Raw genomic sequence first — 113,011 nt, 5'->3', positions numbered from 1 at the left:
CGCCCCAGAATGAGAAAATCAGAGGTACACCTTGTGACACATAAAACTCTTGCATAAAACAAGCACTGAAGCTGAAGTCAAAATAAAGCAGTGTGTGGAAACGAGCTCCTGCTGAAGGTCAGATGAGGACATAATGAAGTGTTAATCCTACCAATAATTCACTAAACATACGGGTCAAAATCTGATCATCTGTAATAATCCAGATAAATCAGCTGATGATGATGGGATACGTGGTGTGTAGTCTGGTCACTTCAACCCCTTTCTTTACTTCATGAGAACATGCTTGCTTTGCTGGTTAATTCCAGCTTCCTTGGCTATTTTCACAGTGAGTGTGCAGTGACCTCACACTGACCATGAGAATCGTGTGACCTCATGGTGACATCATTGTGAGATCAAACTGCTGACTGCGAATATATGAAAGTTTCACTTCTTCAAATAATTTACCAAAAACAATATTGCTCATACTGTGATCATTGTGAGGTCACTGCACACTCTGTACGCTCTCATACTGTGATCATTGTGAGGTCACTGCACACTCACTGTACGCTCTCATACTGTGATCATTGTGAGGTCACTGCACACTCACTGTGCGCTCTCATACTGTGATCATTGTGAGGTCACTGCACACTCTGTGCGCTCTCATACTGTGATCATTGTGAGGTCACTGCACACTCTGTACGCTCTCATACTGTGATCATTGTGAGGTCACTGCACACTCTGTGCGCTCTCATACTGTGATCATTGTGAGGTCACTGCACACTCACTGTACGCTCTCATACTGTGATCATTGTGAGGTCACTGCACACTCTGTGCGCTCTCATACTGTGATCATTGTGAGGTCACTGCACACTCTGTGCGCTCTCATACTGTGGTCATTGTGAGGTCACTGCACACTCACTGTGCGCTCTCATACTGTGATCATTGTGAGGTCACTGCACACTCACTGTACGCTCTCATACTGTGGTCATTGTGAGGTCACTGCACACTCACTGTACGCTCTCATACTGTGATCATTGTGAGGTCACTGCACACTCACTGTACGCTCTCATACTGTGGTCATTGTGAGGTCACTGCACACTCACTGTACGCTCTCATACTGTGATCATTGTGAGGTCACTGCACACTCTGTGCGCTCTCATACTGTGATCATTGTGAGGTCACTGCACACTCACTGTACGCTCTCATACTGTGATCATTGTGAGGTCACTGCACACTCTGTACGCTCTCATACTGTGATCATTGTGAGGTCACTGCACACTCTGTACGCCTCATACTGTGGTCATTGTGAGGTCACTGCACACCTGTGCGCCTCATACTGTGGTCATTGTGAGGTCACTGCACACTCTGTACGCTCTCATACTGTGATCATTGTGAGGTCACTGCACACCACTGTGCGCCTCATACTGTGATCATTGTGAGGTCACTGCACACTCACTGTACGCCTCATACTGTGATCATTGTGAGGTCACTGCACACACTCACTGTACGCCTCATACTGTGATCATTGTGAGGTCACTGCACACTCTGTGCGCTCTCATACTGTGATCATTGTGAGGTCACTGCACACTCACTGTACGCCTCATACTGTGATCATTGTGAGGTCACTGCACACTCACTGTACGCCTCATACTGTGATCATTGTGAGGTCACTGCACACCTGCACGCCTCATACTGTGATCATTGTGAGGTCACTGCACACTCTGTACGCCTCATACTGTGATCATTGTGAGATCGCTGCACACTCACTGTACGCCTCATACTGTGATCATTGTGAGGTCACTGCACACCTGTACGCCTCATACTGTGATCATTGTGAGGTCACTGCACACTCACTGTATGCTCTCATACTGTGATCATTGTGAGGTCACTGCACACTCACTGTGCGCTCTCATACTGTGATCATTGTGAGGTCACTGCACACCACTGTGCGCCTCATACTGTGGTCAAGGTGAGGTCACTGCACACTCACTGTGCGCCTCATACTGTGGTCATTGTGAGGTCACTGCACACTCACTGTGCGCTCTCATACTGTGGTCATTGTGAGGTCACTGCACACTCACTGTACGCTCTCATACTGTGGTCACCATGTGAGACCACTGTCATATCATTGTGTTAAACTCATTCTGTTAGTTTAGTGTGTTAACTGTTATCTAAAAGTTCTCTAATATTGGTCAGTAATATCACAAACATGTAGAATGTCTTCTTTTATTTCCTTCAAAGTATTTCTACAATTCAGTTTCCTTGTTTATTTTCATTTATTTTCAGTTTAGTGTTGCCATTTGGCACAAACATTTCAATTCAACAGATACATTCTGCTTCTGGTGTTGTTTTGGTGACTCTTTTTCGATTCTTAACTTATATTTCTTTGTCCCCTTGGAAAGACGTGACACATCCTGAAACACAGAGAACAATATGTCATCGCAATCAGTTGCTAACAACCTGACAGGTGAAAATAACTATTAGTTAGACAAAATATGAAACAAATCATGCATCCATGCTTCCACAAAACATGCTTGTATAGTTACTGAAATATGATCATGAGTTAGTAATATAGTCTAGTAATGATCTTATATGAGAAGTATAACAAATCATAAATACTGATATGCAACCTAACACACTTAACGACTAGCTGAGACATTCTAAGACTGAACTGAACACAATTATGATTTTAAATGCTGACTGTAAACACCGACTGAACGCAACTGGCTCTGACGCATTTGGGTGTGATCAGTTTTAAGTAGCAAATTACATTCATAATCAGCCTTACAGTTGTGTAGTGTGTTCTTGGCTTAACTAATTCTCAGCTGGCAAGATGGCTGGTTCACATGTTCCTGGCTAACACGTGTACCTGGCTAATTTGCTAACATGGGGCCCGGCCACAGTGCATATTAGCATTATAATATCATATCAGCATATGAGAATAGCAATTAAAGAAATCACTCACCATTTCTCCAGTGTAACAATTCCACGGTCAACAGTCCCTAACACAAATGTACATCATAATAGTGATGTTTGATTCTTCTTCTTCTTTTTCAGTTTTTTCTGCATTAAGGTGCATTAATACCTTCAGTGTTGGAGTGTGGACCAAAGTTTACCCATTTCATAAAAAATCCATACATTCTCTTTATCAGTTCTGTACTTTTGAGATAAAGAAATAAGCTCTCTAATCCATAAGTTTTTTTTAGCTTTATTCCTTCCACTCCCACCTTTTCTAAGTTCCTTCATCATTGTTTCTCTTTCATTAAAATACTTTTGACAAACACACATGTTCCACTGACTCCTCTTGTGGCAAACATAGAAATTATGATTATGATTATAATTTGTGTACCCCCCTGTTATTTTATTTACAACTATTCATTTATTTTGATTCAAGGGCATTGTGAAAGACACATAGCACTATCAGGCGCAAGTGGGGCAGCTAGAAAAAGTTTTGGGGTCCTGAACATTCTGCAGTGAGCAAGAACGAGAGGCCCTGTTTACACCTGGTATTAACATGCATTTTCGTCGATCCGATCACAAGTGGACAATGCTAAGTACAGGTGTAAACGGGGTGTAAAACGTTTTGAGCTTGTCCAATTTAGACCACATCCAGAGGTGGTCGAAAACGCATTCGATCAGTTTGCTGTTGTGGTGTAGAAGCACATGTGGAAGAATGCGTTCGAACAGCTGCTAAAGACCGCCTTCTCTCTGCCTGCTGACCAAAACCATCTAATCATTCTGGGACGTGTTGCTGGGAAGCTCACTTGTCAAACGGGATTTAAACTTTGCCGGGTTGAACTAGAAAGTTTATTTCGAAGCACTAGCGTGAGTCCACATCGTTCGGCGAGGTCTTGCGGCTAACAGTGCGTTTCCACAATATGAATGGGTATAATGAGCACAGTTGGGCCCTAAAGAGAGCAGCCCGGAAAATTTAGCGCAGCTGGAGAAAAAGTAAATTAGAGGTATTTCGTATTGCTTGGCAGGAAAATACTCTCTCCTACAGGAAAGCCTTAAAAACTGATAGATCTGCTTACTTTACGTCTCTTTTAGAAGAAAACAAACACAACCCCAAGTATTTATTCAATACAGTGGTTAAATTAACAAAAAATATAACATCAGCAGGTGCAGACATTACCCAGCAACACAGCAGTAATGACTTTATGAACTACTTTACTTCCAAGATCGAAATTATTAGAGATAAAATTGTAACCATGCAGCTGTCAGCCACAGTATTGCATCAGATAGTGCACTATAGATCCCCTGAGGAACAATTCCACTCATTCTCTTCTATTGGAAATGAAGAATTGTATAAACTTGTTAAATCATCTAAACCAACAACATGTATGTTAGACTCTCTTCCATCTAAGCTCCTAAAAGAGCTGCTTCCAGAAGTAATAGATCCTCTTCTGAATATTATTAACTCATCGTTGTCATTAGGATATGTCCCAAAAACCTTCAAATTGGCTGTTATTAAGCCTCTCATTAAAAAACCACAACTTGACCCCAAAGAATTAATTAATTACAGACCGATCTCAAATCTCCCTTTTCTGTCAAAGATATTAGAAAAGGTATTATCATCACAACTATGTTCCTTCTTAGAGAAAAATTATATATGTGAGGATTTCCAGTCAGGTTTTAGATCGTATCATAGTACTGAGACTGCTCTCATTAGAGTTACAAACGACCTGCTTTTATCATCTGATCATGGTTGTATCTCTCTATTAACTCTACTGGATCTTAGACACTGCGTTTGACACTATCGACCACAACATTCTTTTAAATAGACTAGAAAATTATGTTGGCATTAGAGAAAGTGCACTGGTATGGTTCAAATCGTACTTATCTGACCGCCATCAATTCATAGCAGTAAATTAAGAGGTATCATACCAATCACAAGTGCAGTATGGAGTACCTCAAGGCTCAGTACTTGGCCCCTTACTTTTCACGCTTTACATGTTACCCTTGGGAGATATCATTAGAAACATGGTGTTAGCTTTCACTGTTATGCTGATGATACCCAGCTCTATATTTCTCCACGATCTGATGAAACTTACCAATTTGCAAAACTAACGGAATGTATAGTTGATATCAAAAACTGGACGACTAGCAATTTCTTACTGCTAAATTCTGAAAAAACAGAGGTGTTAATTATTGGACCAAAAACTTTTGCATGTAATAACCTAGATCACTGTCTAATACTTGATGGCTGCTCTGTAAATTCTTCATCATCAGTTAGGAACCTAGGCGTACTTTTTGATAGCAATCTTCCCTTTGAAAAACATGTTTCTAGCATTTGTAAAACTGCATCTTTCCATCTTAAAAATATATCTAAATTGAGACCTATGCTCTCAAAGTCAAATGCATAAACATTAATTCATGCGTTCATGACCTCAAGGTTAGATTATTGTAATGCTTTATTAGGTGGTTGTTCTGAACGCTTAATAAACAACCCGATGTACTCGTTACATCGTAAGAAGAATGGCATCTACGCTAATATTGGTCTGTTTCTTTCTTATTCCGAGATCACCGTAGCCACCCGATCCAGTCTGTATTCAGATCAGATGGTGGATCAGCACCTAGAGACGACCTCTACAGCCCTGAACGTCAGCGGAGACTGGGACAACTAGATGAGCCCCAGAGACTGATCCCCAGTGAAGACCCTGTCTCCTAGACGGCCATCGGGACAAGACCACCGGAAGCAGATGAGTGCTTTGCACAATCTGACTCTGCTTTAGCCTAGATTTAAACTGCTGATTTTGTCTGGCCAGAGGAGAATGACACTATTTCGACAAACTATGTCCCTGTCTAAATACTGTAAAGCTGATATAAAACCACCCAGCTTTATATTTATAGGATCGTTGAACTCACAATGAGCTCACATACTACTCACACGGTGAGGATCACAGTACGAGGATCATCACTGGGTAGACAGTGATGCAGTGACACATTTCTCCAAATCTGATGAAGAAACTAATTCATCCTAATCTTGATGGCCTGAGGATAAGCACATTTTCAGCAAATTTTCATTTTTGAGTGAACCAGCACGGTTTAATAAAATATGTTTAAGAGATACTGGACTTATGATGATCATAGCAGTGGATCTTCATTTAATTTTATATAAAAACCTGTGTGTGATCATGAGAGAAAGGTCTGTTCATCTTAAAATTTGCATCCTTTATATAAGCATCTCAGAATGAGTTCAAGCTCGCTCCAGTCTGTGAACACTGCTTTCTTTTGTTTGCTGCTTAAGGAAAGGAAAAGGGTTTCCTATGTTCGCGTGACAAAACGCTGTTTACAAAGTCCCCGAGTGAGGAGATCAGTGCCGCCCACTCCGACCTCTGAGAGCAGAGCTGGATCAGTGCCAGCACCAGAGCACTACAGCTTCAGCTTCACTGTCACACAGCAGCACTGCGCTTCATACAATCCCTGCTGATGACTGCGTTCTCATATGCCACGCACTGTCTCATCCTCGTGTGAACTGAGAAAGTCAGAGGAAAAGCTGTTTCCTGGAGCTGCTCCCAGTCAACAATTTCATCTCACAATGATGTCACCATGAGCTCACATGATACTCATGATGTGGTCACAATTTGTGGGTCACAGTGAGCTAAAAGTGTAACCACACTGCACACCCACTGTGTGCTCATACTGTGGTCATTGTGAGGTCACTGCACACTCACTGTGCGCTCATACTGTGGTCATTGTGAGGTCACTGCACACTCACTCTACGCTCTCATACTGTGGTCATTGTGAGGTCACTGCACACTCACTGTGCGCTCATACTGTGGTCATTGTGAGGTCACTGCACACTCACTCTACGCTCTCATATTGTGGTCATTGTGAGGTCACTGCACACTCACTGTGCGCTCATACTGTGGTCATTGTGAGGTCACTGCACACTCACTGTGCGCTCATACTGTGGTCATTGTGAGGTCACTGCACACTCACTGTGCGCTCATACTGTGGTCATTGTGAGGTCACTGCACACTCACTGTGCGCTCATAATGTGGTCAGTGTGATGTCACTGAACACTCACAGTGTGCTCATAATGTGAGCTCACCGTGTGAGACCACTGTCATATTGTAGGGGAATTTACAGTTAAAACCCAAGGACCAGGTATGATGAACAAAGACCAGGAGTCAGAGATGCAATCAATTGAAGAAAAATTTACTGAAGAAAATAGTTTGCAGTTTCATCAGCAGAAGTCAGCTTCAACACTCTCGATGGAGTTTGTAGGCCGCTCTGTGTACAGTTCATAAACACCAGCAATTATAGACTAACAGAGGTTGCTAATTGCGTCAATGCATAAGTCATCAAAGTTCTGATTGGTCAAGAGCTAGATAAACATAGAAAATGTCCACATATGGACATCAAACTTGAAGAATATCTTTTAACAACTATTTTGGTGACAAGTGATCAGAGGTCAGACGCAATACGTCTCTCCAAATATGTATACCTGATATGCTGGACATCGGCAGATGAATGTTTCGTCCTGGGGCTGTCTCCGAATCTCCCTGTATAGACAGATACTAACACACATACGCAGAGAAACACTTATCTTACTTCAAGGTTGCCTCAGCTCTAAACCTTATCAGGTATGGTCACACACACAATGAGAGCAGCTTCTTAGAGAGTAAAAAGGCAGACTAAAGCCATATTCAACTTATTTTCTAACATGTGTAAATGTAACTTTGATTAATAATTATTCAAGAAATATTATAATTAATATTATTATGAAAGCCATTGTAGATCTGCAATCCACTCCTTCAATATCATTGTGTTAAACTCATTCTGTTAGTTTAGTGTGTTAACTGTTATCTAAAAGTTCTCTAATATTGGTCAGTAATATCACAAACATGTAGAATTTCATCTTTTATTTCAGTATTTCTACAATTCAGTTTCCTTGTTTATTTCGATTTATTTTCAGTTTAGTGTTGCTGCACTAAATACTGCACTAAAGCCAGGGACACACTTAAAGACTAGCTGAAACATTGTAAGACTGAACTGAACACACTTATGATTTTAAATCAGGGTTCATACAGAAACTGCAAAATGAAATTCCAGGACTTTCAAAGACTTTTCAAGCACTACTTTTTTTGTTTTCAAGGACTAAAATCAGAGATCACAATATTGTTATTATCTTTCAAATTCGAATAAATAAACTAATAAAACAAAATTTTAATACTATTTTTAAGAAATTTTCAATGACAAAATATGTCTTTTAATCACAAAAAGCAAAACAATGTAGATGTATTTTGAAACAGTTAACTAATCTAGAGCTGTAACTATGACTGTGACGATGACTGAGGATGATGGCGAATGATTTACAGATCCTGAGAACCACTGACATGCATCTGATCTTGTAAAATGTGTGGTAAGTACTGCCGCTCTACAGTACAAACAGAGTATGTGCAATGGTGAATCTCGAAAGCGAAAGTGAAAGTAAAAAGCCATCGTGCATTTGAAAGCAGTTTCAGTGCCCCGCATATTAATTAGGGTTAACTTTTATTTTGAAATAGCAATGTACAACAAATCGCACAATGTAAATATGTTAATGCATTCTCCTGTGTTTGCATAGTTTTATAAATTATTTACGTTATATATTTAGTGAGATAACACACATTGTTTTCGCAGATAAATGTTAAGCAACCAAAACTTATAAAACAGCATATGCAGAGGAAGAGTTTGTGGACCGAGCAGCTGAGATGCAGACATGATTCACGCTTGTAAATGATAGCAGTGCAACACAAAGCGTGTCAGACTTTATACGTGTTCCCAAACGAAACCCAAACAAACAGCACATGCAATAAAAGACCGAACAATATAATGCAAGCACTAGCAAAGATTTTTACCACAAAATCTACTTTTTACTGATATCGCGAGACCGCTTTTCACCTCAAGGAGTATCGCGAGATCTTGTGCGCTCCGAAAAGCCGTGTGAAACGGATGCGCCGCATGGTTCGTTTTGGAGAAAAGATTATTTATCGAAAACAAAAAATATTACTAATTTCATATATACACTGCCTTTTAAACATTCAAGTACTTTTCAAGTACCTTTTCAATATGGCTGTTTTCAAGGGTTTTCCAGGACTTAAATTTGAAAAAGTCAAATTCAAGTACTTTAATCATCTTGTACGAACCCTGTTAAATGCTGACTTTAAACACCGACTGAATGTAACTGGCTCTGACGCTTTTGGGTGTGATCAGTTGTAAGTATCAAACTACATAATCAGTCTTACAGTCATAGTGTGTTCCTGGCTGAGCTGGCAAGATGGCTGGTTCACATGTATCTGGCTAACACGTGTACCTGGCTAATTTGATAACGGGGCCAGGCCACAGTGCATATTGGCATTATAATATCATTTCAGCGTATGTGAACCTTTAAATTCTTGTTGTCACCGATAGCCACGTGGGAAGCGCACCAACATACAGCGATGTGCGCTATAGGCGTCTCGAGTTCGAATCCTGACTTGAGGACCTTTCCCGATCCAACCCCCCTCTCTCTTTCCACTTCTCTTGTTAGATCTGAACTGTCTTATCATAATAAAGGTAAAACCGCCAAAAATAAATCTTAAAAAAATACCAATGCAAAATCATTTATGTAGAGAAATGTAAATAAATTGTACTATAGTTTATTGTGCATGCAGATTAGGCTGTAATTTAAGTTGTTACACGAAATCAAGGTGCTTATAAGGAGTTTATCTCTATATTTAGACAGAACTTCAGCGTTTCTGCATCAATGTATGTAATGTGTGCTGTAGGTGCGAAACTTTTATGAATCTTATCCAAGATGTAGATGATCTTATTTAAACTGCCTCCTTACAACCTGCTCAAAATTGAATTCATAATGAGCTCACGTATTTACACTGTATGAGGATCGTGTGATGTCACTGTGATCATTGCATGATCTCATGTGTTGACTCATGTTGTATTTTCTGTAATGTTGTCATGTTGCATGTGGTTTCGTCTGCTGGTGTTGTGTCAGCGCCGCTGGAATGTTTCCGGGTGTGAACATGATTGAGGTTGTGTAGTGGACCAAAGGCTCCAGACACTGAAAACTTATCGACGAGTTCATAGCAGTGCACTATAAAACAATTGAATGTGTTGTCTACATTTAACATATTAGTTTACTCTTGTCACTGCTGTAGCATTCGACTTTTAAGGCAAGACACTAAAGGAAAAAGAAAGTTTATTTCACACACTCACCAATTTTGCTTCCATAATATGTCATCTTTCAGATTAGTGGAAAGAAAACATCTAGTGCTGTCAAATGATTAATCGCAATTAATCGCATCCAAAATCAAAATTTTTGTTTACATAATACTGTATATGTGTGTGTATTGGTATTTTCATTTTATATCTACTTGCGTCTGTATATTATAATTCCAATACATATATTTCAAGGTTTTGAGTTTGTAACAGTTCAGGGAAGAAGGAGGCATGAACCGGCAGACAGGAAACGTAAACGCGAGCAACAAAATCAACAAACAACCAAGACGAAAGTAAGCAGCAGCCCCTCACGGATGACTGCCGCACAAACATACATGAAACAACAGCTAAAACGTCCCAGGCCTGGTCGTTACTTCTCCTTGTATCCTCCGTGGGGCTCGAGATCGATGAGGTGCAGGTATTTCTCAATAACACCCTGCTCCCACGGCTCTCGGCCCCGTCCCAATCATCACATTTACCCACATCGCCCCTCGCAGGCCGGGGCTACCCTTGAGACTGTGCTCGTCTGTCCTCATCTATCTTTTACCCCAGGTACGCTGAGGCCGGCATGACAACGTGTACCTGGGGTAAAGAATAGATGAGGTGAGAGCAAGAAGAGGGAAAGATGAGGAGAGACAGAGGCCAGGGAGGGAAGAGAAGAAAAAACCCTCAGTTGTTTTTGATAATTTTTTGATTCTTGTTTTTTAGATTGGTTCCTCCAATCTCGCCATGACTCCAGGATATATAAAGGTCATAGAAATAGCCCTTCTGAATGGAACGCAGGGACGGACGTACACACTCCTCCATGGTCTCCTCCTACACCAGCTTATCACAGTCTGCCTCACCTCCCTCCTCTTCCTCGTCGTTTGTTTGCGGTGCAGCGAGGTGCAGAATGAGGCGAGGAGCTACTGTTACATTCAAGGACTCTTGTTTTGTTTATTTCATCCAGTTCAGTTTCTAGTTTCCTGTCTTTTGTTTTTGTTTCCTTAGTCGCCTTGGATTTTGATTATGTCTTAGTTTGTTTCTATGGTTGCTGTTTTTTTTTTTTAAACCTGTGTTTTGATTGGTTGTTAGTTTTCCCATCTGTGTTTGAATCAGTGTTATTTGTGTTTGTAGATACAAATGCAAATGACTCTCTCTACTCTCTCCTGTTAAAGTACAGTAATTAATCATCTAGGGAAGTATGGTCACATACAAACATTAAAATGTTTACCCTGTTCACCTGTGACGTCTTGCCTTGCCCTTTTACAGCCTGGCTGCTTTAAGATGAGTGAGTCTTCATTTTGTAGTATGTCGTAACATGCTTAAGAGCTTAAAACACACACACACACATTCCATCTTTGAATAAAGGAAATGTTTAAAGTGACGCACTAAGGTGATTAAGTAATCAAGGTGAGTTTGGACATATTGTGCCTATAAACACTGCTAACACCTTGAGTGGCTTATTGCTCGAACTCATGGCAGCAGTTATGTGATAAAGCCAGACATTTATTCAGCTATAAAAGTTCATCTGCTAATATCAGTTTAATAGCTGCAGGCCTGTGTTCTCACGGTCTGAGCTAGCTGTGTTTTCTGATGGTTTATCAGCTCTCGTGAGTGTCGAGGCCTCTGAAGAGCAGCTCCATGAAGAACCGCTGATCACTGATTCCCTTCATAATCATCTCAGACGAACCGTAGCCGTGTCTGACCACACTTGGATTTTCTGCAGTTGTGACAGATAATGACATTAGTTGCACTGTGACTATGAATTACTTTCATGTTACAGAAAACGCAAACAATAATGGCTTTGTAAATACAGTATGAGTGTGTTAGCGTGATCGCAGGTCACCCTGAGCTTTCTGCTGGAGTGAAGCCTGCGTGACATGAGGAGTGTGATGCTGAGTCACATGACCACATACCAGACGCGCCTGGACCCCTGACAAACACCACTTAATGAGCTCTGCCTGCTTTCACACAGATATCATGCACAAATTCCAGCGCTCGTATGAATCTGTGCGAAAGCATGTGAGAATTTCCTCTGTGAAAGCAGCCTTGTTCCCGGCCTCAGGTGTGTGTTTGCCGGCGGAGGATTAGAGGACCGACTGACTTTGATGTAAACGAGCCCGAGCTCTGAGCGCCGGAGATCTGCACATCACGTGTGTTTGACACCTGGAGATGAAGGAGGAAGTGAAGTGGCATGTGTTTCCTGTCATGCTGCTCATTGAGGGCTGCTGAAGGAGGCAGAGGGATTCATTCGGTGTGTGTTGAGCGCAGGCGTCAGCATGAGATGATGCTTTAATGAGTGTTTGGCAGAGAACCTGTCCAAAACATGTGCACAACACACTTCACGTGGAGCAAAGAGAATGTGGAAAAAGGCTCCTGAGTCGTAGTATGTCATGTCATTCTAGCCTTTTTATACATTTTTTTTGATGATTTTGATTGCTTCCATTGTCCTCATTTGTAAGACGCTTTGGATAAAAGCGTGCTGAATGACTAAATGTAAATGTTTAAGGGTGGGTTAAGGAGTAAGGGATGGGTCAACAGTGTAACTATAAATGTAATTACATGTAATTGCACGCAGGTATTTTTTAAAAATATAATTACAGTTTAAAAATGAGTATGTATACAATAAGTGCATTCTACCTGCATTGCAATGATTCATTTAAATGTAAGTAAATAGTAGGAAAATCCACCTAATATAAAGTGGGACCAAATAAATAATCAAAATATATTTTCATAACTGTAATGCAAAAAAAAAAAAATCGAACTGGTTTAATATTTACAGTATGGTAGTATGCTATACTTCTATTTGGGGTCGGTAAGAAGTCTCTTCTGCTCACCAAAGCAGCATTGATTTGACGAGGAAGTCAGGAATACTAATAATATTGTGAAATATTATTTCAATGTAAAACAGCTGTTTTCTATATGAATATCTGTTAAACAGTAATTTATTATTACACCAGTCTTCAGTGTCACATGATCTTCAGAAATCATTCTAATATGCTGATTTGCTGCTCAAGAAACATTTCTGATTATTATCAATGTTGAAATCAGTTGTGCTGATTGATATTTTTTGTGGAAACCATCATACGTTTTATTTTTAAGGATTCACAGATGAATAGAAAGTTAAAAAGAACAGCATTTATTTGAGAGGGAAATCTTTTGTCACATTATAAATGCATTTACTGTCACTTTTGATCACTTTAATATGTCCTCAATACCTAATACAGTGTTCATTATTTATAATAATAAATCTTACTGACCCTGAACTTTTGAATGGCAGTTTGAGCAAAGAAATGCTGGTCTCAGACAGGTTTATATGAGACACTAGTGCTCTCGCTCGATCCGTCGATGACATGAAGGACCTTCAGTGGGTGACTCAGGGTCATTCAAACATCTTACTCACAGTTAAACTTCTTTTTAAAATTATGAATTATTTTCACACTGAGCTTCCAAAAGAATGTGGAAACAGCAAAGACAGCATTTTAAATATTTGATATGTGTTTGTTCAACGGCATCTTTTACTAAGTATTAGAAATGAAGGCCTCGTATCAACAACTTTTCATCCGTGGCTGTGTTTGGTGATGTTTCTGTCAGTACATATATATATATATAGTTTGCTTATTCAATTTCATGATAATGAAATTACTTATTAAAAATATTTGATACCAACATTTTTATGCAGGATTTGAACTTGTTTAACTCTAAATATTATTTGAGTAAACGAGCAAGTTATTTTCCCAGCTGGACTCAAATCAAAGTATTATTTAATGGCTTCCCACACTGATTTTCTCATGAGGCATTTCACCAAATTAGGAAGTGACTTGTGGAAACTCAGCTGACGTCTGAGAGCCGTTAATAATGATGTTATGATGGTGGCCACAGATGGTTCCTCTTTCTGAGAAGCGCCGCCGATTCGCTCCAGACTCATGTGACCGTCACAGGAGACCTGCGCTCATCTGGAAAGCACTGATGTGGGTCAGATGGTGATGTCACACACACCTGTTTCCAGCGCAGTGTTGTTTTACACATGACCCGTTCGTTACCTGACCAGCGCAGATCCAGGTTAGTGTGCCAGTTACGGACGAGATTCACAGCGGTCACTCTCACGAACCCAAACAGCAGCGAGAAACAGGTCAACATCACAATCATCCAGCGCTGATTTAACAGACGCTTCTCCGGCGCAAACAACCCACAATAAACAGAGCCAGAGTGTGTGTGTGTGTGTGTGTCATCAGTTTATTAAAATTCCATCCATAATGCTCGATTGATCAAATACGACTGGCCTACATCAGCCAAACATCTTTAAATATAAAATACTTTAGATTTACTCTGTTAACAAAATACATACATACGCAGATCAAGTGGTCTAAATATTTATTCTCTGGATGTGGTGCACATGGAGCTGTGCTCTGGATGAACGAGGAGGTCAGCCGCAGGCGGATATGGGCTGGCTCAGGCCGCTGAAGTAGGACTTCTCTCTCTCGCTCATCAGCTCGAAGTGCAGCGGCTGCCGGCAGAAGTTACACTCGGTGGAGGAGTGCGGCTTCAGCTCCAGACCCACCTCCTTCCAGGCCTCCGTCAGCTTCTCTGTGAGGCACAAACACACAACACTCAGCACCAGACACTTAAAGCAGCTTCGTGCTTGTGGAGAGATGCACAAACTGGCCAAAACTGTGCCGTTATATAGCAACCCTATTAAAAAAGCGATATATTTAAAATGCATGCATTTCATACCAAGTATAGTTCAATTATCATATTTACTGACACGTTGCTCGAGACTTACTGATATAACAATGATAATTTATTTATTTGGAGTACTACTTGTGCACAATATCTTAATAATTAATGTTAACATTAATAAAAAACATTTATGTTGTAATGTCACTATTGATGAGGATTGTATGATCTCTGAATAATATCGGACTTTAAATGCAAGATATTTACAGTGTATCTGAAGTATACTTCAGCACAATCAAATATACTTCATATATCTTTAGTAGGACTTCAGCACTACTTTCACACAATTAAAGTGCATTAAGCACAAAATTAGTCGTTTCAGTTTAACAGACTTTAACAGTTTAGTGTACGAAAACTGCAGGGTTTTTTATTCAGTGCATAAATATGTAAATGGATTTGTAGTATACTTAGCATGAAATAAATGTATTTCAATACATTCTAGTATATTTATTTCATCTCATAGAAAAGCAAGCACAGAGAAAACACTTAGAACACCAAAAAACATACTGTATATCTCATATCTGCAACAGACCACTTTATTAACCCCATAAAGTGCCTCTCTTTATGAGCTGATTCCAAACAACATGCCTAAAAGCGCAAGACGCCAAAATGCAGTGTGAACGTGGCCGTTGTGATCAGAGTTTAGTTTGCAGATGGACTCACCGACGAAGTAGCTCATCATCTGCGGCGTGTGGTGCGGTGTGGGAGCGATGCGCAGCAGCTCCTCTCCGCGAGCCACCGTGGGGTAGTTAATGGCCTGGACGTAGATGTTATAGCGGCTCATCATGATGTCGCACACCTGCGTGTTCTTCTCAGCGTCCGCCACCTGAGGACACACGTCAGCGTCAGTCTGAGCAGCATTTACATCGGGACGCTCCTATTACACTTGTGCGCAAAACATGTGAATAAAGCAGCGTTTCCATCCAACGAGTTAAAGAGAATAAAATGAGCAACAAAACTGAGAGACTAAAGTAGAAGCTTCAATGAGATCGGTCCGCTGGTTAGTCAGATTATCCCATCGCACAAAGACTCTTTTGATGCGCATGGTGTAATTTATTCGGTAAATGTGATTCCATCGTAGTTTATGCACATTTTCTCTTATCAGATAAAAAGTTTATACTAATCATTTGCGCACATAAGTTTTTTTTAATGTGTATTTTTAGAATTTATGCACATCTTGACATTTCCATCCAGCATTTTGGGTTACACTTTATTTTAAGGTGTCCTTGTTACTATACGTTTAATTACGGAGTAATATGTGACCCTGGACCACAAAAGCAGTCTTAAGTTGCTGGGGTATAGTTGTAGTAATAGCCAAAATACACTGTATGGGTCAAAATTATAGATTTTTCTTTTATGGCAAAAATCATTAGGATATTAAATAAAGATCATATTCCATGAAGATATTTTGTAAATTTGCTACTGTAAATATATCAAAATGTCATTTTTGATTAGTAATATGCATTGCTAAGAATTCATTTGGACAACTTTAAAGGTGATTTTCTCAATATTTTGATTTTTTTGCATCCTCAGATTCCAGATTTTCAAATAGTTGTATCTCAGCCAAATATTGTCCGATCATAACAAACCATACATCAATGGAAAGATTATTTTGGAAAATTGACACTTAAGACTGGTTTTGTGGTCCATGGTCACATATTAATTAACTACATGTACATATACATTTTGTCATTTAGCAAACGCTTTTATCCGAAGCGACTTACAAATGAGGGAACATTTAAAGTAAAAGTCTGTGAAAGTGATTTTGTGCCTCTTTGTAATTACTATACGGTTAGGGTTTGGTAGGGTTACTTGCATGTAATTTTGCATAGCTTATTGTTACTATAATAGTAAGTACATGTTACATGTGTAACAACATCTTAAAACAAAGCGTATTTTTATGCGCTGTTCCAAAAGGCTGATAAGAGGTGTGGTGAAGCAGCGGGGGTAGTGTGCGCACCCTGACGGGGATGATGTGGCTGGGGCAGTGCACCACCGGCAGGCCCGTGTCCAGCAGCATCTGCCGCAGCAGCTTCACGTTGCGCTGGTGTTTGCGGCGCAGCGTGCGGCCCTCCTCGCTCTTCAGGATCTGGACGGACTGGCGCGCGCCGGACAGCAGCATGGGCGGCAGAGACGTGGTGAAGATGAAGCCGGCGGCGTACGAGCGCACCGTGTCCACCAGAGCGTTAGTGCTGGCGATGTAGCCTCCGACGCAGCCGAACGCCTTCCCTGCGCAAACACACACACCAGAGGAGAGAGGTCAGACGCAGAAACACACTACAGATGCCAGACAGAGAGAGAGAGAAATAACACACGGAGAACCAGCAGTCGCTCGGGTCATCAACACCGACCACAAGCTAAAACACACACACTAATCACAGTATCATGAATAACAAAATACAGACGCACGATTCATCCAAATACAGTCAAAATCACTATATGGCTTAGTGAGGTTATCAAATCACAAAGACCAGGATTCCATTAAATAATCATGTTCATCACATGCTTTAGAGTGAAGCAGTGAAGCTATAAATGCTAGTATTAAAAATATGTAAACTACTAAAAAGACAAGATTATTAAAAGACTAAATTGTGGCGCCCAACAAACAAGCACAGCAAACCTGGATTTAGAAACAAAATAATCATAAGAAAAAAAAAAAACGAAAAAAAAAAAACGCAATCATGATTTTTATCAGTAAAATCACAATCTGTGCAGCCCTGGTGTGGAGTAACAGGAACAAACAGGTTTGGTTGGTTTGTTCAGTGTGGGCTCATCTCCACCGGCTGACAGACAGCCATTCAGCGGCCGTCAGTGTAATTCAATGAGAGCCAAACGAGGTCTCGGGTCTCTAAGCAACAGCGGACGAGCTCTAGAGACTGAGACTCACCCAGAGTGCCGGAGATGATGTCCATCTTGTGCATGACTCCGTCCCGGTCTCCGATGCCGCCTCCTCGGGGGCCGTAGAGCCCCACAGCATGCACCTCGTCCACGAAGGTGATGGCGCCGAACTCGTGAGCCACGTCACACATCTGCTCCAGCGGACACACGGCGCCTGTGGCACAAACCAGAGTCTGCGTGAGCCCCGGAGCACAAGCTCAGCTCAGCTCAGCTCAGCTAACAGAGAGCCTGTGACTGACCGTCCATCGAGTGCACCGTCTCAAAGGCCACGATCTTGGGAACGGAGGGATCTGATTTCTCAAGCAGCTCACGCAGATGCATGGCGTCATTGTGACGGAAGATAAACTTCTTGGCGCCGCTGTTCCTGATGCCCTGAATCATTGAGGCGTGATTGCCTGCGTCTGAATAGATCTCGCAACCTGAGGAGAAACCACAGCGGCGTCAATGCAAAGTCCCAGAAACCTGACCCTCCAAATCTTACAAAGCAGCTCAAACACAAAAGGAACAGAAATGGAAATAAAGCCTGTTTTCAGACTTACATTATTATTTTCTTCATGAGAATCACATAAAAATAAATCAGTCTCATTGTGATGTTTATTTTTGTGTGTTTTTCTTTATTTCAGCAATGAGGTTTGTAGGGCCCTATGAAATCCCAAATTCTGTTTCCTTTTTTTCCATTTTAATTTTTCTGGACTAAATTACATTAAAGTTTATTAATCAGAAAGCCTGTCTAAATTAAAAGTCTTATACAATCTAACATCATTTTATTAAAAGTTTAATAAAAATGACACGTTTATGCAGCGTTTAATTTTTTTCTCACCTAATGTTTTATTGTTACAAAATTATTTGAATTATTTGTCTGATTATTTGAATGCATAAAAACAATTTCATTTATCCAAATTTATTCTTACATTAGCCTTATGAATTTTTTTTTTTTCCCTCAGAAATTCTGTTGTGTATTTAAATCTGGTTATCAAGTGAAGGCATAAAACATCAATTTAATTTATCCTTTAATTATTGAAAATTAAACAAACTATCTTTGGCAACCAAGAGGGATTTACTATTAAAATTAAAACATGGAAGAAATAGTGTGATTATTCCTTAAAAAATAAAGTTTTAACAATTTATTTACAAGTAGTGGTATTACATACATTCTATTCTGTCACAATTTCTTCAAGTAAACTGAATTTTTATTTTGACGGTTTTCTGTTTGTATTTGATATGGTGCTAGTTTTTTCTCAAATGAAAGGGTAAAATGTTCATGAAGTGACTCTCAGAGCAGTTCTGGAGATGTATTTATGTCCTTGTTTAGTGAGACGTCACACGCTTCAGTGTGTGTGTAGTAAACGAAACCGCACTTCTGCGTCATTCATTCACACAGAGACATAGGGCCCTAATTTTGGCAGAATGTGCTTCGCATTCTTCACGCAAAACATAAAAGGGGAATAATCACCAGGCAGCATCTTAGCCAGCGTGAAGAGCGCGGAGTCATTGGCCACGAAACACGAGGTGAAGAGCAAGGCAGCGTCCTTCCCGTGAAGATCAGCCAGCTCATGCTCCAGAGCCACGTGAAACTTGCTCGTCCCCGATATATTTCGAGTCCCTCCGGCTCCTGAACCGTGCTTCTCTAAAGTGTCCCTGTCGAGAGACATCACAGGATTAAAACAAGGACTTTTTCATGAGCCATCTGCTGAAGAGGTCAATGCAAAGATCAAGTTTGAACCCAAACCATGGTCATTTGGTCACTCACATTATGGTCTGCACCACCCGCGGGTGGCGGCTCATGCCGAGATAGTCGTTGCTGCACCACACAGAGACGTTTCTCTTGAAGGACAGTGACTCGGTGTAATCGTCCGCCATCGGGAACTCCGTCGCCCTGCGGTTCACCGTTTTAAACACGCGGTACGTGTGATCCTCCTTCTTCTCCTCGATCTTCTTTTCGAAGAACTCGTCATAGCGAAAGTTGGACACGGCTGGAAGAGAACAGTGAGTGTGAAACTGCGTTTCAAAATAGGAAGTGGTTTGCTGTAGGAGTTTCTTCACTGTAACAGAACGCACATACTTTTGGGCATGTTCTCCTGCAGCAAGTGAGAGACCCTGGTGGGCCGCTGCTTCATCAGCTTCTTCATCAGGTTTCCTCCAGTCATGGTGTCCTTCACCAAAGGATTCAGCTCAGATGGAGAGACGTCTGGAAAACAGAGACGGACAGTCCACAGGTTGGATTAGAGAGATCGAGTAGTTTTCAAAGCATCTTAACAAAAGTGGAAAAGTTGTAGTTGTTAACCAATTTAACGACAATCACTGAAGGAGGTCAAATAAAACACAGGACTGCGTGATTAAACAAAAACAAACTGCATCTCAAAACCATGCGTTCAATGTTTGAAAATGAAGAAATCAGGACAGCCATAAATATTTGCATTGTAATTTTGCAGGTATTATTATTATTATTATTAAATTAACATTTTATTATTTTTCTTACAGTGAAATATTACAATGGCATTTTTTTAGTTTGCTTTTCATATTTTTAGTAATAACAACAATAATAATAGTATAATAGCAGTAGTTATATTATTTTTCATTAAGATTCAATTTTATATTTAAATTTTCAGTTTTTTTTTAATTAGCATTTTTTGTGTTTTAGTAAAAATAACAATATACATAACCCTATAAATACAAATAATAGTAGTTTTTCTTAAGTACTCAGTGTTTTATTGTTTAGTTTCCTATTTCTGATGAGAAATTTCTTGTATTTTTAGTAATATTAACAACAATAAACATAGTAACAGTTATAATTATTTTGGAAACACTTTACAATAAGGTTCATTAGTTAACATTAGTGAACTACATTAGTTAACATGAACTAAGAATGAGCAATACTTCTACAGCATTTACTAATGCATTATTAAAATCACAAGTTGTGTTTGTTAACATCAGTTAATGCACAGTGAACTAACATGAATAAACAATGAACAACTGTATTTTTATTAACTAACATTAACAAAGATTAATAGTGTAATAAATGTAGTGTTCATTGTTTGTTCATGTTAATTAACTAATGTTAACAAATGACACCTTATTGTAAAGTGTTACCGTTATTTTTTGTTCAGTACTCAATTTTTTTTTTTTTAGTTTTCTGTTTTCAATTAGTATTTTTTATATTTTAGAAATAATAATAGTTTTTCCTGAAGTACTCAATTTTTTAATTTTACAGTGGATTTTTTTTAAATTGCAAATTGCAATTTTTCCTCAAACCGTGCAGGCCTATCATCATACCATCAGACCTCTGACCAAACAGATTTGTAAGCGTGTTACTTCACAACCCCTAACACACAGTAAACCACAGCGGAGCCAAACACAACAAAACACTTCCTCACAAACCTTTGCACATGGTGCGAACTTCAGAGACGTCCTCCTGAAGCGCCATGCTGGCCTGCCGCACCACGCCGCTGTTCCCCTGCCCCATCTCGGCCGCCAGGAACGGGCATCTGGAGGCGGACGCTTGACCGGCGGGCGGCACGGGGTGACCCGCAGGCACTCTTGACGCCTCTTTGGCTTCTAATGCAAAGAGAAGAGCGGACATTCTTCAGCAAGGCAAGCAAACACACTGAACTCAAGCACAAACGGCGGCGGAGACTGACCCTCGCCGGCTGGAGGAGTGCTCTCACTCTTCTGGAAGCTGGAGGACGAGGAGCAGAGCGAGCGCACCAGTGGCCTCGATGCAAGGTCCATCATGACGGGACACTTCACGGCGTACGCCACCAAGGACTTTCTAGCCTGCTGCAGGAAGGTCTGGGGGACACGAGACAGGAACGGGCAGCGGATGATGGCATCCATGACTGATTGTTCAGAGTCTGGAAAGAAACACAGCAGAGGGTCATTCAAACAGTCAACTACACTATCTTGCCAAAAGTATTGGCACCTCCTTCTAATGAACCGGTTTGACTACTTTAGTAATTTCCAGGAGTACAAATCTTAATGTTGAAGCACATAATGATATTTTAGGGAAACTGTTGCAACACACAATTTTTAGTAAATGAATTATGTTTCCGTCTTTGTTGCCACAGTTTTGGAAGTGCCTTTCTCTGTTCTGAAGAAGGGCGTGTTCCAATACTTTTTTCCATATAGTAGTGTACCACACAGGAACGGCTCTAAAGGTCACCAGCACTGGCCGGTGCGGTCTGCTTCTGTTACTTTCACATACTTGGCACAGAGCCGTGACTGTATTACAGGGACAATAGCTCAGGGATAAACGCAGACACATGGTTCGGTCTTACAGGAATCAAAGCACACTACACTGAGTACAGTATGTGTGAGAGCAATGCTCAACTCCTTACAGGACTCTGAGCCTCCAAACACCGCTAAGCCCCATTCAGACAACACTAAAGGAGAAGTGAATGTTGCTCACAGGTGAAGCATTAACATCCTCGTACAGTATCACAACAACAAACCTGATTTCCTCAATCAGACCAGTGTGATTCCGAGGAAAGAGTCCATGACTCAGATGATTAACGTTACTGTATCTCACACCTATCTGTGACCAAACACTCACATACTTATCTTCACTACAGGCTCACAGTGAAACATAAGAGCTTTCTGTGTCACATCACGAGCTAAAACTGACGCGTTCGGAGTCTAACTAACGTTACTGTAGTAAAAGCGTAGTAACCATGTTTTTTGGCGTATTGATTACCATTTGTATAACCAGTTTTACAACAAATACCAAGGTTAAACTATGGTTAGTGTAGCAAAACCATGGTTAGTTTGTGGTTACCATGGTTCAACTGTAGTAACCATGGTTTTTCTTTTGTAGTAAAATCGCGGTTAATTTTCGCAAGGGATGGAATCTATTTGTTGAATGGACATTTAATAGTTCGCCGCTGAGCTCTCACTTCACTTTACGCAGTTGTTAGATACACCGTGTGAGAAGATCTGGATTTAAAGATAATCTACCAGTGAAGTGAAGACTCTGGAAGGTTTACAGTTACAGAAATCTCAAGAGGATGGCGAGGAAACGCGACGCGAGCGCGAGACGCGTCCCTCATTAAACGCGCCGCGCCGTTTCTTCATCAACAAACTAACGTTACTCACCTCACGTAAGTCTGTCTGGGATGCTTGTTTTCTCGCACTGGGTCTGTCAGTAAGCAGTATTTGCGGTCTTTGGCCTGTTTCTGCTGTCGCGGTGAACGAGCGTTATCGTTATCCTGCACTGAGGACGAACGAGAGGACACACGGACGCGCCGGGATTATATCAAAGCCCAGCGCCACCAGATATCGCGAGACTTGCGTAACACAGCGTCAGCGCCGCAGACACGCCCATTTCCTTCCTGGAAACCTTCAGTCGTAAACCCTTTACTGACTAAAAACATTCTGACTGTTTGTGGTAGTAAACTCACTACTTTATTATTTCTTCTTATCTATAAGGTCTGTTTATGTTATTAATGAAATTGTACACTGAGGAAGTTAAACGATACCAGAGATTTAAGGAAGTTTGTCATTGCGCTCTCTTACCGGAACAGTTAGCATAAAAAAACATGCAATTAATCATTTAAAAAAACTCGCATGACTCGTTCCAGAAGTTTACATATTAGACAGAATAACATCTACGGTTATTATTCACTTTATTGTATCAAGTTGTACTTGTGTGGCGCGGTTCACAATGAAAATCGTGTTCAAGCACGGTGTTAATGTTTATATCGGCTAATTCTCCAAATGTAGCAGATTTGGATTGTTTACATGTAGTGCATCTGGGATTTGCTGTTTAGCTGGCTATATATCATAAAGTATAAAAAAGAAGCAACACATGTGAATGTTGCCTAATCTTCCTAAACATAAATCTGCCTAAATCTTATTTTCTTGTCATTCGGGTTTGGAATGATATAAAGGTCAGTACAGAGTCTTTTTTTTTTTATTTAAAAAAATAAAATAAACGAAAATAAGTCTTAATTGAATTAAGGACACGCATAGCAAATATGCCGAAAAGTGCGCCACCCAGCGGTCACTCAATCACTGTAAAAGCTGTCTGATAGCGCCACCTAGCGGCGAAGGAGAAGAGTGATATGATCAGCGTAATATAACGAATAAAAAACTTGATATTCAGAGAAAACCACAAGTAGATTTGATTAATGTGATATCTTAAAATCACTTCGTATAAACAGAGTCTGAAAGGAAGCGATATTGGTGCTATTTATAAGGAATATTACATTTAATACAAAAATACTGCCACTGAAAGAGAGATTTAATATAAGGAGCCCTATTAAACCGTGTCTGTGGGCTGAAACTCTACTGACTATACTTTGAGTGCCTTGGACTACTATTATTGTATTATCTTAACCTTTACTTTGGCAAACATCTCTATTATTATTGTTCATAAATACTGAAGAGCTTCAAGAGGACAAAGTAAAAAATAAATAAATAAAATGAATTAATGAATAAAATAGTAACCGTACATCAGAATGAAGAAACAAGAGTCAGTATCAAAACTCTATTGGTTTATTGATTTGAACAAAGCACTTTTTTACCCATTTCATATAGACAGTATATATGCATACGGTAAAATGGATGTATGCATGTCTGTATTATGCATTATTATTATTAGACTACTATGAGCCTGTAGATCTGTAACTTGAACAGATATAATAGGAAAATGAGCTTGACCTCATCTGGCATGCTCTCTACTTTGACGCTTGTAAATATTGAGTAGCAAACCTTTTTTTAAATGGCAAAATGTTGCAAATTATGCCCATTTGGTCAAGTGGTAGATCACAGCACTCGCAACAACAAGCTCCTGGGTTTGATTCCCAGGAAATGCATGAACCAAAAATGCACAAAGTGTCTGCAAAATGCTTGAATGTAATGAAGTGTAAATGTAGACGTACCTCCTGAGCAGGAGAGAATAAAATGTCAATGACACACTTAATGATTTGAGTTAATGATCTTTAATGCAATAATTGTGTGTAGCTTTTTCTTGATGTTTGCTGCAGTGTGTTTTCCTAGTTATACAGTCGGCACAAATCATTACCCAAGAGCCCGTTCTGTCCACCGACCCGAGCACATTTGTCCAGATATCCACTCCATCGGTTCAGTGGTGTGAGAGCGTCCTCTACTGACACAGAGCAGTGTGTGTTAGTGTGTGACTCTCCCGTCTGCTGGACTGTATTCACAAAACATTATGTCTCACCACTAAGAGCTCTCTGTTTTTAGCTAAGAGTTTTCTCTTAAAAACTATTCACAGAGCTGCTGAGACAAACTTTTACTAAGAAATAGAGAGCAGTCTTAAGCTTAGAGTAAGGGGGCGGGGTTTACCTCGTTGCTATGGGTGATGTCAGCGTGCTATGCACACAGTGATTGGCTGATATTTTCTGTCAGAGATTTATTCATAGAGCAATATTATGTTGCCATATTCAAATAGAGGTTTAAACATAAAAATGTTAATAATTGCCACACAGGCTAAGAGTCACTAATTAAACAAGTATATGTTCTGCTAATTGTCAGCCTCTTCTCGTACACAATTAGTGAATATGCATGTAAACAGCCTTTAATTAACAGAGTAGAATAATCACGGCTGATAGTAAGACATGCAAACATAAAAGTAAACCAAACTGGATGCAAGAGCATGTTACTTCTCGCCGAGCTGGTTAATGAAAACAAGCATATAATCAAAGGACAGTTTGGAGTTGGGATAACCTCCAAAACCAAAGGCGATACCTTTTTAAAAGCTCGTTATTGTCAAATGTTTCTAAAATGTTCACGTTCCGAGGCAGATTGCCAGAAACAGCTAGTTTAGGATGGTTTGTGCCTGTCTCCTCTTCACTGCTCCTAACGTTTCACAGATTTAGGAGCTAGTTTTAGCGCTAAAACACTTTGTGAAAAACTCTTAGAGCAAAAATTTAGGAGTCCTAAACTTGCCTGACCTTTAGGACCTAAACGTGGAGACTGATACGCCCATTATTTTTAAAGATTTTCTCCTAAATCGGCAAGTTATGAGCTACTTTTAGCCTTAAGATGTTTTGTGAATACTGACCCTGAACCTCAGTAGTCGCTGGTCGGTTTGAGGCCGTAAAATGGCAGTGCCAGCATTTCTCAGGACGAGATCCTGTGTGCAGTGGATCTGGATCTCCTGAAGGATCCTGTGGCCATTCCGTGTGGACACTGTGTGTGTGTGTGTGTGTGTGTATGATGGAGGAGCACAAAAACATCACGACGTCGTTTCAGCCGCAGCAGAGAGGACGGACCGTTATATATTTATATATATAATAGAATTGTGTCTAAAATGTAATTCACTTAACATTAACTTCTGTATAAAATCAATATCACGTTTTGCCATCGTGCTCATATTCATGAAAACAGCTCTCTTGCTCTTATTACTTAAGATATAAAAACAAGATCTCATACAAGTACTTTTCTGCAATCATAACTTGAATCTTTTGAGCATTTGTAATAATTTTGGTGAAATATTTTGACACAGTGAATTCTGACCGGCACAGCACTATCAAGCGAAATCAAATTAGAAATATTATTAATATTAATGTTTATTATGTAATATTGATGACATTTGAAGCAGGAATATTTATCATCAGATGAATGATGTTAACAAATAAATCAGACAATGTTGGCAATTTAGTGCTATCCTGCAGTTGTGGTTGTAAGGATGAAAGAACCTCAGATGCTTTGATCTCCTGAGAAACAGACGATACAAACAAGCACGGCATCTTCGAGACACTTCCTTCCCTTCTGTCCATTTCTTTCTTCTTAAATCCCTTCACCCATCCTTCCTTCTTACTTAATACATTATAGTCTACTCCCCAAGATTACTGTTATAAAAATGAACCGCGTCCAAAAGGCAAAGGAGGAGGTGTTGCTATAATTTATAGCAATATTTTCAGTATCTCTCAGAGGGCAGGCTTTAGTATAACTCCTTTGAAGTAATGATGCTTCATATAACATTATCTAGAGAAACAAGTGGTAATAATAAATCCCCTGTGATGTTTGTACTGGCTACTGTATACAGGCAACCAGGGCACCATACAGACTTTATTAAAGAATTTGTGATTTTCTCTCAGAGTTAGTGCTGACTGCAGATAAAGTCTTAATCGTTGGCGATTTTAATATCCATGTTGATAATGAAAGAGATGCATTAGGATCAGCATTCATAGACATTCTGAACTCTATTGGGGATATACATGTCTCAGGACCTACTCATTGTCGAAATCATACTCTAGATTTAATACTGTCACATGGAATTGATGTTAATGATATTGAAATTCTGCAGCAAAATGATGATATCTCAGATCAATATCTAGTCTTGTGCAAACTCCATATAGCTAAAACTGTAAATTCTACTCCTTGCTATAAATATGGTAGAACCATCACTTCTACCACAAAAGACTGCTTTGTAAATAATCTTCCTGATTTATCTCAGTTCCTCAGCATATGATGTAATAGGAACTATGGACTCTCTCTTTTCTAGCACTTTAGATGCGGTTGCTCCTTTACGCTTAAGGAAGATTAAGGATAAGAGTCCAACACCGTGGTATAATGAGCACACTCGTGCCTTAAAGAGAGCAGCTCGGAAAATGGAGCGCAGCTGGAGGAAAACTAAACTAGAGGTATTTCGTTTAGCTTGGCGGGAAAGTACCCTATCCTACAGAAAAGCATTAAAAACTGCTAGATCTGATTACTTTTTGACTCTTTTAGAAGAAAACAAATGTAACCCTCGGTATTTATTCAATACAGTGGCTATAATAAAGTATCAGCAGGTGTTGGCATTTCCCAACAGCACAGCAGTAATGACTTTATGAACTATTTTACTTCCAAGATCGATACTATCAGAGATAAAATTGTATCCCTGCAGCCAGCTGTCAGCTACAGTATCGCATCAGATAGTGCACTATAGATCCCCTGAGGAACAATTCCACTCATTCTCTACTGTGGGAGAGGAAGAATTGTATAAACTTGTTAAATCATCTAAACCAACATCATGTATGTTAGACTCTATTCCATCTAAACTACTAAAAGAGCTGCTTCCAGAAGTCTTAGATCCTCTTTTGGCTATTATTAATTCATCATTGTCATCAAAGATAGTAGAAAAGGTAGTATCCTCACAATTATCTTTCTTCCTAGAGAAACATGATATCTCTGAGGATTTCCAGTCAGGATTTAGACCGTATCATAGTACTGATCGTGGTTGTGGCTGATGATACTCAGCTCTATATTTCTTCGCGGCCCGGTGAAACACACCAAATTGAGAAACTAACCAGTGGTGTAGTGGAGGGTATACGCAGGTATACGGCGTATACCCACTTCTTTATCAGTCGAGATTCTGTATACCCACTTCTAAATCCTGGTGCGCGTCCTGCACTAGCCAAATCATGACAGTCCAGCATATGAGTAACTAATACAATCGTATGTGAATAAATGCAAATATTCTCTAAAAACATCCAGTAAAGACAGTGATGCGGTCAGGAACGAGACGTAAACACTCTCATGCAGTGTATGTTTCATTTATAGGCTACTCGAAGCCGGATGGCACTCTCGCGCAGAAAGTCCAAATCGGCCTCGTAGAAGTAGCTACTAACTTACGAGTCACGACGTGCAAGAATCCAGCTATCGCTGTAGCCAAAGATATCTCTACTGTTGCAAAGCTGAATAAAAGAAACGTTAAGAATGTAAACACATGATTGCAACTATATGGTTTATGTGTGTTTTCAAGTCATCTCCAGGTAATAAAAAGCATCTGATTCTGAATAATGCAGTGCTAATTGATAGCATTTATTACACTTGGCAATAGATAGGCTACTAGGCTACAAAATATATATTCTGCCTTATTCTGTGATAAACATGGGGAAAAAATGTAGTATATAGGCTAAACAAATCATAAAATTGTCATTAGGAAAATACAGGAAAAATATTATAAATTATATAATATTATATAACTATATAATAGTCAAGCAGTGTATTTGATTTCTCAGCCAATTAAAAGCAAGAGGAATAATTAATAAATAATAATAATTGTAATAAAACCTGTCAATTAGACAAAAAAGTTATCATATTTGACATTTCTGTCCCCCTCACTTCTGAAATGATTGAGAATCACGATTGTTTTGTTTGTTTCAAATGGAGATCATAATTCTCCCACAATTCTGAACAGACAACTAAACAAAATAGCATGCAATTTACTAGAGGTTCTGACAAAATGTCAGTTGCTGCAGTCTATTTATATTTGTTTATTTATTTTAATTATTTATTGCTAAATCTGCACCTCTTCTGTGGATAATATTATTTTCATATGATCCTTACTCAAGCAGCAGAAGTTAAGTGACAGTGTGCAAATATTACAATAGTGAACTAAATATGCAAAACTAGTTTTACATGTCACTGTTTATGACACAGGTCGGTTCATCCTTTGCCGGGTCATTTGAAAAAAAAAAAAAAATTGGGGGCATATATTAAGAGTATACCCACTTTTCCAGGCACCACTACACCACTGAAACTAACGGAATGCATAGTCGATATAAAAAACTGGATGACGAGTAATTTTTTACTGCTAAATTCTGAAAAAAACAGAGGTGTTAATTATCGGACCTAAAACCCCACATGTAATAACCTAGAACATTATCTAACACTTGACGGCTGCTCTGTCAATTCTTCTTCATCAGTCAGGAACCTATGTGTGCTGTTTGATAGCAATCTTTCATTTGAAAGCCATGTTTCTAGCATCTGTAAAACTGTGTTTTTTCATCTCAAAAGCATATCTAAATTGCGACCAATGCTCTCAACGTCAAATGCAGAAATGTTAATTCATGCGTTTATGACCTCAAGGCTAGACTATTGTAATGCTTTATTGGGTGGTTGTTCTGCACGCTTGATCAACAAACTACAGTTGGTCCAAAATGCAGCAGCTAGAGTCCTTACTAGAACCAGGAAATATGACCGTATTAGCCCGGTTCTGTCAACACTGCACTGGCTCCCTATCAAGCATCGGATAGATTTTAAAATCTTGTTAATTACTTATAAAGCCCTGAATGGTTTAGCTCCTCAGTACTTGAGCGAGCTCTTATCACATTATAGTCCTCCACGTCCACTGCGTTCTCAAAACTCTGGCCGTTTGATAATACCTAGAATATCAAAATCAACTGCGGGCGGCAGATCCTTTTCCTATTTAGCACCCAAACTCTGGAACAGTCTACCTAACACTGTTCGGGAGGCAGACACACTCTGTCAGTTTAAATCTAGATTAAAGACCCATCTCTTTAGCCTGGCTTACACATAACACACTAATACGCTTCTAATATTCAAATCTGTTAAAGGATTGTTAGGCTGCATTAATTAGATCAACCGGAACCGGGAACACTCCTCATAACACACGATGTACTCGTTACATCGTAAGAAGAACGGCATCTACGCTAATATTGGTCTGTTTCTTTCTTATTCCGAGATCACCGTTGCCACCAGGATCCAGTCCGTATCCAGATCAGATGGTGGATCAGCACCTAGAGACGACCTCTACAGCCCTGAACATCAGCGGAGATCAGGACACCTAGATGAGCCCCAGAGACAGATCCCCAGTGAAGACCTCGTCACCTAGACGGCCATCGGGACAAGACCACTGGAACCAGATGAGTCCTTTGCTCAATCTGACTTTGTTGCAGCTGGAATTGAACTGCTGGTTCATCTGGTCAGAGGAGAACTGGCCCCCCGACTGAGCCTGGTTTCTCCCAAGGAGTTTTGATTCCTGGCCGCTGTCGCCTCTGGCTTGCTTAGTTGGGGACACTTATTTTCCAGCGATATCGTCTACATGATTGCACAGATACTATTAGAACTGAACCGAGCTGGATGATGACATCACTGAATTCAATAATGAAATGCCTTTGACTGAAAATTGAGTGTTTAATCTTGTCATCTTACATTATTGACACACTATTTTCCTATTTTGATATTGGAAAGTTGCTTTGACACAATCTGTATTGTAAAAAGCGCTATATAAATAAAGGAGACTTGATCTGACTGTGAGCTGAAGGTGTTGTGCAGAGAGAGAGTGTGGACGCTGTTACTGGGAGCTGGAGTGGGAGATTTGTCTGTATTGCTGTGTCATATAAGAGCATCGGCAGGAAAGAAACTGGTTCTGCGTGTGTGTTTGGATGTAATGATCAGTCCCGGTGTTTGTCCTGCTCTCCCTCCGGATGCTTATGTTGGCACAATAATATAGATATTACAGGGCCTGTTTCCTCCAGCTGCTCTAGAATAGGAGTGTATGTGGATCTCAATGCAGGACCTCTGCCCTTCTGCAGCGTCTTGAATGTGACCCTCATCCACAGAGAACAGGCCACATTCACTCAGCCGCTATATCCAGGGTTTTTAGTCGGGTCCAGGTCGACATTGATCTAACAGTATAAACAATACTAAGATTCATAGGAAAGCTTTTAACTTTATAATAAACTTCACAAGATATTACAAGAGTGAAAATCTAATCTCATCAGATGAATCTCATAATGGTTTAATGTACAGGTGTGAGAAGAACACATGTGGAAGATTTATTCACAGTAACAATAAAATCCTATTTATATACCTGTTAATAAAGTGCTTGTGGGTCTTTGGATGCATGTGGTCATGAATTAGCTTATAGATGTTTAAATAGGGTTAATTTAAAAAAAAAATGTAGTTCATATTTTCATATTTTATTGTTTTGGAATATTAATAAAAAAAAAAATTACTTGGCTCAAAGAACAAATTAATTCAGTGTGCCAAACAAAGCAGGACTGTAATCGCCATAGACAGTGCGAGTAAATATGTGTTTTCTAGTTATCACTACTAACTGACTTTTAAATGCTGCATAGAAATGATCACAAATTAAATCATATACATTGAAAAACTCATCATTTTATCACATTTAAAAAAAAGAGGCTTGAATAACACGACATTTCTCTTGCAAAACATGTTTAGTAAGTTTGCTAAAAAGAAAGCAAGAAAGAAAGAAAGAAGGCTCAGCCAAAACTGTTGACAGAATTTCAAGAATGAGAACGACCAGAAATGTCTCTGAACAAGCAGCTTATCATTTATTTATACACAGAAATACAATACACAACACAACACATATGATTTACAGTGGATGAATAATCACAACATGCCCTCACATGACTATTTCCTTCCACTCATTCACAACTTATGAAATATATTTACTACATTTAAATATTATTGTTTCGGTGTGTTATAATTACTATCACAAGATTTGATGAAATGCACAGAAGAGAGACTGATTGCCTTGGATTGCTTGGGAGAATGAGATTCTTATAGATGTTTCAGATCTACTAATTACAAAACTCTAAAGACTTCACTCTGGGTGGTGTTATTTTTTGCCGAATCTTTGTGGCACAGCCATGCTCCATATCTGTCCGGGAACGGTCTCCCAGTCGCGAGACTGTATCCTTTCCTCTGTGGACAAGCCGCTCCGAGTCCCCCGACCAAACCTGGAGTGCAAAAGAATAATGCCAAAGTAAATCCTGTGGACATTTCTGTCATCTTTATGGTAGAGAATTTCTTACAGACCACCCACAATCTTCCATACTCACTGAAATGTTAAAAACGGTGTAAATGTTATGGTACTGCTGAATAGGGGATCCAATTATACGCTGTCTTCGACACAGTAAATCACCAGATCTTCTGCTGATAGTGACACAGGCATCATGCCAGCTGCACTCTGCCACCTCTCTGGCAGGACTTTCAGGGTAGTGAGTTTGAGGTGAGCAGTGTCTATGCCACATCAACTAACCACTGGGGTACCTCAGGGTTCGGTCTTGGGCCCCTTCCACTTCTAACATTACTGAGATGTTTCCCACCACTGCTACACACAGTCTCATGATCCCAACACAGATCTCCACTGGACTATTGCAATGCTTGAGACCCTTCCTCCGTGTGCAATCAAAACTCACAAATATAGGTTTTCAGTGGAAGTACTTGTGCTTGCACGCAGAACAGCAGCTGAATCTACACTACTCAAGTGTATGTACAGTTGTATGCAGTGTTTTTTCCTTGTTGACAGTATTGTTAAAGTTGGTAACTTTAAAGATGTGGTTATAATGTCATGCTCATTATGCCCATGTAAAAAAGAAGTGTGCTTAATTGTATTGAATCTTAGAAATTAAAAAAATGATGTTTCTTTAAACTATACGCACCGCTGTGGTTGGTGCAGCACTGAAGGGTTGCGTTCGTATCTCTGAGAGCCGTGGAGTAAAGAGCGCAACATTTCCACCAGAAGACGATCCTCCAGAAGATGATCCATCTGCTCTTCAGTGGCCTGTTACACATCAGTGACAGTCAGCATTTCCTTCCTTCACAAACACTCAAGCTGCTCTTTTACTTGAAAGTCTCTAGTCTGATATGCTACGACCGAGTAAAGAAGCTGTAGTGAACTTTCTTTAAATGTATGAGAAATTTCATAGCCAAGGGCATCTACCTGCTGCCATGCACTTCTGAACTTATATCGTCAAACATAGAAAAGTGTGTGTCTCACCCCTTGATTCTCCAGCATGTTGTCGCTGTCTGCGTCCTCGCGTGACTCCAGCAGGAGTTTGCTCTGCTCCAGCACGTCGTCTTTGGGGATGGACTGGCCCATATCGGTCATGACCAGCAGCACACCCAGCAGCATGAACCACACGCCCGCTTCCATCACTTCAGTACTGCTACAGCCGCTGGACCTGCACTGGTTTAGTGGTGTGTGTGGAGCAGAACTGGAGACTGGCCTTAAATACAGAGCACATTTGACCCCAGAGACGGATGAGGGTCCATCTGTGATGCTGGGATTGGTGATGGTCTGTATGATGGATCCCACAGGAGATCAACACGCTCATTCAATCTCATTAACAGCTCAGCAAAGACACTCCCAATACACTGGCCAGCTCCTGCTTTCCTCATATCAGTCAGGAAAAATGACACTCTGATGACATGGTCAGAATCAGAAGATATCTGATGTGACTGAAGTCCTGGAGATGCATCTGTTAACGTTCCCATTCATCAGCAGGAGATTACAGCAATGGTAGAATAGACAGAAACTCTTGAATGGTCATCACTGGAGAAAAATATCCTTTTGCCCTCATGATGAGGTTGCTACAGTGTTGGCTAACTAAAGCCTGACACACACACACACACACACACTGGGATCTGCCATTAAAGTGCTGCTCATGTCATCAGGGACGAATCTACGCAACACTTCCATTAACCACCATGACTACTAATCGGATTACAGACTGAAGAGCTGATGTGCATTTGAGGTGTATCAGATGAAGTTTCTATCTTAAGGCCTCATTTGCAAGATGTTTATCACAACAAAATGACTAAAGCTTTGTAAATAAAACAGAAACAAAACAAAACAAGTGTTATCTACACAGTGGGGTCTAACATATACTAGCATTCATCTAGACATCTTCAGGACATCATGAATGAAGCGGATGCTGCAGCTCAACTGGTGGCGCCGCTTCTAGCAACACAAGGTCATGGGTTCGACTCCACAGAACACATATACACACTGTAGAAAATTAATTTCTGTTGTAAATTGGGATTATTGTAGTGTTTTACATGAAAATAGGGTCACACTTTAGTCTGGGGACCAGTTCTCACTACTAGCTAATAACTATGGCTTTTGCCTCAGTAAACTCCTAATGTGCTGTTTATTAATAGTTAGTAAGGTAGTTGTTAAGTTTAGGTATGGGGTGGATTAAGATATCTATCTAGAATATGATCATGCAGAATAAAGCATTAATATCTGCTTGATATGTACTAATATGCATTCTAATAAACAACTATTGTAGTTAATAATTGGTCTTTAAAATAAAGTTTTACCAGAAAATACTATTTCAGTTTTTCTGCTTCATATTTCTAAGACTTCAAATGTTTTCCAGTGCAAGTCAAATGTGCCGTAAGCGAGAGACTCTTTAGATGAAAGCTTCTTCCAGTGAGCTGGAACATGTTAGTCTCTGAAGCCACTGCACACGTCGTCACGCTGAAGCGGCGTCTCTCAGGAGAGCACTTGTGTTTTAGAACAGATTTATTGCAGACTGATGAAGCTTTACACTAGACTGGACTCTTAATAGCTCACCAGAAATGATCACTTAGCTGCTGAACTTTTACTGACTCTCTACAGCTGATCTCAAAGAGACATAAGGGCTATATATAGTCCCATCTCTTATGCGAAAAGACGTGTTTAGTTTAACGGAAGCTAACATACGCCTGAATAGATTTTTATTCTTATTGTAAAATAATGGAACATTAGGTCATGAATATTGTCTCAAAAGTCATGGAAATGTATTGGCAAAAATGTGTACGAACCCTGATACCGTCCAATATGTGTTTCAGTATTCCAGTAAAGCAATGTAAGGGTCATTTTGCCACTCTTAACAGGTTTATAATGGTTTGGACTGCTCGTTTAGCGTGTCGGTTCGACTATGCGTCACATGCTCAAATTCCCTTGCTCATGTAAAGTCCCTGAACTCTGTGCTGGTGTACTGTGGACAACTCTCTGAGACTATCTGGTATTGCACGCTTCGTGAACATGGACTTCATGGCCACAATTACACTCTGAGCAGTTGTGTCAGACAGTTTGCTGATTTCTGGGAATTTGGAGTAATAATCAACAGACAGTGAGTAATCTGAACCAATGAAATGGAACAGATCTGTGCCAATTTTTGACCAAGGTCTTCCTGGTATTGGATGTGGTATCTTTGGCTCTCTTGGATTGCTATTCTTGTATCACACGCAGAACATTGGGGAACAAACTCTTCAATTCGGCCAATGCAGAACATTCCTGGCTCTTTCTTTACATTTCACACCTCCAAGATGTGATTCATGAATTTTCATCAGCATTTCAATTTGCTTTGCGGATTTGAAAAGAAGTCCTGATGCGAAGCTTATTTCTTCTTTGAAAGCCCAGTATGCCTGAATCTGTTTTGGAACCTCACTTCTTTCTTTAGGCCATCCATCCATCCTGTTCTGCCTCCTCTTTTCTTTGTGTATTTGTCACTGCTTATCTTGTTCACATTAACTAATTCAACTAGCATTTTCATTTGATTTATCTCGTTGGCCCTGCAGGCGTCTATCGCTTTTTCCAATGTGAGCTCTGCCTCACGCAACAGTGTTGTGTGAACTTTGCCTTCTTTTAATGACACATATGATTCTATCCCTTATAAGTGAATCAGTCAAATCGCGAAATTCAGTCTTTCGCCTTGTGTTTAAGATTTGTGACATTTACAAATACGGGTAGCACACAACCTCACACTGTGCATTATTAATAGGAAATCATGAAGCTAATCTGAGACTGTTTCATGAGGCCTGTTTAACTCAAACTCATGTCTCTGTGTGATTAGAAACAGACTGGAGTTTCAGCATCTGTGTATTAACATCTCATTCAAATCTGCATGCTCACGAGAGACAAACAGATGGACTTGGAAATTTTTTTTTTTGACTTAAAGTGCACTTGCTCTGTATTTCAGATGTATAGGCACTCATATTATTTGATTGTAACTCAAATGATCTTTGTTTGTTTGCACTCAATCCTTAAATGCTGTTTGTTTCTGTAGCACTAAAACATTTCACATCATACTTCATTAAGACGACATTTTGGGCTTTTATTAATTTGTCAGCTACACATGTACAGTGTGTACAGACTCGGGTTCATCAGTGTACATAAGATTCATGTCTTAAAACATAAATACATCTCAGATGTTCTCTCTCTCAGCTGAAGTACTGACAGCATGGAATGTGTTTCCAACATACAGCAGAACAGATCACAAGTATCTGCCTCGTACACCAACATAACTCACATTTACACTTACATAAAAACAGAGAAACAGTAAATCAAAATCATTTCATTGGCATTTCAAAACATGAATGAAATGATCTGGCATGAAGGGAAACTTTTGATTACAGTCACATCTCCTAATGTAGACGCATCAAAATGTACAATATGACAAAACAATGAAGAATTTAAAGGCACTTTTTGTTTCTTTTGGTAAGGAAAGCTGCATAAACTAATGCTTTTTATTTTGTTCAGAAACTCTTGTTAGTACAGTCAAAGTCAAATGACGGCAAATCTCTTCAGCAAACAAATTTCGAGTAGTGATGCATCTAAACTAAATAAACAGCCAATAATAACAGAATCTTTGAAATGGGGAAAAAAAAAAGATTAATGAAAATGATGATAGATGATTTATTGACATAAATGAGGTCAGTTTCAGTTTTTGACCAGGTTTGGTGTGCCAGTCTTCTGTGCGTGAGCCGTCTGTACTCTTCCTTCAATAAAATAAATACTAATTTCTCTTTCATTCAGGCATTAAAACACATGTTTTAGGGTGAAGGCAGGCTAATATTCCTGCGGGTCATAAAATCACTTCATTGGCTTATTCATGATAAGAATAGCAGCCTTTGAGAACCTAGAAATAACGGTTCAAACCATCTAGTCTCATCAGCAAATGAGTCATTAGTTAGCGAGTCATAAACTATGTTTAATTTGTACTGTTAAATTATCTTGACTTTACACTGACTGTACACGGACCGCTCCGTGTACGTTCTGTAAGGAATCATTTTAAGCCCATATTTCTGCAGCTGTTGTAGTAAATAAGTTAATCTGAGGAGCACCGTACATCTATCAGTTCTGCCAGACCTACAATAGTAGATCTATACAAAGTGGCAGAGCCACGGATCAGGAACTGATGCAGGAAAACCAAGAAAAAGACTAATATTTGGATTGTACTGTTGGTTACAGTAAGGACGTTCCTCACACTAGAAGAACAAACAAATGTTCATACTGCTTCAGGAATCAAACTCTGGCTGTTCATCCACGAGAACGGAGGGCGGATACTGAACCGAACCTCTGAAATCCAGACGAGAGACGCCCAGAGCGATCAGACAGCGCCACACCTGAGGACACACACACACACACGTTTGTTTCTGTGAATTGTGGGAACATTCCATAAACTTCTATTACTTTTATACTGACCAAAGATATTTTCTATCCCCTAACCCTAAACCTACCCCTTACAGAAAACCTGTTTGCATTCTTACATTTTCAGATAAACATCATTTACTATTTTTAATAATATTTGGCCCTCGTGGGGACCACAGGCCAGTCCCCACAATGTCAAAAAAATTCAGGTTTTACTATCCTTGTGGGGACATTGTCACACACACACTCACGCTCACTTCCTCACTCTTTCACAGACTCACTCGCTCACAGACCCAGACTCGCTCGCTCACAGACCCAGACTCACACTCGCGCACACACTCTCGCGCACACACTCTCGCGCACACATACAATGACTGGACTTGAACAGTCATCTTTGTCTGAAATGGAGAGACGTCTCACCAGGTAGCAGATGAAGCTGAGATAGGCGATGGAGAGTAGGGCAGAGAAGACGTAGAGGACGATGCTGTTGAGGGCCGTCACATACACCACCACAAAGTACATGTTGATGATGCACACCATCAGGATGACCAGACCTCCGCCGATCTTCCACACGCTGCAAACACAACACTAAACCGTCATCCACCGCTGATCACAGCTCATGAGCGCTTAACAGAATCAGTGAATACAGCACAGACTGACCGCGGTCACAGATCCACACCGCAGCACCACCTACTGGACGCTTACCCTTCAACTACAGACTGATTCTAAAGATTTTTTTAGTTGCATGTAAGAAAGCAGTTACTAAATGTTGGTTCAAGAGAAGCCCTTCTGTCAGTCAAATACACTCTATGGAAAAAAATGGTTACAGAAGAACACAGAGGAAAATGATTGGAGGAAACGGGATTGTTATATACTTCAAACAAGCAATGGCTAGACTTCCAAAGTGCACCTCAACTTCTATCTGTACCCTGTGGTTCTTGATTTCTCATAAGACCTCATGTAAATTGTTATACATTTTTTATTACTACAATCTTTTTTTTCTTTTTCTTTTTTCTCTGTGAATGTGAGTGTATTTTGGTTTACGTTCTCAATTTGTGTCTAATAAAACAGAAAATATTTTTTGACAAAAAGTATAAAAGAAACTGATTTCACCTCATAAGCTCAGACTGTCTCATGTCATGGAAGCTTGTGAGATTATGTTTAACATACAGACCTAATCAAGCACAGCGCAGTGATTTGTGAAGACTGCTCACTGTCAGCCGTGCCGAGTAATACCAAAGATTTCTGATCAAGTCCATAAAGTGCAGAAGAAGATCATTGCAGGCTCACATTCATCGCTTTCCTCTCCTGTGCGGTCTGATGCATTACGATGCAAACAGAATTCGGGTTTTTCATCATCATCTCACATCATGAGCAACGCATGGGCATTTATTTGGATTACATTTTAACATTATAAATTTAGATTTTACTTAAAGCAGCCAACACCAAACAGACAGTTACACATTTCAGACTTTTTTGATGCAAAATGCAACAGAAATATCAACCAGTAATATATTTAACATTGGATATATGTCCTACTTTATCACTTTATGTGAGTGTACTGTACGTAAGCGGTATATACAAAATCCCAAATGATTATTTACATTAAAATTTTCTTTTAAATTATATTATTGACCAGCTCTAATCTGTTAAATATGACTATAAGGCATGAAGATATTTATAATAAAGCTTGGCTGCCTATGCAGTAGAAAGGTGAAATGGTGAAATCAATGCTACCCATAATGCACTGGGCAATGGGCAAAGTGCCGTCCAATGGCACTCTCAGTCTGCTCTTACTGGATGGTCTTGACCAGAGTCAAATCGCATGGCGGGAGCGAGGGGTTATTTTGACGGGTTATTTTGACACAGGTTTCTGTGTGTAGACGATATGCCGATAGTTTTTCTCCATTACGGACTTAATTTTGATTTATTAATTCAAAATTTGCTAAATTCCAAAATGTTCTGCGTCATACAGTACATTCCATTTCTGTAACTGGATTCCATGATTCTGTCTGCATCACAGAAATCACGCGGCCTTAAGTACAGTATCCAGTGCATTGCAGACAGTGGCTAAAGAATCACAAATTAAAGTATTGTGAAGAGCGCAAATACAAATACACTTGACTTGGATTTACTTCACAAATAACTTTGAATATTTGAGCTCATAAAAAAACTAATATTTGTTTATTTAAATGACATTTCACTAAAAAAAGATATTTTTAATAATCAAGTTGTGTCACTATTTCTGAACAAGCTTATGATTAGGCATTATACACAATAATGTTCTACAACAAAGTTATGTTATATCTCAAGGTTTTCTTTTAGCTGAAAATGTGTAAACAAAAAAAAATATTTAAAGAACAAAAGCATTCAAGTTCAAGCAAAGCAAATGGAAAAATCAAGCAGACCGTGCCAATTACAGTAGAGAACGTACATACACTCGAGTCGGCCTGTGTTTACCGTGTTTATATTGTTTCACATGTTAATATTGAGAAAAACAATAATATGCTCAGGTGAAATTTTTTAACATGATTCTTCCATCTTTCTGAAGGCATTTTTACCCTGCTGTAATTAGACTGTAAATTTGTGAAAATGAAAATTTTGACCTCTACAAACCAGTGGATTAGTATATGCATCCATGACATTTAATATTTTGGCTTTCTTCTTAATTTATATATTTCTTTCACCAGAAAAAAAAAAAAAATGAACAAAAATTTGAGCCAGGGACCTCTGGTTGAGTTGACACAGAATGACCCTACTGTGTTCATGATTTTTAATCAAAATTAAAAACCCTGTCCCTCATCTGCTTCCCTTTTCTACCAAAGCTGAGCTTCACGACACATTCTCAGTTTACCTGCGGAGTGAAGCGCAGCACAGATACTCACAGTCCGTTGGCGAAGTCGTTCATCAGCGAGGTCAGGCTGGTGAAGGTCAGGATGGGGATCAGCGCGAACGGCAGCTGTTCAACACACACAACACCAGATCAGGAGTGTATCGCAGAATGCTTCTTATCTTAGGCCTTAACTTAAAGGGATAGTTCACACAGAAATTAAAATTCTGTCATTAATTTCTCACCCTCACGTTGTTCCAAACCCGTAAGACCTTCATTCATCGTTACGTTGATACGTTAAAGTCAGATTTTTTGCAAATTCATATTGCAGAAGCAAATCTCACCTTGATTCAGGATTCTTCTCCTATCTTACAAAATCGTATCTTATCTCTAGTTAGGAAATCTTAAATTGCGTAATCAAGTTCGACAATCTACTCTCAGGTCTGTTTTCAAGCAGCCAACACTTCTTCTGATGAGGTGAACAATGGACAAACAAAACCGTCGAGCTTTTCATTTCAGTGCTGCGGAAACTGAAACTTTGATAAGTTTGGTAGAAAAGGCAAAGCCGATACTATTTGGTAAGTTTTCAGCTTTGCTCACTTACGAAGAAGTAAAGTACTTGAATTAATGTGTTGTGGTAATTCTATAGTTGCTGTGGTAATATAACAACTATAGTAATATAAACAAATGACTTTACCCAATACTGTACTAAGTTTTCTACAACTATAGGGTATATTATACTACAATACACTACAGTTTAATGTAGTAAAAACTAAAGTATACTACAATATTTTTTACGGTTGATCAGTTCACTACAGTTAATACTACAGTATGCTGTAGCATTCATTAAAGTGTTGTAAATACTATAATATTTGTGACCCTGGAGCACAAAAGCAGTCATAAGCAGCACAGGTATATTTGTAGCAATAGCCAACAATACATTGTATGGCTCAAAATTATACATTTCTCTTTTATGCCAAAAATCATTAGGATATTAAGATCATGTTCCATGAAGATATTTTGTACATTTCCTACCGTAAATATATTAAAACTTAATTTTTGATTAGTAATATGCATTGCTAAGAGCTTCATTTAGACAGCTTTAAAGGTGATTTTCTCAGTACCGTATTGACCCGAATATAAGACGATGTTTTTTTTTCTTGGAAATACATGGAAAAAACGCAGTTGTCTTATATTCAGGGTCTAGAGTTTGACATGTCAATAACACACCCACAACAATAGATGGCACCAAATACGCATAAAACGAGTGTGCCGTGAAGTAATGTAATGTGTGTTGTAATGTTAGAACATCGTGAGTGAAAACAAGTCGTGACTGTCATGTGGGAACAAACTTCCTCTGTGAGTGATTTTAAAACGTAAGACAGTACCCAGATTTGAAGACTACAATAAGATTTCTCTTCTACCGATAATTACATTTTGGTAGGCTACTATGAGATGGATAGACTAAAATGTTATATAATTCAGATGGGCTATCGGTTATTTTTATGGCATATCAAAAAGTGTATATTTTTAAATGTGATTGTTGGTACATTTTACCAGTATTTATCATACTTTCAAAACAAAAATATGCAATATGAAAATAATTTAAGAAAAAAAAAATTTCTCTCTTAATAAAACACAAGATTTGGTTTTCAAAAAGCCTTTTCCAAAAGGTACATCTTGAAAAAGTGGGTCTTATATTCGGGTCAATACGGTATTTTGATTTTTTTGCACCCTCAGATTCCAGATTTTCAAATAGTTGTATCTCAGCCAAATATAGTCGGATCCTAACAATATTTGTTAATTTATTCAGCTTTCAGATGATGTATAAATCTCATTTTCAAAAATGTACCCTTATGACTGGTTTTGTGGTCCAGGGTCACATACTGTATATGGTTTATTACACTCCACTATAGTATGGTTCAAAAAAACTATAGTATTTTCTATAAGTTACTATAGTATTTTTCCCGCTCCCTGGAGAGCTCAGTGTCATGTGTACCTGCATGCTCTGCAGCACGTTCAGGAAGTCGTTCATGCCGGTGAGATGCTGCACGTCCTCGAAGACGGCCACCAGGAGCGTGGGGAAGATGGCGATGGAGCGCGTCAGCAGCACGCGAGCGAAGCGGGACCAGCGCAGGTTCAGGAAGCCCTGCAGGAGCCGGAGCCAGACAGACGTCACACATGTGCCCAAACATCATGCCATTCAATGAACCGAACGCTCTGGAGACACACATACCTCCATCACAAACTGACCCGAGTAGGTTCCGGTCATGGTTGAACTCTGTCCAGCGGCGAGGATCCCGATGGCCCAAATATACAGCGCAGCCGGGCCGAAAAAACAGCCCAGAACCACACCCTTCAAACACAACATCATTCACAAGCACACAAAGAACATATAAATGACACGAATATTTCACTCAATATAACATCTAACATTAGAATCATTAAATATGACACTTTGACCAACAAGTGGCGCTTAGGGACCCATGAAATCCGTTTTATTTTTTCCAAATTCAGTTTTAATGGTTAAATTAAATTATTAATCAAAAAGCATATCTAATTAACTGATTAATTAAATCATTAAACTTACACAATTAACACCAATTTATTCAAAGTTTTACAAAATTCACATTTTAATGCCCTGTGAAATGTTTTATATATATATTTTTTTAATCAAATTAAGAAAATCAGAATCAAAATCAGAATACTCAAATTTATTATTATTATTAGGGGTGTCAACGTTAACGCATGCGATTAATCAAAAAAAATTAACGCATTAATATTTTTTTAACGCAAATTAATCGATTGATAAGGTTTGACCCCAACTTCTTCCCGTCATCGCAGCGCGGAAGGTCATCTATCATTGTGTGATGAGGGTACAGCACCAGTGTTGCCAGGGTAACGGCACAAGCGGGCTATTTTGAAAATACAGTCGCGGGAAAAATTACAGAGCCGTGGGTTTGTTTTTTGTGCTACTTTTTTAATGTACCGCGGCCGCTCAGTGTATATAGACAAATAATAATTAAAATAGATCCTTTTACTAATGTGTATTATACTTGGAATGTATCCCTGGCAACTTAAGAACGGAGAGACGGTTGTAACAAACAAAGTGAGTTTCAGCAGAGCAGCAGAAATAAACATGACAACAGCCACTATAGATTATATCAGATAATAAACACACGATTACGATAGATATGGTCTGTATGTGATTTTCTTGAGATTGAATGTGTATGTCTGAAATGCTAATTTGTGCAGCGATATAAAAGGCTATAAATAGCATATTTTAACAACAGTAAACGACCGAATTCCACATGTGATCGCAAAAGGAAGTTATTACAAACACTCGATGCTGGTTTGAAGTGAGTTCTGAGTAAAAGTGTACTATTAATCTCATAAATTGTCTTATGTAGCATGATGCTAATGTTAGCTCTAATGCAGCTGCAGAACAGGTCCAATTCTTCTTCGTAATGCATTTTGTCATAATACTTCACGTACGGTCGCAAGAAAATGTTTTGTTGTATTTATTTAGAAATACTTTTGATAATAGTTGGGTAAATGTATACTGGGATTGAAGCGATGTGGCTTGGTAAACGTTTTATTGCCAGTTTAAAGGCAGATAATGGCTGAATAAAAACAAAAGAATAATGATAAAATAATAAGGATTATGTCTCATACCTGGCGGAAGTGTGAAAGGTTCTGTTTCCTTAAACTAGTTTCATGCATTTATTTTTCAACACATTTACAGGTAAATCCTAGTATTTTAAATTTGCGATTAATTACAGTCCATGACTGTGATTAACGCGCTTAATTTTTTTAATCGATTGACAGCACTAATTATTATTATTTATTTTTTACCAAATACTTGGATTCCATTTTAATGATTTCATTAAATTGTGATAATCAAAAGAATCTGTAATTAATCGATTTGATAAAAATTTGTTTATTTTTTTTTTTTTCAGAAATACTTTGGTTTTGTAGTTTTTCTGCTAAATAAATTCTGGTATATTTTTTTTTCTGGTAAACAAATAATGTTTTAATAATAATTGTATTAGTAGTAGTAGTACTATCATTAAATTAAGTAATAATTCTGCCACAATTTCTTCAAGTTAAACCGAACTTTCATTTTGACCGGTTGCTGTGAGACCTTTAGTTTCTGTTTGTATATGGTATGACAACAGTTTTACTTAAAAGAAACAGTAAAATGTTCCTGAAGTGACCCTCAGAGCAGTTCTAGAGATCATGTTCATGTGTTCATAGGCTGAAAACACAGTGTTTCAGTGTGTGTGTAGTAAAGGAAACCATTCATTCACACAGAGACGCAGAACATGCAGGATTAATATTTAAATGGTATTTTGGCGGCTTAATATTAACAGACACTTTTCCATATTGCATTTTGATTTCACTGTACTGACCTACTTTTGACTTATTCATCCAAAATTTGCCAAATTCCGTGAAATTCCACGTTTAACAGTAAATTCCATTTTTATGACTGGATTCTGCAATTCCGTCTGCGTTTTCCGCATTCTGGAAATCACAGGTCCCTAGGCGCCGACACCAAACTCCTCCGGTCATGGGACACATACAGCCTTCACATTTATGCATTTGGCAGATGCTTTTAACCAAAACAACTTACGCTGTGTTCAAGGTACACATTTATATTTGTGAATGTCAGTGTGGTTATCATATTTAGTAAATATAGTGAGATTAATCCAAACAATCCAGCAGCGCAAGGCACTGGTTTGCGTCATACCCCTTTGTAGATGTCGACCTCCAGTGTTTCATTGTTGGCTGGGAAAAGCTCACTGTGAGCACTTCCTGTTTCATTACACTGCTGATTCTGCAGAGAAAATACCAATGGAGCGCAGTTATAGATTTATTCATGAGCTCAAATGTGAAACACCCACTGCAAACCTCACTAAGAGGAAGTAGATATGAAAGTGCTCACCACTTCCATGTTGGTTTTGCCGTAAAAGGCCTGTGCAAAGACGGCCACCACAAACACATTGATGAGAAACGAGATGAAGAGAGCGATGGAGGACTCAATGAAGTAGTACTTGTTGGCCTCCTTCACTTCCTTCTTGTTTGCTCGATTTATGTCTCGTGACTGAAGCGAAGAAAAAACTCTGATTAAACACATCAGATGGACTTCATGGCAAACAGACAAAAAAAAGAAAAGAAAGGAAGTCTAATTACAGAAGTGATACACAAACAAGTTTTCACTCATTCAATTACTTATTTTACCAAAATTATGAAGTATGAAACACTTTCTATTCATCGCATTCTTGTAGGGCTGTCGATTTAATGCATTAATTGGGTGCGATTAATTATGGGGGAAATGACGTATTAAAATGATTCAGGCATCAAACACAGCGCCCCGTCATCTTACACCGATGTTTCAGTTTCTGATGAATATGACGCAGGAGTCTATTAGAATGCAGTTATATCAGCATAAAACTCAAAATATGAGGACAAAAAAAATGTGATATTGATTTATACAACAGTTCAATTAACAAGAAAGTAAGTGTACGCAAGCTAAAACAGTTCTAAATCGAGTGAGTCAGTGATTCAGTGAATCAATTCACTTGCTTCATTCCAGAATGAATCAGCTGCTTGAAAGAATCGGTTGAATGAATAATTCAATGACTCACTCATTAAGACAGTGACTTGCCATCACCTACTGGCAATTTTAGTTTCATATTTAGAATTTAATTTAATTTTTAAATATATATTTTTTAAATAATTTAATATTTCAATATATTTTTTTTAAACCCATTAATCTGATAGCATAATTTATGTAATTCTAATTGCAGGGTAAATGCATTAATGAACCTAATGATCATTAATAAAGCAGCTTCTGCAAACAATGTTTTGACCACATTGTAGCCTTAAAAGTTTGTTTGTAATACATTTTATGCTGAATCAAATTATTTCTTTCTAAAGCTATTTTTTTTGTAATGTCTATTCAATGCTTTTCTCATTTAAAACAATAATGACTTTAAATGATCTTTTGGGGGGTAAGTTCTCAGCTAAACTGATGTGCAATTAATTAGATGAATTTATCAGCACATCATGCAACTGAATAATTAATTAGCCTAACTAGATTTAAAATATTAATCGCTTGACTGCCCTAGTCATTCGTTTAACTGGTTCACACATGTGCGGAGATCTAGTGCATCTCAGTGTCTGATCCTACAATGGTTTATTTACATTGAACTATGGCTTCAAACACATATGTGACCCTAGACCACAAAACCAGTCATAAGGGTCAATTTTTTGAAATTGAGATTTATACATCATCTGAAAGCTGAATAAAAAAGCTTTCCACTGATGTATGGTTTGTTATATGACAATATTTGGCCAAAATACAACTATTTGAAAACATGGAATCTGAGGGTGCAAAAAAATCTAAATGTTGAGAAAATCACCTTTAAAGTTGTCCAAATGAAGTTCTTAGCAATGCATATTACTAATCAAACATTAAGTTAAGTTTTGATATATTTACAGTAGGACATTTACACAATATCTTAATATCCTGATGATTTTTGGCATGAAAGAGAAATGTATAATTTTGACCCATACAATGTATTGTTGGCTATTACTACAAATATACCTGTGCTGCTTATGACTGCTTTTGTGCTGCAGGGTCACAAATATGTGATGTGAGCCATTCACTGACCTTCACGAGAGCAGAATGCAGGTAGATGTTATGAGGCATTATGACGGCTCCCACGATCCCGACGGCCTGCTCCATCTGCGTGGGTCCACAGCCGCTGCAGTACGGCAGAAACATGCCCTTCAGCACCTCGCCCTGGTCTGGAGCCACACGCACATACTGCAGACAACCAGAGAGCAGAGAGACACGTCACACGCCGAGCGCTTACACAACCACCTGATGACTACATGCTGAAGCTGCACTGAACCTCGTAACCAAAGCTGAGAGCCATGATGGTGATGAGGAACCCAAAGAACGCCTCCAGCTTCCTCAGACCTGAAGAAGACAGACCAGACGCTCGCATTAGAGCCACGACACGAGCCGGTGCGAACATTTTCACACTACTTCAATGCAGACCTACCATACTTGTCCAAAAACAGGAAGATGAATGTGTCAGTGATGGTTATCAACACTCCAGCCCACAGAGGAATCCTGCGGAAGAACATCAACCACATGAATGAGCTCCATATCCTCAACCAATTCAAACATTCAACCCCTCAATCACTGCAAACATACTGAAAGAGTTCATTATTACTTATCAGACTGACAGTTACAGCTGTTTTCAGAGGAACAAACTGGTTAGTGTCCTTAAATCACTCATGTCAGTTTATCAAAAGAATAGTTCAAAACTAAAAAGGAGCTGTAAATGTGCTCCTCATCAGATCATCCGAGATCAGTATGAGTTTGTTTCTTCATCAGGTTTGAAGAAATGTGTCTCTGCATCAGTGTCTCAGCAATGGATGCTCTGCAGTGAATGGGTGCCGTCAGAATGAGAGTCTGATAAAAACATCACAATAATCCACAGCACTCCAGTCCATCAGTTAACATCTGGAGAAGACAAAAGCTGAAACACATCCAGCATTAAGACGTTTATAACTAAAATACCATAGAGTTCATAATCCATAATAACGCTTCCTGCAGTGAAACAGTGTGAATCAGGAGACAAATCTGCAGATCAAGCAGCGTTTACAAGACAAAACAGCTCTAAACAAATATGTGGCTGGATTTTGATGCGAGAGACAACAGCAGATGCACTTTTTCACTGCAGGAAGCGTTATTATGGATTATGGACTCGTACTTTAGTTATAAACGTCTTAATGCTGGATTTGTTTCAGCTTTTGTCTTCTCCAGATGTTAACTGATGGACTGGAGTGCTGTGGATGTTTTTATCAGACTCTCATTCTGACGGCACCCATTCACTGCAGAGCATCCATTGCTGAGACACTGATGCAGAGACACATTTCTACAAACCTGATGAAGAAACACACTCATCTACAGCTTGGATGGCCTGAGGTTGAGTAAATGTTTAGCACATTTTACATTTTTGGGTGAACCATTGCTATGAGGAAAAAAAAGTCCAGCTGGTGCCACATACATTAGCATTAAAAAATAATAATTGTCAGCTGCTAATCATCCTCACAGCTGAAGCACACATGAAGTGTGATGATGAAAAATCGCGTGATGACGACGACGTACCTGCCGACCGACAGCAGATTGAGGGCGATGGCGCAGCCGATGACCTCCTGCATGTCAGAGCCGATGATGGCCAGCTCCACCATCAGCCACAGGATGATCCGCGGCACCTGTAGACACGCCACAGCAACACAGTTACAAACACACACCAACCTCTCCAACGCTCATCTCTCAGCCTTCTAAAAACAGCAGACGTACTGGTACTTGCTAATATGTGGTCAATTTATTGAAATTGAAATTTATACGTCACCTGAAAGCTGAATAAATAATCTAATGAATTGTTATGATCGGACAATATTTGGCTGAGACACAACTATTTGAAAATCTGGAATCTGAGGGTGCAAAAAAATCTAAATATTGAGAAAATCACCTTTAAAGTTGTTCAAATGAAGTTCTTAGCAATGCATATTACTAATCAAAAATTAACTTTTGATATATTTGCAGTAGGAAATTTACAAAATATCTTCATGGAACATAATCTTTACTTAATATCCTAATGATTTTTGGCATAAAAGAAAAATCGATAATTTTGACCCATACAGTGTATTACTAATATACCGGTGCTACTTATGACTGCTTTTGTGCTCCAGGGTCACATATATGATGTACTGTGGTAATGAACATGCACAAAATTGCTGTGGGAACTTAAAAATACTAATAAATAAATCGTATGATTTTTTCGACTGACCAACACCGCATGAGTGCTGTGTACAGGAGGCGCACACTGACGTGAACAACCTAAACATCACAGAAGGAGAGTTCGGCTGAACGAAAACACTCACTCTCTGACAGAAAATGACGCTTCGAGAAAGACTCGGATTACACCTGCAAACAGCACTGCGCTGCTTTCTGTTTCTGCTCACAGGAGCAGCCTTTACATGTTTTCAAACAGCCTTCCAGATTTTTGCATCAATTGTGGTGTTTATTTACACTTTAGACTTAATATTTGTTTTCAAGCATTTGAATACATTTTTGCATTTTAATCTGCACTAAAACATGCCAGATAAGATTCCTGAAAATGTTCTGATTATTTATTACTGTTGTTTACAGTTGAGTTCATTTGTGTTCGCACACTACCGGTCAAAAGTTGAGTAATGAAGTTTCTTTTTTATTACTATTAAGTTTCTTCTGCTCATCACGGCTGCATTTATTTGATCAAAAATACAGTAAAATAGTGAAACGTTATTATAATGTAAAACAGCTGGTTTCTATGTGATGTGAATATCTGTTAAAATATAATACATTTCTGTGATCAAAGCTGAATGATTTCTGAAGATCATGTGACACTGAAGACTGGAGTAATGATGCTGAAAATACAGCTGCGCATCACAGAAATAAAGTACAGTTTAACACAGATTCACATAGAAAACAGCTGTTTTAAATAGAAATGTTTTTACTGTATTTGTGTTCAAATAAATGCAGTCTCGATGAGCAGAACAAACTTCTGATAACCAAGGCTAAAGGAAAACATTTTCAAAATCTTGATTGTTCCAAACTTTTGAACAGTAATGAGTGTAAAATGAATGGAAATGTTATTAGTGTTATACAAATAAAGGCTGTTGAGCTACACAAACAGCCCAGTGGCCAAACAGCAGAAGGTGCAGTATTTCTCCGGAGCTCACCGTAGGGTAATGACGGTTGCAGACCTCGGCCAGATGCATCCCGGTCACAACACCGAGACGAGCGGCCAGACGCTGCAGCAGCAGCCCGATGATGGTGGCACCCAACAGAACCCACAGCAGCTGCAGGACACACACACACACACACATTATTGTACTGTGTGTGCTCATATTTAAGTTAGAAGCAATTATTTGACTGCATGTGTGTCAGCAAGTCAGTATAAACTCATTCGGAAAAACTACACTATATTGCCAAAAGTATTGGCACCCCTTCTAATGAACAGGTTTGACTACTTTAGTAATTTCCATGAGTACAAATCTTGTTGTTGAAGCATATAATGATATTCTAGGGAATTGTGTGCTTCCAATTGTATAGCAACAGTTTGGACAGGACCCTTTTCTGTTCTAACATGACGATGCCTCTGTGTATAAGGCAAGGTTCAAACAGAAATGATTGATTGAGTCGGTGTGGAAGAACTTGACTGGTCTGCAGAAACCTCTGCTGTGACTTTAAATGTAGAGCTTGAGCCAAAAACTCATCAAACACCAACGATTTGTCTTGTACATATGAGTACAGTTATTAGACACTTACAAAACTGTTGCAACAGAGATGGAAACACAATTTTTAAATACATGAATTGTGTTTCCATCTTTGTTGCCACAGTTTTGGAAGTGCCTTTTTCTGTTCCAATACTTTTGTCCATATAGTGTATATGCATTTCTGATTCATGCCCGTTCAGCTGAAATGTGAAATGATTCATGTTTACAAACTTTATTCATAAGTTTGACATTTTCCTGAATTGAACCCGTGACAGTGGTGATAGAGGAAGAAGGGGAATCTCATCATTTGGCAACAGACTGCCTTTTTAACATTTCACAATATAAAGTGCTAAAAGCATTGTTAATGGAGTCATTCAGGAGCAGATTCGTTAAAGGGAATCAGAGCCAGGGGCAGAATCATTCGATTCTTTACGATTTCCATCCAGTGATGACTGCATCTCTACCCAGAAACTGTGTACATGCGGTCAGCAGCATTAGGACTGACCACAGCGTTGTCCAGCTGAGTGCAGATACTGGACATGACTCACCTTGAAGCCCGCTCTAGCCCCAGACTGGAGATCGGACTCGATGTTCCCCGGGTCCAGATAGGCGATGCTCATCAGGAAGCCCGGTCCAGTGAAGGCCCAGAGTTTACGAAAGCTAAACAGCTGGAGAGAGGAAGCGTCAACACAATTTAACCAAAGAGTTCATCACATGCATCTCAACAGCAGCTGGGTCTGAGATCTGAGACTGTGTTGATGACAGTCCCACACCAGCCGTGAGGAGTAAGGACAGGGGTTTGAGTCCAGCTCCCTGTGTTTTCACATACGGGCAGAGAGCGACCGGACTGGGTCACAGGGTGGTTACTGCTTGAGAACATGCTGATCTGTTAGATCCCTGCGCTCGTGCCCTCTGAAGACCACATGACGAGTGTCCACAGAACGGGATGCCAGTGCTGTTTTTGTAACACTTTGCATTTGTTTATTTTTCTACTTTCAGAGTCACTTCCTCTTGTTTGAGGAAATGAAGATTCGTCTTGTTGTTGGACTAATTCATGAGTTAATGATTATAAACATCACTATCTGATAAAACACTTTTCTTACCCATTAGCTTTCTCTCTCTCGCTCTCTCTCTCACACACACACACACACACACACACACAGAGACACACACACACAGAGACACACCTGATAACGGCTCTGTCACGCTCATAAAACTGCAGTGCCACGTTTGTTTCCTGTAACATTTCCTGATTATGATGATGAAAGGTCATTTAATAATGCAATAAACGCACGTGGTCAAAATCGTTGGCACCCGTGGTAAATATGGTCAAAGAAGGCTGTGGAAATAAATCTGCATTGTTAATCCTTTTGATCTATTATTTAAAAAATTCACAAAAATCTTTCATTGGATAAGAATTTAAAATGGGGGGAAATATCATTATGAAAGAAATGTTTTTCTCGAATACTCATTGGCCACAATTAACGGCACCCTTTTATTCAATACTTTTTGAAACCTCCATCAGTTTAACAGCTCTAAATGTTCTCCTATAATGCCTGATGAGGTTAGAGACACCTGACAAGAGATCAGAGACCATTCCTTCATCCAGAATCACTCCAGACCCTTTAGATTCACAGCTTCTTCTCTTCAGGTCACTCATGTTCTACAGGGTTCAGGTCAGAGGACTGGAATGGCCAGCAGAAGCTTGGTTTTGTGCTCAGTGACCCATTTTTGTGTTGTTTTTGAGGTTTGTGTTTGGATTATTGTACGGTTGGAAGATGCAAACATGGCCCATTATAAGATTTCTAACAGAATCAGTCACTTTTTTTATCTGTTGGTATTTGATAGAATCCATGATGCCATGCGTCTAAACAAGATGTCCAGGACCTCCAGCAGAAATATAGGCCCACAACATCAAAAATACAGCAGTATATTTCATTGTACACATGGGGTACTTTTTATCCCTGTGTTCACCAAACCCATCTTGAGTGTTTGCTGCTAAAAAGCTCATTTTTTAGTTTCATCTGACCTTAGAAGCCAGTTCCAGTCGTGTCTGATAACTGAATATGCTGGAGTTTGTTTTTGGATGAGCGAGGAGAATTTTTCTTGAAACCCTCCCAAACAACATGTGGTGATGTAAGGGCTGTTTGACCATTTTTTTTAAGGTTTTCTGACCCCGAGACTCAACTATTTTCTGCAATTCTCCAGCTGTGGTCCTTGGAGAGTCTTTAGCCGCTCAAACTCTCCTTCTCACCGTGCATTAGGACGATATAGACACACGTCCTCTTCCAGGCAGATTCCTAACATTTTATGTTGATTGGAAATTCATAATTATTGCCCTGATGGTGGAAATGGGAATTTTCACTGCTCTAGCTCTTTTCTTAAAGCCACTTCACTAATTTGTGAAGCTCAATTATCTTTTTCTGTACATCAGAAATATATTCTTTGGTTTTTCTCATTGTGATGGATGATTAAGGGAATTTGGGCTTTGTTTTCCCTCCTATTTATATTTCTGTGAAACAGGAAGCCATGGCTGGATAATTTCATGTTCATAATCACCCTGGAGTGCTCAAAATTGTGAATATGAATGGGAATATACTTCAGAGATATTTTACTCATAAGAATTTCTAGGGGTGCCAATAATTGTGTCCAACGTGTATTTGAGAAAAAAAACATTTCATAATGATATTTCCCCCATTTTAAATTTTTATTCTCCAGTGAAAGCTTAGATTTCTTTAAATAAAAGATCAAAAGGATTAACAATGCAGATTAATTTCCACAGCCTTCTTTGATCATATTTACCAAGGGTGCCAACAATTCTGACCACGTGTGTATGCCTATAGATAAAGATTTGATAATTAAATCAGGGACTTGTCTCACAGTGAATCTGGTTGATGCCCAAACACACTCTCATTACTGTTACAGTCTGAGTCTGTGAACACTGGAACTACAGCAGACCTTAGAAGCCAGTTCCAGTCGTGTCTGATAACTGAATATGCTGGAGTTTGTTTTTGGATGAGCGACCATTTTACTTTTTCAACCAAAAAGTAACATTTGCAGAAAACGTGCTCCCCCTCAGGCCATGCGAGATCAGGATGAGTGCGTTTCAGATGTATCAGATTTGTAGAAACTGCATCAGTGTCTCAGCAATGGATTAGTTTCAGTTTTTGTCTTCTCCAGATGTTAACTGATGGACTGGAGTGCTGTGGATTATTGTGATGTTTTTATCAGCTGTTTGGACTCTCATTCTGACGGCACCCATTCACTGCAGAGCATCCATTGCTGAGACACATTTCTACAAACCTGATGAAGAAACAAACACATCCTGATCTCAGATGAACTGAGGGGGAGCACATTTACAGCTCCTTTTGTTTTTGGGTGAACTACTCCTTCAACATGGAATCATCTGGATTGATGTACTCTTGGCTTATTATAATAACAATAGTTTGGTTTTCTTGCGTATTTGATACGCAAATGATGAAAGAAGTCACAAATATAAATGGAGCAAATGCAGGTTGTATTGTTGAACAGAATGATGTTTAAGTCGTTCCGATCTGAGGTACCTTAGTTGTGTCATCCTCAGGGATGGGAACCTTCTCCTCGAAGTATGTGGAGACGGGCTCCTGCTGCGGGCCGGGAGACGCAGGGCTGTAGAGGTCAGGCTCCTGCGAGCTGCTCTCTGAAACACAGCGTTACGTCACACATCAGACAGAGACGCGAGCTGGAGAGTTTCACAAGAGTGTTCAGAGAGACCGAACATGTGATGGAGAAACACGCTTCAGTCACGTGAGCCTCCAGAGCCGCTGAACTACGACTGAAACATCATTAACAATCCATCACACTCCTTTATTGTCTCCTGTAATATAACAACAGCCAACACTGACAGCCATCAAACCCAGGAGCGCCCAGGATCTGCTCGTTTCCTTCAGAGCCGCGAGGATCCAGCAGAGCCAGAGCGAGTCAGTGAGTTCAGCAGAGAATATGACCCATCATAAACACAGACAGCACATCATGAGCACAGTAAAACACGAGGAAACGACACCAGTAAACTACCAGATCACTTCCTCCAGCTAATTACAAAACACACTTTTACACACACGCTTTCACTCATTTAATTACACTACAAGTCAGCGTTCAAGAATCCTGTATAACCAGCAGTGTTCAGCTAATATATCAGCCAGCGTTTTACATTTTTAATCATCAGCCAATCTGTTTTTCTGTTATTACATCATACACATACGTGACCCTGGAGCACAAAACCAGTCATAAAGCTCAATTTTTTTACATTGAGATTTACACATCAACTAAAAGCTGAATAAATAAGCTTTCCATTGATGTATAGTTCGTTAGGACACAACTATTTGAAAATCTGGAATCTGAGGGTGCAAAAAAATCAAAATATTGAGAAAATCGCCTTTAAAGTTGTCCAAATGAAGCTCTTAGCAATGCATATTACTAATCAAAAATTAAGTTTTGATATATTTACGGTAGGACGTTTGCAAAACATCTTCATGGAACATGATCTTAATATCCTAATGATTTTTGGCATAAAAGAAAAATGTATAATTTTGACCCATACAATGTATTGTTGGCTATTGCTACAAATATACCTGTGCTGCTTATGACTGCTTTTGTGCTGCAGGGTCACATATTGGTTTTATATCAACCACCGGTCACCTGCTCTCTAAAATATCAGCCATCAAAAGCCCATATGAGCTGATCTGCAGTAAAGAGTCACGGGTGGATTCTTGATATTCAACAAATCAACAGATGCCTCTGATTAAGAAACTACTTTTAGATGCACCACTGCTAATATACTAAACTCACCAGTCAACTTCTCTAAATGTCTGGTCAGTTACTGTCTGGCCAGCAATATTACTGAAGAGCCAGATTAAGTGTTAAAACAACTTCAATACCTGCAGTTCCTTGAGGTTTCTTTAATGAAGATATGAGTCAGCACTGGCTTTAAAGTGTTATCAAGAATCATTGAGTTTTCCTGATGCTGTAATAAAGCACTGAACCTCTGGTCATACTCATCTCACCTTCCAGCGCGGCGTCCCCATCCCGTTCAGTCTTCATGAGCTCCACGAGTGCCTCTGAGAGTCTGAGAGACAGAAAACACAGCAGAGGTGACTGATGGAGAGCACACTTACAGACCCTTAACTGGACCGCGCTCATGTCTACACAAATAAAGACACGCCAGAAATCAGCGTGCACCCATTTAGTCCACTAACAACTGTATTCACATATTTTTCATCTGAATACTCATTGCCGTCTCGGTTTTACTGTATACAGTCATACAGTATTTGCACTGCTGCAGGTTTACTTGTGCTTCCATTATTATTTCCATGTTGGTCCTTTATGAATTAATGCAGATAAACATTTCACTACACAATATATTTTATGATCAAACTTGTCTCATTTGTTAATGCATTAACTAACATTAACAATGATCAATATATTTTTTACAGCATTTATGAACCGCTCTTAGTTCATGCAAACACAACTGTTCATTGTTTATGTTAGTTCACATTGTATTAGTAGATGTTGAAATTAGCATTAAGATTAATAAATGCTGTAGAAATACTTTCCAATGTAGTTCACGTTAACTAACAAGTACAATTAAAAAATAAAACCCTTGTATACTTATATACATGACATAAAAAAAGTGTTTAATCTTTCATTTTATACTAGATTTCCCCCTTGTAAACGAATGAGATCTCAACGGCAAGCATGCAGACGTGTGTTTTAGGTGCACCTCAAGGTTTTCCCCTCGGGAGCAGTAATTAGAGTATTAACTGAAAGACATTTGTCATAAACACGGCTGTTGAGAGCAAACCTCACACGATCAGACCACACACACTGCTCACCGATGCTTGAGAAGTGGGTGCAATACTGAAAAAACAAAACCTTGTACTCAGACAAATGAAACTACACTTATGTATCTTATATGTTCTAAGCTACTGAGCTACGCTTTGAAGCAACCTCCCAACTTTTCTCTTTTTTCTCTTATTTTTATCTGACGGTGGTGACGAAAACCTGTATTCGTAGTCATTTTAACTATCAAATACATTAAATCTATCAGTCACTTTATTAAAACAAACAGTGAGCGTGTTACGGTTTATAAAGTATTTTGATGTATCATAAGAACACAAATGATCTATTTTCTCTGATCTCAGAACAGTTTGTCCACATCTGCATCTGTTACAGTAACAAGGTAACTTTTAAAAAACAGTTATACATGAACAAATACAACAATTAGTGGTTACCTCCATCCATTTACATTCACCAGGATCTTCACATTCAGATTTAAACATCTTAAATGATCAGAACACATATGAATATAAACAAAATAATTTCCTCAGAAATTGGAAGATGGTTGTGACACAGGAATATTAACATTAGAATTTAAACTACTCTAAAACTATAAACTGCAGAGGACTGTGACGAGGGGTCCTTCAGAGCCACAGCTGCCCCTGATATTCCCTGATTTTATTACATTTTAATTAGTGCTGTCAAACGCTTAATCACATGTCTCAAGAATCAGTGTGCTGCAGAAAACAGCAGAGAAAGACGGAAATCAGCACCTACAGGCAGCCGCACGAATGGACATTATTATATGAGCTGTGTGTGTGTGTGTGTGTGTGTGCGTGTGCATGTGTGTGTGTGCGTGTGCGTGTGCATGTGTGTGTGTGTGTGTGTGCGTGTGCATGTGTGTGTGTGTGCGTGTGTACGTGCGTGCGTGTGTGTGTGAGAGAGAGAAAGCAATGTTTACTTACAGTCAAACCCAAGAGAAGATCAGTAATCCAAAGCGAGATGAAGACCGGCACTGCACTTCACAACGTGCGCTTTCATTCAACTGATCTGCAGCAGAGGATTGTGGGAAACGGAGGAAGTGCTCGTGACCTCGCCGCTTTAATCTGTGGAAAGCAGCAAGAAACATCTCTGATAAGTCCAACGGCACAACACACGCCCAGATCCACACACACACACACACACACACACACACACACACACACAGAACAAACACACCTCGCTCCATCCGGCCTTCAGTCTGAGAACAGCTTGAACTAATAAAATATGACTTTAACATTCAGTTTTACAAGAACAGGAACAGCAGGTATATTATTCCTTCACATGATCATATAAATGAGCATCTCAGGAAAGGGTCAAGGAGTTTGCAGTAATAAAAACATCACAGTAATCCACAGCACTCCAGTCCATCAGTTAACATCTGAGGAAGACAAAAGCTGAAACACATCCAGCGTTAAGACGTTTTTAACTCGTGATTGCGAGAAAAGTCACATGGGAAAGATTTTAGCTGAAGGTGCTTGCGACTGGCATCCGCTCTGATACTGGGCCACTCGGCCTTCAAAAACACGGTCTTTTGAGAGAAATATTGAGGCACACACACTGAATCATCACTTTGTGGCATGTTTTTACAGTCTGCCACTCTTACAAGGTAAAACAAAGTAGACAACTAATGAGGAGAGCATGCGAGTACTGGGAGGAGATCGTTATAGAACAGTTCTAGTGGGTAAACGAGAGAGATATATATATATATATATATAATTAGTTTTGGGTAAATGAGGGGAACTCAGATCCCAAGAGGACTCGAGGAAACCGGACTTGAGCAGACTTGTCTTCAGTGGGTCCCTGATCGGTCTTTCTATTTCCAACACTGGGACTGATTTCAAGGAGTTTATTCATCGTATACAGATCCCTCTCTATTTGCTATGGAAGCCCGCTTCTGCCACTGAACAATAACAATAATAAAAAAAGTTACTGCGACTTTTTATCTCACAATTCTGACTTTTTTTTTCTTTTTTAACAGAATTAAGATTTAAAGTCACAATTGTGAGAAACTTACAGTTCTGACTTTTTTTATTCGTCTCACAATTTAACTCGCAATTGCGAGTTAAAGTCTAGTTTTGAGGGGGAAAAATATGTTCTCAAAATTGCAAGTTTATATCTCACAATTCTGACTTTTTTTTCCTCAGAATTGCGTGAAACTCGCCATTCTGAGAAAAAAAAAGTCAGAATTGTGAGAAAAAAAGTCAGAATTAGCTTTTTTATTTTTTATTCAGTGGTGGAAACGGGCTTCCATAGTTTGCCATTTGTTATTAACAGAGGAACAAATGATTAATTTTAAATCCGAGCTCCTGCATGAATTTCGAGGTCTGCTGATAATGCTTCTTATGCAGCAGAGTCTGCTTCCTCACTTCGATCCCACAGAGCCCAATGTATCAAAACCTCATGTTTGATTAGTAATATGCATTGCTAAGGACTTCATTTGAACAACTTTAAAGGTGATTTTCTCAATATTTAGATTTTTTTGCACCCTCAGATTCCAGATTTTCATATAGTTGTATCTCAGACAAATATTATCTGATCCTAACAAACCATACATCAATGGAAAGATTATTTATTCAGCTTTCAGATGATGTATAAACCTCAATTTCGAAAAATTGACACTTAAGACTGGTTTTGTCGTCCAGGGTCACATATTATCATCCTCTAGTTACAGCAGTTCGTAAAAAAATAAAAATCATTATAAGTGCTGGATGAACATTTTTAAGGGATAACATTACTAGAAGACAGAGGCGGACAGCAGTGAAGTATTTTTACTGTACTCAAGTAAATTTAAAATGTATCTGAAGTTGATCAGAGTGTTTTTCTTTGGAAAACTTTACTTCACTAAAGCATAATGTCCTATTTTTTACTGCACTACATTTCATAAATAAAAGTTGTTGTTTTATTTTTTACCTTTAATACTTAAGAACATTAATAAGGTAGTACTTTCTTGTGCTCAAGTAAATCTTTGAATTACTTTTACTTGAGTGAAAGTAAGAAAGTAATAGATTTCTAATGTAATTAAGTATTAAATGATAATTTAATATGAAACGCAGCGCAGTAAAAAGTACAATATTATGGTTTGGAATGCTGTGAAGTAAAGTTTTCTAAAGAAAAACACTCTGATGAAATACAGACACTTGACAAGTGCTTCTAAAGCGGAGTAAAATACTTCTCATAGTTTTCCTGAATTACACAACGACGGAAGAAACTGGACAAACACGTGATGAGGAGGAGGATGATGGGCATCAGAGCTCCAGTGAATCATCTGAAGAAGAAGAAGTGAGCTTTCATTGAGTAACTCCAGTCATTAAACACCAGATTGTGCCGAGACACAGTAAAACCAGGGTAAACTCTGGCCACAAGGACCTTGTTTTCATATCGATACTGTATAAACATATGCGGGAGTCAAATTCCAATCTCAACATAACCTGTTTTTCTTGTTCCATTGAGATCTGCGTATGCAAAGCACCTTTGTTTAGATTCATCGCTATTTCTGAAGGATAATATTTTCACAGAGTCAGTAAAAGCAAAGCCGCGCTGTTTCTGTAATCTCGACTTCATCACAGATTTAACCTGTCCTTCATATCTATCGACTTCAGCGCTTTATACTTCACTCTCGGATCCTGACCGATGAAACACTCACACATCCGAGCACCGAATACACGCGTTCACTCACAGTCACCGGAGGAAGAGGATGCGCTGCCTGATGAAGATCCTCCGTGAATGATGAGGGGCTTCAGTTAGTGAACTGAAGATCTACTGTAATCTCTCCAGCCATGAGGACGCGAAGGTGACAGCAGCGGCGCGTTTCATAATAAGAGTCCGGAGAGCTGGAGAGTCACGTGTCAGTCTGACGCCGAATCAGCAGCGGCGCGTTTCATAATAAGAGTCCTGAGCGCAGGAGAGTCACGTGTCAGTCTGACTCCGAATCAGCAGCGGTGCGTTTCATAATAAGAGTCCTGAGCGCAGGAGAGTCACGTGTCAGTCTGACGCCGAATCAGCAGCGGCGCGTTTCATAATAAGAGTCCTGAGCGCAGGAGAGTCACGTGTCAGTCTGACGCTGAATAACTAGCAGTGTGCTGTAGAACATGTGTTATTGATTTGTAATTATAATACTGTTAGAATTCCTTACAATGTTTCCAAATTTCATAAGCATGCATTACTTGTTCATTTTTAAGCACAATTTCTACCCTCACCGGTACTTCATTTGGAACAATCAAGACAATGTATATAAGAGAAAATCTTTTTTTTTTTTAGTTTGAGAAAAACATTTTGATTGTTTCCCAGTTGTTTAACTCAGAAGAAAGTATTATTTTAAGTTCCGAAGATTTTTTTAATGTAAATCTGATTTTCCAGTAACTCCCAAAGAATTCTCCATTGTCGTGGATGCTATTCCTAAAGGAGCGACTCTGTTAGATCATCCAGCACTTTACCTATTCTTTAGACCCATTTAATATCCCAGTATGAAAACTATGCTTTTTATCACATCCTTCATCACCTAACTATAAGATTAGATCACTCTTTCAAAAGGAGCTTGGAACAACTCCGCATGTGGTGTCTCATTGGAAGAATGTGGTTGATCATATTGACTGTAAAAAAGTATGGACTTTGCCTTCGAAATATATAATAACTAACAAGGTTATAGAAATCTCATTCAAATTACTACACAGATTTTACCCAGCTCAAGTGTTTTTAAATCAGACATAGATACAAGCTGTTGTTTTTGTGGTGACCCCAATGCAACTGTCTGAATTCTCTAATGTTATAAATCACAGTGTGTTCCAGGGTTTCCCTTTGCTTTTTAAGGATGCGCTGTTTGGCTTCTTTAATATACAATACAATTAACTTATTATTACTTCTTGCAAAATTGCATATTCACTGTAGTAAATTCATTCATCAAAATCTTTATTTACTGTTTGTTTGTTTGTTTGTTTGTTTAAAAAGAGGTTCAACAGTATTTCCAAGATGACTATTTCATCTTCCAAGAACCTTAAAGCTTTTAAAACAGTTAATTTATTTCATCTTTTTAATTTATTTTGTTAAAGCTTTCATTTTGTATTATTTATTTATTGTTATACATGTATAAATGGTGCTTTGTATGTAATGTTGATATTTTATGTACTTTTATCTTTGGTACCTTGGCATTAATAATAATAATAATGAATAAATAAATAAATAAACTTGTGTCAGCTTTTCTCCTGTTTTCTATGAAGAAAAAAAATGCATTTATTTGAGTTAATACAGTATGTAAGTGGGACACTGAGAATCATAACAAACTTGTGAAATTGAAAGGCACTGCTGGATAGATTAATTAGAAAATTGTAGTCGGTTACTGATTACACATTACATGACAGACACATCTGTTACGTTAGACTATTCAGACTACTTATTTGGTTATATTTTCATATTACTTTTGACCCAACTCATCAGTGCAGGGAGTTTGTAAATTGATGAAAAGCTAATAATGAATTAAATCATAAAAATGTAAAATAAAAACATATTCAGTGGTCAAATGCGTGTGGACTCTCCAGTGACATCGCTATTTCCCTCTCCCTGTAATTACAGCCAAGATTATCCAAATCTGTTCCCATGAAGAAACGGAGGGCAGGGTTGCCAGGCCTGCATAACAAAACTAGCTCGACTGGAATTCAAAACTAACCCAATCATGGCCAAAACTACACTGTAAAAAAAAAAATGCTGTAAAATTTACGGTAAAAAAACGGCAGCTGTGGTTGCTGGAATTCTACCGTAAAATATACGGTAGCAACGTTTTAGGTTCTACGGTTTTAACTTAAATTTACAGTTAAATACTGTATTTCATTAACTGATATAATGTTAATATACCAACCTATTGAAGTACTGCAATCTGTTTTGTACCTTTGTATTACACTGATAACCACCGAATGCAGCTGATGAGAGTCACATGATGAACCAAAGCCCATCAAATAATAACATATATAGAGGGTGCACAGTGTCATTCACACAAACACTAAACACCATCATAAACTAAAATATGCAATAAACATTCATTTAACAACATTAGATGTAACATACAACCCTAATAAACATAACTGATAAGAAAAAACGCAGAAGAAACAGTTATTTCAAAGAAAAAACATCAAATTCAAACAAAATTTGAAATGCAATGCAGGGAATTCTGGGAACTTCAATTTACAGTTGTTCCCTGTAAATTTGACATTATTTTTCACTTCCAAAAGCGATATTTCACCGTAAAATTGTCTGAAATGTCTATTACAGTTTTTCAGCGTATATATTTAACAGGTTTTTACCGTAGCTTTTTCAGTTTTTTACCGTTAAAATCACGGCCATTTTTTACAGTGCAAATAGCCAATCGCGTTCTGAGGGAAAATGCCTGTTAAAATAGCTCTAAAATCTCCACGTTCTGGGGGGCAGGGGGTTTGATTTAAACATAAAAGCAACCAAAGGAAAACCTTGGACTTGGCAACACTGCCTGAGGGTTAGGACATTCACAGCAAATGCTCATCTTTGGGTGAACTAACGTTAACAAAGCAAGAGTTAGTCAAGACATTAGCTGATCTGACAGCGAGAGGAGTGTAGGAGACTAGCGTCGCTCCAGCACAAGCACGGTCTCCCAAGATAAAGAAGATCTGATGACAGAGAGTCACTGATGTGAAGATGAGGGTCAGAGTAGTATATGGGACTAAAGTTGTGAGTAGCAGGGATTTCTACTCAGTCAAGCTCTTCAGGTGCATTTTCTCTATCTGTTTTATATGAATCAATAATTGGGGGTCAATGAATCAATAAATTCTTCTTCTTCTTCGGTGTCAGAGACTGTTAATCGTGGAGATCTCAATCTCACCCCCCACACTAACCTGTCAGACTCTATAATAAGCCTTAGATCATGTGTCAGAAATACATTTGCAGAAATGATTTACATTTTAGTTCATAACTCTGGAACCATGAGAGCTAGAATCATTTATTTATTTATTTTAAAGATTACAACGGGGGTCACATCTGATTTTTTTTGTCTTTTCTTTCACACACACCCATGTACAGATTCAATTGATTTCTTTCCCAAATTGCTTAGACTGCTCTGTGCTTATTCAATAACTGTTTTATTATAGGTATTATAAATAATGCAATTAGTGTGTCTACACTGAAAATACCAAAAAGAAAAAGTGCACTTTACCCAGATGATGCACTTAAATTACAAAACAACGAAGTGTGTAATGTTGGACACTTCATGCACTCAACTGTCGCAGCTTTAATTACGTATCAGACTGTGGTTATAAATGACAAAATAACCTAATAATTCATATAATACATACTTCACTACATAGTGCAAGTGTGTGTCATTTGGGACACTCTTGAGTCATCTTTCACCATTTTGCATTTTCAGAAAAACCTACCTTTCTGAACTCCTCGTGCCATTGGTTTATTTGGCATGAATCTCTCACGTCGCACATGACAATAAGTTGTCAAAAGAATTTTGATTTGACAGATCTTTTGCAAAGTTAATACGCTAAAAATACACTGACTCTTTGACCTTATATCTGACCCTGCAGCACAGAAGCAGTCATAAGCAGCACAGCTATATTTGTAGCAATAGCCAACAATACATTGTATGGGTCAAAATTATACATTTCTCATTTATGCCAAAAATCATTAGGATATTAAGATCATGTTCCATGAAGATATTTTGTAAATTTTCATACCATCAATAGATATCAAAACTTCATTTTTGATTAGTAATATGCATTGCTAAGAATTCATTTGAACAACTTTAAAGGTGATTTTCTCAGTATTTAGATTTTTTTGCTCCCTCAGATTCCAGATTTTCAAATAATTGTATCTCAGACAAATATTGTCCGATCCTAACAAACCATACATCAATGGAAAGAGATGATGTATAAATCTCAATTGTAAAAAATTGACCCTTGGTGCAGGGTCACACGAAGCGGCCGCAGCAGTTCTGCGCATGTCCAGCAGAGGGAGAGCGCGCTCCTGCTTCAGCTCTGTCTGTCAGACGAAGAAGAAACATCGCATGTGAAGTTTAGAGAGTGAAGACAGCACGCTTTATTTTGAGTTAAACCGGCACACAGCGAGTATCTTCCCGCGGAGCAGCAGGATGAGTGCGTCCATGCCGCAGAAGCGCTATTACCGGCAGCGCGCGCACTCCAACCCCATGGCCGACCACAGCTTCCTGTAGTAAGAGCGTCTCTCACACGTGCTCTGTTTCTTCTCTCTGTGTGTGTGTGTGTGTGTGTGTGTGTGTGATGATGATGATGTGTGTGTGTGTGTGTGTGTCGGTAGCCCGGTGTGCCCTGAGCAGATGGACTGGTCTCAGCTGTATCCGGAGTATTTCCGGCCGCTGGGCGGAAGCGGGAAACCGGATAAACACAACGCGCAGGTGGAGTTCGCTGACATCGGCTGCGGATACGGAGGACTTCTGGGTAATCTGTGCTTATTTAACTTATTGGAGAAAGTTTCTAAATATTTGTTTAATATAAAATTAGAGATGCACCGATTGCAATTTTCTTGGCTGATTCAGATAAAAAAAAAAAAAAAAATTAATTTGTAAGTGTGACCTGCCGATGCCGATTTTTGCAAATTCCGATTTCTTTCTAAAAACTATAATTGACAGCGTATACAAACAAAAATCTATACTTTTTTTTTTCAATACAAAAAATTATTTACATAATAAAAATGTATTAAACATTAAAATTCCCCCAATCTGGACTAAGTTACAGATATTCTCTATAAATGCATTTACACTGCAAAATTTCAAATGCATAAATAATTGTATAAAATTAATGTTTTAAATAATTTTTTTAAACATACAAATAAGAAATGTTGGGAAAAATGCAATTATGTTTTTAAATATGAAACCAAACAACCAGTAGGTGGCGGCACATGACTGTCAGTAATTCAGTCCTTCATTCAACAGATTGGTTCAAACGGCTGATTGAAGCGACTCCTGTCTTTATGAATGGATTACTGAATCATTGACTCACTCGATTCCTTCAAAGACGTGGATTCATTCAGTAACGAAACACCGCTGTGTTGCTCGGAGACACAAAACACTTCTGCTGTGGCTTTGATTGAACTATTTTTATCAGCGAAATTGAGCGAAAACAGTCAATATTGTGTCTAAACTGTAAGTCACTTCATTTTAACTTCTTGTTTATTGAACGGTCACTGGTCAGGGCCAGTCATGCGGAAAACCGGCTAATTCTGGTCCAGTAGATCGGTGCATCTCTATATAAAATATACAGGCCCATATTTATTTGAGAGTGCTTGTCGCCATGGTAACTGAGGCTGAAATCAGACCAATCAGCTGTGAGCAAAGAACACATGACCTCATGCTGCAAATGGCAAGGCATGAACAGAAATATATACAGCAGTCAACATTTGAAGTAGTGGATCAAAACCTTTCTTTAAAGTTGTCCTAAAACTTTAACTGTTTTGATCCACTTCAAATGTTGACTACTGTGTATTCATAATGGCATGAAAAATATTAATAATACAGACAACAGTAACTGAGAATTAGAATGAGAAAGTGTTGTTAATAATAATTATTATTATTTTTATTATTATTTTCCTGAGGAAAAAGAAGACTATCATATATTTTTAGCATGATTTACAGGGAAAAATGCCATTCAGTGCAATTCACTTTTTATATTTTAATAAGTACAGGTCAGAATAACTGTGTTTCATAAACATAAACATATCTGTAACACTGACATTATTTCACCCATATATATATATATATATATATATATATATTTTTTTTTTTTACATTTTATTCTTTACAAAAGCTATTTGAAACATTAATGTAGATACTTTATTCGCATTTAATATGCATGTGTGATATGCATTCTACATGCGTAATTTTATAGTTTTGTTGTCTAATCTTTAAAACTGTGTTCAAAAAGAATGAGGGCACTGAAGTCGAGTCACTGAGTAGATCAGTAGAGCTGTGTGTTTGAACCGTGCAAGTTATTATTTCTTCTTAGACAGTTTTCTGAGTCTGATCTGTACCTGTATTCACATATCTGGTGTCATGTCGTAGTTATATTACGGTATGTTTTATGAAGCGCATGTGATAATGACTGAATGTGATTGGTTGATGCAGTTACGTCCCAGAGCTGCAAGAGGGCGACATTTACCAGCACTGCCCTTTCATAGACCCTCAGACTGACCCATAGAGTGGATGCTTGTGGAGATGTAAGCATGAAAGGCTTGTGTCAAATCAAACTGTGAAACCTTTCAATCCTGGCGATGTTCTGAAGGTCATTCCATGCCAAATCAACCACATTTTAGAAACGTTCCTGGCTCGATTATCTGATTTTGTTACAGTGTTTTTCAGTTGCTAGCAAGCGTTGTTCAATACTGAAGCCACATTTTCAAAACCGTTCACACATTCAGCGACACAGACGTCTGTGCGGACCAAACTGAATCATTTTTCATTGCTTTCAGACTTTCAATGACCACATGTTTCATATACTCCACAACCTGCTAAACACTGTACATTTCCAGCACATTTTTCAGATGCTAACACACTGCTTTCAAAACTGATAGAAGCGCATTCAAATCAGAACGATGGCAAAAAGATAAAAGTTCATCGTTTATGTAATGCTCCTTGTTGTTAGTGTTTTTTAAATCCGTGTGTTATGAATGAAATGTATGTTTTTTGAATGAGAAGTGAGTTTTGGAGGTGAGATGAACTGTTTGGCCAAGATTCATGTTAGTAATGCAGACTGTATGAACAGTTTTGAAAATCTGGTTTCAGTATTGAACAACGCTTGTTAGCAATCTGAAAAAAAAAAAAACCTGTAAAAAAATGAGAATTTTCACTTGAGATTCAGAGCTGGATTACAGGAGGGTAAAAATGATTTCAGAAAGAGTGCAGCATCATTATGATATATTTACACAGAGACTGGTAGGTCTGTTAGTAAACTGTTGACTAGCAATCTTTGTTGCATTATGTGCAACAATTATTGAACGTTCAAAATTACTTTTGAGCGTTTTTTTTTTTTTGCATGCCTGTTAATCAAGATGTAGGCTATGAAAGATATCTTAATTGCCTTTTAGATTTTGCATCTTAACAAACTTTCCTTTTGGTGTCTTCATTTTTAAAGCCCTATACGGTTCATTTTTTAGATCTCAATATGGCTCCAGGAGTACACTGTTAAATTGTACACATTTTCAGTGGTCAAAAACCAAATGTTGGTCACTTTGCATACATCTAAAGTACAGCATGCAGCTTATTGTACTGTATTTAAAGAGGAAAGTCCGAAGAACAAATAATGTTGAAATTAGAAATGTATGTTGTTTCCCTCTATGAAAACAATTACATACAAAATACCTGTCTGAGAGTCATTTCCCCATTTTTGAATGGTCACCACTGGCACGTAATGCAACAGAGACTGCTGAAATCAACAGATTTTGTTCACTGTGTGAGAATAACATACTGAAGTCATTTTATCCTCCTGTGATCTGGCTCTGAATCTCAGGTGAAAACTGCCATTTTGACCCCCCTCTACAAAATAGTGGATTACTCAGTAAATATACATCCATGACATTTAATATTTTGGAGGGCTTTTTTCTTGATTTTTTTTTTTTCTTTCACCAGAAAGAGAAACAGCACCCCCTATTGAGGGACCTCTGGTAACTCCGGTCGAGTTTGCAAGGAATGACCCATAGCTGTATCTCAGCAAGTATCACATGAGTTAATGTAGCTGGAGACGAGGACACGATATGTTTTAAGCACCACTGCAGAACAGTGAGAGTCAGAATAACAACAAAAAAAAATCTTACCTTTTATACAGGCGAGGAGCTGAGATTAGGAGCACTCTCTTAAAGGGAGAGTTACCTGTATAAAAGACACCTGTCCACAGAAGCAGTCAATCAATCTCTCCACCAAGACCAAAGAGCTGTCCAAGGATGTCTGGGACAAGATTGTAGACCTACACAAGGCTGGAATGGGCTACAAGACCATCACCAAGCAGCTCGGTGAGGAGGTGACAACAGTTGGTGCGATTATTCGCAAATGGAAGAAACAAAAAATAACGGTCAGTCTCCCTCGGACTGGGGCTCCATGCAAGATCTCACCTCGTGGAGATTCAGTGATCATGACATCGGTGAGGAATCAGCCCAGAACTACACGGGAGGATCTCATCAATGATCTCAAGGCAGCTGGGACCATAGGCACCAAGAAAACAATTGGTCCTGGAGTGGCCTAACCAGTGTCTGGGAGGGAGCTGAAGGTTCGAGTTGGCAAACGTCAGCCTCGAAACCTTAATGACTTGGAGAGGATCTGCAGAGAGGAGTGGGACAGAATCCCTCCTGAGATGTGTGCAAACCTGGTGACCAACTACAAGAAACCTCTGACCTCTGTGATTGCCAACAAGGGTTTTGCCACCAAGTACTAAGTCATGTTTTGCGAAGGGGTCAAATACTTATTTGACTCATTAAAATGCAAATCAATTCATAACTTTTTTGAAATGCGTTTTTCAGGATTTTTTTGTTGTTGTTCTGTCTCTCACTGTTCAAATAAACCTTGTAGACCGATCATTTCTTTGTCAGTGGGAAAATGTACAAAATCAGCAGGGGATCAAACAATTTTTTCCCCACTGTACTAACAATGTGCAAATTAAAGAACACAGATGCAACATCTCATAACGACCAACGCAATATACCGCAGCGCAAATTAGCGTAGTCACAAATAAAGAAATAAAGAAGCCAGTACAAAAAGAACCGGAAGCCAGAAAATGAAGGTTTGCTAGAGCTGGTATTGCGTAACTAGTTGAGGGTTCCAAGTCCAAATTTCCTGAAGCAAATTAAAAGTGTGAAAAAAATCCTCTCCCTTCTACACGCGCTCTCTGTGCTCTGTGCCTCCTCCAGCAACAACGATGCAGCCTTTTCAAGTGCAAAACAGTTTAAGACATGCTTTTTTGGGTCATTAAATAATGGCGCAAATACCAGTAATTTGATGACCGCAAACATTAGTAAATTTCATTGCGTGATTCTTTTGAATACTCTCCTCCCATAAATTTTGCATCTAAAAAGGAAACTCCTACAAATGCATATTCAAAAAGGCCAGGTGCAAAAATAACTGTGTCCACGCCTTTTCAGCGCTAATTCTTCACTGCACGCCTTTAGTAAATTCTGACAGTGCTATTTTAACACCAAAAGATGGTTTGCGCTGGCGCACGCGTGATGAGCGCTCCTTAACTAAAAACTGTTTGTGAGACTCTGCAAATTGGACAACGATAACCTAATTGTAAAGTTGTGGTTGTATTAAAGGTTTGATTTTAAATGAATATTTGATAACACTTTAGATTAGAGAAGTGTTTTCCCTCAATAAACTCTTAATGCTTATTGATAGAAGGTAGTTTTAGTAGTTCAGTTTAGGTATGGGGTGGATTAAAATATACTCGTGCAGAATAAGGCATTAATATATACTTTATAAATACTAATACACAGCCAATACGCTAGTAATATGCATAACTAGTTAATAGTGAATAGTGCTCCCTAAAGTAAAGTGCTACTGAATCTCTCTCTCTGTCTCATAGTTGAGTTATCGAAGCTGTTCCCCGAGCAGCTGATTCTGGGTCTGGAGATCCGGGTGAAGGTCTCAGACTACGTCCAGGACCGCATTCGCTCTCTGCGAGCGGCTGAGCCCGGCAGCTACCAGAACATCGCCTGCCTGCGCAGCAACGCCATGAAGTACCTGCCCAACTTCTTCACCAAGGGACAGGTTGGTGATGGCGTTTCATTGTTTTTAGTGTTTATTTATGGGGTGATTTTAGACTCAAAATGATTAATAGATGCACGCACAATTATCCATGTACTGCATATATTTTATGCATGTATATTATTAACCATAAACAAATGCCTTTCAGTTTGAGTGTGTGGAATACGTGCATTTATTGACGTCTTGTTCGAGTCGATCTTGTTCAGTTCATTTGGATTTTGAGACTTCTTTTTCGCAGTTCACAGCATTTCACGACCCCCACACACACAACTACCAACAAACAAGGCCCAGTGCAATTCATTAATGTGTACATGATTTGAACAATTTGCAAATGTGCACTGTAACAAATGCTTTTCAACCGGTGTCCGAACAAGATCGACTCGAGCAAGACGGATTATTTTTTGCATGAGAAATTTATGATATATTAATGCAGAACAGAACATTTTTATTTGCAAGCATGTCTGTATTTCTACAAATCGCTGCACAATCATTTAATTCCGAATTCCACACACTCAAAAGGCATTTGTTTGTGGTTTGTAATATACATGCATAAAATGTATGCAGTATATGGATAATTGTGCGTGCATCCATTAATCATTTTGAGTCTAAAATCATCCCATATTTATTAGCTACTGTGTGATGTTTGTAAGAGCCCTGCTCCTTTCTCATGAGTATCAGTCTGTCACTCTGCTTGTGCTTCTAGTCATAAGATTGAAGTTAACGTACAAATTATTGCAGTTACCTTGAGTAAAATATTTATAGCCACAAGAGTAACTTCAGACTATCAGACCCGCAGAAATCACACTGATGACTTAGACCTACAAAATTGTCTGAACTCTACAATTTGTTCACAGTTGGTTGTCAGTCCAGTGTTTTTGTTCTTCACTAAACTGTAAGTATCCATTGCTTTGGTACAAAATGCATTCAGTTTCATCATTTTGCAAAAATGTACTCAAACTCACTCATTAGTCGAAGAAAGCTTGCACAGTGTTTTCAGATCCCGGTAAAAATATATAATCTCAGCTGAAATAGACTGCTGTCACAATGTGCTGTATTTGAACAGTAATTCCTGATATGGGGAAAGAATAATTAGCACAGCTGATTTTCCGCTCTGATCTGAAGGTGAGAACATTTTTGCTGCATCTGAACCATTCCCATCTGTTCAGAAAGCGTCTCTGCATGTACATTCACAAGAGATATGATGAAAAACACAGGGTTCCCACGCTTCTTGAAAGTACTTGAATTTCAGACATATGGATTCAAGGCCTGGAAAGTAGAGGTCTGCATTCCCGCGGCTGTCCCGCGGGACCCGACCAGATTTCTTGTGACGCGGGATTAAATTCCCGAATAAAAGGCGGTAGCGGTCGGTAACTCTGGTGCAGTTTGAACGGGAGCGGGCAGTCTAACAGTATCCCGTTCCCGACGTCTTTTCAGAACAGCATATCTGCACTTTATTCAAGCACCGGTACAGCTTGCACTGGACTGTTATGCACGCGCTGCACGCATGAACCAGTGCTTCGTTTTATTCGCGAGGTCTGTGTGAAGTATGTGCATAAGGATGCTCAGAGCAGGCTACCGGTGAATATACGGCCCGCAGACAGAACAGGCAGGCTGTCGATGAGTGACAGAGCAGAATAAAGATGGAGCAAAGTGTGGATGCGCTGTCCCTGAAGAACGCTCAACTCGGTTTTGTTTATATTTTGCTTAGCCTATGATTTTAAATGACAGATGTCGAATTTATTTATATATTTATTTTTCTTCCGACACTTTTCCTAGGCTACTGTGTTTACAGCAAGATGTTAAACGAATTTAGTATTTTGACAAGACGAATAAAATTATAATAGGCCATTTTTGTACAACCTACATTTTGTTTCCCTCTGCGACACTTGTTCCTATTGTGTTGTAAAGGTTAAACGAATTGTATCCTGACAAGACGAATAAAAATAAGGAATACAATTTTTGTACATTTTTATTTTCTCTGTGACACTTTTTTTTCCTATTGTGTTGGCAGCAAAATGTTAAGACACAAAATTCGTTTAACATTTTGCTGTCAATAAAAGACTCTTGACGACGAATAAAATAACAAATGCAATTTTGTGCAGACTACACTTTTATTTGTTAGCCTATATGTGTTTCTTTCAGTAGAGGAAATTTAAATGTGTGATTCTGGAAGCGAGATCTAAATTTAGCGGGAACGGTCGGGTCGGAATAAAATTATGCAAAGCGGACAGCGGGTGAACAAAGAGTTAATATATCGCGGGAGCGGGACTTAAAAAACAGTCCCGCGCAGACCTCTACTGGAAAGTACTTGAAAACAAAAATGGGTGCTTGAATTAAATTTGAAATAAATTTAGTTTATGGCGCGATTTCAAAAATTGTCCTATATGTGCTGTCAAAGATGGGGTAGCGCAAAAAAAAAAAAAAAAACTTAGCGTGTGTTGATGCGCAGTTTTCTCTGAGTTTCAGACTATTACGGCCCGCTCCCGCAAACATTCTATATTGTGTATAAATTCGCTATTAATATGTGGGGTATTGAAATCACATTTGAATGAGCGCTCGCAGTTCACTTTCACTTTCGATTTCGCGATCACGCGCACTCTGTGTAAAGTGAGCACATCTTACAGTGTGTGCATAATTATTAGGCACGTTGATATTCTGATCATATTTTTTTCCAAGAACATTTTACCAATTCCAAACCACATCGATCTTATACCTACTATTAATTTTGTATTTAATCATTTATAAGTGATATGTAATTATCCATGAAGGCTGGAAGTGAAAAACTCCTTATATTCATGTGTGCAGAATTATTAGGCACGTTTTCTTTTACAGATAAAATGAGCCAAAAAAGAGATTTAACTGAAAAGGCAAAAATGATTAAATCCCCAATGAGAAATATTCAAAACTAATGCAATACAGAAATTGTAAAGTTAAGACATGACCATTGGTCAGCGAAATGCTCATTGGGTCAGCAGGGTTAGACAAAAACAGGTGGAGAAGAAAAAAACACAAGGTAACTGCAAAATAATTAAGAATTAATGTGAAGAATTAGGTGTAAACCATCAAACCTTTATTCTCCAGCGCCACCATTTTCCAGAACTGCAACCTTCCTGGAGTCTCCAGAAATACAAGGCGTCAGGTTCTCAGAGACTTTGCTTGGGTAAAAAATCCTAAAAAATGACCCTCACTTAATAAGAATAACATGCTGAAGTGTTGTGAAATACATGAAGACTGATTTTTATAGACGGATAAGTTGAGAGAGACTCTTGAAGGAGCAGCATCACATCCTCGTGTAGCACTGTTTGAAGAACTTCTTTCAGAATAGCAGTAAGTTCTAGGAGCTCATTTTTAGTCAATCTCTGCAAGACAGACTCTTCAGGACAGGAGACGGACTAAAAATGAACTCCCAGAACTTACTGCGACATGGAGCTAAGGAGAAAATGGAGAACTTGAAAAATAAGAAAAACAGCTTAGTACAGTTTAAAAGCAAATAGAAAGTCCTATTTTTTTTATTTCTTTTCTTTATATTTTTTGCAGATTTGCACATGCACAAGGTTTAAAATGTTCATGACATTTAAAAAAATATATTGACATTTTTTCGAGGCGGCTGAGCCGGCACATAACATACATCATAACCAACCGTTATGTGATTGGCTGACAGGTACACCAATGATTTTAAACTTTTAAGCGCCCGCCCACGAGAAAGTAAACGCTTTCCAATTATGCCCTTCCTTCCAGTTTGGTATTACCAGGCTAGCATTCCTCTCGGTCAAAGATGAAAAAATGGGATGTACAAAATAATTTTGACTTGAGTTATTTATTAATGAGTAATGTCTCTATCGGTGGTGGTTGAGGAGATTCCTTCCCTTCTATGTAAAGCTCTTTGAGTACCCAGAAAAGCGCTATATAAATGTAACAAATTATTATTATTATTATTATTATTATTATTATTATTAACAGGTTTTACAGTGTTATTACAACATTTAACCACTTTTTATAAATTTAAAAATGTAAAAATTCTTTCAAATTTAAATCTAGTACAAGAACTACAGCAAAAACCAGTTTGATGCATATTTTATAAATATTTTAAAAATTGTATTTGAATATTACCAGTATTAACTTCAATGGATTTCATTCAATTCCTTTGAACACGACTGCTCAAAACGGTCTAAATTTATGAAACCTACACATTCAAAACATTATTACTCTGAAATTTTTCATGTAAATGTTAAGTGTAAGTACTGTAAGGTCTTTCATGACACTACATATGCTGGCGTGTGAATTTGATAGGTGCTTGATATAAAATAAATGGTGCTTAAAAAAGTCCTTGAATCTGGTGTTCATGAAAGAGTGGGAACCCTGAAAACAATAGAACAATGTTTCCAGCATTTATGTTAAAAGACACATCTTAAAGAAAATTATAGGCATTGGTGTTTTCTGATTGAATGGCAGTTTTTGTCAAAGACAAGTAAAACACGTTTTGCAAGGCCATCTTTTTGCACAAACTACTTTCATTGTGCCTGGCCTGATGGCAGCTCAGCACTCAGACTCATGTTTTTAATGTGCCATGTGTTTCTCTGTCTTTCTCTCGAGTGAACACATCACAATACAGTCACTCTCATATGTGCTAAAATCAAGTCACAATTATACATTTAAAACCAGTGTCTCTATTCGACTTGTTTTTGCAGAGTTGTCACAGAAGTTCAAATTCAAAGTTCAAATAGTTTATCGTTCATTGGTGTCACTTTGAGAACTCGTGCACATCTCTAAAGGCTAAAGCTCAATGTTTGAAACAACCCAGTAAATTCAGTAAACATCTTACCTTGATGGAGACGGAGGTTTTCCTAACTGTAAAAGGTGGTTTATTATTATTATTAAGCTTTCAAATTCTTAGAACAATCTCAAGAATGTTTTTGATTCTCATCCATGGTTCACAAAAGAAAAAAAAATTAATTAAAGGTCACTGTGTCACGGCAGCTGTTTGTTTACATTTAGGCAATCTAATTAAAACAGTCACACTGTGAACTGCACACTGTTAAGCATAAAAGCTAGACATAAGTTCTCAAGTGTGTTAAACTGCTTTATTATTCCCTCATCAGTTCTGTTATTGAATGCCAAATGCAGCACTTCTCTTTTAAGGGATCATTCACCCAAAAATGACATTTCTGTAATTTGAAAACCATAAAACTTTCACTTTTCACATTTTCATGAAGAGGTGTGATTGCTGTGGGTGCAAAAACAATCCACAAAAAGTAGTCATATACATCATAAATGTGAGTGATTTTTGTCAGATGACCATTCCTTGGTAGAGTTTCTGACAACTGTCAGAAAAATAAAAATAAAAAACACACCAAGATGTAAAGTTAAAGGTATCTTATTGTCTTGAAGTGCTTGTTATCACTAGGGAACTGTGCTGAATCCAGTGAAACGCTGGCCTGTATTTCACCAATTCTTTGTCTTGTTGTGGCAAATATCATCAAGCCTCAGGACACACCAACACTAGAATCCACATGCTTTAATTTCCACACCGGAATAAATACCTAAACACTTTCACTACAGCTTTGCCTCGGCTTGTCTTCAGGTCTTCTCTCTAGCAGCTGCATATGATGGTCTGTTTTAACACTAGCAACCCACTCATCTACTGAACATTAATAAACCTGGGATTTGTCCAATCCAGCGGCACACTCTCTAAACTATAGACTCATACACTTCAGGGACGCAATACTGAAGCAAAGAAATGTTTTATGTATGATGTCTCCTGCAAAGAAGATTGTCTAGACTTGCAGATGAGGGAACTAAAACAAGCCCTGTGATAAGTTCATGGCCCAGCAGAGAAGGGTTGTGCCCTGTGGGGAAGATCCATCATGTACCTGCACCTTAAAAAAACCAGGGTCAGAGGACAGCTGCGTATAATGTGTAGGATGGGTCAAAAGAGACTCTGAAGAGTCTTGGGGCGAAGGTACAAAAACCACTGACAGACCCCTAGAGAGGGTTCAGTCCTCACATCACTAACCCCTCAACTGATCCCCTAGGAATCATTATTACTGGAAGAAAAACCCTGAAGTTTAGCAAATCAAAGTCATCATCAACATGTAGAAACGTGCATGTAGAAAACCGAACCAACAATTATGTCATAGAGCAGACCTCTATGGAAGCCTGTTTGCATGAGGGAATAAAAGAAAGCTATTTGTGACCTTTATATCCCATAATTCTGAGTTTAGATCTCACAATTCAGACTTTTTCTTGTAATTCTGAGAAAAACAAAGTCATAATTCTGAGATATAAAGTTGCAATTCCCTTTTTATCCCATGATGGAAACAAGCCTCCATAGACCTCTGAAGACCATCAAGATCAGTGCATCTCTTCAATTATCAGATAATTTGACCTTTCTTTCTTTTATCTTGAATGGTGCTCTTATTTAGCCATAAGCTCTTTCTGTCCCCCACCAGTACGAGCTGATACTGATGACAGAGTGGCTTAAATCTCGGTGCCATTCATGGATCAGATCCTCAAAAGCCTGGTAGCACATCTGTAGGTGTGCAGCAGATCTGGTTTTGTGTACAGCACAGGGAAACCATGTGAACAAGTAAATTGTATCTGTTTTGATTAAAATGGTGCGCTCGTGGCGATACCCGGGATGTTTAAATAAGTTCATGACAGGTGTTTTGTTTTGCTTTCTCCTCTGTGCATGCGCGTTCGTCACTCTCTCCCCGGATCTTACGTTGCACCTTCGTTACATGAATTAAACAGCAACAACATGTTTAGTTTCCCCCCCCCCCTGCTGTACCAACGCAGAGGATATTCGTGAAGAGGATAGATCAGAACCTGTGCAAGCACATGACTCTTAATGGTATGTTTTTTTGTTTGTTGTTGGTTCATATATTTAGATACGCTGTTGTTTGTAAATGCTACAGGATTAAGAACTGCTGCTTTAGAACATTGATTTTGAAACTCGTGAATCCATTAGAATTGTTAGAAGACAGAATTGAGATTCATATATGAATAGATTTTTTCATGCATGCCTAGTTTTCTTCCTCTTCTCTAAAGCAGCGCAGCATGGCCCCGCCCCCTTTGTTGCATGTTCCCGGGGGCGGGCTTTATGTAAATTTCAGGGTTTGTGATGTCACCAACCCAGGAAGAAGCTTGTTGTAGTCCCTACGAGCCGTAACTGTAGACATTAAATTGACATAACTTTAAAAGACAAGTTTGCATTTAACTTTCAGCGTCGTAACTTTGCAGATATTGTTTATGCACAAACAGCAACATTACACACCTTAAAAAGTGAAATCACAATCAACCACCCCTTTAAAATGCTTTGTGCCATATTTATTTTGTAGAAAATGCCAGGCTTATATCCTGAATAAGATTAATATCCGCAGTTAAAAAGGACTTCTTTTACATTTCACGGTGTTGTGTAGTTACCTTTTTTCACTAGTGAGTCTATAGCCTCACTTGACTTCAATCATGCATCATTAAATTGCAATAACTGTGCGTTGAAATGCACAAAGTTAAAGGGACAAAGTCTTTCATAGCTCGAACATCAGTAACACCACCAAAACCAAAACATGTCAGTGTCTCAGGGATGTAAATAATACCATCACCACACCTGAACATGACGAGAGGATGAAATGAATGAGACTGAAATGATTCTTCAGAGCCGGAGGGCTTTTGGCATGAAGCGTACATGCACAACCCCAAAGTAAACACACAGTTCTATTTACAGCACCCTTCTTGCCGCTTTCTCTTAGTAAAGCCTTAATTAAAACATAGTGTGTTTTCCAGCTTGTGAAATGGGGCCTAAAAAGACAGCCAGAGGCCCTGCTGCTCCCAGTAATTATCCTACAGTTTGTCTGTCTTTATTTATTTGCCTAATAAAAACTAGTGTGCAGAGTTATTCTAATATTAGCAGCTGATGTGAAGGGGAACGGCTGTATTCCCCCACTGCGGGCCACGGCAGGAGCGCAAGGTGGTCTTGAGTGTAATAAAAGCTCACAAAGGGGGGAATTCCAGGCGAGCAGTAAGTTAGTCGACAACCCCCTCACACATCTGCATGGGCTTCTGTGAGCAGAAGTGCTGACGGTAGTGTGCAGATCACACAGTGGATTGGGTAATCGTGCTGCATGTGGGGTCCATTGATATTGATCAGTGATTCACACATAGCAGACTTCACATAATGTCAGACAGCTAGGACTCGTTTGGTGATTAATGGGCAAAAAGTTTCAAAGTTTGACCATTTCTACTCCAGAGCACAAGCCATCACTACTAGCGGCATGACAGGAGGAGCAATGGCTTTTATTCAACATAAACGAAACATCAAAAATGTCTGCTCCACTCTTCAGTCTGGGTCACGAGGGACAGCAGCTGCTTTATAGCTGCTCTGCTTCCCTGGAAGCACAGCGTTTGAGGGGCAGAGTAGCTTGACAATTTCAGCACAACTATGTGTGCATGCCTTCTGCACAGGGCTACAGGTCTAAGTTCTGCCTTCTCCTGGGCCTATGAGGACACCAGCATGCCTGCACAGGGGAAGAGGAGAGGTACATCCGGAATTTAACAGCGGTAGAGACAAGACTTCATTCGCTTCAGGTGCACCTTATCACATGCCACCAGTCCTGTTTGCAACTGTGTCCCTCCTCTCTCACACCTACTCCCTTTGGGAACCTGGTAAAGGGGGCGATCTATGGGACAGGGTGGGGATGATTAAAATAGTGGGCGACTAAATAGTGTATAATATTAGCTACTGGCTAATAAATGCTCAGATTTTACTCGCCAGTGTGTGAGTTGGAGGCTATGTATAAGTTTAGCACAGATACTCTGAGCGCTTCAGAGTTTCACTCTCCGTCAAGCGATCTGTGCTATTTTCCAGATCATCTGAATGGATGCGCAGTGCACCTGTATTTGACGTATCGTAAGCTCTGTGAAGCGCACGACTCGCCGTCGCTTTGCTTTTTTCCCTCATACGCAAAAAGAGAGAGAGAGAGTCTTAAATGTGGCGCGTCAATTGACCATATGCACGGAGCGCTGTTTAGAACTTCCGGATAAAGATAAGCAGCTCGTAATCTTCCGGTGAAACTCATTTCATATGTGCTATATATAGGCAGAGACTCTCACAGAAACATCTCCTGCCGCATTCTTATCAGAAACTGAGAAACAAAATAATTGCAACACTGTAAATAATGATTGCGGAATTAACATACAGTTTCATGTTATTAAAGAACATATCATTTTATACGCAGAGTCCAGGAAAGTACCCACGTAAGTATAACTGTGCATTTAAATGCTGACAAACAAACACTATCGTAACTGTTTAGGCTAAATGTTTATGGTATTCTCGATAATCATATCTTACCTTCAAAGCCACGAACACATTTTTAAAATCTTATAAAAGTTTAAGGCATTTATTGTTTCTCAACTCTGTGTGGTAAAATTCCCATTATTAAAGGTCCAGTTTTCATTCATGAAGACGACATGAAATATGCTAAAAACGTGTCTTGGTGAAAAATAGACTTTTTAAGATGAAAATGAAATTACCGTTATGACCAGGAGATGGCAGCAGAGGATCACTCATCGGCTGCAGCTGCCATTTCAACTTAGTTTTTCACGTCTTTTGATTTATTATAAAATAAATATTATAACAAATTTAGTACTTTGTCGCACTGAAGTATAAAGTATAGCAAGTGCAGGAAGTCACAAAGTCACAGCCTATAATGCTGAATTATTTAAATACCTATATAGTCAAATACAAATTAAATAATTTGGTATAAAAAATAAATAATGCATTCAGTATTTTGAAATGTTTAGATTTAATTTAAATAACTAGGCTACATCGTTTAAGTTTTATCCAACACAGACCTGTAGTTTTGTTAGTCTGAATTTGGTCTGAATCACTTAATGCACAGCTTTATTTTGACATCGGCTCGTCAGGTGATTCATTCTCACTCGCGTAAGTTTAACGTTCCCATTTTGTCATTCCTGAAGCGGAATACGTGGACGTTTGGTCATCTTAGACAAACAAAACTTTTCTCCTAATTGTGAATGGATTATGTAGAGAAACCGAGCAAAGGACGCTCCTCTTAAGGCACAGTACACTTGACCGGAAATGACTGAGCTGGCTTATCTACAACCAGGAAGTAACCGTGCATAAGGTCAATTATGCATGGTATGTAAACGATATTCTTTGTTGTATTTTCCTGTCAAAGTAACGGAGTTCCTTTGGAATTCTTCAGCTTTTAAGAACTGCCGGGTTCTCTGGTAGTAGGCGGAGCTAATGCGCAAACGACAATCTCATTGGCTGGCGCTCACCTACTATCGTCCCTGGTTTGATTTCAGCAAATCAGTTCAAGCGAACGCACACAACCTGATTAATATTCATGAACCCAGCAGCTCGTTAATCCTTAGTGCATTTTATGTTGTTCTTAGTAGAATTCATAGTATGATTATTATCTTATCAGTATTATTGATAGTTCCTCCCCCCCCCCCATTTTTCACAGAAACACCAAATGACCGAAAAAGCACCACCAGCAGTCCTAAGTTCAGTTAAAATGACTAATATGTATTCATACATGGTTACCAAGTTTTAATTCTAATTGCTAAAGTTATATCATTAAATAATACTCGATTATCATAATACATTTATAATGCTTGACTGACTGATGTTAAGAGTGTATTTTTAGATATTTAGATGTGCCATTTTCCAAACATTTATATATTACATTTTTTTGTTTACTCGCCAGATTATATATCTATATCTCTATCTGTCTATCTATCTATCTATCTATCTATGGTGAAGCACACCATAAAATAATTGTATCAATTCATACAGGGCTAGTAGTACATACAGCTGTATAACCAGATACACACCCAGGTATCGGATCAGTACTCTGTATCGGCCGATACCCTGAGCCCAGGTATCGGAATCAGTATCGGGAAGGGAAAAGGGTATCGGAACATCTCTAATTGTACCAAATTATTAATTTAAATGTAAGTTCATAGAAGTTAAGGCCACCTAATATAAAGTGGGACCCAACAAACTACTAAAAACGGCAAAACAGTAGACACCCGCATTGATGAGTACTTGTGTGGGGAAATACCTGCGAGTACAAAGACATTTTTTACGCTCTTAATGTTTGGAGAGAAAAAGCTAAGGATGAATCTTTCTAGTGTGCCTGTGTTTGTGCAGACTTGATGCGTCCCAGACAGGATAAATCCACCTCAGAAGGGTGGGAACTAGTGTTGTCAAAAGTACCGACATCGGTACCAGTCGGTACTGCAATTTTAAAAATGACCATTTCCCGCTAACATTTGAGCGCTGTTGAGTGAACAGCGGTACCTGGTACTGAAGTCAGTACTTTTGACAACACTAGTGAGCGGTTGTTCCAAACCAAGGTGCTCAAAACTGGCCACTGAAGGATTTCAAGAGGTACAGCTAATCAACACTTTGCCACCAAATGTTACATGATCAATGTTTACATTATAGTCCCCAATATAAAGCTAAGCTTTTCATTCTTTGGCTGTAGAAGTAAAAAGAAGCTGGAAATACTTGTGCAGGGATATACTGTTAACGAACATCCAGATGCCGTCCATGCTTCTGAGAGTGGCATTTAGATGAATATGTAAATACGCTTTCCTCACAATAACAAAATAAACACAATAAAAATGACAGTGATGAGAAAACGTCGAAGAAACATCTGATCATAGTGATGTGGATGTTTGCAGCAGCTCTGCAATTCAGCACTCCAGTAAAAGTAAAATCATGTCATGTTTATTTAAACAACACTTCATACGATAGGTAGCTTTAAATTAAATAACTGAACAGTATTAAATATAAAAAACAATATTAGGTTTCCAAGTCAAAGAGGGCGGAGCCCCGGAGCCACACCCACCTGTTATGTAATCACCACAGACCAATGGTAGTTTGAAAGTGTTTACCAACTGAGGCAAACGTTTCCGGAAAGTTTACTTTGGCAAGCTGTTTCGAACTCCCGAAACAAACATCAAACAAACTTTTGTTTTAGCCTGATTTTGTTCGAAGTAACATCACACGAGTGTAGGTGTTAAGCTACATGCAGTTGTTTTGATAGTATTTCATTTTCTTTAGATTTGAAATATACTTAAATATGATATTACTGCAGATTTCTGTCTTATTCGGTTTTAAAGTGCCCCTATTATGGATTTTTGAAAATGACCTTTCATGCAGTGTGTAACACAACTCTAAGTGAATGAAAACATCCTGCAAAGCTTTAAATCTGAAAGTGCACCGTGTATAAAGTTATTGTCTCTCAAAAGAAAGAGTCGACTCTGAATCATTGAAACGAGTCGTTTTTAATACGAATCCCAAGCCGTTTCATGTTGACATCAACATGAAACATTAGCATATTGCCGCCCACTTGTTGGTCTTTTCGTGTTGGTCTGAATGAAAATGCAAATTTGCCACTAGGTGCCGCTTTTGGAGCATTAAAATAGCGGTTTCCCCGGTAACACTGTGCACAAAACAGCACTGCGCTCACAAACGCTGCTTTATCAGGCGTTACAGGCGAGATGAAATGAAAATGAGACCAATTGGACCAATCACCGCAGATTAGCGTCACGCAAAGGAGGGGTTTGGAAAAATGAATCGTTGAACAAATCGTTTGGGAGTTGTTGAGCAAATAAGGTATAAATAAATGCATATTATAAGACAATGAAAGTATTTTTTGATCTTGCATGCATGTCAGACTGTTGTTGGGGACTCCCAAAACCAAAATATGAACCTTTCGTTACCCATAATAGGGGCACTTTAAACTTCAGGTGAACAGTTTTGAAAAGGCCTCTTGGTAAATTGAGATTTGGTGTTATGTCTAAGTGAGAAAATAGTTCATATGTTTTGAAAGATGTTTTTATTGAATGCATTTTGTGCCAAAGCAATAAGTGACTGTATACAAAAAATCAATCAATCAATAAATCAATCAGTTATTGTGACACCTTGTAAGTATTTGTAAAATTTTCACTCAGAAATTGGTAGTAAATTTTCAAAGTATTTTTCTCTTACTGTTCCTGCCATTAGAAAGTTATGGGTTGTGCTCTATTTTATAGTATGTGCACTTGTACCTACAGTGTGCTTATCTGAGAAAGTACCGGGTAACATAAGATAACATAAGGTAAGGTTAGGTTTGGGTGTAGGTTTAGGGTTAGTACCTAGTTATTGTAATATCTATAACAATTATTTAGTATGTATGTACATGAACAGTATGAACAGGACTGTAAAATAAAGTGATACCAAGATATGGTTACAATAGTATGCAGATCTGAATTGAGCAACTGTCTTCCCTAACATTGGTTCACGCTGTGACACAGAGCTATACAGTTCACAAACCACAAATAACTCTTCTGTCGTTTGCAGCTCAGCAAGATGTTCTTTCTCTTTCCGGATCCACACTTTAAGAAAACCAAACACAAGTGGCGCATTATTAGCCCTACGTTACTGGCGGAGTATGCGTACACGCTCAGAGTCGGGGTAAGAACACTTTCCTGTTTAATGAGCCATTTAAAACAAATGAATGCACGATGTTGAGCGCAAGGCTTTAATTGCCAGCACATTTTACACCAGTTTAAATCCTTAATTAACCCGCGGCATTGACCTGAAAGCACCTCCCTCCCGCAGCCAGAGCAGTATAGCTTTCAGTTCTTTATTGTGTAAATGCTCTTTGTGAGGCCGTGCAGAGCATCCATTTTTATTTATTTGCTTTACCTTATTGTTATTCATATGGAATGAGAGGAAACATGTCAGTCTTGTCATATTATCTCTATATGGCCTCTCGTGTGTGCACATCTGTCTGATGGTGTGTGTGTGTGTGTGTGAAGGCACTGGGGGAGGTCGAAGAGAACAGAACAATGCCAGGATTGTGTTTGTGAAGGTGGGTTATTAATACAGACTGACTGCATATTCAGCATATTGAGCAGACGTCTGGAGAGGCCAGAGAAAGACAGAACAGCCGCTTTAGCAATGTATATATGGAGATTTGGCCGCAGGGAAGATGGAAGCGGTGAGGACAAAGGTAAAACGAGGTATGTTGAGTGAATGGAGGCTCAATTAACATCAAATAAAGTTAGAGATCAGAGTGTTTTCCACTGCTGGTTAGAACGAACGGGCTGCTGAATACCTGTGTCACTTCCCAGAATCTTATCTTCCAATTATTCTGTCAGCGCTGTCTACAGAGTAAACGCCAATGACACGGCCGATAAGATCCCATGTTTGCTGTGCTGCTATTTTGACCCCCTCTTGTCAGGGAAATCTGTTACGGTTCAAAGTATTTAAGGCAAGACCGCGGCATTGATTTTCACGTAAAATGTGCTGGGCAAGAGTCAAATCAATAGTTGAGATGAAGCGATGCGGACGTGTGTCGTGTGTGCACGTCCTGAACCGGCTCTGTTGCACTGCAGGGAAATGAATTCTCATTTAAACATTCAGCGAATGAACGTGTGGTGGCCAGTCATTCAGTGTGTTTTCTGTTCTGCGCAGGGTTTAGTGTACACAAACACTGATGTTGAGGAGGTTCACGACTGGATCGTCAAGCACTTCAGCGATCATCCTCTCTTCTGCAGAGCGTCTGATGAAGAACTGGTACGTTTGTCTCTGACGGTTTGTCTTTTAACAACTTAAGACCCAAGACCTCGTTTATTAGGCCTGAATTCCTGAACACGGTAATCGTAGTACAGCACAAGATTACGGCTGTGGTTTTATCTGTGTGATGTTTGTGCTGATTGCGTCGCAGGCTGATGACATCATCATTAGCCATCTGGGAACGTGTACGGAGGAGGGAAAGAAGGTTCAGAGAAACGGAGGCAAGAATTTCTTAGCAGTTTTCCGCAGAGTGGAAGATCCTCAAACGTGACGCTCCTCGAATGAAGCCGCCGCACTGTAATTGCTTCTATTTCCGACGATTTGATTTATGAATGTGAATAAACACTGTTCTTTACATTTTCCTTGTATTAAATGTTTATTATATTAAGTGCCTCTCTCTGTTTCTTGTCTGAACTGCTTGCTTTCATATGGATGCACATAAACACATACTTTATGATCGGTTTGAGTTTGCTGAACACATCTAGTCAGTACTGAGAGCTTCATTGTGAGGCTTCTGTGGTGTTTTCATACAAGTGAGTTTAAACATAAACAAACCTACATAAGCAGTGAATGGGTGCCGTCAGAATGAGAGTCCAAACAGCTGATAAAAACATCACAATAATCCACAGCACTCCAGTCCATGGAAGCCTGTGTCTACCATGGAATAAAAAAAATATATTTTTCATTTCACCGGCATTTTTTTTATATTACCACCATTCTTGATAAAAGGGTTCCACCAGGAACCTTTAAGGTTCCTCAGAGAACCGCCCCTTTTGAAAGGGTGCCTAGAGGTTCCACAGGGTTCCGCTGGTGTGTCAATGTGAAGAACCCCAAAAGGTGCCTCCAGAAATGTTTAGTTTTTACAGTGCAGCAGCACAAAACAAGTTAGATCATGAAAAAAGTCAGTCTTAAAAATGTTATATAATGAAATGCAAAGCAAGTTTCACTCCAGAAAAATTAATTTTCCAAAATCTTTCCACCAAAGTGGCAGCCTTATGAGTGAACGTTTGAATGTTCTGTATAATCGTAATAACAAGATACTGTTGTTTTAATGACACCTTCTCTCATTAAAACAACATCTTTTCTCAAATAATGAGATGTTATGTTGTTAAACAGCATCTTTTTCTCATTAAAACATCTTTTCTCATGATAACGATATGTCGTTAAAACTACAAAAGGTAGAGTCGGAGAAAACGCCACCCTGAAGGATTATGTGTTTTGTTTTTTCGCTGAAACAAAAGTTAAATGTGTCCGAAAAAGTTATCATAGTTTTAGTGACAATGGCATAAATTATAAACCAAGTATGAAAAATGTACGGAGTTTTCAAGTTATTAGATTTTTAACAAAAAATGCCCCCCAGTCTGACAAAGCAATTTGCTTTAAACATTTACAGCAAAATCAAAGTACATGCAGTTTTAGCTTAAAATTTAAAATCAATAATTATGAATTACAAAATTATAATAGCCTATTTGAAACATTTTGTTAGCTGTTAGCTAATTAGCTACCTGATGCTAACTTGAGGTAATTTTTAAATATAAAATCCAAATATTTTTATTCAGCCAACTAGTTAGAATACATTTGATGGAAAAACAAAGGATGGGCCTTTTACCCTGTTGACTATGAGAAAAAAAATGTCATTCTGAGAATATAATTATATTTTTATACTTTTCTTTTTTTCTACTGTTGAAAATTAGATCATTTACAGTGAAATCTGTTTTCTCTCCGGTACATCACCAGTGTAAGCGTCATGGTGAACTTCTACATCACTCTTGCCAACGTAGTCCATGGTTACAATAAAAATTTATCTTGATTTTATCTTGTGGTTATTTTGGGAAAAATAGTAGGGGGCGTTTCCCCCCACTCTACCCTAATGATCTCATTAAAAAAAAAAAATAATTCTCGTTAAAACATTTTTAATGCATGTGAAACAAATATTGAAGCTCTTTTTTTTTTTTTTTACCCACAAACAAAAAATATGAAAAATCTAGCTTAATTTTTGTTTTTCTGTTTCTCAAACAGAATGAAAGAATAATAATAGGCTAATAGCAATAATATTGATAATGAAATAAACTGTTTGCCATTTCTCTTTATTTCTTTTTGCTCTTATTTCTATTTGGTGTTAAATCAAATGTAAGTCATTCAAATCAAGAAACATTCCAAGCCCAGGATCAATTATTCAAAAATGACTGGTTTGTTCTGATCATCTTAAATGAGTTATATCCTCTAGGTCTAAGTGCAATTACTGGATAGCATTATACTGTAGACAGATTAATCCTAATAAACATGCTGCTACAATAAAAACAGTAACATTAAAATACATTTAAAACTGTATTTCTATTATGGTTCCTGCAGTAACTTCAGCAGCGTGCAGATCCTCGTTTGTCTCAGGACTGTGGTGACAGCAGTGCAGACAATCGCTCGGCTCGCTCACGTAGTTTAATCATTTATAACAGATTAAACACCATTTTTATGACATAGTATGTCATTATTACGAAAACAATGTCGTTTTAAGAAGAGAAAAAAAGATGTTGTTTTAATGAAATAACATCTCTTTATTACAAGAACAAATGTAGTTTTAACGAGAAAAAGATGCCATTTTAACGACGTAACATCTCGTTATTATGAAAAAAGATGTTATTTTAATGATGTAACCTTATTATGAGAAAAAAATGTCCTTAAAATGACATAACATCTCTTTATTACGACATAATTGAGTGGAAAACAATAATAACGTCACCGTAGATTCATTCTTGACATCTTTCGGATACAGTTTGTTGCTACCATAGATATTTTTTAATGTACTTTCTAGTTTTTAACTGAAGAGATATTGATGCCATTAATCTTTTGCACATGCATTATCTGCTTATGTAGCTAGAAGGTTCATATCATGAATCACATGTTGCCTTTGAAGGTGTTTTATTGCCCTTCTCTCCTGTTAAATGAATCAGAATCAAAAACTCTGCCGACGGTGGCTGTGCAACCTGAGAAAGAAGAAACGAATCGAACCCGTGTTCTTCAGGTGGGTTCACCGGACATTCAGAATGCTCTTTTCTTGGTTCGACCTTTGACCTTCCCTCAAAATAACTTCACCCGTCACCTTCCTATACATAGAAAGCAAAGGCTCTAGTTTGACCTGTTCAAGTGTTTTCATGGTGTTCTGTGGCACAGGAGTGACATCGGTCTGATCTTTATTGCGTCTTTTGCTCTTGTATCACCGTATGCAAGCCTTGAGCAGCTCAACTATGTGGATACAGCATGTTCCTGAAGGCAAAACCCAGTCTATAGTATCAGCAATAATGAACGCTCACCTCCTGCTGTGGAAGGAAGGGAAGACAGAATGTTATGTTTGGATCTGTCTGGGTTGACTAGTGTTTTCATTCTTCCTTTTGCATTCAAATTCACATCTGCATGCATATAATATAATACGAACACTCTTGATCAGTCTTCTGTCATACTGGATTCTGTCCATTAAGGTCACAAAAAGCCCAGCTGGCTGAACCGAGAGTATCAAAATCCACAGAAGGACCTTTTCACATTAACCTTTGGAATAGCCTTCCTAGCAGTGTTTGAGACCCGCGCTCCCGACGTTTGTCTAAGCTTGTGTTTACGCTGCATCAAAAGCCTCGTTCAGACTGTCTGCCCAAATCCGATTTTGTGCATATTCGGATGGAATATGATTTGAATAACTGACTGTCCACACAGCGTATCGCAACGGTTCATATCCGCTGTGTGGACAGTCAGTTATTTGGGCAGAAGGTCTGAATGAGGCAATACGAATGTAGCTCAAAATGGATTTGCACAAATCGGATTTAATGCAGTTCGTTGCTGTTCAGACTATCTAAATATGGTCGGATTTGCACAAAAACTGGATTAGGGCTGACAGTCTGAACGAGGCTTTATTGACACACCCTGTGCCTGATTATTATAGAGATGTTTTATTGTTATTAAGTACTAATCATTATAAATTTGTGTTAATGGGGTACATCTATGCATGGAAAACTCTAAAAGTTGATTAACATTGTCTGCAAAATATGCAGTGTTTGAATGGGGACATAAAATTCATCAAACTTCAGGAATGACCCTAATGTGTCAGATATGCTTCTCCATCATCGGATTTCTGTGAAAGAGCATTGCATTGCTGCCATCTGTCCCATTGCACAGCGGAGACCAGCGGTGCTTCTCAGTACTGTTGATATATTACCTCACACAGCACGCTGGACATCAGCCACGAGCACTGGAATCAGGTCAGATCTCAGCATAACCTCCTGTGACTATCACACACACACATGAAGCAGATCAGTAAACCATGGGCTCGGATAGACAGGGCGCATAATATCTCACCATTCGTGACAATACACTCTCCGGTTGCTTCATCACTCATCAATATATGGATTCATCGGCTGCTGCTCATCTGAAGAGGTTTCCGCGTATCGGTCAGACCGGTGGGCGGGGCGTCGGCGCTCTCCGCACGCCATTGGCTGAGCCGAGGAAAGGTGTGCTCGGAAGTCTCGCTATATATAGAGTACCGCTGCACGAGAGTCCTGCGAAGGATGCTGCCGCAAGCTCTGAAGATGACCGGCAGAAGCGCGTTTCCGCTGCTCAGGTGCGCGGACCGCTGGCCTGACGTCATCGCGTCCGCTGCGTCACGCCAGGTGAAGACGCTGGAGCAGATGCCCGGACCCTCGGCCCCGGGCTTCATCTGGGACCTGCTCTTCAGACGCGGACTGTCGCGCCTCCATCAGCTGCAGGTGCGGGGGATCTTACTTGATTTCTGTTTCTGAGTTGCTTTCGAAAAGTAATAGAAACGTTACTGCTTGCTTGTTACACATTCTGTTACAATTGAAGTAGAAACATGCGGTTTATTAAGATTAATCAGTACTCGTATTGTATAAAAACAGCACTGAACGCTGTAAAATAAGCAGCATTCATATATATATATATTTTTGGGCTAGGGAAACAAATAAACTGAAACAATGCAAGAAAAAAATTTTTTCTTAACCCTTGTGCTGTGCTGGAAATCCTACTAATTTGATATTCCTAGCCTTTCTTGCTTATAAATCTCTCATTATGCTATCATTAAATCATGGATTCCATTCTTTTTTTCAGCTAGTTTTCTTTCAGTCAGCACAGGTTTTGGAACTGTTATGCTCCTTAAGCGTTATTTGTGGGTCAATTTGTTCACTCAAAATCAATGAGGCAGACGATCAATCAGTTTCAGAAACAATTACAAAACCTGTGCTAGCTGAAAGAAAACAAGCTGACAAGAAGATCGAATCTGATATTTGGTAATAATATAGCATAATGAGAAATGTATATCCTTTTTTTGGAGGTCTGTAATTTTGACTATAGGAACAACACAAGCATAACAAGGAGTATGAAAAAAAAAATCTAACACAACATGAGGGTTAATTCATTATTTGAAAATTAAGAAACTGATGACTAATCCACATCATTTTTTTATGTTAATGGCTTCAATGTGAATTAATAGTGTGCACCTGAAATGAAAGTGCTCTGTGACTGTGTTTGAAGCTGGAGGGCAGGAGGAGGTACGGGCCCATGTGGAAGGCCAGCTTTGGGCCCATCCTGACGGTCCATGTGGCCGAGCCGGAGCTGATCGAGCAGGTGCTGAGACAGGAAGGCCAGCACCCCATGCGCTCGGACCTCTCGTCCTGGAAGGACTACCGCAAGCTCCGCGGAGAGGGATACGGACTCCTGACAGCGTGGGTACAAGCGCTCGGTCTTACGAGCATTTCTAGCAGTTTGCATGCATGCAGCTTGTCCTTTATGATCCAATTAAAAACACTGGTTGCAGGAGCCAGTTTTACATGCATTGCATCTCACACACCAGGGAAGCGTATACAGTAATTATCAGTTGCTGCAGATCCTGTTAGGAAATTCAAAGGAGTGGCTAATGGGAACTGAAAAATTATTTACTGTACTGAAGCTGCATGAACACGCAACACCGTTCCATACAATAACAGACTCGCCAGCTCTGAAAAGGAGAAAATGCATCATAAAAGTGATTTCAGTGATTTGTTTGCAAATCATAGAGACCAGAATCTGAAACGAGACGAAACGCACATGCTCATATCAGTCAGTGTGTCGTATCACTGGTCTTCAGCATCTGATACTGGAGTGACATGACTTCTGCAGACGGATGCATGTGATCATATCACTCTGTAGATACTGTCGATTACACTGTGACCCAGCTGACAGGGAACGCTCTGGCAAGGTTCTCTCAAGTTACAAACAAACGATCTTCCTTCATTCAAAGTTGTCTGGTCCATACAAGTGTTCTCAAAACATTAGCACAAAAACATTTATGAAATGTTTCAGCTGGACGTTCATCTAATGTTTTTATTTAAATGTTGCTTCTTATTTCAGGAGAATGATCAAAAGCAACATTCCCATAATCTTTGCAAAAGTTTCCTTTATGTTAACACATAACCAAGAAAAAGCCTTTATAAATCATTAAGAAAGCAGTTCAATTCAGAAAACATTCAGAAATACAATTTTCATAGCTTAATGGCAACAGTAGCCAAACATAGCCACGGGAACATGTTTTATCTGGGGGGTGGGGCTTGATGTTGCAGGTGGAGCCACGGTGGTGGATTTTAAAACAATTTTTAAACAAATGTTTAAACAAAAACCTAATATTAAACAGCCCAAACTCTTATAGATGAACATACAAATCAATGAAGACAGAGTTATATGAGAATGAATATATATTTGTGCTTTTGTGATTTTAGTTCAATAATTTTTTTATTTAATATTGTAAGGGGAATTTACTAAATATTAACCTCTAAATAAATTATGCACCATGTATCATCTGCAATACTACGGTGTAACCACTAGATGGCTGTATAGCCCTATATATAAATACATGAACCGCTTGCTGAGAGAGAACGTGAGACATAAAGCACATTACTTGTATTAGGATATTTGGATATCTTTTCAGACATTATTAAAGACTTTTTTAAGTTGACTTTTAAATGTTGATTTGAAGTGTCAGTTTTTATTATTGCAAGTTAAATCTGGACACAGAGAAAGCATTTTGTTACTCATACTATCTACATCATGATAAGTCACATGAAAGTCATCAGAATAAATGCTGACTCAGCGTGACCAGGGCAATGTTTCAAAATATATAATTGAGTGTCTACATACCATAAAGAGAGATTCTTGAGCAATGCTTGAGTGAAGACTTTGCAAGCAGTCATGATTTTTTTTTTGCGCCACATTGATATGCATTGATCTGTGTGTGTTGCAGTGAAGGTGAGGAGTGGCAGAGCGTGCGCAGTCTACTGGGGAAGCACATGCTGCGGCCTAAAGCTGTGGAGGCGTATGACGGCACACTCAACGCTGTAGTGACAGACCTCATCCAAAAACTCAAGCTACGCTCGCAACAGAGCTCCAGCGGCCTCGTCACTGACATCTCTGCTGAGTTCTACCGCTTCGGTCTGGAAGGTAAATCGAAGAGAGTCAAACCTTCAAGTGATAAAAGAGTTTGAAGACTCCTAACCCTCACTTTTAACTTGCTCAGTACAAAGAGCTTTTCTTACAACTGAGTTGAAAAGTCAGAAAAAGAGTCAGAAAAAATGCTACTGTGTATGTAAGAAAGAGAAATCACAAACAGCAAAGAACAGGTCTTAATTCATGCTTCTACTAATTAAGATCTTAAATCAAGCAGAAAATCTTAAATCCATAAAACCATGGCATTCTCTGTCCTTGGATTTAAAAAGTCTTAAAGCCTGCAGAAACCAAAGTGAGAGGTCTCTTATCTTCTGCTCCTCCTCCAGGGATCTCGTCTGTGCTGTTTGAGTCCAGGATCGGCTGTCTCGACCCGGTGGTTCCTGTGGAGACGGAGCGCTTCATCCAGTCCATCAACACCATGTTTGTCATGACGCTCCTCACAATGGCTATGCCTCAGTGGCTCCACCGGCTGCTTCCCAAACCCTGGGACACCTTCTGCCGCTGCTGGGACTACATGTTCCAGTTCGGTGAGTGTTGCGGATCTGCTGGAGGTTTGCGTGAATATGATACCATGACCAGGCAAAAATCTGCGTCTGCACTGCACTGCATCTCTAAATTCATGAGTGTGAAACTGAAATGAGTACACCTTGCAGAAAGTTGAATTGAGGTGAAACAAAGTGAAATTCAACAGGTAGTGGCATTCTGGCAAAGTAAAGGAATAGTTCGGTCAAAAACAAAAATATGCTGAAAATGTGCTCCTCATCAGGCCATCAAGATTAGGATGAGTTTGTTTCTTCATCAGGTTTGTAGAAATGTGTCTCTGCATCAGTGTCTCAGCAGTGAATGGGTGCCGTCAGAATGAGAGTCCAAACAGCTGATAAAAACATCACAATAATCCACATCACTCCAGTCCATCAGTTAACATCTGGAGAAGACAAAAGCTGAAACTAATCCAGCATTAAGACGTTTTTAACTAAAATAGTTATAACCCATAATAATGCTTCCTCCAGTGAAAAAGTTCATCTTCTGTTGTCTCTCACATCAAAATCCACGTTTGTTTACAGCTGTTTTGGACTGTTTTGGCTTGTAAATGCTCCTTGATCTGTGCAAATTTCTCTCCTGATTCAGACCAGAACACTTTTCACTGGAGGAAGCATTATTATGGATTATGGACTTGGATTTTAGCTCATATTTTCGTTTGGGTTGCAAGTGGTGAAATCTGATGAAGAAACTCATCTAAATCTCGGGTGGCCTGAGGGGGAGCACATTTCTTGCACATTTTCAGTTTTGGCTGAACTACTCCTGTACTGTTTTATAAAGAATCCAATATATAAAATACAAATTTCTATAGATGACACTTCAAACAGTGTTTTTCATCCGGACTGTGGTTGTGGTTGTATAAGAGGTTTATGATGTTGGAGATGTTGAAACTCTTTGTGTCACCGTAGCTAAAGGGCACATTGACCAGCGTCTTGAGGAGGAGAGGCAGAAGATGGCACGAGGAGAGCGTCTAGAGGGACGGTACCTCACCTACTTTCTGTCTCAGGCCGGAGTTCCTCTGAAATCTGTGTACAGCAATGTGACCGAGCTGCTGCTCGCTGGCGTCGACACGGTATGAACCTCACGTCACTTCCAGTAAAACGCTTCACACCTGAAGAAAGGAGTAACTCTTCTGAAAGATCCGCTGAAAATCATGTCATATCAGCCGCCTCAATGAAAGTTTAGCAGGACAGATACTCAGCTGCTCTTTCACACTAAAAATACATTTCTGAAAGTGATTTCAGTGATATCGTTCATCTGTGCCGTTATCATTGTGGTGTGGACTGTTATTCTTTTACATTTAGAGTGATTTTTAAAACTACACCATTATAGCAGTGTCATGTTAATAGTTTGAATTTAATTTTATATTTTCTGTTTTCATGTTAATTTGTAGTTTTAGCAATTCTGTGTTTTTATCATTATTAGTTTTTGTTGTTTTTAAATGTCTGCATAGTTTTTATTCATTTGTATTTAATTGAGATATTTTAGTACATCAAGTTGAACTAAATGAAAATGAGAAGTGTTGCCTTATTAACTAGCTGAAATAAAAAAAGATAGTTATTTGTATTTTATTTCATTTCAAGTAATGAAAATGTTTTTTATGGTCTATTTTTAGTTTTAGTTAGCTATAATAGCCCTGCATTATAGTTATCGTCCTTCAGACACTTTAGACATTTCTCAGGTTTTCTACAATGGCCTTGTTAATCAGAAACTACTGCTTTTGTATCCAGACCTCTAGACCAAGATATCGGCCAGTGCTGCGTTAACAAAAACAGGTAACACTTTATTTGAACGTGTCCTTGTTACACACGTTACATGTACTTACTCTTACAATAACAATAAATTATGCATAATTACATGCAAGTAACCCTAAACCAAACACTAATCCTAACCATATAGTAAGTACATGTAGTTAATTAATATTACTCAGTACTTAAATGTAACAAGGACACCTTAAAATAAAGTGTAACCCAAAAACACACTGACTGCACCTTTCAATCAAATGTTTGTACAGCATTTCTGTGAACAGTAATCATCCGATATCATTTACATTTATTACTTTGGCAGACAATGTTTTATCCAAAGTGACTTACAATTGAGGAATACAACAAGCCATTTATCATAAGATGGCAATAAACACGAGAAATGCCTGTTATACAAGGTTTCAGTCATCGTTCAAAATAGTACAAGCTAGGACAGGAAGGGATGAAGAGAACAGAAGAAGTGAAGGCATAGAAATGTGTGTATTTATTTATGAGATGCTCAGGGAAGAGATGAGTTTTCGCTTGTTTCTGGATGGAGTTTGGTAGGTACACCAACAGAGTAAGGCAAAAGGAAACTAGATTTGTGATGAAAGCTGAATTAGGGAGTTCTGACTGTGGTGTGGCAAGATATGACATGATTATCTGAGTTCTTTCCATCCTTGGAGAACAGTAAACACTGATGTTTTGGTGTAATATGTGTTTGGAGGATGTGTTGACACTGTATTGGTGTGCTCCAGATCTCCAGCACGCTGTCGTGGTCTCTGTACGAGCTCTCGCGGCACCCTGAGATCCAGACGGCGCTGCGGGACGAGGTTCGGTGCGTGATGAAGGGCCGCAGCGTCCCAGAGGCGCGTGATGTGGCGGCCATGCCGCTCATGAAGGCCGTGATGAAGGAGATCCTCAGGTACGAGGAGAGCTTTGAGCCTTCACTCGTATCATCAAATACAGTTCATCCTGTGCATTATATCAAATTAAGCATTGAACGTTTTCCAGGCTCTATCCTGTGATTCCAGCTAACGCTAGAGTCATCACAGACAGAGATATTACCATCGGAGGATACCTCATCCCGAGAAACGTGAGTACTTCATACTCCATCTGCTTCGGTGGAGGGCGATAAAACATACTCTAACTCTGATGGATTGCTTCTCTCAATTAATTAAGCATAATTGTGCAATATTTGCCTATTGCCCTAGTAAAAAAGTTATATATTTAAAATGCATTTATTTCATACTAAGTATAGTTCAAATCTATTATCATATTTACTGGCACATCACTCGAGACTTACTGATATAGAAATGATAATTAAACTTGATTTGGAGTACTACTTGTGCACAATGCACATTTCTTAATATTAAGCCTAAAATGTGTTTTAATATCACTATTGATGAGGATTGTATGATACCTGAAGTATACTTCAGCACAATCAAATATACTTTATATATCTTTAGTAGGACTTCAGCACTACTTTCACACAATTAAAGTGCATTAAGCACAAAATTAGTCGTTCCAGTTTAACAGACTTTAAGTTTACCAGTTTAGTGTACGAAAAGTACAATTGCAGGGTATTAAGTACATAAATATGTAAATGTATCTGTAGTATACTTGGTATGAAATAAATGTATTTGAAATACATTTTAGTATATTTATTTTTCACTTGGGTGGTTATTTATCCTGACATTTGCATTATCAATGGTAACAGGGTTACCAAATGTCAAGAGTTCAAATCCCCCCAATCAGAGCTTTTCTTTAAAATGGATACATTTTCTGACTAGTGTTTCACTTAATCTTCCCAACCTGGCAACTGCAAGCACAGTCAAACATGTAAGCTGGAGTAACACAGCCAGTCTGTGTTTCATCACACAGCCGTAAATCTGCCATCGTTCCTTCTCATGACGAACTGTAATAAATCCAAAACGGATCTGGGATATTGCTGAATAAATGCACTCATGCAACATCTGAGCCACAATACAAAGGCTTTTGTGTTGTTATTTTCAAAACAGAGACATAAATATAATTAATATATTACGAATTTGACAGGTTTAGCTGTTGAGAGAAGCTTTTTCTTTATAGCGTAGAGAATGTTTGTTTATATTGTTTATATAGACTAAATATAATAAATTTAAATTGTGCACGAGAGTTGATGTTCTCTTGACATGAAAGTGCAATAATTCTGATCCAATGTACAAAGAAGTTCCTCACATGACAATCGTGAGAGTAAACTGAAGCAGTATGATGCTGACGTGAAGGTCTGTGTTTGATCGATCCTCACAGACGCTGATCACTCTGTGCCACTACGCCACGTCCCGTGACCCGCGGCAGTTCAGTGATCCGGACGCGTTCGTCCCGCAGCGCTGGCTGAGCCGCTCCGAGGGCAGTCACCCCTACGCCTCCGTGCCGTTCGGAGTGGGCAAGCGCAGCTGCGTCGGCCGGCGCATCGCTGAGCTGGAGGTCTACCTGGCGCTGGCTCAGGTATCTCAGATATTCTAATGTGCATAAAGTTAAAATTCACCCCTTGGCTTTTCTAAAATCTTATTGTCAAGTTCATCCGTGCGTATGTATTTGACCTCGTAACCAGTGTTGGGGAAAGTTACTTTTAAAAGTAATGCATTACAATATTGCGTTACTCCCTTAAAAAGTAACTAATTACGTTACTTAGTTACTTTTTATGGAAAGTAATGTGTTACGTTACTTTTGAGTTACTTTTTAAATCTGGGCAGGGATTGCTTGTTTTTTTTATATATATATAAAAAGTTATTTTACAAATCTAAAAGCCCTTTCATACCAAAAGTGAAATGAATCTGCCTCAAGCTGAAGGTAATGTAAATTCACATTTGTACAGTAGAGGGCGCCGCTCAAACTAATCACATGAAGAATATGACGCAGGAGGAGAAAGTTCAACACTATTCAAAAATGAGACACAAATGTGTCATTTTTGTTTATTATTAGTATGGTCGAATTGGATCATCGAAGGCCAGTAGCAAAGACATAATTTAATAAAATAGGATTAAATACATAAATGATATTTGTCTTATTTAACATATTTAATTATTGCAGGTTTGTATAATATTCTGAGTTTGCATTTGACTGTTTCTATTCATTTTGAGGAATACTGAATCTGTTTTGGAGTAAATGCATGTTGCTATTTAGTCTAGAACTACAGTAAGATCATGTTCACACACAACGCTCTGCACTTACTCCTGATTTCTCTCAACATGGCAACACCAGAGCTGTCAGTCAATACATGAGAAACACAGTAACTGGCGTAACTTATTTGAATAAGTAACTCAGATATTTCCTTCTAAATTAAAAAGTAATGCGTTACTTTACTAGTTACTTTAAAAAAAGTAATCTGATTACGTAACTTGCATTACCCCCAACACTGCTCGTAGCGTTTAATCATAAGGTCGTGACTGGCCCTCTGATGCATGGCTTGTTTTTCTCACAGATTTTAATGCACTTTAACGTGGAGCCGACGGAGGAGAGCGCTCCGGTCCGGCCGATGACCAGAACTCTTCTGGTGCCCGAGAGACAGATCAACCTCCGCTTCATCGAGCGCTGACGTGACGGTCCGAGTGACCGGGTGTGACAGAACTGGCCCTGTCCTTCACAGAGAGCCAGGAGGACACTGGGACATCTGCAGCAGGAGCCGCTCTCAGCACCTGTGACTCCCTTACCTGAGCGGATACCAGCTCAAGAACTACCCTGTGATTCATTACCCATGTGACATAACCCAGAAAAGAGTTCAAGAGAAGCTGAAGGTGTCCGTTGCTGGATGAAGCTGCACAGACCGTGCTGCAGATCTTCATGAAGAGCCGCTTCGCTCCTTCGTTACGCAACAGAGAGCCTAGAAAAACTCTAGAAAAGCTCTTCATTTATAGACGCTTGTGTGCAAAACAAATGAGGAGCAGCTCGTGCTCATGGTCTTTATTAGAAAATGAAGATTTGGTGCTATACTGTGTTTGAAATTTGCCAGTTTTTCATTGTAGCCACTGCAGACCCGTCTCCTTGAGACTTCAGTAATCATACAGAGAAACATGCCACTGTCCACAAAGTGCTTTTTTCCACATATGGTTGATCTGTGAAATTCTGAACTGACATAAGATCAGCCATATATATTCAGGAAAAATATCAGTGCTGAACATGCAATATGATTGCTTACTTAATTGCACAATTTTTCTACATTGAATAAAAATGTTGTTTTGAGTAAACTTCAAAGGTAACTGCATTTGCTGTCGCTGGTTATAAAGTCTTTTTTACTAACAGTGAACAAAAAACAGACTTTACTTTCTGGCTCGCTCCTGTAGTTTAGTCTGCGGTAATTCCACAAAAGCGTGTTTAACCTGCTTACTCTAATAGCAGGTTTTCTGAGAAGGGTCGTGCTGTTCTAGTGAAACAAAGGCTGATGAACACAAGGCCAGGCTGTGTTTGCTCTGGGGTTTCCCCAGCGAGCGTTCAGAGGGTCAGCGTGTGCTCTGAACCCGTGATACTGGGAAACCAGCAGCAGTCTCCTAAAACAATCGGCTCTGTTCGGCGCAGCTGTATGTCCTCTAAACCTAAAGCCTGCTCCGATGGCCACGTCAAGATTCAACGTTCAACGCTTCATTGACATTAGTGCTCTGGAACTCGTTTTGTAACAGCAAAGAAGCTTGGAAATGAAGCGGTGAACTGAAATCAGTCCAAAGCTCATCTCTTGGTAGTTTGAACTGTGAGCAGCATATTCCTGTAAGTGTTTGTGTAATTGCAATCACAGAGAGTCGTCCATGCTCAGCGGCTGATGGAAGGATGCCATCTTGTGGTGCAGGATTGTTTAAGATCTTAATATCAGATTTACCCTGTAAAGCCTGACATATGAAATAACAGTCAGCAAAACATTAGTTTATTGAAGCTTTAGATCAAATATGAAGGAAATAAGTTTGCATTTGTGTTTTATATCATATTTAATCCATCAGGCTTTTATATCTCATATAGTGAAAATATGGAAGAAAAAAAATAGACTCAAACTGAACAAAAATATGAATTTGCTGCAGATGCTGATATGATGAAATTCTGACGCTTGTGATGTAAATCAATGAGATCTTTATAGCAGTACAGCAGATACTGACATATATCTCCATATGTTTTAGTAAGATGAGATTGAAATGATCCAAACATATAATGCAATGCAATCCAATGCTGATTGAGAGATGAAGAAATAAACGCTCCTCAGAAGCCTGATGATCAGATTTGAGACTAAATTTGATTTTTATAAATAATGAAGCGAAGTGTTCAGCTTTAAATGATCAAAGTTACTCTTTTACGTTTACTAATAAACTTAATAAAAATAATCTGAACAACGTTTACTGTATTTCACGTATCACAGGATTCAAGAAGTGTTTCTACTGAATGCAGCCGACGAAATGCATCCATAAACCAGAGTCTGTCAGCAGATAAATGAAACTATATCACAGTGCGAATTAGCGCAGACAGACTAAAAACTGCTGGTGATTTTTGGATCTGATGGCGCTCCGTACTCAAGACTTCTGCGTTCACTCTCAGCGATGTAAACGCGTCTGCAGCTGTTGTCATGATCGGAGACGCCGCGCACATTTTCCCAGCAGAAGATGGTTTGTTTGAGGAGACGTTCAGCACAGATAACACATACAGAGTTCACGGACTGAACGTCACGATCCGCCAGGACTACAGCGCGAGGCTGGGCGTCGCTGCGTCGGTCTGGGACTCCGTGAGTTATAGAATTGCGTATTAATACAGCAAGCAGATCCTGTACGTACTGAAGAATAAATCTGTGTAATAAATTAATACGTAGATAAATGAAGGACAAAACAAATACAAAAAGTGTATTGTGTCCAAATAAGTTGTTTTTTATTTATTTACTGACTTAGCCTATACTCATTTGGGCTGTATGGAGGTCTTCTTTATAGCCACTCGATGCACTTAAAATTTGTAACATGATATAATATAACAGCCTGGTTGCCTTTGACCATACACAAAGTTTTGCAGCGGTAGAACTGAATGTTTCTGTGAACTAACTTGAAATCCGCATTAAAACCGATATTTAGAAAGCATAGGCCAATTCCACAAAAACATGAAGCTGCATGTGCCAGAGCATGCATTGGGAACAGCGTTTCTGCCTTATAAAGACACAAGAGTCTAAACTCACTATAGCCGACTGAAGAATACACAAACCCCGCCTCCAGCCTGTAGAATGGGGCGGGACTAACGCGTCGCCACGCCCCATAACGACTCTCATTGGCTCGTCGTATTTCGTCGGCATAGGCTACACCAGGGTTCCTCAAATCTTTCCCTGGAGGGCCAATCTGCTGCAGAGTTTAGCTCCAGCCCTGATCAAACTCACCTGTGATTTTCAAGCGATCTTGAAGACTCTGATTAGCATGCTCAGGTGTGTTTGATTAGGGTTAGAGCTAAACTCTGCAGGAAAGTGGATCCCTGGGCTACACGATGTGCTCATAATCTGTAAAAGATGAGCATTTTTACAAAGAGAAAAAGCATTCGCCTGCATCCGTTAACTGCTTTAAATGAACCAGGAAATGTTTATTCGTCAGTGGTGGACAAACTATTCATATGAGTTCATTTTGAATTCATTTATTTCTCATGTACGTGGCTTATGAAAACTAATAACATCAGCTTTCTACTGACCTGTGTGTACTGTTTTGCCATGTTACATATGATGTTTATACACTATTTACATTTCCCCATTTAATTCATAATTAATTTCTTTTCACATAGAGAACCTGAAATGGAGAAGGTTTCACCTGAAAACCTCACCCTCCTGCTGAATACAGTTGACCAAAAAATAACCATTTAACTGACATTGCACTGCTTTTGCAGTTTTCATATTTGATCGACAGACATGTGAAGTTGTCTGTTCTTCAGGTCATGCACAGCAGATGAGCCAGTGACATAGTTACATAATTAAAATTCTACAATACATTTTTTTAGAATTACATTTAAATTGTAAATCTAAATTAAAATCCGTAAATAAATCCCATTACATGGATTAGGCACATTTTTTGTGTTTGTTTTGGATTGTTGTCCTGATGGAAGATCCAAACACGGCCCATTATAAGATTTCTAACAGAAGCAGTCAGGTTTAGATTTTTTATCTGTTGGTATTTGATTGAATCCATGATGCCATGCATCTGAACAAGATCTCCAGGACCTCCGGCAGAAAAACAGGCCACAACATTAAAGATCCAGCAGTATATTTAACCGTGGACATGGAGTACTTCATCTCTGTTTGTACTAAACTCATCTGGTGGGTTTGCTGCCAAACTCTCCTCCTCAGCGTGCATTAGGACGATATAGACACACGTCCTCTTCCAGACAGTTTTGTAACATCTTTAGTTGATTTGAAATTCTTAATTATTACTCTGATGGTGGAAATGGGGATTTTCAATGCTTTAGCTCTTTTCTTACAGACACTTTCTATTTTGTGAAGCTCAACAATCTTGTTCTGCACATCAGAACTATATTCTTCGGTTTTACTCCTTGTGATGGATGATTAAGGGAATTTGGCCTTTGTGTTCCTCATATTTATAACCCTGTGGAACAGAAGTCATGGCTGGACAATTTCATGCTCCTAGTCAAGTCAAGTCATCTTTATTTATACAGCGCTTTTAACAATACAGATTGTGTCAAAGCACTTAACAGTATCACATTGGAGGATAGAGTGTCAGTAATGTACAATGATAAGATTAAACACTCAATTCAATCCTAGTCACCCTGGTGTGATAAAAATGTAAATATGAATGGGAATATACTTCAGAGATATTTTACTCATAAGAATTTCTAGGGGTGCCAATAATTGTGGCCAACATTCACTGGAGAAAAACATTTATTTCATCATGAAATTTTCTCCCCACTTTCAATTGTTTTACTTAAATAATAGGTTCGAATTTTGTGAATTTTTAAAAAAATGAAATCTATATCAAAAGGATAAACAATGCAGATTTATTTTCACAGCCGCCTTTGCTCATATTTACCAAGGGTGCCGATGTCAGTGGAGGGCACTGTAAGTCATTTACCTTGTTTTGTCACAGGCTCTGCATTTATGTCAGTTCTTTGAGAGCGAGTCTCTGGATCTCAGTGGGACGCGAATCATAGAGTTGGGCGGAGGAACAGGACTGGTTGGCATAGTGGCTGCACGATTAGGTAAAGCTTTGATTCATGTCTGTGCAACTGAAATTCTCAAAATTCATCTCAACATGAACATAAGGAGAGCTGACAATCTCTCACTCAACCAAACTTTCACTGCTGTCAAAATGAGTGTAATGCAGTCTCTTACTCACAGACAATCTTCGCATGTCTTTTAGGAGCCCATGTGACCATCACAGACTTACCTTCTGCTGTTTCTCAGATAGAGAGGAACATTGCAGCGAACACGCCTCTCTCAGGATGGCCCTCAGGGGCCCCCGCTGTGTCAGCGCTGGCGTGGGGCCTGGACCACAGCCGATTCTCCTCCAGCTGGGACTTTGTGCTGGGCGCCGATATCGTCTATCTGCCAGAAACCTTCCCTCTTCTCTTGGACACACTGGTTCATCTGTGCCAGGACGGGGCTGTTGTCTACCTGGCGTCAGCGATGCGCAGAGAACACGGCGCTCAAGACTTCTACGACCGCATGTTACCGCAGAAGTTCAGCGCGGAGCTCGTGCAAAGAGATCCTGAGAACAATATCAATATTTATAAAGCTGCTCTGAGATGAGCCGTCCATCCATCCATCCTCCAAACCGCATGTCTTGTGTAGCGTATCAGAGTCTATTTTATTTTTTTATCTGGAGCTGGGAGGTTTGAATATGTACTATATGCATAAATGTATTTATAAATACCAGTTTTGTGGCATATTGTACACTTCCGTGAAATTGTTGTTCTCCATTAAATTTTTATAATGAAAACGTATGTTAATTCACCTGAATATCACCTTTATTTATATAGCGCTTTTAACAATACAGATTGTGTCAAAGCACTTAACAGTATCAAATTGGAGGATAGAGTGTCAGTAATGTATAATGATAAGATTAAACACTCAATTTTCAGTTAAAGGCATTTCATTATTGAATTCAGAGATGTCATTGTCTAGCTCAGTTTAGTTTAAATAGTATCTGTGCAATCAAATCGACGATAATCGCCAGAAATTAAGTGTAACTAACTGACAGTATTAGGGAGTAACAGAATACATATAATGCCAGTATGTATTTATAATACAAAATATTCCTTTATGGTTGCAATTGAAATCATTTGTAATCCCTATTACAGTTACATTAAACATATAGATTACTTAACAGATTCCCATAAATTTAATTGCCAGTTTACTCTGTGAAATGAATCCATTGATGTCTGAGGAGTGTTTTAGTGAACTTCTCACTTATAATGTACATTACTTTCATGTAGCATGCAGTGGCAGAGATAAGAACTGAAGCCTAGCAAAAACATTATGAAAAAAAAAAAAAATTCAACTTGTAAAGAGGAGTTTGTGAAAGTTAAGTGCCAGAAGGGACTGGATGAGCTGGATCAAGTGTGTTTAATTAGGGCTGAAGCTAAACTCTGGCCCTCCAGGAAACTAGTTTTTTGTTTTGAGATGGTTGATCGATAGATTGATATATTGTTTGAAATTAGTCATTTTAATATTTCAGTAAGTTTTAGAGGAGGTTGTTATTCTTCAAAAACTCATGAATATACGGTACTGTATAATTATAATGCTAGTTTTTAGATTTGGGTGAGATACAGCAGCTATAAATATTAAACTGCTAATGCAGTAAAACAGTCAAATCAGGCATATTTTATCTAGTCTTTTAACAGGGTTGTTTAAGTAAAGGTATTGTTATTGATCCACAAGCCCCAGTGTGACTCCTGTTAGTTACATTAATGCTGTCAAAAAGCATTTTAAAATAGTACCTTAAAAGTAAACTTTCCATTCAGAAATGCACCTTTTATCAAGAAAAAAGCTGTGCATAAAATGTATTATCCCTTGTGTGTGGCATTGTAGTGCGAAATTGGAAAATGCAGAAACTATGAGAACTGAAGGTTTACAACAGGTTTAATCACAAAGTAGGATTGAATGAGAATGCAAAATATCGAACGATCCCAGGGCAGTAGTTACAGTAGGTCACAAATCTCGTTTCTGTAATTTAACACCCACACTGCACTTCAACAACACTTTTCTAATACATTTCAATCTGTCATTCCATACCATTTGGCCTCATTGTGTTTGTGTGCGAGTAGACGGTTGAAGTTTAACAATAATACAAGAAAAACCTTATTTTGAAGTAAAAGATCCATAAGGCATTATTGAGAACCTTTACCCCCGGTTTCACAGACAAGGCTTTGTCCCAGACTATACTGTAAATCTGAGCTGTTTCAAGTAATAGAAACTTGCACGGACTGATCTTAAAACATATCAGTGCTTTTGTTTTGTCTCAAGATGGACACCAGTAATGTTGTTTTCTAAGGCACATTTATAAAAATTACTTGAATGTCCTAATTGAACTATGGCCTAATCCTGTTTTAGTCTAATCCCTGTCTGTGAAACCGGGCCTTAATGTTCTAGACCTATTGCTATTGTAAAAACCACGCTATAACGGAAATATATTACAAGGGACTATTTAAAAAAAAAAAAAAGCAAATCTCTGTATTTGTGAGTGCTACAGATAAATAGCAAGTGATTTATTATCCATATTTTATCATTCATTCATTTATTGATTGATTGTACAGGTCATAAGTAATGTAGCCCAGTTTTTATTATTTGACAAATCCAGCCTCAGGCGACAGGCATAACCAATTTCACTGTCATTTTTAAAAACTATTTATGCAACAAAAATGATGCAGCTCATGCAGAAAATCACGTGGAAGTGCACCTTTCTTGCATGTTATTAAAATATTTTCAAACAAAGAGACATCAGAATTAACCATTGCATGTCTCACACACAGCAGGTGATGCTCCATTCCTGAAGGAATCAACATTTTTGAGCTAATTGGTTGAATGAAAGATTCAACGACTCACTCATTAAGACAGTCACTTGTTGCTACCTACTGGCATAACAATGTAAAGTGCAGAAAGCGTCACTGTAAAATCCCTACTACTAAAACACAGACTGACAGTGCCTGGAGCAGTTAAATATTGGTGTTTGGTGTCACTGGGGTTGTTGCTATTTCACTACACCCTATGCTTGTAATGCAATGATAGTATACACACAGTGTTTTCTGCCACACGAATAGAAATAGCATTTGGTTTTTGTTCAGTTCTCTAAAGTATTATCCTCCAATTCTCCTTCTTCTTCTGTATTCAGTCTCTGATAAAGCAAGTCAGTGTCTGCTCTTTCAGTTTGTTCCCCAAACTCAACCGTCTCCTCGTCTTCTGTCTCAGAGTCAGGAGCAGTGTGTTTGCGTATACGACTTACCGCATCCCACAGAGACTTGGCCTGGTGTATTTTTTGTTCACAGGGCAATGAAGTACAGAGTAAAACATCAGAAGGAACATTTCTCGTCTGTGGGAGAGACGAATTTTCCAAAGCTTCTGGAACTGGAGTTGAAGAAGGAGAGGGAAGTGAGGATGTACAGCTTGACTGAACACTGGGAGAACCGGAGCACTGGGTGGTTTCTGTGTTAGTAAAAATTCTCTCATTCTCTGTGTGAGAAACCACAGGAGTAGCTGATACAGTTGATACATCCAAGGTGTTGGAAGCAGAGCTAAATGACAAATGAGGTGAAGAGCTTGACCTTCTGAGAGTCCTGGAACCCACAGGTGAAGGTAAAACAACTTTGATGCAATTTTCTGCACTTTCCCAAGGACAGGTGTAGAGCAATCCAAAACAAGTTCTTGCTTATCATCTGAGAGGTTGTCTTCTGTTGAACTATCTTCGGTAAGGTCCTTAGTAGTATCTATTTGATGGTTCTCATTATCTTTCTGTGTACTGTGCTCAACCACACTGTCGTCCAATGCAGATCCATTTCCTTGTTCTGTGGATTGATTCATATGTATGGTGGTCTTTTCAGGTTGGATTTCAGATGTGGATTTTGCATTTATGAAAGCCACAAAGTCTTCGAGCACAGCTTCGGGTTCTTGTGCAGTGGTTTGCTCTTCCACTTTCGTTATGTTGAGCGTTTCCTCTACGCCTTCATTATTCTCCAGTGCTGTCCCACTCCAGGAATGTCCCACCATCAGTTTATTTTCCTGCACTTGCCAGTCATCAACAGTTGCAGCTGCGGATGGAGATTCCTCAAACTCTTTTACTGGATCCACCAGGTGACTCTCACAGGAGCTGTCATGTTCTTCTGAAATGCTCTCGTGTGTCTGTACGCTTGTCCTGGGATGCTCATGTGTTATTCCAGGAATCCTTTCTACTCCCTCATCCAAAGTATTGTTTTCAGGAGTCTCCTGGCTTGAGACGACACTGCTGTGCTGCTTCTGCACCTCGGTCTCCTCTCTAGTACTTGGTGAAGGGCTCTCCTCTGTCAAACACACATACTGGACATGCTCCTTCTCTGGAAGAAGTACAAGCTCAACCTTGACAACAACACAGGTTGCGTCAATGACCACAAGACTTTGCTGTTGGTTGTTTGTTGAGTTGTTGCTAACGTCAGGCTCATCGTTTATCCCGTGGCTTCTTTGCTCTGTCATACCCGTTGAGTGATGCTGATATTTTGGCTCTTTCCACAATGGGAATTTCTCTATGATTTCCCTGCATGGTTTCTCATGTCCTTCTGTCTGCATTGGTGACTTCTGGGCTAAACAGTTTGACTCGGAGTCATTCCTTTGGACATAACATTGCAACTCTTCTTTATTTTCATCTGGTTCTATTGCATTACCCAGATCCTGGATAGAACTGGATCTTTGATCTAGGGGTGTGTGACCATACTCTCCAAACATTAAGGATCCGTCGAGCTGCCCAACAGCTTCATCCTTCTTCAAGCACGCATCCTGATTTTGTCTGCTGTCATCATTGTGTTGAGGTGAATTTGTCTGCTCAGTGGTGATTGTCTTGTAATCCGGTTTGCAATCAGTTAACAGAGGTAACACGTGGGATTTAAGTGGCTCCTCTGGAGAACTTGACAAGCCTGACACCTCTCCCATTCGAGAGACTAGACAAAACACAGTCTCACCACCTTTTCTTCTTGGGAGTTTGGTCTGCTTCGTCCGAGTAATATCAGGATGGGTCATGTGTGGAGACTCTCGGTACTGAAGCTGTGCTTGTGTTGAAGGTGGTTTCGTGTTTATTGTTGTGTACTGCACAACAGAGGATGCATTTAAGGCTTCTAGACATTTATTTTTTTGTAAATAATGTCCAATGTTTGATTTAGGATCACAATGTGTTTCTGTCCAATCTGGAAAGGGTACTTTTCTGCACTTAAATGCTTCCACACTTGCCTCTGCAGTAACTTTTGGTATTGCTGCTATCTTGTCACCATTCTTCGGGGAGCTGTATGCTGGTGGCGCCATGTAGGATGGAGGCTGTCTGAAAGAATCTACTGGGAAAACACTTTCTGTATTTCTCGATTTCCAAGGGCTCCATTTCCACCCATGTTCCCCAATGAGCTCAGATTTGTCTTTTGTCTGTGACGTTAAAGCAGTTGGCTGGAAATATTCAGTGGTGTCTGAACTAACAGCCCACTGGCCACATCCCAACACCTTCTCCATGTCTGAAGGACACCTAGATGACCTACACTCCTCAACCTCAAAGCGAGGTGTTTTTTTGGAAAGTGTATGATGATAGCAGCGACTGTTTGTTCCAAAGTTTTCTCTTATTTCTCTGTAGTTTATTGGCCATGTGTTTTCCCACCCTTTGTGCTGTGCATATGAGTCTCTTTCTGCATACCTCCCCTTATCTGATCTCTGTTTTACTATTGGTACAGGATTTCTCACTTCACCAATGTAGTCAGTTAATTCTCTTTGAGATAACTTGGTGTGTGAAGGAAAATTTGCGATTGATGCTATTTCAGTCTGCTGGGTAGTTCTGGTACCTGATGCCACCCAAGTTTTTGGCTCACCAGTTGAGTCAATGTACTCCGACAGGCGTTGCAGGTAAGTGGTTGTAGAAGGTTTGTGCTGATATCTGTTAAGAAAAACAAGAACACAAGAAACATGTTTCAAGAAACATTAGTTGATTTCTCTGTACACAGGTTGTAAAATTTTAACTGTTCTTGAGCTGTCAAAACAACAGTGAATCACAGTCTGCATGAGCAAGTTACAACATACCATATAAACATTCACAGTGCAGGCACAAATCCCTAAGTTATAATAACTTCTCCAAAAGCTAACTGTAGTGAAGAGTCAGCCAACCTAAAGTCTGATCCCTGCCCTGTCCAAACAACATTTGACCTTAAGATTTATCTATATGCTTTTTAAACACATGAGACACTGCTCAATCAGAGGCACTGCAAGGGTTTATGGGGCCCCCTGGACAAGAAAACTGAATCTGTGCAATCTACACGGGTCGTATTTCTCAGGACGGGAACAAATGAAATCTGTATTAATACAGAAAAATAACAGTCTTGGAGATTTTTGCTGTCAATTTTCCAATGTGTTACAAAAGACATAAAAACACATTGTGTGTTATTGGTCTAAAAAGACATTGGTTGCGTCTGAAAGCTGAAAAATGCTGCCTACTGAGGATGCATTCCAAGGTAGGAAGGCATCAAGGCACGTCCGAATCCAATGTCAGCTTCCATTCCTGTCTCATGACATACCGTCATCTGATGGATTTTTGAAGGCAGCATAGATGTATCCTTCACTGCCTTTGATATCCCACAGTCCTGAGTTTTTTATTCTGTGATGTTTGAGCTAAAGAATTTAAGATGCCATCTGAAAGTTGCATTTAGTGGTCAGTTTGTGTAAATGTAAATGTTTCTGACCAACTTTTTGCACATTTGATGTTATTTCGGTAACACTTTTTTTTGATAGTCCACTTTAGACATTCTACTAACAGTAAGTAACTTTGCAACTACATGTCAACTAGCAGTCTTTAGAGTATTAGTAGACTGTCTGCTTAACATCTTCCCACACTTTATTTTCATGGATCCACAACATACAATACACTGACTATAAGAAACTTTGCAAGTATGTGTCAACTTTTTCGACTAATCCTAAACCTACCCTAACAGTCTACTCTGAGAGTTAGTAGACATGTAGTTGCAAATTAATGAGAATTAGTTGATGTAGTTGCTAAGTTACTTATAGTTAGTAGAATGTCTAATGTGAACTATCAAAATATTAAATATAAATATTTCTAACAAGAAATCAGTATCATCGTAATTAAATAATTAATTCTCCTGCCAGGCTGTTATTGAAAATAAGAACTTGTTCTTAATTAACTTGCCTGGTTAAATAAAGGTTAAAAAAAAAATGACTTGGTTATCACCAAAGCTCATTCTATTTTGCTGTAGATCATTAAATGCTGCCTCAGAAGTCATTGCCTGATAAAGCAGCGAGGCACCAAGTCAGCAGCTTAAGCTTTCGGACGCAGCCTGTGTTTGCCTTTTGTTGTTACTTGGTTGAAGAGAAGATTTTATGACCAATTTATGCAAAAAAAAAAAAAACCCATGTTTAATGGATCTTATAAAAGCATTAAAATGCATTTACTCTATTACCATGTTTTTCTGTCAAGTATGGTATATTTGGTTTGATTTGGTATTTTATTTTATCAATAGAAGTCAATGCATTTTTAACCATATGGACTACTTGCACAACTACTTCACATTCTGCTTATGACATCTCACGTGTTTCAGATAACAATGCTCTGAATAATAAATACAATATATTTTTGCCTCTGTACTTCTTCATTTACAGTATTTTAATCATTTCACTCATATTTTTTCATGAATCTGGGCAGCAGAATTTGCATTGGTTGTCTGCACAGAACAAGACAACAACAATAAAAAATGACAAAACGAGCATATAATAATACAGTGAAAACAAAACAGAGAGAAAGAAGAAAAAAGAGGCATATATAATGAATCATAATAAATATAAGCCCTAATTTATTGCTTGGTTGCAGGTGATCTTATGTCAGGATTTAAATTTCCTGAAGTGCTGGCAGGTAAAGACCTGTGATCTTAGCTGAGAAGATCACGTTGAGGCCGGAGGAAACCAGACTGTGATGGACGAGGTGAGGTTGCTGTCAGTGAACCAGGATAGCAGAGAAGAAATGTCTTTGGATGAGAAGTTAGTGGTCTGGACTCTCCATTGTCAAAAAAAAAAAAAAAGGAAAGAAAGAGAGGGAATTCCAGGATATTTATCTAAATTACATACTGTTAATTTCCTTTTTTCCCTCCAGTTTTGTCTGTTTTTGTGAATTAAATATATCTATAGAGTATATGAACACCATTATGAAATCAAATGGAATGGGGGTGGGTTGGGTGCTGATAGTGGATGGCATCCAGAGACATCTCAGCATTCAGAGACATAGCTTTCTTTGGTAAGAGGTTCAGTGATGCTCTGGAGAGTTGATTTTTACTCTGTCCAGTCTGCAGATGTCAGCATGGAGACCCTTCAAGATAAAGGTGTATCTTTGTCCAAGCTCCGCTAGAGGATCTGCTCTAGATAATCATACCATTCCAGGCTACAATGTCTATATTTTAATTGTTTTTTTTTTTGTTTTTTTTTGCCATTATTGCTCAGTGTTGGGGAAAGCTACAAAGTAATGCATTACAATATTGCGTTGCACCATAAAAAAGTAAATAATACGTTACATTTTTGCTTATTCATATGGTTGAATAGGGTTATCGAAGGTCAGCAGCAAAGACAGTGATTAATAAAATGGGACTGAACACATAAAGGATATTTAACATATTTATAGCATGTTTGTGTCAAGATCTGAGTTTGCTTTTTATTCATTTTGAGGAATACTGAATCTGTTTTGAGTAAATGCATGTTGACATTTAGTCTAGAACTACAGTAAGATCATGTTCACACACAACGCTCTGCACTTACTCCTGATTTCTCTCAACATGGGGACAGGAGAGCTGTCAGTCAATACATGAGAAACACAGTAACTGGAGTTACTTATTTGAAAAAGCAACTCCTTTCTAAATTATAAAAATGAAATGCTTTACTTTAGTTGAAAAAGTAATCTCATTACGTAACTCGCGTTAGCCCCGAGGTGGATCTGGGTTGCATGGCTGGGATTATAGAGCAGCAGGCAGGAGAGGAAGGCTGGGTGTGAACATCCATAACACTGTGCTGGACGGGATCCGCAACAATGAAGAACTTAATCTGGGCAGGACCTGCGGCGATGAACAAGCATCTGTGCAGGACGGTACTTTTAGATTCAGAAGAGGATCAGGGTGGGAAGCATTACCAGCTGGTCAGCTGGGACCTTATGGCGCTGGGACCAATAAAGCGCGACAATAAGCACAACTCTACCTCGTTTTGTTAAATGTCAGTTTTAATGAACAATAATAGCCATCATAAAAGTATATGTACAAAGTATAAGAGGAAATAAAGGCAAAGGTGATCGCCTGGAGCTCCGAAATCGGCATAGCAAATATTCAAATAGGCGCTATCTTTATAAATAAACCACAGATTTGAGTTTTAAACAACTACATTCTCACCTGAAAAACTATTAAAACTACATTACATGACACAATAACATTAATATTTTGAAAATTACGCAGGTTTTTGGGCAATGACGTTTCACAAGTCCACAAGAACAGATACGAACACATATTGAGAAACGGCTCTTGTCTGTGTGAAAATATAAAATGATAAAATACAATGTTATATATTTTTTGTGTTTGCGCACTCTGATGTAAATATGCCGAACACTCACGGACCGCAGAGCAGAACGAGTGAAGGAGAAGCTTTAACCCCTTGTATCACCCTCTAACTGATCCTCTAACACTTGTGTTCTCTATTTTATCTAGTTGTTTTATTTTTATTTATTTAAAAAATGACCCTCTAACACTATCATTCTCTATTTGTTTTTATTCTATCTACTTAATAATAAATAAAAATCCTTGCTACGTGTACTGCGTTAGACTAACCGAGATTTGTCATAGCATTTAGTATATATCTTTTTTTGGTTTTGATTGCTTTAATTGTTCTCATTTGTAAGTCACTTTGGATAAAAGCATCTGCTAAATGATTAAATGTAAATGTAAAATCCTCCAGGTTTGCTCTGTCTTGAAAATA

General features: G+C 38.9%; 6 protein-coding genes and 1 long non-coding RNA gene across 12 annotated transcripts; 4 read left to right on the top strand and 3 right to left on the bottom strand.

Moving 5' to 3' along the window:
- Positions 1–14,385: 14,385 nt before the first annotated feature.
- On the bottom strand, positions 14,386–23,050 carry alas1 (aminolevulinate, delta-, synthase 1). Its single transcript, XM_058792328.1, has 11 exons — positions 22,891–23,050; positions 21,441–21,653; positions 21,181–21,357; positions 19,865–19,990; positions 19,553–19,775; positions 19,256–19,440; positions 18,042–18,221; positions 17,792–17,956; positions 16,865–17,133; positions 15,568–15,730; positions 14,386–14,754 (listed from the first exon to the last, which is right to left on the bottom strand). Exons 2-11 carry the CDS (start codon positions 21,634–21,636, stop codon positions 14,594–14,596), a joined length of 1,845 nt encoding a protein of 614 aa, XP_058648311.1. The 5' UTR covers positions 21,637–21,653; positions 22,891–23,050; the 3' UTR covers positions 14,386–14,593.
- An 8,879-nt stretch (positions 23,051–31,929) lies between these two features.
- Positions 31,930–35,156, bottom strand: npffl (neuropeptide FF-amide peptide precursor like). Its single transcript, XM_058791992.1, has 3 exons — positions 33,308–35,156; positions 32,970–33,091; positions 31,930–32,264 (listed from the first exon to the last, which is right to left on the bottom strand). The coding sequence occupies exons 1-3, from the start codon at positions 33,461–33,463 to the stop codon at positions 32,144–32,146; spliced, it is 399 nt and encodes a 132-aa protein (XP_058647975.1). The 5' UTR covers positions 33,464–35,156; the 3' UTR covers positions 31,930–32,143.
- Positions 35,157–36,392: 1,236 nt separating this feature from the next.
- Positions 36,393–60,595, bottom strand: slc11a2 (solute carrier family 11 member 2). 4 transcript variants are annotated; one of them, XM_058791525.1, is made up of 17 exons: positions 60,436–60,595; positions 57,683–57,823; positions 55,946–56,007; positions 54,467–54,582; positions 51,452–51,571; positions 50,367–50,486; positions 48,748–48,854; positions 47,633–47,703; positions 47,480–47,547; positions 47,236–47,391; positions 45,505–45,663; positions 45,310–45,396; positions 42,796–42,915; positions 42,559–42,708; positions 40,615–40,688; positions 38,150–38,303; positions 36,393–37,704 (listed from the first exon to the last, which is right to left on the bottom strand). In XM_058791525.1, the coding sequence occupies exons 3-17, from the start codon at positions 55,980–55,982 to the stop codon at positions 37,597–37,599; spliced, it is 1,647 nt and encodes a 548-aa protein (XP_058647508.1). In that variant the 5' UTR covers positions 55,983–56,007; positions 57,683–57,823; positions 60,436–60,595; the 3' UTR covers positions 36,393–37,596. The 4 variants fall into 4 exon arrangements, with proteins under 4 accessions (XP_058647508.1, XP_058647509.1, XP_058647510.1 ...); XM_058791526.1 differs by having other exon boundaries at positions 60,403–60,533; XM_058791527.1 differs by lacking the exon at positions 60,436–60,595 and adding an exon at positions 60,188–60,352.
- Positions 60,596–64,721: 4,126 nt separating this feature from the next.
- mettl1 (methyltransferase 1, tRNA methylguanosine) lies at positions 64,722–85,453 on the top strand. The gene is made up of 6 exons (XM_058792122.1): positions 64,722–64,949; positions 65,055–65,194; positions 70,319–70,503; positions 83,876–83,989; positions 84,995–85,096; positions 85,248–85,453. Exons 1-6 carry the CDS (start codon positions 64,870–64,872, stop codon positions 85,365–85,367), a joined length of 741 nt encoding a protein of 246 aa, XP_058648105.1. The 5' UTR covers positions 64,722–64,869; the 3' UTR covers positions 85,368–85,453.
- On the top strand, positions 65,752–70,312 carry LOC131549720 (uncharacterized). The gene is made up of 3 exons (XR_009273474.1): positions 65,752–65,898; positions 66,877–66,968; positions 68,377–70,312. It is a non-coding gene; the product is annotated as an uncharacterized LOC131549720 (long non-coding RNA).
- A 4,153-nt stretch (positions 85,454–89,606) lies between the features above and the next one.
- LOC131549861 (25-hydroxyvitamin D-1 alpha hydroxylase, mitochondrial) lies at positions 89,607–100,215 on the top strand. Its single transcript, XM_058792417.1, has 9 exons — positions 89,607–89,844; positions 90,626–90,816; positions 92,367–92,563; positions 92,896–93,096; positions 94,018–94,181; positions 95,610–95,776; positions 95,866–95,947; positions 97,144–97,341; positions 98,318–100,215. The coding sequence occupies exons 1-9, from the start codon at positions 89,647–89,649 to the stop codon at positions 98,429–98,431; spliced, it is 1,512 nt and encodes a 503-aa protein (XP_058648400.1). The 5' UTR covers positions 89,607–89,646; the 3' UTR covers positions 98,432–100,215.
- A 69-nt stretch (positions 100,216–100,284) lies between these two features.
- LOC131549862 (EEF1A lysine methyltransferase 3-like) lies at positions 100,285–103,961 on the top strand. Of its 3 annotated transcripts, none has more exons than XM_058792419.1 (3): positions 100,285–100,591; positions 102,930–103,041; positions 103,251–103,961. In XM_058792419.1, exons 1-3 carry the CDS (start codon positions 100,436–100,438, stop codon positions 103,589–103,591), a joined length of 609 nt encoding a protein of 202 aa, XP_058648402.1. In that variant the 5' UTR covers positions 100,285–100,435; the 3' UTR covers positions 103,592–103,961. The 3 variants fall into 3 exon arrangements, with proteins under 3 accessions (XP_058648402.1, XP_058648403.1, XP_058648401.1); XM_058792420.1 differs by having other exon boundaries at positions 100,286–100,591; positions 103,247–103,960; XM_058792418.1 differs by having other exon boundaries at positions 100,292–100,591; positions 103,203–103,895.
- Positions 103,962–113,011: the final 9,050 nt, after the last annotated feature.

The sequence above is a fragment of the Onychostoma macrolepis genome, chromosome 11 (genome assembly GCF_012432095.1).
Source record: "Onychostoma macrolepis isolate SWU-2019 chromosome 11, ASM1243209v1, whole genome shotgun sequence".
In the NCBI taxonomy this organism is placed as follows: domain Eukaryota; kingdom Metazoa; phylum Chordata; class Actinopteri; order Cypriniformes; family Cyprinidae; genus Onychostoma; species Onychostoma macrolepis.
The sequence above is the reverse complement of the archived record's forward strand: the minus strand, read 5'-3'. Positions and strand labels throughout refer to the sequence as shown.

What these genes read in the sequence shown, in the direction of transcription:
- alas1 (XM_058792328.1), bottom strand. Translation starts at nt 21,636, where the DNA reads ATGGATGCCATCATCCGCTGCCCGTTCCTGTCTCGTGTCCCCCAGACC. An exon ending in AGTTCGCACCATGTGCAAAG is followed by an intron (nt 19,991 to 21,180) that starts GTTTGTGAGGAA and finishes TCTGTTTTCCAG; the next exon opens with ACGTCTCTCCATCTGAGCTG. An exon ending in CATCATCTCCGGCACTCTGG is followed by an intron (nt 17,134 to 17,791) that starts GTGAGTCTCAGT and finishes GTGTTTGCGCAG; the next exon opens with GGAAGGCGTTCGGCTGCGTC.
- npffl (XM_058791992.1), bottom strand. Translation starts at nt 33,463, where the DNA reads ATGGAAGCGGGCGTGTGGTTCATGCTGCTGGGTGTGCTGCTGGTCATG. An exon ending in ACATGCTGGAGAATCAAGGG is followed by an intron (nt 33,092 to 33,307) that starts GTGAGACACACA and finishes GATGTGTAACAG; the next exon opens with GCCACTGAAGAGCAGATGGA. An exon ending in GTGCTGCACCAACCACAGCG is followed by an intron (nt 32,265 to 32,969) that starts GTGCGTATAGTT and finishes TTTGCACTCCAG; the next exon opens with GTTTGGTCGGGGGACTCGGA.
- slc11a2 (XM_058791525.1), bottom strand. Translation starts at nt 55,982, where the DNA reads ATGAAGACTGAACGGGATGGGGACGCCGCGCTGGAAG. An exon ending in CTCTCAGCTTTGGTTACGAG is followed by an intron (nt 47,392 to 47,479) that starts GTTCAGTGCAGC and finishes GGTTGTCTGCAG; the next exon opens with TATGTGCGTGTGGCTCCAGA. An exon ending in ACGTGCTGCAGAGCATGCAG is followed by an intron (nt 40,689 to 42,558) that starts GTACACATGACA and finishes TGTGTTGAACAG; the next exon opens with CTGCCGTTCGCGCTGATCCC.
- mettl1 (XM_058792122.1), top strand. Translation starts at nt 64,870, where the DNA reads ATGAGTGCGTCCATGCCGCAGAAGCGCTATTACCGGCAGCGCGCGCAC. An exon ending in GCCGACCACAGCTTCCTGTA is followed by an intron (nt 64,950 to 65,054) that starts GTAAGAGCGTCT and finishes GTGTGTCGGTAG; the next exon opens with CCCGGTGTGCCCTGAGCAGA. An exon ending in CGGATACGGAGGACTTCTGG is followed by an intron (nt 65,195 to 70,318) that starts GTAATCTGTGCT and finishes TCTGTCTCATAG; the next exon opens with TTGAGTTATCGAAGCTGTTC.
- LOC131549861 (XM_058792417.1), top strand. Translation starts at nt 89,647, where the DNA reads ATGCTGCCGCAAGCTCTGAAGATGACCGGCAGAAGCGCGTTTCCGCTG. An exon ending in TGCTCGCTGGCGTCGACACG is followed by an intron (nt 94,182 to 95,609) that starts GTATGAACCTCA and finishes GGTGTGCTCCAG; the next exon opens with ATCTCCAGCACGCTGTCGTG. An exon ending in TCTACCTGGCGCTGGCTCAG is followed by an intron (nt 97,342 to 98,317) that starts GTATCTCAGATA and finishes TTTTTCTCACAG; the next exon opens with ATTTTAATGCACTTTAACGT.
- LOC131549862 (XM_058792418.1), top strand. Translation starts at nt 100,436, where the DNA reads ATGATCGGAGACGCCGCGCACATTTTCCCAGCAGAAGATGGTTTGTTT. An exon ending in CTGCGTCGGTCTGGGACTCC is followed by an intron (nt 100,592 to 102,929) that starts GTGAGTTATAGA and finishes GTTTTGTCACAG; the next exon opens with GCTCTGCATTTATGTCAGTT. An exon ending in CATAGTGGCTGCACGATTAG is followed by an intron (nt 103,042 to 103,202) that starts GTAAAGCTTTGA and finishes CATGTCTTTTAG; the next exon opens with GAGCCCATGTGACCATCACA.